This window comes from Centroberyx affinis, unplaced genomic scaffold (assembly GCF_046629955.1).
Source record: "Centroberyx affinis isolate AG114_WGS23_722 - 3 ecotype Tasmania unplaced genomic scaffold, CSIRO-AGI_Caff_v1 ptg002853l_1, whole genome shotgun sequence".
Taxonomy (NCBI): domain Eukaryota; kingdom Metazoa; phylum Chordata; class Actinopteri; order Beryciformes; family Berycidae; genus Centroberyx; species Centroberyx affinis.
Genome location: NW_027280989.1, coordinates 298,784 through 441,381, shown reverse-complemented (window position 1 = coordinate 441,381; position 142,598 = coordinate 298,784). Strand labels below are relative to the sequence as shown.

Here is a 142,598-nt window from a genome sequence, read left to right as displayed (position 1 = left end):
GCGGGTATGAACAATGCTATATCTGAAACATAAATAGCCCTGTATGACCTTCTGCTGTTCTTCCCTCCGGCCTAAGATCTGCTCATGAAATGATTGTCTAGTAAAGCAATAGAAGGTATCTGGTTTAGGAAATTTGAGGAACCTACATCTTACAGCAGCTCTTTTTCATGTGTGTGAACAGAGACAGGTATGTCTGTCCTCTTGGCTGGGCTCCATTGTTAGTCTCCAGTTGTGCCTACGTGCTGTGATTATCAATGCACACATCTGGATGGACTTAGTCAAGGAATCCTATAAAGAACCTAATGGGCTCTTCTAACATTTTTTGAAGACTGATTAAGAGCCGTTTCAGATCTGGTTCACATCAATGAGTTCCATCTGTGATTTATTTGAGTTTTCACTGAATTCGTTATCTACTTTACTTGCTCCCTTTCAATGTTACCAGGGGTTTGGTGGATGGGGGATGGGGGGGGACATGCATGCCTTGTAGGTAACATGCAAGACTGCTGTATATTTGCTTATGGGGCAGTGCAGATGCTTTGACAAACAAGTAGTGGTGCAAAGGGCCACTCCATCAATGACAAACTGCACATACATGTAAATCCTACAGTAAGTGTTCTCTTTTTGTACCCTGAAAGTGATCCCAGCTTCCAAGTAATTCAAAACATGTTAGAGTCAAATGGCATGAAAGGATGCATACTACTTTTATAAACTTGTTTTTCCAACAAATTTGTTTTTAAAACATGAATATTTGCTTTGAAAACCCCTTGGTGTTTAAGTGTTTTTTCCCCCACTTTTACTCTTGCTAATCATAAAATAAAACCACTATTTGGAGTTACGCCAGCATGAAAGACAAATTTACACCTTGCATTAGTTCAGTCCTACCCAGCATACAGTCTGCTGAAGTAGCAAGCAGGCCTAGCTTAGGGCCTATTTGTCTTCCAGTAGTGTGACCTTTACGTTTTATGAGGGAGACTAACACCATGAACTACATTTGTTACAAATTAGGCTTCCTAGTGCCATAAAGTTGACACCTGCCACTTCAAACCTCTGTTTGGAGGGGAGGACAGAGCACTGATAACCGGGTGGAAGGAAAGACATAACTAATGCGTGTCTACTTGGTCATTCAGACTGCAAAGTATGCAAGCATTGTCAAGTTTGTTATATAAGACACAATCAAAATTAGTCACTCGACTGACTTACATTGCAAGACTACCACAACGTTTTCTTACCGACTAAAACGTCTGCTTAAAGATCTAATCGACTATTTTCTTACTTTTCCTCACCACAAAGCAGAATCTATCGTCGCTAACCACTCTGGGAAATCCCTGGTGATGCCACAAGATGTCGCCAACAGACCCGCATGAATTGGTGGGCGTACACTATTAGTGCTGCCTTCAAGTGCTCCTCATAAGCTCCTACTTTTGAACGTCAAAGCCTAAATACGAGTTTTGGTCGGAAATAACGACAAAATGGACCCTGGAACAAAAGTATTTATTATTACGATTGTTATTTAGAAATTGAATGGCACAGAACAACTTTGTTTTGTAGTGACAGAGTGACGAAGATGAGATATTTGCACACCAGGCATGTAACTGTTTTTTTTCTAATTAATTTACCAGCCAAAACTTGTTGTAAACATGAATTTTACCACATTGTTGTCATTCGTTGTTGATAAGGCTTCCATGCTCTCAGTCCCTAACCGTCAGGAAAATGTCAACATTACCAGTCAAGTTTTTCGCACCGTTCATGCCGTAGTGGCGATATTTCCGACAGCACTTAAAGCCAGAATTAGGCCGGATATGACTTCAGGGCCACGTGAATGAATGAAGCTTGCAACAAAACATTGGCTACTACAAGTCAACAGCTTTGCTAATTGAGCTGAAAACAAATACTCTGAAATACCCAGTCAGGAATTGAACGTAATCTTGTGTATCATCGACTTCGACATTGATATGGAGCTGTAGGCAGAGGTCTAAACAGAGGTAGCAAGTTCAAACTGTTCTTTGTTGTTTGTTTGTTTTGCATGGGTGAGAATTAGCTTAGCTTGGAGATACCGCTATTTAACCAAGCCGCTTTTCATCAACAGCTAGCTAGCAGTAACACTAGTTTGTACACAACTTACGTACCATCTTTATTAGGGCTGAGTTGGTCAGAGTGTGTACCGTTGTGATGGTTAAATACCGATCTTTTTGGTAGATATGCTACAAGTGCATAGCTAACTATATAAACTGCATTTAGCTAGCTGTAGTGGCTGGCTAGCTAATGAGCTGATTTTACCGGATTTATGAAATTTGTTGGTTTCACTTTCAGTATCGAGTAATGGTCTAACTGCAACGATACCAGTAAACATGCACAGTCGTCTGCAGGAGTTGAAGAAGGAAGAGGAGACTCTCCTCAAAATCAAAGTCATGTTACAGGACCAGCTGAATAGGTTGAAGGTGAGTGGGAGGGTTCAGGACTTGAATTTCTTGGAGTTGGTATTTCTGCCCTTTATATGATATGATGTCCTGTGTTCCCTCTGTGTTTCAGTTTGAAGAAGGGGCCTTGAAATCAATCATAAATGCTCAGATAGATGAAGGAGCCTCTCAACCTTCATCCCCAGAAACAGAGGTAAATTGCTGTGGAAGAACAACAGAAATAAAAAATGCATTTCTTGAACACTTGATATTAGTTGATAGCACTGTTATCAGAACATCAGAAAGATAGCACAACTCTCGTTCCTCAACTGTCAAGTGGAAGACAGTGTTGCTAATTCCTCAGTTAAACTTATTTTTTGAATCAGAGTTCATAATGAGTCACGTTATAATAGGTTCAATAGCTGTTGTGTATGTTTATCAATTCATGCTGTACACTTGTGGGGTGTTTTTCACATCATTTCAACAGCTGTATCAATTGTGATGCTCTTCCTCTCTATGAAACGTAGGAGTAATAAACAAGGACAATTAAATGTTATAATGTGCAGCCTATTCACGTTCTTTCACTCTGAAACATGCATAACCTATCTGGCAGATTTGCCATTCAAAGATAGTGACTCATTAACTGACAAAGTGTATATGTTGCCTGCCATAATGACTTGTCTTTTGCTGACCTTGAGAAAGTTATTACTGCCTTTATTTTGTCTTGTTTAAACTTCTGTAACTATCTTTAGTCAGAAATCCCTCTGATGCTAGTGCACTATGCAACAGCAAGGCTTTGAACCCAAACTTAGAGACGGGATCATATTAACCACATTTCAAACATCTCTACACGTGTTACTGAATAGTTTTAGATAATAATGCATATAATTACATACAGGCTTTTATAAAGTTTTATTAACATTTTATTCTTGTTTTATTCTTGTTTGAATTCATGTCCCACATTCTTATTGTTTGCCTTGTTTATTAAAATTTTTGTTTGTAACACACTTTTTAAGATTGATTTGAAAATGCCTTCTAAGTTTATGATTTATTCACATTATTACAGGTTCATGTCAACCTTGATGATGAGGGTGAGATCAATCAAACCAAACTGCTATTGAGTGCCCCCGTAGATTATGATATGGAAGAGGAGGAAGACGATGAAGAGGAGGAGGAAGATGAAGATGATGAAGAAGAGGATGACAACAATCTTGATCTAGTGCCTGAGGGGGATGAGGAAGAAGACGAGGATGATTACTGAGATTCTTAGCTGCCTCAGTATTCCGGTGGGCTTCAATATTTGCACCACCGAAGAAGAACCATGCATAAATGGACAGTTCTTTATTTGTTGACTTATTTTGTATCACTTAAGAAGTTTAATTTATTTGTACGGAGCGAATAGCAATTCAATGTGATGAAGTGTTGATAAGTGGATGGTAACAGTCACCGTGTGATGAAGTGTGGTAACAGTGTTCTCTCCTTTGCCTAGTTCAAGGCATGTCGTTAGGATTGCATACCATATTAGAATTTATGTGTCCATTTTCCTGATAAATGTCTCACTGTAATGCAGTAAGACGATGTTATTAGGTGCTTGTAGCTTACTGGTGATATTGTACATCTGGAAGATAAGAGGCTGAGCAGCAATTCAAACGAGTTGAGATGTGTCTCTTAGCATGAACATGTATGGCTGGGCCATATAAGCGGGCAGTGAATCTGCATTATGTAATTAGGGATAATTGTAAGCACAAAATAAAATGTTTTGCATAGGGATTGCCTGACTGATTTTTACAATATACATCTCCAGTCTTAACCCAATATGCTGAGTCCTAGTCACATTTGTAAACGATAGATTGGTGGACACCATATCAGATGTAAAGAATGTATACTTCATGGGGTATGGACAGTGAGAGGACAGATTTTTGTTCTGTTTCCTTCTCAAATACTGAATCAAGGTTATACTTGTGTCACATTCTTGTCCTGACCTGACCTAGGCATCCACTTTTGCAAATGGGTAATGCAGTGCAAACACTTTCCACCAGCAAACCATTCAGCATTTTCTAAACAGCTAAAACAATGCAGCGAGCCTGACAATACAGACCTGCTTTCCCAATACAGGGACAGCTCTGGAGAAGGGTGGTGCTACAGCAGATAACGTACAATAGGGATTGCGCCGATAGATATATACAGCTTTCCACATGGTCCACTGATCCAGGAGAGCTTACATTCACACAGGGACTTGGGTTCAGTACATACTTCTGCTAATGAATACTTCATAAGGTACACAGGTAACTGCACATCTACTATTCAAATCAAATTTCATGGTGTGATAGGGATGGATTTTGTGGTAGCATTTATTTCCTTTTTTGTTGTGTGCGCAAAGTTAAAATGGCATGTGTTGTAATTCTACTGTATTTGATGCAGTTGACTGTAAATAAGTGGTTTCAAATTGTTTGTAATTACCTGAACTGGAAAAGCCATGTCACTACATGATTGCTTCTAGGGTGGCAAGATTGCAATTCAATAACAAGTTATTTCCATGAGGAGTACTGAGCAAATAATGCCAAATCCATAGGAGCTAGTCAAGAGAGAAAGTGCGTATGTCAGGAAATTTATATTGCAATTAAGATTTCTAATGGCATGCACATGGACAAAAGGTTTCAGGTTAGAAATCTGAACATGGATCAGAGTTCTGATGAATAATTCCACCTTTACTTATTTACTTGTGTCCTTTGGATCAGACTGATTACATGCTTTTTAGAATAACATAAAAGAAATGTAATGCTCATCTGCTCATATGCTCATTTGGACATCTGTAATGGAAAATTATTTACACAGTGAAATATGATGTCTCTATTCATTTTCCAAGACTTGTAAGCACTTGTAATCAAAATATTTACCATGACAATGCAACACATTGCACCAGTTTCTAATTATTCCTTATTTTATCCCTCTGTTGTTATATCATAGTGTACTGTAAACATATCAGCCTCTCTCACATTAACTTTGCTTACAGAGGTGAAACCATAGTTTGTGAGGGATCAGTCTGCCTCAGCACAATGAGCTCACACTTCATTGAGTCTGAATAGGGGCATTTGGCTCTGCATTAGGGACATGAGACCCCCCCTATAGTCCATTGCACTGGATGCTTCTAGACTGATGACAATTTATTCTAATCATATTAGTCCGTACACTGTTTCTAATCTTAGACTGTTTTCAAAGGAGAGGTTTACGTGCATGTGTGTGTATGCATATGAATGTATGCAGATACTCTTGGACATATTGATGTTTTTGCTCCATACCAAGCTTGGTACAGGGCTTGAGTGGTGTCACTGAGATTGCAGTGATGCTGAATGGTTCTTGTGTATGTGCAGAAGTCAGCGAGCAACTGGAGTAGAACGAGACAGTGACTGTGCTGCAGGCTCAGGAATACCATGCTGCCCCGCTGTGCAGTCAGGGTGTGCCATGTGCTTATGTTGGTGCTGTGTCTGTCTGCGGCTGAGGACTTCGACTGGACAAAGAACGACCGCGGCTCCTTCTATTATGGCACTTTTCCAGCTGGTATGAGCACTCAGCAAGTCCTATGCACACGAGTTGTTCTTGCATTTACTAGGATACATACATTGCCTCCTATGTCATCTAACTCTCAGTTGGTTGGTTGTTGGAACATTATTAGGATTTTCGTGGGGTGCCGGCAGTTCAGCCTATCAAACAGAAGGAGCCTGGGACAAAGATGGAAAAGGACTGAGCATCTGGGATGTGTTCGCCCACAAGAAAGGCAAAATCCTACGTAATGACACTGGGGATTCCTCTTGTGAGGGCTACTACAAAATCAAGGTGTGGTGATCAGGAAAAAAACCTAGTACAGAAACACTGCCCATCCACTTTGTGTGTGTGTGTGTGTGTGTGTTTGTGTGTGAGAGAGAGGGAGAGAGAAGGGCCAAAGCAAATATAATTATATCAGTCCTCTGTGTTTATGTTGCACAGGATGATGTCTCTTTGATGAAGGAGCTGAAGCTGAACCACTACCGTTTCTCCATCTCCTGGCCCAGACTCATTCCCACTGGCATTAAGTGTGAGTGACTGATGTAGGAACTGAACTGGCACATATGATTCAGTATGTTGATGGCTAATGCTGAAGAGAACTCTGTGCTTTAACACCCTTTGCAGCTGACCATATCAATGAAAAAGGAATCCAGTACTATAATGATCTGATTGACCATCTGCTGGAGAGCAAGATCACTCCCATTGTCACTCTGTATCACTGGGATCTTCCACAGGTTGGTACAGAGAATAGTGATCATCACCAACCTCAGTCTCAATACTTTTCTATTATAGCACTATATATTGATTAATCAATTCTGCTTTACTGGGTGGATCTTTCTCTTTATGCTATTCTAGGTCTTACAAGAGAAATATGGTGGATGGCAGAATATTAGCATGGTCAATCATTTCAATGAATTCGCAAACCTGTGCTTTGAAAGATTTGGCAACCGAGTGAAGTACTGGATCACTTTCAACAATCCATGGGTAGGTTCATTTGGTTTGCAGTTATGTTTTCACATGCACTCACGCCTTGTAACATAAGGAGTTTTTCAGTGGTCGAGATTGGATAAACATAGTTACCTGTTGCTGTAATGGACAGTGCTGTGCAAAAGTCTTAGGCACATGTAAAAACATTCTGTAAAACAAAGATGCTTTCAAAAATAATGAAATGAAAAGTTAAAAGCTAACCCTAACCCTAACCCTAACCCAAAAATGTATTATAAAAAGCAGTCTACTGACACTAATGCAGAAAACAAATAAACATTTAAGTCAAAATTTATATAAAAGATCTAGGGTGCCTAAGACTTTTGCACAGTACTGTAAGTATTGTAATCACACTGATATTCTACTCCACCACAGTCCGTAGCAGTTGAAGGTTATGAGACAGGTGAGCATGCTCCTGGACTGAAGCTGAGAGGAACTGGAGCCTACAGAGCTGCCCATCACATAATCAAGGTACGAGACTGGCTGCAAATGTATTCTATCAAAGTGTCATTTATCAATTAATGAAAGTGACTTTAAACTAAAATGGAAATCTTATTCATAACACAGAACATTTTTGTTTTCTTAGGCGCACGCTAAAGTTTGGCACACATACGACACACAGTGGAGGGCGAAACAAAAAGGTAAGCTAGGTCAAAGCCATTCAAGTAATAGATAGACTTAATTGAGTATATACCTCTCCACAGTACAATGTGTTTGTGCACTGAGAGCTGCTGTCCACATCTGCAGGTCTGATTGGCATCTCTCTGTCTGGGGACTGGGGAGAGCCAGTGGACATCAGCAACCAGAAGGACATCGAAGCAGCTGAGAGATACGTCCAGTTCTACCTGGGCTGGTTTGCCACACCCATCTTTCACGGAGACTATCCTCAAGTGATGAAAGACTTCGTCGGCAAGTTACATTGTGCACAATTCATCAGAGATCGTGTAAATGGAAAGTGGTATTAGTCATTGGGAAAGTCATTATTTTGATTCTAATCAGTCTAGTCTAGTCTAGTTTATTTATATAGCCCATTATCACAGTCAAGTCTCAAAGGGCTTTACATACCATCATATACATGTTATATACCATACTACATCATATATACATACTACATACACATCATATACATCCTATAGCCTACTACATCATATACATACTTCATATACATAATTTGACTGCATCATCATGTACATACTACACATACACTACATTATGTAGCATACTACGCACAAACACACTCACGCCTATGGAAAATTTAGAGTCTTCAATTCACTTGACCTGAAACTAACCTTGATTGTGTGTTCCTTCCGTGTCCAGGAAGAAAGAGCGGCCAGCAGGGTCTTGGGACGTCCCGCCTGCCCACGTTCTCCTCCCAAGAGAAGAGCTACATCAAGGGAACGTGTGACTTCCTGGGCATTGGTCATTTCACCACCCGCTACATCACCCAGAAGAACAACCCATCAGGCCGCGGTGGCAGCAGCTACTTCACTGACCGTGACCTGGCTGAGCTGGTTGACCCCCGCTGGCCGGACCCCGGGTCAGAGTGGCTCTACTCCGTACCTTGGGGTTTCAGACGCCTGCTCAATTTTGTCAAGGTGAATCTTGCACCCCATGGTGTGTAGTGAATGATGCACAGCAGGTTACAATTTGTGCTCTACTTTATGAACAACTGAAATGAGTGTAAGACATTACCCCTCTAGTCATTGATTTAATGTAAAAGCAACTTACATCATACTGTGATTTGTTCCTCATTTAGACTCAATATGGGAATCCAATGATCTATGTGACAGAGAACGGAGTGTCTGAGAAGATGTTATGCACAGAGCTCTGTGATGACTGGAGAATACAGTACTATAAAGACTACATCAATGAGATGCTAAAAGGCGAGTTAGCACTAACATTAATGAAGTCTATACATACCAAGATTACACTATACAAGAAAAAAATATTGGCATTTATGTTTCATTTTTATCTGGTAATCAAGAACAAAATAATTCTAAATCTTTTTTTTCCCTCTATGGTGTCACTCAGCTATCAAAGATGGCGTCAATGTGAGAGGCTACACTGCATGGTCCCTGCTGGACAAGTTTGAGTGGGATGAAGGCTACTCCGAGAGGTTTGGCTTGTACTATGTGGACTTCAGGAACAAAAACAAGCCCCGCTATCCCAAGTCTTCTGTTCAGTACTACAAACGCATCATCAGCTCCAACGGATTCCCCAATCAGAGAGAGGTGAGAGATGGTGTGGCTGCTACAAGACCTGCTTCTAATCCCTTCCTTTTGTTAAGGATTTTTTTTTACTGTTAATAGCTTTCCACATATACAGATACACTCAATTTCTTTCTCTGAAGTTATGACCTTTGGATTAATTGGTAAATACTCTCTGATGATCAGAATCAGAATAATTTTATTGGCCAAGTACATTTGCACATACAAGGAATTTAGCTTAGTGGTTGCTTGTGTACATTTTTAAAAGACGGAGAAGAATACAAGACAATATAAAACCAATAACACAGTAATATAAAAACAATATAAACAGTAGAAGAAAAAGATAAAATCATGCCCTTAAATAAATAAGTAGTGATGAGTGATTGCACCAAACATCTCCACAGGTTGAGAACTGGAGGAGGAAGGCCACTGAGACCTGCTCTTCCAGCAACCAGCTCCTAGCTGCAGGTCAGTCCACCTATAACATCCCTTACCTTGTTTAAGGGTGACAGAAGGTGAATAACTAGCTGGGGTAAACAAATAACGATTCTGACCCAAATATCAAAAACATATACTTAAAGGAAAAAATAAGATCTACAATTATAAACAGATTTGATTTGAATAGGTGTTCCCGTTCTTTCAGCACCTCAGAACGCACATAAACAAATTATTAGTTAATTAGGAAAGGTGGAAATAGAAAGACTAGCTACCAAAAATCTCTAACAGGATTTTTCTTTGTTTGCCCCTCCAGCTAGAAGAAAGTCCAAGGAACATGCAGAAATGCCAAAGGTTTGGCCAGTGCATGATGAAGTGTAGAACTTAAGGGGTACATATATCTTTTATTGATGCATCGTCCTTTTGTTGCTCTGTGATTGTGTGGCTTTCAGTCTGACTTACAGAGTGAAGTTTGAGCATTTTTAACACTAACTTGAACTTAACTATGACTTTGCGCCTCCCAAACATTAGCTTGTACTTATTGCATACAGTGAGCAACTGCTTTTTTCTTCATGTTAAGTTTTACGGGTATGCCTTAAATCTAATTTGCAACCAAGGACGCTCCTTTTGATATCACAGCAGCTTTGACAAAAACTTGTACCTATACCTCATATCTGTGGAAGTTGTGCCCAATACCTGCATGCAGTTCTCAAAGGGTTAATGTGCCTTCATCCAACTCTGAGTAATTTCTCTTTCTTTATTAGAGGAACAGCGGAGTACTGCTGCCAATATTCTAAGACTTATACATGGTAAGGACACTCATGCTCATTATAAATCAGATCAAAGAATACTTAGGAAAATGATTAACCCTTTGAGTGCTGTGCTTGAGCATCATTAGACTGCTTTATAAGCAGTCTGCTCTAGGCTACACAATTGTGCAAGTGAGTCGTTAATGTGTGTCTGTGTGCTTTGCAGACCCTTTGACCAGCCACATGGAGATGGTAACTGAGATTGTTGTTCCCACTGTGTGCACACTCTCTATTTTACTCAGTGCCATCTTCCTTATGTTCCTGCTGCGGAGGCGGAATTAGAAAACAGCTCTCAAAGTGTGCATGTTTACAATCACAAACAAACACATACTCATATTGTACGTGCATAATTTCTTTAATGTATCATGTGTGAACATAAATATTTTAGTTATTATTTGAACTGAATTATACGAGAATTACTGAATGAATTCATTAATTTGATGTGCATACAATGTTTGGTGCAGAATGACACATTGCTTTAGCGTATATTAACTTATTACCAAACACTCACACAGTGGGGATAAAACTGCCACATGTTGGATTTTCTTATTAAAATATCACTGTGAAATATCACCAAGGATCTACTTTGTGTTTTCATTTGGTCAAATTTGGGAGCTCTCAGGCTTAATTAACCACAAACTAGCTTGCACAGAAAACCCCCCAAAAAGAAAACAACATTCAGCAGGGGTGATTATGAAGGTGCGATTAGAAAGCACCACACAGGGTCACAGAACACAGCAATAAAAACGATTCACACAATGCATTTGACAATGATATATTAAAAGAAAATCCCACACCGGCGCCTGTTAAGCTTATGCAGTTTTTGCTCATCTTAGTTTTGCATTCACTTTTAAAAACACATGAATTAGTGATGAGAATATCAAATATGAAAATAAACAAAAAAAAAAAAAAGTTGTTTTCAGTTGTGCTTTGTGTGAATTCAAGCAAAGTTGACGAGGCTGCAGCACACCATGGTGGTGAAGTAGGCTGGCTCCTCACTGTCCCCATTGACTGTTTCATTTGGGTAATCTGAAATAAATAAATAAATTATCCATACATGTATACTAGTGCTGAAACAATCGATGACAGAAAATTGATTGATTATAATTTTGATAATCCATTAATAGTTTTAGTCATTTATCAAGTAAAAATACCAAACATTTGCTGGTTACAGCTTCACAAATGCTAAGATTTGCTGCTTTTTCTTGTTTCATATAATTATAATATGAATACTTTGGGGTTTTTTGGCTGCTGGTCAGACTAAGTAAGCAATTTTAAGACATCAGTTTGAGCTCTGGTAACTTGTGATGGGCATTTGTCATTATTTTTGACGTTTTATAGACTAAATGATTAATCGATTAATCCAGTCCTATTATATACTAGACATAATAACTATTCAGAACTGTGTGGCATGTTTAGTTAAGAGTGGTACAGAAAAGTCACCTGTTTCAAAGATGACATGTTCAACCAGCGGTCTGTCACTGAGCTGTAAGGACGTCCTGACCTCACGAGGACCGTGGCCACTGGACACCTCAGACCCCCACACAACTGGATGCTGTCTGACACACACACACACACACACACACAGACACACACACACGAGTGAGGGATAAGGCAATAGTTCCCCACTTGTGCTTTGTGGGAGCGGGAGGGACTCCCAAGATCTTAGTGGGAGTATGAGTTCTGAGAATATTAGCAACTAACTACTACAATTAACTACTATCTAAGCCATTCATTCATTTTCCAGTGTTTTTCCATGGAACCGCTAACAAATGCCTAAACATGGAACAGTATGGAACCATGAATCTATAAGTCTTGTCCAATGAATCCTACCTTCATTTTCACCTTTGTTGTTACTCATGTAGGTAAAACAATTTGTTAGATAAGTTTAAAACTTGAATGAAATTGCAAACATCTAAATCTTACTTACAAATTTCTTTACATCTGCTCAAGTAGTTAGTGTGCAAAGGGGTTATATTCCTTACTTCTGGTAGAAATGGCTGATCAGGGCTGGTTTGATTTGCAATTTGAATTCATGGTCCTCATCATATGGGTACGTTTTGTAGTACTGCAAGCATGATCTAGGAGAATGGGAAAGGAAAAAATAGTAATTTAACTTCGTCTGTCGCAAAATAGAGCTTCCACAGAGATATATCACTGGAACAAGCCAACTAGGTTTACTGTGTGAGGAAGAACAGCCGGTCATAGGGCAAACCCAGGAATGTGCTGCAGGTCACCATTATCTCCAGCAGATGGTGCAGTTTCCTGACTCTGATCACTTGCTCCTGCAGATCAACCTCTGTGCTAAGATAATAACTCTGTGGAGTAGAAAACACACACTCAGAATTTAGCGTGAAGACTCATTTGAAAGTGGTTGTCTACAAGTCTATAAAGTAGTCTTAAAGTAGCTTACCAAGTGGTTTAGAGTCGTCAATTCTTCACCTGAGAAGAACAAAGAACATTGTTTATATGTAAAAGATGCATTTTCACATTATTTTCAAAGTAACAAATCAAGGCAATGTTTGTTAATGATTTATGAGAGCTGAGGTGACATGGTAAATCATGTAGAAAGGATCCATAAATATCAGAGTGATGCTGAAGAGTTTACCAATAAGGTAGTTGATGTAATCTTTTCTGATCTTGTCCAGACCCATCTCCAGCAGCATGTGGACAGGCGTGAGACCTGTAAGAGACACATGATCGATCTGCTGGTGGTAGGACTGCAGGATGAGCTTGCTGAGGGAGCTGCTGCTGTCCCTGTGAATCTGGGCAAAAACAAGAAATAGCCTTGAGATAGATTACACTCATTATGATCTTCAGTTCTTTCTCTGTGATAAGCAACTAAAAGTTATTGCATCACACATACCCATGGTTTGATGTCACCATATCTTAGAGCTTCTATAACCAATTTCAGACAGTCTCCAATGTCTTGATATGAAGTCACACCTGTAATTAAAAAAAAAAGAAAAAAAAGAATGACATTGACTTTCAGTGATTGCCTATATTGTGGAGATCAAGGAATTCCAGTTTCCCCAAGAGACACCCGAAACTGGACTCACTCTTTCTCATCCGAACCCACAGCTGCTCTACAAAATCCAAATTGCCTCGTTCCATGAAAGAGTTGAAAATGGAAGTGTCCGACTCAGTCTTCGGGTTTGGTGCCTGTCAGAAAAGATTGAGAGTCAAGCAAGCTACTGTTTGTATTCTGAAAATGAAGCACATTTGTAAAGTGTTCCTCGTTTTTTTTAATTACCATCGTACCTCAGCTGTTTTTGCAGCCTGATCCTGTAGTGTCTTTGCAGTACTCTGAAGTTCTGAAAGAGTATAAAAAAGAAACTCTTCTAAACTACCCGTTAACATTAAATCACAGTACAGTTATAGTGATAAAACAAAACAAGTATGTTCAGAGTCATACCTTCTAGGTAGGCCTTGGTCAGATTTACAGCAGAGTTGGTTTCCAAGGGCTCCATCCATTCGGTCTCACCAGTTCTCAAACCGTTAGCAAGAATCTGACAATAACAGGGATTAGCAATATTTAGTTACTGTGCACTGATAGTCATTCACATCAAATTATTGTGAGAGACAAACCTGAAGAAACTCTAGCTCCCTGTACATCTCGAACATTGGGCTTCTCATGTTCCCACTGGCAACTTTGATATTCTGCATGTGAACAGAAGACAAAGGAAGGCAAGAATCACAATTATAATGAGCAAATCTAAACCACTTTGCTCCTCTGTCTAAATAATAGTATTGTTGTACTCAACAGCTGCAGTGTTTCATTTATATTTTAAATTCAAATGATTTTAAATTTTATGATCCAATTAAAAACTGCTGCTTACCAGAGTGGCTGAAGAGGACAGAGGAGGGGTCTCCAGGATGCTCTCCACATGGCTCCATTTGAAATCCACTGTCACACTACTCTGGGACTCAATCATGGTGTTTTCAACAACAGTCGAGCCAAACAGGTTGTACTTGGCGTTGCCTTTTATCAGCATCTGGAAACATGAAGAAAGATGTGTGTGAATGAAAAATCATTTACAATGACTTTCAAGAGAGGAGCGGTCATGACATACCGAGGATGGATGATGTCTTTTCTTGTGCTCTTGCTTAAGCTCATCTAAGGTAATGAATGATCCACTGTCCACAGATGAGCCTAAAAAGTTGGAGTAAAACCAATGTAGGAAACATCAGAATCAAATAGGAGTTTATAACTTTGGCAAACATCATAAATTCACTCACTCTCAATAATGTTTTAAATAATGATTGGTTATTCAAAGAGGACTGGAGCCTCTGAGCTTATACCTTTGCAGGTGACAGAGTATAATTTGACACCAGTTATTTTATCGCCCATGCAGACTGCTTCTGCCCCCAACCAGGATGTTCCAGCAGGGTCAGACATGTCGCAGCGCACCCACAGAGGGGGCAAGGCGGAGTTGTCCAAAGACGACACATTAGCATTTTGAGATACTGTGTACCAAGACAGTAGTTGCCTGTAAAATGAGAAAAAATGAATACTTACATACATATCTTACATAGTTAAACAGGTAACATGATTCTACTAGCACTTGTGTCAGGGATGAAATGTTTAATTTCTAGCTTTGCTTAAAAGACGGTTCTCACTGAAATGTAATTCAATCCATTGTGAAATGTGAATATTGTGTAGATCACCTTGCTTTCATGACGGTGAGCGGTTGTGGTCCCAAGTCTGCCTGGGATACATCAGCTTCATCATCAGAGCATGATGATGTCTCATCCATTTTTTTATCGTCAAGTTCATTTGTTTTTGGGACCTTGTAAAATCAAGAAATAAAGGCATATTCTAATGGTGAACAGTAGTAAAAAGATTGATTAAAACACCAACATTGGGCTCTGCAGGTATTTGTAGTGATATCACACTCTTTCGCTATGGTGATGAGACCCAAACAACATATTCTGTGTTGTACTTTTCAGGATGTTATTTTGACTGTTTGCAATAATAAGTAATGACTGATTATTGATTGGATGATTGGAATGAAAGCCAGAGCTAGTGGAGAATACTGATTCCTAGTGCAGCTAATACTGAGGGTCGACTGTACATAAGCTGTTAAAAAAATTTTTTTTAAAAAAACCTACGTTAAGTGAAATACTACGTTTCAACAAGTTAAACTGCAAATTATATATTGTACACCGAAGTAACAGAACTCACAGTTTTTTCACAGATGAAGACTGGTTGGTTCCCACAGTACATATTCAGCACAGCACAGCTATCTCCATTGATCTTTAATATCTGTATGTCTTCCTGAAATTCAAGATATTAACATCATTACTGTAATAGGCCTAGTTTATTCAGCTGGATGCAAGAAGATGGCAAAATTGCATCGACGTTAATAGCAATACAAAGTTAAGTTATGTTACCTCATATGTACAAGAATCCTTACGTTCCTCGTTTTGGAGAGACCTGGAACCAAAACGTCGTATTAAAATTAACAGAACAAATATGAATTGAACAAAGTAACAAGTTACATGACGATTGACAGAAGTACTGCTTGATGAACTGAAGCATCGCTCCATGTTACTGGCTTTAGCTAACTTGACGTTAGTAACGTTTAACCTTACACAGCAAACTCACCGAAGGAGAGCAACAAACTCCTTAGCACTAGTTATCACCTTTGAGCCCATCTCAAAAATATGAGTGAGTGGAAAAGTGGAAGTCTCCCGTTACACAGTAAACACTGAAGAAGTACAGGCTGCTCTGGTGAAAAGTTGTGCTGCTGGTGTTGCTATTTTGACAGTCGCGCGCTCAGTGGTGAAAGAGCACGTCATGAGGTTATAGGTCATCACGTTATCAGCATAATTTTACATTAAGAGAAATGCATAAATTAAATCAGTTGCATGTATTAATCATCTCAAATATATGAACAGCAAAATACTGAGTAAAGTAAAAAAAAAAAAAAAAAAAAAAAAAAAAGATGAGAAATATTTGACCACGGAAGTAGTTCCGTCTTTACGTTTATCCTCCGCCAACTGGGACTATAAAGTTAGTGCCAGTAATGTCTATCGATTTAAAAGTGGTTTAGTAGAACCCTGACATTTGATAAAAAAAAAAAAAATTAAGCTGAAATTTTACTGTGATAAAAATCCTATTATGTGTTTTTTTTCTATCTGTTAATCAAAGGAGTTGCCTAAAAATGCTCTTGTCGGAAGTAGTCCTTCGCCGAGCGGAGGCATATACTGTTTGGGCTGGTTCACCTACTTCCTTTTTACTGTGGCCGCCATAGCGTGAGGAGCGTGGTTCCCGGCGAGCCGAAAAATAATTATCAAAAATGGTGAGAATTTACGTTAATGTTGAGTTAACGTGCTATGTAATAATTGGGATTATTATCTTTGCTTGTATTTAAGTTAATCAGGTTGTATTCTCTGTCTTGCGGAGATATAATAAGGTTAAAACTCATTGTGCCGTGAGTTGGAATGCTCCCGGCTAACGTTAGTAAAGCTAACACGAGGAGCCATTTTGGTAACTTAGCGCTAGCAATCCAACCCAGTTACACGTGTGAATGTCGCTTTAATGGTAGATCACTAGCAAGCGAGCTAGCAAAGGCCGCACCGTGAGATGACGCTTACATTTTGTCAAAATTCTCACTGCAGATACTAATCCCGACATCGCGGGTGCATTTTGCTTTTTACACGGTTACCTGTAATTAATTATTGCGGTAACGTTATACTTCACATGATTATGTTGGCTAGAAACTAGCCAAGCTAACTCTAACGTTAGCTGACTTAATGGTGTCTTGTACAACTTAATTTAAGACTGGATGTCAAGTACGTTGTCAGACGAAGGAAATTGCAAAACTACACATTAACGGTAGTTAAGCGAGATGCACGAGCTACTTTCCGTTATACAAATAGCACTTAATCGGACTAACTCTAAAGTTAGTTTGCCTGCTGTTACACGGCAGTTCGTGTTATAGAATGTGTTCATCCACCAATCTCTAAAAGTTGTGCCCCTACCTGAAGCTCAATGTTACGCTCTGTTTTGCCTCTTCAGGCCTGTGCCCGACCCCTGATCTCGGTTTATTCCGAGAAAGGAGAATCCTCAGGCAAGAATGTTGTCATGCCTGCTGTGTTCAAGGCTCCAATTCGCCCAGATATTGTGAATTTTGTGCACACCAACATGCGCAAGAACAGCCGTCAGCCTTATGCAGTCAGTGAACTGGCAGGTGAGTAAATCTGTCAGATCTGTTTAGAATTGGCATGTTGATGAATCTTGCTGAGACTACGGTTTTGAAAGCTGTGATAATTGAAATGAAAGGGGGCTAATCTGATGCCCTTGGTTCTTTTGTAATGGATGAATGTAATGTTCATGTTTATATTTCAGGTCACCAGACCAGCGCTGAGTCCTGGGGCACAGGAAGAGCTGTGGCCCGTATCCCTCGTGTGAGAGGTGGTGGTACCCACCGCTCTGGCCAGGGAGCTTTTGGAAATGTATCCTTTTGACCAGGATTGCAGCTAATATGGAGTAATCATACATGATGTTATATCATGTTGTAAACAAACTAACATTGCAGACTTGCTATGATGGTGTAATTTGCGTCTGACACTGTGACCAGTGACGGTATGCCTGCTGTCATAGGCTGGCACAGATGGCTGACGAATCCTTGAGTCTGAGCAGGTGTAATTTAAGTAATTTTTTAAGTAATTTAATTAAGTGCTGTAGCATTAGTCATTATAGGCTGTTTCCTTGACTTTAGTCTAGATGTGTCGTGGAGGCCGCATGTTTGCCCCTACCAAGACCTGGCGTCGCTGGCACCGCAGGATCAATACAACTCAGAAGCGCTATGCCATCTGCTCTGCTCTGGCTGCCTCTGCCATTCCTGCACTTGTTATGTCCAAAGGTAAGCCTCAGGTAAAAAAAAATGTGTATTTGTATAGCCCTAAAAACAGGTGTACAAAGTGTTATTACAGACCGTACAAAAGGAATTAAAATCTATGCATTTGTAAAAATATTTTTAAAGTACAAAGGCTTTAACATCTGACTTGCCATGATGGTGTAATTTGCGTCTGACCCTGTGAACAGTGACAGTTGCCTGCTGTCTCAAAGCTGTCATAGGGTGGTGATGTCCATTTAATTCTGAGCAAGCTCTGGCAGCAGAGTGATGGTTTGTGTGTGTACATATGTCTTGGCTTGACATGATGGTCTCTTTCGCCAGGACACCGCATTGAGGAGATCCCTGAGGTCCCACTGGTGGTTGACGACAAAGTTGAGGGATACAAGAAGACCAAGGAGGCAGTGCTTCTGCTGAAGAAGCTTAAAGCCTGGAACGACATCAAAAAGGTAATCTACACCAGAATTGTAAATTGAGCGTTTGGATTCCAAAATGACAGTCAAGCCATGATGATGTTCCACTTCAGGTCCGTGTTTCTGAAACCTGATTTTAATGGAAGTTCTGAGCCCTTCAGCTGTCTGAATTGATCAAATGTGGAGATAACATTATACAAATACCTCAGACTGACTTGTTGTTCTCCTGTGGGTTACCTGATGACAGCGCTGCTTGGCCAATGTTAATAGTGAGCTTAGGTGTTAAAGTTTTTTTCCTTTTCTCACCAGGTCTATGCCTCCCAACGCATGCGTGCCGGTAAGGGTAAGATGAGGAATCGTAGACGTATCCAGCGCAAAGGACCATGCATCATCTACAACCAAGACGCCGGTGTCACCAAAGCCTTCAGAAATATCCCAGGTTTGTATTTAACATGTGGGATTCAAAAATGTTGCCATGAAAAGGACATTAGGATTTTCTCAACAAAAATAATAGTACTTATGCTGTGTATGTTCACATGCAGTGGGTAGCACAAAACTGAGTGAAGAAGAAAATTGGTAGAGGCCTTAATGCATGTCTCTAGGTATGCAGCTTGTGTTCTGGGAAATCTATGCAATTTGGTTGAATGATGAATTTCAACTTGGATGTTGCATTTTTCTGAATTTAAGGCTAGTTGAGTTATCCATACTTATGTGCTGAGAACATGAAATGCCTTTTTGTATGAAAAGCATTGTACTGCACCCTATGATTGTAGCAAATTGATTTTCACAGGCATCACTCTGCAGAACGTGAACAAACTGAACCTCCTGAGGCTTGCCCCTGGTGGTCATGTTGGCCGCTTCTGCATCTGGACTGAGAGCGCTTTCCGTAAACTGGATGAGCTGTATGGCACCTGGCGTAAACCTGCCTCCCAGAAGTTGGGCTACAAGTGAGTATAAAGGGAATATTACATTATAGCACTAGTGAACCTGATATCGCTCAGATGTTTTGCAGTGATGAGCTTCCACTTCATGGTCCGTGTTTTTGAAATTTCATGATAACTAAGAAGTTCTGAGTTTGAATAACGCATGCTGTCAACTTAGTATTTCAATACATGAGGACCCCTTTCTTAACACCTTTTTTTTTTTATTATTTCAGCCTGCCAATGCACAAGATGACCAACACAGACTTGAGCAGGATTCTGAAGAGTGAGGAGATCCAGAAAGCACTTTGTGCACCAAGGTAAGCACTGCACAGTTTGAGTTCAACTTTAAGTGTCTAGTCAAACCATGATGAGTTTCCACTTCAGGTCCGTGTTTCTGAATCCTGATTATATGGAAGTCCTGAGCCAAAAAGCTAGTCTATCACAAAGATGGAATATTAGCAGAATGTGCGCATTAATATAATGGGCTGTCGTGTTCTCATTACAGCAAGAAGATCAACCGCAGAGTTCTGAAGAAGAACCCTCTGAAGAACCTGAGGATAATGTTGAAGCTGAACCCCTATGCCAAGACAGCAAGACGTCATGCCATCCTCCTGCACGACCCTGCTGTAAGTAGCTAACAGATTTAAGTTGTTTGCCAAGCTTGAACACTTAACTCTTGATTATCATTCATGAATCTCATTTGGTCTCTCCATAGATCAAGGCCAAGATGCTGAAACCCAAGAAGAAGCCAGCAAAGAAGGCAGCAGCTCCGAAAGCCAAGGCATAAATCTGTCCATACAAACTGTGGGGTTCACTCATGACTTAAATAAAAAGGAGTGGTTTCAAATACACAAGTCATTCCTGTCATTCATAATTTTAATTCACAAGACGTAAACACCATATTTCACAAATGCTAGCAAAGAACTAATCTCGAGGGGCAGTAAGCACATAGGTAATGAGGAATACCAAGCAAATAGGTTGAGCAGCATTTGTCAGATAATTAAATGATTTGATCATTAGAAAAAATGGCTTTTCAGGCAGGCCTGCAATGTAGCCCAGAGAATTGTTCAATACATAAAGTTAATTTCACTTGGCATGTAGGTTTGTATACTAAATATACAACTAGTGATTGCACAACTTCTGATCCAATGAGCGCTGAAAATCGTATAAACTGATACATTTCTCCCATAATACAAATCCAGTCCGTAGGAGGACCTTGAGATTGGGAGTTGGTTGTGGCAGAGCGGCTGAATGGTCAGGTTGTATGTAGCTTGTAGACAGAATGGCAGGTCTCACATGCCGGAGCCGTGGGTGGGGGTCACAGGCTGATTCAGTCCAATCGTGCTACACAGCCAGCCAGCAAAGTCGACCTCCTCTGCCTCAGACTGCTTGATGAAAGAATGGACCTAAAGACATTGAGACAAGGTAAGAAGGTGAGCCATCTTGGACACAAACATGGTATCACTAGGAACTGAGAAACTGTTATATGAGCGCACCCACCATCAGCTGTTTCAAGTCTGCTCTCTCTGCTGGATTCTTTATCAAACTGCAAAGGAGACATTGAACATCTTAGAATGACAATGTGCAGATTTTATTGATACCACTAGATGGCATTGTGACTTCTAATGAGCAGATTTACATTTCCAATTACAGAGCCTTGCTCATTTTTACTCAATTTAATGAGTGTTGTCACATGGTACTGTAAATATTTTCAACATTGATTACATACCATTTATTCACAAAGTCTTGGAATTCTGGGCCAAATATCCCAGGCAGCTTAGGCGGGGGCTGAAAATAATATGGTCCAATCAACAATGAATGGTCAAATATTATGGTAAGACATTAGCAAAATGCATTTAGAGGCTCACAATCTCAAATCAATACATGGAAATGTAGCAGGGATATCCACACACCTCATTGACAATGTAGTCAAGCAGCTCAAATATAGCCATCGGAGGTCTGCTGTCCGGTCCGTACGCTAGAGGAGAAAAAACTACTTGTCACAACAGCATGTGGACGTCAGCCTCTTGGTTCTGTCATATTTTACTGTCTGTGCCTCAAAAACAAAGCATCACTCAAGGTGATGAATCAAAGTCGTGTTTGTTTCGTGGAGTTAATCCAGCAAAGACTTTAAATCCTTTTGAAATGACTTTAGTAAGTAGTAAAGCTGCTGTAATTTACAGAGATCATCTGCAAAAACAGGAGATGAACCATTGTCCTCTCAGACTTACAGCTGCCTGGTCGCCCAGGGGGCCGCGGCTTTGGAGAGGATTCACTGGAGGCTGCTTCCCCCTCCACTGGGAAGCCAAAGATCTGTTCCAGTTCCTTAGCATCAGGCGGTGGGATGGGGAAGCGTCCAATGGCCATTTCCACCAGGGACAGACCCATACTCCAGATGTCCGACTGAACAGAGTAATGGGTACCCTGTAAACGCTCCGGCTGCACAACACATGCAATTATATTATTACTACTACCAATACTATTGTTTACAGTAGAACGTTGTAGACGAACAATATACAGCAATGTATATAACCAAAAATACAATTAAAATCTCATAAAGGTAAGTGCAAACATGGAATTCATTACATGCACTGAGATGCAGACATGATAAAAAATGGTCCTGCAACATCTGCATCCTGGAAAGTTATGATCAATGACTGTTTTGGGTGCTGTCTTCTATTTCCTCACAGGTATGAGGTCTAGACATGTGGCCATTGTAGCAGAAAGGCTAACAGTCACTGTGTGAGTGAGAGCAGCAGGGGAAAGGGCTGTGAACTCACAGACATGTAGGAGCGAGTGCCCACAAAAGAGTTGGCCATGGAGTCTATGAGCTGTCCGCTCACGCCAAAGTCACACAGCTTGATCTCACCGCGGGAATTCACTAGGATGTTAGAGGGCTTGACATCTGAAAGAAGGATATGCAGCATTTAGGAGAACACGCTGGGCAGTTCAAGAAGAAACAGTTGTCACCATAGAAACAAGCTTTTGCTACAAAGTCGTCAGATTTCTTCACATCATTCATCTTTGAGTGCAGTAAATGTCTATTTCAAATATAGTGTATGCATCTGAAGTGGGAAATTACTGTAAAATGAAGTTCAGTCAAGATCTCTCTAAAAAGGTGTGTGAACTGAATAATACCACATGCGTGAAGTATGCATATCAACTTTGCATTCTATGTTCATTGTAACTTAGCTTGTTACAAATTGTGCCTCAACTGCAGTGCAAGTAAAAAAAATATGTCTCACAAGTTATTTAGAGTAAACACTAATTTTAAGAATAGCATACCTAAAGGCAGGTACTCAGTTATATAAAGGGCTTGTAACGAGTTCATTATGTTTTCTGTGACATCTTTCAGTGAATAAAATAGCGATTAACCTCTGTGCATGATCTTGTGTTTCTCTCTCAGGTAGGAGAGCCCTTTAATGACCTGGAAAGATAAATATTATGTATCAGCATAGTATGCACACAGATTACTCTGAACTCCAGCAGAAATAATACAGTGCATATGCAGCCATTAGAGGCCTAGTTTCGTAGCCAAAAAAGCTGCATAAATATAGCTGTAGTGTCATGGGCAGAGCGTGTATCTGGTGGGAGAGGTGTTTGAGCTACCCACAGCAATGCTGACTTTGCCAAGGATCTGCTCTGGGATCTTGCCTGCTTTCTTCAGTGATTGGTCGAGGGAGCCGCCGTCCTACAGCCACCAGGGAAGGAACAGAAGGAGAGCGTGTACTGAATGACTGTATGGCTCTTTCAGTTTCTAAATTTGACTTGAACTAAGTTTGGTTCCGTGCCAGTGAGTGTGTCCATGGAAAATACATTTGCCAACTAACTACAGAACAATCTGTAAAGCAGAGTGAATGTAGAGTAAAAACACTGACAACCGTGACATGTTTGAAGAGCCGTACCATATGCTCCATGCAGATACTGATTTCTCCGTCACTGTAGAAGGCCCCATAGAAGCCCACAATGTAGGGGGAGTTACACTCGTGTAGCACCTGCAGTTCTCTAATGATCTGGTTCCTGATGGCTGGTTTGATCTCCAGGTGGATCAGCTAGAATAGACGAAACATGACGTCATGCCCCTTTGGCGTACACAGACTCACATGTGCGTGTACACACACACACACACACACACACACACACAGGGACATAGATGCATTCACTGAAGCAGAGCTTCAGTGAATTCATGAGTTGTCGTGACATATGCATTCAACCATGCTCAAGGTTACATGCATAAGGCGAAGAAAATAAAGCATACATAACTGCAATACTATATAATGATCATATGGAAAAGATGTTTCTGATTTTTTTTTTATGCATGTTAAGTATTTGAATCTTGTCAGCCAAGCGTGGGAAGACAAATATTGACATTTTAATATGCATTGATAACCACTTTTATACCACAGCTCTTGGGTTTTTGTATCACTGGATAGACTGTACTCCCACCAACCCACTTCTCACTGTGTGCACAATATACTCGAGAGGAAAACAAGAGAGATACATTTCTGACCACAGTCTCTAAAAACAGTGATGATGCCTGTAAAAATCAATGCCTGTCTGAGATATTGGAGAAGAGAGCTCAGGGCAGCCTGGTCTAAGTGAGGCTGACTGAAGGAAAATAACTGCAAATAGTTATGTCATTACAATATACACATCTCTACCAGACACAGTTCAGGCTGAGTCGCTCTCTGCCTTGCAGCTCAGGAACCCAGGGAGTAAAAAGGAGTGAAATTAGGTTTTTAAACAGCTTACCTTCCTAGCCATGATGAGACCAGAGGGGCGGTGGGACACCTTGAACACCACCCCTCCGTTGCCTGCGCCCAGCTCACAGATCTTCTCAAAGTCATCGTCCTTCAGCTCCCCCACCTTCTGCTTCTGTGTCAGGAAGGCCTCCAGGCGTTTCCGCTGCTGCTCATCCAATTCCAGCTCCTCCAGTTTCTTCTGCAAGGCCTCCAAGTTTGTTCTTACACAGAGGAAGAGAGAGAGAGAGAGGTGAGTAATAATAATAATACATTTTATTTGTAAGCGCTTTATATAGTACTCAAAGACACTTTACAACAGCTAGGGGAAAGTAAAATAAATATAAAATACATAAAAAAAAATCTGTATATTATTAATATGGCATTGGTTAAATGTAAGGTGTATATCTTGGACTTAGGTGAGACTGCAAGTATCGATTCAGACCGAGATTTTACAGATGTTGTTTCTCATTGATCTCGCACCACTGTACTGGCTGTCCCTTCTGGAGACATGAGGGAAACCAAGGTGAGTCAGGATCTATTCATTATATCATTAAAAACTCATAGCAAACACACAACTTGGTGTGTGATAGCTAATACTGCATAATCCCTTAGAAATATCTGCACCAACCAAAGAGCAGGCAGAAGACAGTAAGGGCCGTAGGGGTGTGTGCCTCTCTGTTCCTTCCCAGATCCCAATATGAGGAAGCTGGGAGTTCCTCTGAGCGGCGATGCCTCTCCCCTGGCACTGTTGTCATGGCGATGCATTTCCTTTATAAGTAATTTGTGGCATGAACTCATCTGACCTGCTGCTCTTCAACCTTTCCTTCTCCTCCTACAGTCCTCCTCCACTCTCCCAAAGCATATTAACACAATACCAATCTAAGCTTTTAACCAGGACTGTTTATCTAAAGATCAATAAATTGTTATGTCATTTCACAAGCAAATGATTACACGGTCAAACAGTTAAATAGTCAGTGAACTGATCTCATGTGTTTCAAACACCCCAAAGATGATACAATAGATGTTTGTTCATTTAGAATGGTGGAAAATAAAGACTAATGGAACATAAATAATGCAAAAATGGGCATCAAATTTCTGAGTAAATGTTTGCTGATGCAAAGCGCAATGCTTTATGCTGCAAATGAACCAAACAAAAGCATCCATGATTTGATTAATGGTCAGGACATTTGCCTGCATGTGTATTTGTTCTGAAAGAACTACTGGCTACTGTAAAGTTTTACCTATTTAGCTACTGGGAAGCAAAATCTGATTTCCATCAGTTGAAGTGCTGGTCCTTTATACTTGCATCATAATATGCTCATTTGGTGATGAAAGTATTATTTTCTTCAAGCACAGTGGTAATTATGCTTTTGTCTCTCTTTGTACTTAATCACGACTCAATGGAGAGCAGTACAGCAGGGCAGGATGCTGTTCTCTCCATGGCTCAACCACACGCGGCAAAGAGAGGGTTAAGTGGTGTTATTTTTGACAGCAGGCCTGAATATCCATGGAGACGAGGTGCTGAGTTTGAGGGGGCTGTGGGTGGTGTGGGCGTTTTGTCGACAAGAGCTGGAGGTGGAGGAGGCAGGAGATACTGAGGAGAGGAGCAGCCTGGCACACACTCTGCACAACGTGTGGGAGGGATTACAATAGCTGCACACCACAGCCCCCTTCTAAGTGCATGAGGAAGTGAGCACGATTCTGGCCTTTTGTGTTGCATCCACAATGTCCAAGGACATCCAGTAGACCAGAGACTCAGTTTCTACAGCCTGGCGTTAAAGATCCTGAAGACGACGGCATCACTGTAATCATAAATAAATTTGTTGTTGCGAGCCACCCACATATCTGACTTAAAAGCTCTACTGGGCTTTGGCTAGTAGTATACATACCTCAGTGTATAGCAAACAAGTGCACATTCCATTGTAGTAAGATAGGATATAGTAATAGGAACGTAACCATTGAGCAGTCAGCTCCAGAGACTGTGGTTGCTGTAGCGGTTAATCATTAATGTGATTTCCTCGCCATTCCCTAGAGTGTCTGTGTGTGGTCCAGCTTGTACAGTCGAGACTGATGACAGTCACAGAGAAACATTACCCTCTGCATTCCCAGTACTCATGATTTTGATTACAAATATAATCATCAACCACATCATGCAGATTAAGTAAAAGCTAAACCTCCCACTTTATCCGTGGCCCTGTGTTTGTCTGTGTGAATGCACGTCACGTGTGTCAATATGCAAAGAAAAAAATTATTGCATGTTTCTCTAAGTGAAGAATCATCATTAAACATAAAACATAAAAGACCACAAAGAGGAATTAGCACCAACACTTTTCGATATAATGAAGCTCTACAGAATGTTAGACTACCTTCTTTCACTATGTGCGGCCCTGGAAAGGACACCTTAGACTGTAAACAATAAAAATACTTCTGACCACGTCTGACCTTCTGTGATAGTATGATCTTATGTAAGATTTTGGACAAAGTTATAACCTCTCTGATCCATCCAGTCCAGGGCGGTTGTATTTGTTCTCACACCTCCTCTGATAACATTACAAGATTGGTTGGCATTATGTTGGCCAATCAGAGCAGGTTTCCCATGAACACCATATCATGCTGAGAAAGTATTTGACAGGGTGGAATGGCAATAGCCTCCCTTTTCACCGCTGTGGAATGTTTTGGTTTTAGTAAGAAGTTCATTGATTGGATTAAGCCCATCTACATCCAACCTACAGCTTCCATGCTTACCAGTGGCATCATCCTCCTCTGAGCTGGTTAGCGGCCCTCAGCAGGGGGCCCCTCCCCCTTCCTCTTTGCAGTCGCCCTTGATCCACTAGCTGTGGCTATATGCAGGGCCCCTGCCATCCAGACTGGTGACAAATACCACAAAATAATGCTGTATGCTGACAACACACTTGTGTTTGTTTTGGAACCTGAGCATTTGCTCCCCTCTCTATTCAAAACAACTGATATGTTCTCTTCAATTTCAGTTCATGAAGCAAATTGGATGAAACATGAAGCCCCTCCTGTGACGTCCTGCTGCTCAAAATCTCTCTTTCAGTCAGGCAGCTCTACCTGGCCCACACATGGTATAACCTGGATTCTCCCCTCTTCTGGTTCACTTGATTACATCAAATTTTGACCCTCTGCTGAACAAATTCCAACCTGATATAGAACGATGTTCTCTGTATGTCTTTCTGGTCAACAGGAAAGGTCAACATAATCAAAATAAACAGTTCTCCCAATTTTAATTATTTGCTGCACGCTCTCCTAGTTAAAATTCCACTTGCGTATCTTTAGCAATACTGAAAGATTCAGCCCTAGACTGAATCTTCATAAACAGCAAAGGCCAGTGGACAGCAGCGGCCATGGGATGCCTAATTTATTGTTATCGTTAGCATTATAAATGCCCCCCTGGTTTGACCTTGAAAGCACCCAATACAGCCCCTTCCTCCTATCTGCTACATCACAGCTAGGTTAGCCCCAGATATCCACATCCATCCTATTATATCACACGTGGAGCAAAGTACCTCAGATCTTTAAATTCAATCCCTACCTTCATCGGTCTGCAGGGATTCGGCTAAATCCCAAGCTCTATAAACAAATCACTATTCCAACTTTCAGTTCCTTAAGGGCATCACAATTATAGGAGAACTATATAATGTGGAAATATTGAAATCTTTCAGGATGCTTAAACAACAGTTTGACCTACCATACAATCAATTTTGGAAATATTTCCAACTGCTGCTGGTTCAGACATTTGGCCCGCCTGACACTGACACTCTTCAGCACGTACTGAGCATTTTTGGGATCGGCCATGAAGCATGTGTCTACTGCTCCATGATACTTGCAGGTTCAGATGCCAGTAGGTCAGCTCTTAAGTCAACATGGGAAACAGACCTGAATGTATTACTTACAGAGGTCGAATAGGGTAGACGTTTTAGGAATGGGAAAAAGATGTCAAGAGAATTACGAGCAAGACTAATCCAATCTAAAACAATGCATTGTTTATTTATTGATGCATCCGAGCTGTATAAATTTGGGTTGGGTGAGAACTCTAGATACTTGAGATGCCATGATGAAGAAGGCACTTTAGTACATATAATCTGGAGTTGCTTGAAAACTTGGGTATTTTTAGTGGGCTATCAATGGCAATGTTGCAAAGTCTTATTGGTCGAGACATTTACTTCTCCCCTACATTGTGTATTTTGGGTGACCGTTTAATCCAGTTTTGATGGATTTGGCTCCATCACTTGCAGAGTGGATTCAGACTGCAACCCTGCTGGGGTGGAAACTCCTTACTGGAGACTGGAAAGCCTCTTCAGCACCCTTAGTATTGTTTGTGGCACATTGCTCTCAGTCATCCAGCTGCCCTAGAACATCTATCATACAGGCTGCTTAGCAGGGTGGAGGAATATCACTTGAAGTAGAATAGATACCATACTTATGTCATAGGCATGTAATAGTGTTTCCAGCTCCTAAAAATACAGGAAACTGTCATTACCTCTGCATATCATACTGTTGAGTGCTTTGCATTACTATGTAATACTTGTAATGCTGTAACTGTGTAACTATTCAAAATCTTACCCCCCCTCTCATTTTTTGGCAGGTGCGCAAGTGTATGGTTTCATTTTTGTGTCCAGCCAGCCTCTTCTTTACTCTTTACTATCTGAGCTATTTTGTTTACTATGTACTTATTATTTTTGTTAAAAACAATACAAACTACTAATCATAAGACAGCTAAAAGCGCACATCTTTACAAAAGGTACTGGTGAGCCCACAGTAGGGTCTGCCCCATTATGTACCGTCACTGGACTGTAACAGGATTTTTTTTTCCTTCTTAGAGCCTCCGAGAGTTGAAACTAAGGACCCAGATAAAACTGTCTTTTTATGGAAAAGAGGGCTAGCTAACACCAGGGTCCATGGGTATTTTGTCAGCAATATATCAGTCTGGCTCTGTCCGGCTGGCTGCCACAGTATAGCAGTATCACTGAGCCAGAGAGAGGAATTAGACTAAGCCCTCTCTTACACACACACACATACACACACATACACACACACAATTTGTGACTTCCCATTGTAGCCGTGCTGGGAAGAGAGATTCCAGAGACTTCCAAAGTCCTGAATCAGAGTTCCTGGTGTTTGCTTCACTCTAACACGCTGCTGCTCGGCCCGCCACAGCCTGCCCAGCAGCAACAGGAATGCACGCCAAGCAAGCCAAACATTATGTCATGTACAGCAACTACTACTGAGCAAAACCAAAGCCCAACTCATCTCCCACACATATCTAACAATTATTACCATGCTGCCTCCAAACAAAAAAGCAGAATGTGGGTTATTATAAGCTGATTATTTTTATTGTTATTAAGTAGGAAAGTGGTTTTAATATACTGTTTGTATATCAAATGTTCTGGGGAAACAACCCACCAACTGGCACCAAGTATACTCATCCTAATGGCAAACCTTTCTTCAATCAAGTGTTAAAAGTTTTGCCAAAGCAAAACCAAATGAAATCAAATTAAATGTTAAAAAATTATGTCAAAATCAATTAAGATGTTTTTACTTAATATCAACTGATATCAACTAGTAACTGTCCTTGAATTTGAACTAAAATGTTAAGCTGTGGAGAGTGACGCCTTATAAAAGTTTAATGCAGAATTCTGTAAGGATTTGAATTTAGTTAATTTGTTTTTAAAGAAGTCATTCATTGCAAAAGACTGGGAAAGTGCTTTGCCTTCAGATGTGCAGGGGATGACCCAGTGAAAAATAAAATAAAAGACAAAACATCTCACTTCTACAACACATTAGCAAACCAACCATCTCTCAACATTACACTAGATGGCATGTTATGTAATTCTTATCTCAACTGATCCAGCAGGAGAGATTGATGTTGCAGGGTTGGCTGCCACTCTCTTTGACCTGAGAACTAGAGCATGGTGTCACAACAATTTAATATCTCCATTATTGTGTTTGGTTGGACCCGGCCTTCACAAAACACCCTCAACACACCAAAATATTATTCTAAATGCTTTCTCCCTGCAAAGGTCGACCTCTGACTAATCACACAGTGAGGCAACGACTGGTCATCAGTGACACCACAAAGATGATTTAGAGTTTGAGGAGTAGATTTATTGTGGTTAGATCATCTCTGTTGGGAAGCATTGTAACAGAATTTAACTGTGAAAATGATTACATACACCAATGGTATTCTTACATTAGGTTGCCAAATTTGAATTTTGAGGTTTGGAGCATCCCAAATATAAACCACCTACATGCAGGTCAGCCGCTCACACACTAAGTGCAGTTGCCCCATAACTCCCGGACACACACACACACAGACGCACGCACGCGCGCACGCGCGCACGCGCACACTCCCTCTCTCTCTCCCTCCCTCTCTCTCTCCCTCTCTCTCTCTCTCTCTCACACACACACACACACACACACAAACACACACACACATACATACATAATGTAGGAAAATAGTCTCAGATTAGAGACTAAGAGAGAAGTTCATATACACAATAATGATACTATTCAAGAAATATCTGATGTCATAGCGAATATTAGCCTTCAATGAATGATAAACCTGAAAGGTTATAACATTATTATTTATACATTAATATATATAGCATGGGTAGATGAATATTCCCACTCACTCTGTGGCACCGGTGCCGTTGATGGTGTTTCCATCGGGAATCGGGTTGAGTTGGATCGGCTCGGGCTTCCTTCTCTTTTGCATGTTGAACAGAAGAAACTGCTGTAAAAACGCACAGGCGCGAGCAATCTGGATATAAACGTGACAAAAGAGGTCTGATATCAGATAAGATCAATATATTTACTCGAAAATAACTACAAAAAAATGAGCAATGTTGTCATGAGCTGGAAGAGCTGCTGCTGACAGACAGCACAGATATTCTTCTTAATGGGTGGATGTGAATGATCCGGGGATGGTACGTCACAAAAATATTTACATTCGTCTTCCGGACAGCATGGCTGTGCTTGGGACAGCGCGCCCTCACCTGGCGATTAACAGCAACATACAGCAACAGCAACAGCCGCTATCAGCAACATGAGAGGAACCGACTAGTCAGGCAAGTCACTTCTTTTTTCTTTTTTTTTTATCAATATGTTTTTATTTTCCTTCAAGTAACAGAGAACAGACACTGTACACAGTGACACAAAATATTGTTTCTCAAGGTGCAACAGAGATGTAGTGCAAATCAACAATTCGTATTTTAAAATATTAATAGTAATAGTAATGATGATGATGAAAAGAACAAACAAATAATAAATAATAACAAAAAGAATAAAACAATATTGCACAGACAATGTAATGTTCAGACTCAGATAGAGCATAATACATACATATAGTGCAAAATAGTAATAAACAGTAATAAAAAACTCCAATGGCAACATGATAGCAGCACTCTACAGTCCTCTACAGTCCTCTACAGACATTACAGTCCTTTACAGTGTATAGGGCCTCACTCCTAATGTAGGCAGGTGGTGGGGAGTGGGGATGGAGAAGGGTTTGTGGGCAGGGTTCTTTATTCAAGGTGGGCATGTGTTTTTGGGGGACCCAGAGAGTTTAGGAGCCTGGCAGCCTGGGGGAAGAAGCTCTTGCTCAACCTGACTATTCTGGCTTGGAGGCTGCAGAACCGCCGTCCCGAAGGCAGCAGGACAAAGAGGCTGTGGGAAGGATGGGAAGTTGTTGACAATTGTCTTGACAATACTGGAGGCAATACTGGAAGCTTTTATGGAAAATGTCCTGAATCGAGGGGAAAGTGGTTCAGATGATTTTTTTCTGCTGTCCTCACGATTCGCTGCAGGGTGTTACAGTCTAGATTTGTTACAGGTCCCGTACCACACAGTGATGCAGTGAGTCAGTACACTCTCAATGGTGCCCCTGTAGAATGTAGTCAGGATGGGGGGTGGGAGGACACGCTGCTGAGCTTTCTTTACTAGGGAGGTGGAATTATGGGTCCAGGTAAGGGTCGTCTGTGAGATGCACCCCAAGAAACTTAGCGGTCCTGACTCTTTCCACGATGAAGTCCATGACCATCTCTTTCGTTTTGCTCACGTTAAGAGACAAGTTGTCTTGCGTGCACCAGTCCACTAGCTGTTCCACCTCTACTCTGTGTGCTGTTTCATCATCACCACTGATGAGGCCCACTACGATGGCGTCGACAGCAAACTTCATGATGTGATTTGAACTGGATCTGTCCATACAGTCATATGTCAGTGGTGTAAACAGCAATGGACTGAGCACACAGCACCTGGGGGGCGGCAGTGCTCAGTTTGATGGTGCTGGAGATGTGTTTGCCAACTCTGACTGCCTGTGGTCTTCCAGCCAGAAAGTCCAGAATCAAGTTGCACAGTGGGGTGTTGAGGCCCAGCCAGGATAGCTTCCCTATCAGCTTCTGTGGAATGACTGTGTTGAATGCTGAACTGAAATCAATGAACAGCATCCTAACATAGGTGTCTTTTTTGTCCAAAGTGCTTCATTATGACGGCTAAAAAATAACTGGAGTGTAATGGCTGCTTACAAAGCAAAAAATATATATATTAAAATATTACTTTCATATTAAGAGTGCCACTATAGAAGGAAACTATCTAGAAATGAGAAACAGCCACATCTACTGACATTGCATCGATACATATGAAACTCCTGTAAGGTAATTCTCCAACTATGTGTACTTGTGTCTTTCTTTTTTAACACTGGACACATAATTAGCAACTCAGGACACATTCTCTCTATCTTTATCAAACTAAAACTGAAACTAAATAAAATAAAATGAAACTAAACTATAATTGAACTCCAATCTGAAAGTATGGTCAAAATATAAACTAATGCAAATAGCAAAACTATTATAACTCTACTAGATGGCAGCTGTGGCTTGGTTAAAAAGAAGATTACTGGCTGTGAGTTTCAAATCCCAGGCCTTGTCCCAGGCTAACATGTGAAAACAAACAGTTATCCATCAAACTGCAGCGCAATACTGTTGAAATGCCTACAGAACCACCAGGGGATCATACAGGCCTTTTCCTTTACTGTGTAGACTTGATTTTTCATTTGACCCGCTGGCAAGCTGCAGGTCTTGTTGTAGGAAACCTTCACCAGCCAGGAAACATTTTATTAACAAGTCATTATTGCCGTGCCTTACTTAGTTATTATTTGAATGGATGTATGTAACCATGAATTAATGATTGTGAATGAATGTATACATGAATTAGTGATTTTTTATTTTATTTATGTGTCATCCCACATAAAATGACATGACACTTCATACAACATAAAAAAGACAAATGAAGGTGTGGCAAGAGAGGAATGACCCAAGAGCTACATGAGGCACCTCCATGATATTCCATTAAGGAAAAGTAAAGACAAATAATGTTAGTCACCATTATACAAATTATACCATACACTGATTTCCTCTATAGCACACATTTTCTCATTTCCCGTGTCTTCTCTTTTCATTTTCCATGCCTTCTTTAAATAATCTCCAAGTGTAAATGTTTCATTCTCAAACACCCACCTCAGCTTTCCAGAGCTCTCCATAGACAGAAAGTCAATTTCATCATTAATCTTATGAAACAAAGCTTTTCTCTGAATATAATAAGTAGGCAAATATAAAATATAATGAATTTCATATTCGTTTTTTCAGTCTGTCGTTAGCTGTACCAACACAGCATCCAGTTTCAACACGGAGGGGTAATGTTCCCGATGTGATTTGGGCAGCGATCCTTTCTCCATGGGCAAATTATAGTTTTCTGTACAAAATTCATTTTAATCACATAGCTTTGGGGTTTGCTCCACATCTTTGTAGCCCAGTTAGCTTTCAGTTGATACCTAACAAAGGCCACTTGACCAAAATGTTCTTGAAATCTTGAAATAAACTTCTTGTGAAGTGAAGATAGTGTGCGGGAGTCTACAGATTTTTACTTTATACTTCTCCTCCAACGCAACTGGCAAATACACACAGTTGTGCAAAGATGACCTTTTTTCAGTTGATTAAAAATAATCAATTGTTAGCTAATGTACTGTTATTACACAAATATTAATTCTCTTCTTTAGAATGTATACTTTGCATCTGACTCTCTAAAATAAACTATGGATATTACTTGCCTGAGGACCTTTTGTATCTACATGCCACTCAAATATCCTCTTGGATAGTCTGCTCTCCTATTTGCAGCCTATTCCACAGTTCAGTTATACATCTGCTCCAGTTCACTTACGATACAATTTCCACCCCCTTGCTAGGGCTGATGCAAATTTGTGTGCTCCTGGGAACTATATCTTATTGCCCTATTGTGAATCCCTTCACACCCCCAGACCCTGGCAGTGTAATCCAACAACCTCAGGCTTGGTCAAATGTGGAAGAGACACCATAGGATTCCTCCCAGAGCTCAAATGGCTGATTCTTCATCTAAATAAAACCCAAGGTATTTGTAATCCTTATATCCAAAACAGAACAGAAAATTACTAATAATCCTCCAGTCCTAATCCTCCAATGAGTTTGTAAAATGTATTATTTCAGTGTTCTCGTCATTCATAAGCAGCCTCATCTTCGTACACCAGGTGTTAGCACGGGACAGCATCTTTCATAACTCCCTCTCTGTTTCAGCCAATAGAACAACATCATCTGCATACAAAATGATGCAAACGTTTTCTGCGCCACACCTCACTCCACATACTTACAAGTCTCTATTAATGAAATCAAAAGCTTTCTACAAATCAAAATAGCATGGAAATGTGGGATTATACTCTCATGTGACTGGTTTCTTATTGTACAAAAGATCTCAGAACTTTATTGGGTAGATCTTCAATACCAGCAACTATTCCCAGTTTTGCCTTGCTGCCATGTTCTGCTCAGTGTCATTACTCTGAAATTCATCTTCCAGCATTTTCCTCTCTATAATTGACTTTTCTATAATAAACCAGTGTTGCCCTTTGACATTATTTTAATGACTTTTCAGTTCAAGTCTATCTCTATCTTTGTCTCTCAGGTTACCATCAGCCTCCCACACCACCTTTGGAATTTTCTTTACATGCCTTGGCCGTATTTTATTCATTTCACTCCAAAAACTCTGAGGACTCAGTGTCTGATCTCATCCAAAGAAAACTACCATACCACATGTTTTTTTTAAGATTTCCAGGGAAAGTCATATGAATATGCTTTCTTTTTTCCCCCAGCAATGTCTTGCTTAGCAACAGGTTTTGCATAGAACAAATTTGCAGCTCTATCAATTTCAGTAATTCAGAGCATCTCAAATCTGAACATAAAAAAGATTTGGTAAATTTATGAATACTCCTCCCCTTAATTTGTGGTACATTTTACTACTGTTAGATCCTATTACATGCTGGGAGGCTTTGATCTCTGCAAAAACTCAGAAATAAAAATGAATGGTTTCAGATGTTGGGTTAAATCACACTATGATGTGTTGTGTGAGTGATGTGTCAGCTGACAGCAACCACTGAGCTGTGCCTGCTTTACCAAAGGCATCTTTCTCTCAAAAGCATTTCTTTCTCATCTTAAACAAGGACTGACAAAGAGGAAACCTGGTCCTGTCCAATCTCTAGCCCATGGACAAAAAGCATGTGAGTATGTGGGTTGTGGTCATCTGAACATAATCAGACCAGACTTCATACCTGATCTCCCACATGGACCATAAAACATCTACACTCTGAAAAAGAATCTAATTTCCAACACAACTAACCTGTCAGGGTGCAAAGGGATTTCAACGCTTGGCGGCGGGTGTTGCAGTCCCTGCCAGCAGCAATTGAGAGTAAATGAACAGAAATTAATTCTTTAACTGTCAGAAGAGAAAGCTCTATGCATCAGATCGGCTTTGTATGTGAAGGCGAACAAGTCAGGCAAGAGTCACTACTGAGTATTAGGGCGTTTAAGGAAAGCTGGGGATTGGGAAATGTAACCAGACATAAGCTACCAACTAAACTAACAGCCCTAGCCATGGTCAGCACCAGCCTAGGATCTGACCTAGTATTGTGGTCCAATACTCTGTGAACTGTTTACTTTACAGAACTGACTGCCATGAGAAGACACAGCAGATGAGGCATAGAAGAAGCTCAGATGCACCGAGCTAGCAGCCGAGCTTGAGCAGCCACGCTGGAAAACTAGGATACGCAATGCTGAAGTTTGATGCTGTGGATTTGTTGCCACATCCACTACTACTTTACTCAGGGAGTTGGGGATCCATGGTCAGGGATTACAGCGGGCCACAATGGCAGCTTCTGAAGCAGCCGATAAGAGCGGCCAGTTCCCCTAACTGAAAAGAAAGGCCACTAGCCGGGGTCCAGAGCATGGAAATCTGTCCCATAACTAATACAGGAGTTATTCCATTGGAGGAGATAGCTGTGGTAGGAGAAGTGGGGAGTCAGACACTGTTCTCAGCTATTGGTATTATTGTTTTAATTAAGCATACTGTGCTTTTTCTTTCAAATGCCTTTTTATTCAATGTGCACAATAAACAAAATAGACATTTACAACGCTGTTTTTTTCTTTCTACCCTATTCACAACCCATGACTAATTACAGTGTACATACACATGCACAAAAAAACAAAAAAATACACAGCCCCAAGACATACCCACCCATCCAGCTGACTGCAAGGTATACATTGTACAAATGGCATACAGAATATAAATATAAAATAAACTACACATGTAAATGAAGGGGAAGAAAGGAGGGGCAAAAAGGGTAGCAGACACTATGCAGAAACCTCAACAGAAGGTTTTTCAAAGAATATTAAAAACTTGCTCCATCTTTTGTCAAATTTGTTTTCAGACCCTTGAACAGTGTATAACGAATTTTCATGGTGGACATAATGTTTGTAATCCAATGGGAAGGTGAGGCTTGTGTCCTCCCATTTGAATAAGATAACTCGGCGAGCTAATAGAGAAGCACAGACAAGGGCATCTTATTTTGCTTTGGGCAGATGTAGTTCATCTGGGGCCGGGCCAAAGACGGCATAGAGGATTGAGCTCAATAAGGCAGCTGAGAATTTCTGATAAAGTTCTAAAGACAGAGGCCCAAAACTTGGCTAAACTGGGGCAAAACCAGTACATGCAAGAGAGTGAGGCGCACTTGTACTCATCAGAAGCAGCGTCCACCTCAGGGTAAACCTTAACTTGTTTGGTTTTGGGTATATGGATACGACACTTTTAACTACATGAGTGCATGGCGGGCACACACAGACCAAGTGTGTGTCTGCCTGAGGATTTCGGCCCAGGTCTCAGACAGTTAGGTCTCAGTCCTGTTCCCATGCTGTTTTTTTATTGCAGTCATAGATGGCCAGTCTAATTTGGAAATCAGGCAATAAAAATCAGATGTGCCCCCTTTCAGTGTAGAGTTAATAGAATGGAACATGTCTATGGGTTTGTTAGAGGGTTTTGCAGGGAATTGGGCTATTTGGCATTGCACATAATGTCTGACTTGGAGGTATCTGAAAAATCTCTGATAGTTGAGAGAAGGAAACAAAGCAATCATGTATGAAAAGATATTTAAAAGCGCACTGTTTGCTGATACAGTTCTCTACTTTCTGATTGGCCCTTTTCAAGCCCGTAGGGTCAGGGTCCCTTTTGATGAGACCAATAGCAAGGTTAGAATGGGTGTAATGGTGTGAATTAGGTGTAGATAGAGAGTAGTGTAGGTGATTATAGCTCTGTTTAGTGTGGAGAGCCAGGGGGTTGGTTATCAGATGTCAGCATTTACTGTTGAGTCTTATGGAGGTGCTGTGTGACGCCCATCCCTCTTTCCTCTCATCACACTGAAGTTAAGTTTCTACATAAGCACTCATTCACATATCACAGGGGATAGTTACATCAGATCCTGTAAATTCATAAATGAAGAATGGGACAAAACATCTTATGCCCCTCGTTATGTTTGTGTCACTTGTCAAAACAATATATGATAATGGTGGCACATTTTGCTTTTTTATTTATTTATTTTGTTTATTTTAAAAGGGACAGTGCACTCAGAATGTAAATGTGCCATAGTTAGCCAAAAAGCAAATTTTCATCTGTAGTCCCTGGCCAGATGTTACACAGGCTCCCTAAAAAACAGATAGAAATAAAGTAAAGACACAAATTATTGAAATATTATACAAGCATGCAAATTATAGCAAAACATTGGTTTAAATAAAATGATACATTGTCTTGTCATATGTTGCTAATAACATGTCTTTAGCACATATTGTGTTGAAAAGTAACACTATAGATGTAGGCCTATACTGTCTCAAGCAACACAAGCATTCAAAAAAAAGAAATACATTCAAGGTGTATCCGCTACACTCACCTCCCTCTGACCTCCCACTAAAAAACATGCCATAAGTTAAATGTCACTGTAAGAGATTGGGTTCAACACTGGATTTCCATACCTACTATGTGGAAAATCAAAGGGGCATCTCGCCTGGCCAGGGGAGATGTCAGGATTGCAGGGTCTAATTCAGGGGCATGCTCTGGTGCTTCCACATGCAAGGTTAGATTCCCTGTTCTGTGGCAACAGTTAGTTCTCCAGTCATCTTAACCTCAAGACTAAACCTGATCCCCTCACAGGCGGGTGAGGCGATGTCATTTCAGGTGTGATATGGTGGGAGTCGGACTGCATGAACAAGCATCTGAAACTGAGGGACAGCCCTATTATACTTTGCCTTGATATTTTTCTTGGTTCAGATGAGAACTGAAAAGTTCATCCTCCCAGAAAAATATATGTAATTACAGTCATTATTCTGTTCCGAGTAATTTACCTAATTTCCTTTCACTTAATGTAGAACATCGTAGGCATGGCAAGCAGACTATTCACCAGCAACATATTTTTTTTCCATTTCCAGTTTTTAACCATTGCTGGCGTTGCCTCAAGTTGTCTAGTATTCATATATGCAAGTCCCTGGGAATGTTATTGGAATATTTTAGTGGAAAGAATATACCCTTTATGTGAAGGAGCAGCCAGCTTGGTGCTGGTGGTGGTGGTAGTGTGTATCAGGGCTGGTGGGGGGAGAGTGGGGGCGAGGGGGGGGGGGGGGGGGGGGGGGGGGGGGGGGTGCAGCATCAGCATCAGCGCCCATGACGTCATTTGAGTTTAAAGTGGGCCGCGCTTCAGCCAGTGAAGGAGACGAGAGAGAGCAGTGAGGAGGCACCGTAGCTGTCTCTCACAACACCTGAGTTTTGACCGTACAGCTTCGTGTTAAAATGCCACTCTGAACTCCTGCCCGCAGATATTTCACCGGCATTTTAAGTTGCGCACTATTTAGAGATGGAAGACCGCGTCGCACATAGGACCCACTGAGTGATATTTTCAAGGGCGATAACTTTACATTTGAAGTCTCCTGAAGGTGAGTTCACGTTTTCCCGAAAATCGAAAAAAAAACAAAAACAAACTTCAGCTTGATTGAATCGTCAGGGAGGCTAATGATGTTGCAGCATGCGTGTCACCCGTGTCATATGTGTCGATATAATCTGTGGTAAAACACAGCTTTGCAGATACTGGGACATGAGAATGAAGTTGTCTTTGCCATTTTCCTGTGTTGTTGAACCGGTCCGCAGTTACTTGGGGTGCAATCCTTGGCATTTGGCAGCGCTGCTGTTGGCTACTTGATGTGACAAATAGTGCTTTCTATTTAATTAGGCTATTGGCGAGTCTGTCCCATGAAAACGTGTCCGCTCTGCCAAAGAAAAAAAGGCTGTATCATCTTCAAGATTTTTCTGATCTACTGCAACAATGCATTTTTTTTCAAGCGGTAGCCTATGTTCTGTGAGAAAATGAGATAGTTTCATACATTATCGTAATGTAGTGAATACTAATGCACTAATGATTTGGAAGTGTATTATCGGACGCACAACCATGATGCATGAGCAATTGATTCAGACTGCTTAAATGTAATTTTTGACCGTGAACGAGGCTGCGATAGAAGTGATAGTGATAGTGATGGATTGATGGGTTTTCTGTTTCTTATAAGTTTGGTGACTGTATCATCCGCCTTTTGTTTCAGTTTCCAACCCCCGTCCCTGCTAAATGTATATTTTCTGTTTCCCTTGCCTCAGAAAGTTGCACCTGATGTAGCCTAACCGAGCAATGTTACAATGTCTGTTTTAGCCTAATTTGAATATTGCTTAGGCAGTCAGAATAATGTTTTGAGATTATGTTTTGCCCTTCAAAGCCATGGATGACGAATGAATCCAGCAGAGGTGGTTAAAATTTTGATTCAGTTTAGAGATCAAATGTAGTTTGCTATTTCATATTTAAGCCGCTAGATGACAACAGAGTGCAAGGTACTGGCAGAAGGAATGATCAAACTTGCACAAGTCTGTTAGTCAATGAGCAGATCTGGATGATGGTTAAATCATGAAATCATTAGCAGGCTGCTGTGGTTGATTTCCTTTTTCTAAATAAACAGACAAAGGAGCTTTTTATAGAACCTTGATCGGTGCACACTCTCTTTCTCTCAGTTGAAACTGGCGTGGAGCTCGATCGACTGTTGCTTTGCCCTGTTGGAAGCTGCATAATTGTATCTTATACTCTGCATGGGTTCCCCGCATTACAGCAATTTGTTATAAAGTAATTTGTCATAAATGCACCTTGGCACTACAGCAGTGCAGTTTTTGTTTTCTGACCTGCAGACTGATGCATAATGAACCTTCTTAGATGGTTTCAAAGATTAAGATTTGCTTTCATCTTTGTTATCCTTCAATGAAGTCCTTATTCCTTTAAAGCTAAGTTTTTATTTCGTTTTTTGAGCATATGGGTCGACACTTACAGTCTTGAATCTCTTCTCCATTTTCAAATCCCATGTCCTTTTTGCCCCAGAGTTTTCAAATACAAATAAACCATTCACAGTTTCAAAAGGCATGCAAATTCATCTTTGACTTACACATACTGTTTGTCCTTGTATCAAGCAGTTAGCTAGTCAGTTTCATTGTCATTAACAATATTTATTCCAATTTAATCCAACAACAAACAAAGCCAGTAGAGGGTGGATTTTAGTCTTGTCCGTTTGAACCTTCAAGGCCAACTTTTATATCTGGGGATGGATAGACCAGACAGTATGGACAAATGTGTTCCATGTTTACATGTTGTTTTGTTTATGGCATCTATGCAGCTGTAATTTCAAACATTTTTGGTTAAATCCACATGCCTCTATTTTTTCATGTTAATTATCAAATAACCTGGTTTACGAGTTTAGGAAATCGCTGTAAAAATATTTTACACAATTGGCTTATTTGATATTGTTACAAATTGTAAATTTGAACAACAACAATATATATGTATTTAAATACATTATCATGTGCAGAGTGTTTATGTGGTCATAACTTCAATCTGTCAGGGACAGTTTGCACTTGGAAACAATATAATCAGGGAGTTTTAGACTTGTTATTTCCCCTCTATCAATGTAGGCCTAAACAAAGTGGCTATTATTCAAAACGTGGGGACTGGGTTTTCGTTTTACCTATACCATCTGTTGTTCTTCCTATTTTATTTGTTTCAAGCTGTGATTTGATCCAACTTTTGTAGTGATGAGAGAACGTGCGGCCACAAAGCAGACTGATACACTGAGGTGAGCTTCAGTGGCTTCAGTAGAGACAAGGACAACATTTGCCGCTGAGATGCCATGAATTCTGACAGCGTTTAATGAGAACTGAGCAGAAACATCTTTGTCCCATTTTCTGAGCCGTTCCAAAGCAGTGCATTCTTCAAGGGCACACAAGTGGTTTGTCCATTTGCTTGAGTTTTTTGTTGTGTGCACTTTACAGTCTAGTAAACCCTTTCAACTGGAAATCCTGATGTTTGGCTCAATCAATACATTTAATTAGTGCTGATTAATGAAAGCGTGTGGCTGTGGAAAGCTGACAGTTGTTTCAATTCCCAAGGACACATTCTATTGGCAAGCAGGGAGAAATTGCTTTCCATGGTATGAATTTGCAAGATTTTAGATTTTACATATGTAATTGCATTTATGTATATGCAACAGCTTAACCATTCACAAAGTAGATTAATAATAGTGAAACAATATTGTGTTAAATGTGTAAGTTATAAATACAATTAAGTTTCTCTTCAGGACACAGTGATTCATTCTTTAATTATTCAATACATGCAATTAACATCTGATAAGCCATTGGTTTCGACCAAGGCACAATGATCAATTAATCGCATTTGAATTAGAAGATTTGGAAACAGTTTTAGTTTTCTCCACAGGCTAGAAATGCTGTTTGCAGGATAAATAATGTTCCAGCAGCATATCGGGATATGCAGTATACATCCTGTAGGATAATGAATGGGCTGGATACAATTCACAAAGGCAAATCATGATAATCAAGTGCCCTATTCAACACCGTGAACTTGAAACCCATTTTCAAAACTACACGTGAACACCTCAATATGTATGGAGATGTTTCAAAATACAGTTTCTTCTAGAGTTTATTAGAGAAAAACACAAGCACAATTTCTTTTGAAAACAGTTCTCTCTCAGAAGCCTTCAAAAGAAACAGCTCCAATGACCTTTATTCTGCAAATTAAGCTGTTTTTTGTTTGAGCTGACTGATAGATGTTATTATTTCAGCAAAAGTGCATTGAACATTGACCAAATACCCTGGAGCCATAGCAACTACATTAGCAAAAGTTAATGAAAAATAAGGAGTCAGGCCCTGGACTTTCACAGGCAAATTCTTTTTTTTTTTTTTTTACTTTAGAAAGCTATGTACATGTGGTATTTACATTTTGCACCTTTGTGGAAAGGAAATAACATAGCATGAGCCTGTATCTTATCTCTTGCTTTACGAATATCTTTATGCTGTAGCCTGTAGCCTATATTATGTGACTAGAGCAGGCAAAGCATAGTATTTGAAAAATGTCACAAATATTTATTAAAATGTATAAACACTGATACAGTATACATATATATATATATACACATACAAATATATATATCGGCTATATAATACATACATACAAATCACTGCCCTATTCAAAATCATGAACTTGAAACTGATTTTCAAAACTATATGTGAACACCTCAATTTGTGTAGAGAAAAACTAGAGAAAAAAGAGGAAGAGTAAAACTACTCTTTAATTTTTGTCATGCAGTTTATTTCCATGTGAATATGGATTGTGAAGAAGAGTGATGGTAATGCAAATTTCGTATTGCCAGTGCAAAGTGATGCTAAAGTAAGAATTAGACAGGCCACAAAATTTGCTCCTAAAACGCATAGCCTGCACTGAAAAATAAGACGAAATCTGCAATTTAGATTCTACTTCAATTCTATGTTAGCTGTCCCAAAGGTCTGACCATGTCTGCATCTTATTATGCTTGCATGCATTTAATTAATAATTCGACAATGCACAGCATTGATGTCGGTCAGCCAACACTCTGCAGGGGAATAGATTGCCTGAGCCTGATATCTAGCCACAGCCTCCTAGCGAGGAGCAGAAACGATGAGCTAAGGCAGATTTCAGATACAGGGGCTCCAGAGTGGAGCTGTGCTAATCCCCCCTCCCTCAGGTGCGGTCGGCTCTTGGCGCTCCTGGGGAGGAACGCCATGGACTACGGCTCACCACCAACGCTTGGCCGTGCTCTGATTAATGCACTCATCAGTTCTTTTCTTGTTTGTTTTAATGACAAGCACGTCCCTCCTGGGAATCGGGTGACTTTTTGCAAATACTGCTGATGCATCTGCTTACATCTGCCACTTTTTCTTCCTTCTCTTGTCAGAGGACTATTACCATAAAGCCCAAGACTTCAGACATGGCCAGGCTGTCTGTTACAGCACAGGGAGCCATATCACACATTTTCCAGTGCGTGGAGCTCCCAAATGAGCTGAGGAAATGAGCATTGATAAGATCTCAACGTTGGGATGTGGTTTTATTGTTGATAGGGCCATTATTCATCATTATGCATTAACAGCAAAAACCCACTCTCCATCTCAGGCATATGCTTTTATACATAGTTTATTTGTTGCTGTACATTTGCAGATCAGTTGAATTGGCTTTTAATACTAATTACTATGGAGTATAAAAAGGACTTAATCACTTGTCTAGACCGCAGAGAAAAGACATTAAATATTCTGTGAGCATCTTGATTTTTAGCTAATCTTTTTCTGAGAAATTAGGTTGTTTGAGTGGAAGGAGAGAGTATTGAAATATTGTGTCCCTTCTGAAACATCCTGAAATAGTATTAAATATTCATTTGAATGTATCAAAAAGGTACTGAGAGACATTGAACATGTTTTAAATTGCTGAAGAAATGTGGAGAAAATCTGTGAAAATGGATCTGATTCTTTTTACATAAGTAGATAGAAATGTTACTCAAAAGGTAATTCATGACCCCCATTTAACAGAGAGGCCATTTTCGAAGTACTCAATTTGAAAAATGTCCCTACGAAACCCATTCTTGTTGGTCTGTGGCCCGGTCATGTCACTCTACTGAGTAAAAAATCTCAACATCCTGTATTGTGAACTTTGTCTGAGCCCCAGCTTTGCGGATGCTTCTTGTGCTATTCTCTTATATCCAATCAAACTATATTAAATCAAAGAAAGAGAGAAACTGAAAGACCCAGTTTTTTAGTTCACATAGGTAAAATGAAGTTGGAAATTCCTCTTGATAGATGAAGCTGCACTTCTTAGAAAAACAACCATGTTATTAATGTGAATGATCTGCACATGAATTCCTGAGGCCACAAGATTGCAAGCATGGGTAGTAGGACAGCTGACATGATAATTATTAGTCACATTTCATATTATACAGTAATTCTGCGTCATGACCAATGATGGATGATCATCATCCTGACAAATGTAGAAAGGTGTGAGTTGTGGACATGCCACATTTGGTTGGCAATATGTTTGATTGATGATCTGAGTGGACAAATGCCTCAGTGTGCTATTAACTGTCCATTTATAGTGTGATGCCTATTAGCGTGTGATGCCTCGCCTCTGGCACCTTTCAGATAGGGATCTCATCATAGTTGAGGGTGTGTGTCTGTCTGTCTGTCTGTGTCTGTGTGTGTTTTTTAAGTGTATTTCTGTGTGTGTATGAATACAACCACAATGGTACTAACTTCTGTGGAAGGGATATTAGTTCCACAACCAGAGATGCTTACTTACATATTCTTGGCTCCATTGATCATCACTTGGATATCTGACATAAACATATTACTGACACTTCGCAGCCCCCTGCGGAGCTGCTCCTGTCTAATAGACCCTGTGTGCTGTATCTCTCCTCTCACCCAATGGGATCAGTTCTGGTGAGCAAATCCTGGCCCATTGCCAGAGTCAAGTGATGGATCTTTGTGCTATCAGTGAGGTGCTTTGAGCCCTATAACATAAAGCCCCTGCGCTTATTCAGCACCCGGGTTCCTCGCGCGTGATCAATGGCCAGCAGTCAGGACAGTGAATGGAGCACAGATTGAACCACATCTGGGATTTGGATGCTGAATAACTGCCCACTCAACAGGGGCGACTCATGAATAATACACCAGCTGCTGAGTGTCCCATCTCCTTTGGCCCCTCGGAGGAACTGTGTTTGCATCCAGACCTGTCCAGAGAGCATAAGGTCAGGCCGCGGATACTTGGCACCCCCACAACTAACAGTGGGCAGTCCTGCCTGCCACAGCTATAGAAGTGTGGACAGAATTATGGAACAGAAACTGACAGAGAGGCAAGTGAGTGTGTGAGGGTGTAGGTAGGTACTAGAGGTAGCTGAGTTTACAGCAATGTTCATTTTCAAGAGGTGTTTCTATAGATTCTAGGAGTATTTTTACACGCAGCACAAGCCTGCACAAGTTTGTCAAGAGAGCAGAGCGTGTGTGATCAAAAGCTCTTATGTTGTTTTTTTTGTTTTTTTTTCAACCCTTTAGGCCGAGGATAGAAATAAGGGCAGACCTTTTTCATGTGACCGAGATCATTAATTTCATGTGGAGGTCATGGTACTACAGTATGTATGACATGATATATTCATTAACGGTGGTGAGGGTTGCATTGGTAGGCTTAATAATCTTGCTGTTTCTGCACATTTGAATGCATGAATATGTGCATTTTTATTTTCTATGTTGGATGTATATTGCATGGTGATATTTAGAATATGTTGAGTGTTATACCCAGGTGTATAGTATAGCAGAAAAGAGATACAGGATGAATTTAACTTTAGCTCTTTGGTAAGAGCATTAATTCAGGTTTTAGCACTGTGAACATGTAATGAACTCAAGGTAAAGTCATGTTAGAATACATTTCAATGCCTTGCCTGTTCAGCCTAGTTGTACATTGTGTATCGTAATGAGTGTGCAAATTCCTAAATGACCATTTATTTTTATCTCATTATTGTTCAGGTGTAAGTTCTACTTGTGTGCGTGTGTGGTGTGTGTGTGTGTGTGTGTGTGTGTGTGTGTGTGTGTGTTCTAAGACAATTGCTAATGTTTTTATAGTGTTGTGGCAATGGCAGGCAGTATAATTGTTGCGTGAATGATTCTAGTAATGCTTCTGTGTGTGTGCGTGTGTGTGTGTGTGTGCATGTATAGCAAGAGACTCCACATGTCCATAAGTTAGTAGTTATGCAGTATGAGGTAGAATAGACATTTACTGGCTCTGTACTGGCTCTCTCATGTTCCTATGACATCAATGACCTGTTGGTGATGTAAACGGCCATTTTCCTCATGTATTCATCAGCCAGGCTGACTAGAGCCATATGCACTCCTGTCTTTTGTTCATTTTATTAATACATTCAATCTAAGTATGGGGATTTTTGCCCAAGTGGTCTCAAGGACATTCAAAAGGTCATAGTGGCAAAAATTGTGCATAAATCTTTAATGCGAAAAAGGTTGATGGAGCTCTCATTTCTCATTTCATTGAAATCAGCTGGTTCCACGATGGCCAGGCTGAGCATGCTGCAGGAAGATATTTTCAGATTTAATGGTCATGATGATAACTCATTCCCTATTCAGTCATTGACTGGAGATCTTGAAGGTTAATTCGCTACACTACCAGAAGGAATAAACCATTGATCAAGAGAGGGATTTGGGAGATGTACGTTTTAGTAGAGCATGAGGAGTTAATGTTGTTCTGATTGGTTATTTTTAGAGAGAAGTATCCACTTTAGTATAGTATTAATGAGGTAGATGCTCCCTGCCAGTGGGCCGGACAGCCCTCTTAACACTAGGGCTGCAACTAACGAGTATTTCCATTGTCGATTAATCTGTCGATTTTTTTCTCGATTAATCGATTAGTTGTTTGGTCTATAAAATGTCAGAAAATGGTGAAAAATGTTGATCAGTGTTTCCCAAAGCCCAAGATGACGTCCTCAAATGTCTTGTTTTGTCCACAACCCAAAGATATTCAGTTTACTGTCATAGAGGAGTAAAGAAACCAGAAAATATTCACATTTAAGAAGCTGGAATCAGAGAATTTTGACTTATTTTTCTTAAAAAATTACTCAAACCGATTAATCGATTATCAAAATAGTTGGCGATTAATTTAATAGTTGACAACTAATCAATTAATCGATTAATCTTTGCAGCTCTACTTGACACAGTGTGGAATTTCTCTGAATTACCATTGGAGCTTGACATCCCTGCAACAAATGCCCCTGATTGGTCATTAAAATACCTACATGCAGTGATCAGTATGTGATTACAAATTATAAAGTCCAACACAGTTCTCAAAGAGCCAACGCTCCCTTGAGATTTGGGAGGATAGTCTGTACAGACAGCAAGGTGCATCCAGACAAAGCAGTGGCCTCTCTCCTGCTCGCTCCCCCAGCTGCTTCACACACCGCTTACCCTGCGACATTTGGGACGAGTTTCTCACTGCTTGGCTTCTCACATCTTGGACACTGACACAAAATAAATGAAGACACAAAGAAGACACAAGGTTCAGAGTTGGGAGGGTGGTGGCTGAGGTGTGAAACTATCGGAGTGTAAAATTGCCCTGGCAGCCGTGCTGTTGTTTCAGCATTTCATGGCGAGCTGCTCGGCTTGCTTCCTTACTTTCCTGTTCCGTGCCTCCTCTATCCCACCTTTTTCCATTTGTTTTTCTCTCCACACCATACCTCTCCTGACTTTGGCCCTGGCCCGAGAAGCTGGAACTTTATAATGTACAGCAATAACCGCCTAGGCTGCTTTGTATGCATGATCGTGCGGTTGCGCTTCCTTGACCAGAACACCAGAGTAATAGAATAGTTCAGTTTTGTTCTCCACTATAAAGGATCCCAGTGGGAGAGAGCAGAAGGTTCAGTAGGCTAATATACACACACTAATTTGTTCCAAGATGTCCAACTGTTCTTCACCAGCTCTCATTACTCGCAATCAGTCACAGGGTGGCTAATTGTGTATGTGGGCAAGGAGAGGCTCGCTGGAGAGAGGAGGAGACTGAGTGGTGCTGCCTCGTGGCCCAGGCAGCATGAGGCCAGAGCCGGGCCAGGAGAGAGGACAGACGGAGCGCGCAGGGCAACGCAACACACTCGACTCTCAATGTGCTGCCTGGAGTTTGTTATTAGATGCCTGGGGTGAAACATTCTGACTATTCTAAGTAGCACACAGAGTTATGTGACATCCGGCACTTGGTTATTTTGTTCAGTAAGTGGTGTTGTTTCACTAATTAGTTTTTCTCCCGGAAAATGTCGGCCTAAAGCTGGTAATTGGTGACATGTTTATGACATCAGGTTTTGTGCGTTTTGTGTGGACAAGAACCCAAATCCAATTAATTAAAAAAAACATGCGTTAATGTTTGACAGTAGAAAACCAAAAGAAAAAGAGGGCAAAGCTGGTATATACCCTATTCGATTATCTATATTTGATGATCATGTTTACTCATATTAGTCTCAAATTTTCTGCTCTTTCTTTGAGCCACTTATGAACAGATGGCTCAACTGACTGCTATCCACTGCTGTCCTCCCTCGTGCCACAGATTCTACATTCATAAAGCTAACATTAGACTAGATTAGCTCCTCTGATGTCCATGAAGCAATTTCTTATTATTGCCTGTGGTTGAGAGTGGGAAGGCTCCTGCCTGAGAGCACACAGGACAGTGTTTGTCTGGCATGACAGGCTGCAGAAAAAGTCTTTGTGCCCAGAGTGAAAGAAATAAAAGTACGAGGAGAGCCTCCCTCCAATGGGCTGTGTCTGGTGTTGGCCTGCCCTGCGGTAAGGCAAGGTTATTCAGATGAAAGATGGTGTTGAGATTAGTGAGCCCTGCCCGAGCGCGTGGACGTCCAGCATGCCGCACTGCGTGATTTATGAGAGTCGTGATATCAGCGGTCGCCACATGAATAAACCATGTGGCCAGAATTAAGCTCCTGTTAAACGACGCACAGCATTTTCCCAGGTGTCTCAACCTCCTAGTGGAAATCACATACAATCATGAAAGTTGTGTTGTTGCTGTTTCATACGACTGCTCTCTGATGGCCCAGTGCAGCAGCTGTTGAACCAGTTTCAAATCTTCTGTGAGGCTTAATAGCCGATATCTCACGCGACTTTAGCAATGCTGTCATGCTGAAGGTTGGGAAATTATTATCGTTTTGTGCGCTGTTAGAAGAGTGACTTGAAACACCATAATTGTAATTTTAAAGTTTTTTTTTTAAAGTGGAGAGGGGGGTACACAATGGGGTATGATGATCTCTTTAATTCCAAATTAGCTTGTTCAGTTTTAATGTTAGTGTTTATAAAGCATCCTCTCTAAAACAGAATTTGCATGTTATCCTTGTGATCATTCTGTCTCATTCTTAGTCTAGATTTATGTACATGAACAAGTCTCTTGTAAAAGGAGAGAAGACAATCAAGACTCATTTGAAGACATAAATCTTGCTGTTGCATTGATAATGAATGAAATCAATAATGAAGGAAACCAATGTTTTTCTACACAGTGAGAGTAGCCAGGATGATTTCAAGGGGATAAGTGCTCATTTTCCCATAACTGTTATCACTACAATGAAATAAAAACCCAAACACTACAAAGAAATAAAAAATTGAAATACTCTTCAAAGTCAGTATCCAATTTATTGTTGATGGAGCAGTTGTAGGTTTTTTCTCTTGATCCTAGAATCGAGTGTTGGTCTCTGGCTTCCCCATATTTTCTATATTTTAATATAGTAGGCTATATCACACTAGGATAAAGTAATGTATAGTGTGGTGTTGTGGCGGTTGAGTACTTTCTCCTGGTAAACCATTTACAAACAGCAAACGGCATGAATTTTAATGTTGTGCATCTTATTCTATTGCATCTCTCTTCTCTCTTTCGCTGTCCATCTTCACTCTCTGAGCAAAATCAATTGTTAAAGGGGGATGGACTGTGTTTTCTTGTAAACTAATATAAAATAAAATGAACTGCATGTCTGTCCTGACCAGTGAGTAATACTACTAATGACACCTCACTGGCATTATGGTTAGAGTGTCCAGCCTGAGACTGACAGTTTGTGAGTTTAATCCTTAGTTGGATCATGTTGAGCTGGCACTCTTCATCGTAAAACTGCCATAATAGGTAATGTAGCAATAATACCCAAGAGGGCATTCTTTACTGGGATCAGGAGTAAGACGGTGCTGGCTTGGCTGCACCTCATACCGTCAGCATTACTGACATACCCATAATTTGAACAATAAACACCCTCTCGGGTATTATAACTGTTATACACTGGATGCCAACGCATGTGTGTGGTCTGAAAACCTTTCTTCAAAGCAGTGTATATATGTAAGAATAAAGAAATAGGAGTTTTCAATGTCATTGTTCTCTCCTCTTGGCCTCTACCACACCAGTCACACAGGTATATGGCTGGAGCCAGGGGAAGTGATGTCTATGATGCAGCACACCATGGCCTCTCTAATGAGGCCTGACTCCTAATGACTCTCAGCCCCCAGCAGCAGACAGGGACGGCCAGCAGTGGGGCTTATCTCATTGGCACTCAGTGTGCTGCATGGTTACACCTGTAACCTTTAGATCACTCCAAATTAGGCTGCTCTGGGAATCCTTCAATAGTGATTACAAACCAGATTTAGTGGCCGGAAGCATTCTCATAAAAATTGCATATGCGCGTTCACTTTGAATTTACAGATGGGATAATAGGCTGATTGTGCAGAGGCATGTTACACACAGAAGCCCCCAACTGATCAGGCATTCTCTGTAGTACTCCAGACAAGATTGCAATACCAAGCGGTGTTTCCATTGAACGGTTTCCATTATGTAGATGTAAATTAACACGAGCAAGAAGAAACTGAGCGTGTTGATAAATGAGCATGTAGAGCACTAAGATGAGCTTGAAAAGACGCTTGGATCCATAGACGGGAGCTGAGCTTCTGACTTTTGCCAGTCAGTCATGCCTGCTGAGCATCATTCATAGGAGAACGCAGATGCTGGTGACCCAGGGGACTAGGTGGTTAATTGCATTGCACTTTAATAAGTCACACACTGAAGACATGTGGCCTTAATCATGCAGATGTCGCTGCTGATTGACGGTAAGAGGGACAGAGGTGGCTCTGTCTCATCAATGTAAATGCTTCTGCACAGGTGTCCAATGTTAACCACGGGTGTATTTTTACACACGATACATGTCCATATACATCTTAATGCTACACACTGCCTCATATACTTTGCACTTTTATCCCCATCATTAGAGATGTTGCTATTTCAGCAGTTTGTCAGCGGCATCAGAGGCAGCAGCACAGTGATTGAGTGGGTTTCATAGCTTCAGAAATCAAAGTGGTGGAAAACAGGAGAGAAATTCATTTAGGGTGAATGAGGTCTTTTGAGAGCACTTTGTTTGGTGTAAAGTGAAGACATCTGACGTCAAAGAAACAAGCTGTTTTCGTGGATGTTAGCAGATTGCGGGAGGAGACATACAGGAAAGCCCCAAGTGATAAGCGTCATATCGATCCGACTTGTGCGTCTTATTGTTCTTTGTTTATGGACTCTGTATTCGGAATGAGCAATGAACAGTAGATCGCTTACACCTGCTGTACCACTGCTGAAAGTGAATTTCCTTTGTATTTTTTGAAAACTCAAATGTCAAAACCTATGCTAAAGGAAATGGCAGGGATTTGTTCAGGCATAACAGTATCAGAGAGTTTCTTGTCCTTGACTTCTTAGATTTTGATGCCACTGAACCATAATACTAATACTGCGTTGCACACAAATCTTTCAGTGGAAGTAGATTATGACCAGATTTAGTTGAAGTTACAGCCTTTTATTTAGAATTAAAGATGACACTTCTAGTATTTCAGTTGTGCACTAGCAAAATGGTCAACACTATTAGAATATAAATACAACCTTACTATGTTTCTGCTGCTATAATGACAGCTTTTACACAGAGGACATTCATTTTGCTTTTTGAATAAAAAGTACCTTTGTGCTTCTTTATGTTGACAAGTGACAATTTGTTCCTCATATTGAATACAAAATATATAGAGTAGCCTTTTTTAACCATTAGGCTAAATTTAATCTAGTAATAGAAATGTTTCCAACAGTCCTGCACACAGAGATCTTTAAATTACATTATAGTGAGAAGTATAAGCGAGGCCAGTAGACATGGTGAGTCTGACTCGTTCCTCAGCCCAGTGTCCCAGTGTCCACCCAGCTGGGCCTCAGCAACAGTTTTACATCTGAAGGAAACGTTGAATTATTTATTCAGCCGAGAACAAAAACAACCATGTTTTTTGTTGTGCTCGTGTTTCCATCTTAATTCAGCACACAGCAGACAGAGGGCCAAAGAATCTCAAACCTGCCCCCTGACCTTCGGGAGGAATAATTAAGAGTGGTGTAATGAGAGTGATGATAAACACATCGATGTTCTGTTAGGACCTGCATTAACATTGCTATAACACTTGTGTAGGCTTCGTTAATGAGTACAGATAACTTGATCTCGGTGCATTGTCGACAAGCCACTTGTAGTGTTTGAAGTGTGAACAGAGTTCATTGTATGAGCGCCCCTTGAGTTAATGTAGGCTTTTATCCTCGTGGGTAGCTTGGTGGGTCTGTGAACAAAAGGTAGGAGGGACTGTGGAAAATGGAATGAAAACTCGGATGTGTAGGCCGCACAGCGCACATTGGCCTTTCAAGACCAGCTTTTGTGAACTATACCCCTGTTGAGATTCTTGATCCCATAAGAAATTTATGAGCTTGCGTGCGCGCATGAGTGTGAGAGTGAGCAAGCAAGCAAGCATGTGTCTTCTGTGTGTCATCATAAGCTCATTATTTTTCTTCTCTCCCACAGATCTGCGACCTGTCATCACCTCTCCCAGCTAGTGTGTGTGTTTGAGCACAGCAGCACTTCTGTCACTTTGTGCTGCCGGAGCCCCTCAGCATCCACGAAAAACACCCAGGGACCACAGGCTGTAAGATTAGGTGAGCTTAAGGCCACGTGCCTCTGGCTATTATATCTGTCACTGCCTCTCTCTTCAAGGGCTACATGGCACTTACTTTGCTCGCAGCCATCTTTCTAACAACTCTTAAAAGCCATTGATTCACTTAATCTTGCCACTTATTCAGGATAATCCTAACTTTATCAACTTTTAGCCTCGTGCCTCAGGCTTGTGATTGAGAACCTGTGAGATTTTAAAAATGTCACATGATGACTTATGAGGTATTCCACTTGTCCAGAGCCATTCATCGCAATGACGGAGGGCGGTGGCCTAATCACAGGAGTGATAAAAGCTTTCGAGTCAATCAAGCAGGGTCCCCATAGTATTTAACAGGATTGTTTCAGAGAAGCGGTTGAATATGAAAGCAGTGCTAGCCTGAAATGTGTGTATCTTGATTAATCATCCTGTTACGGAAATGAACATGACTTTAACCTCTGCCTGTTCAAATGAACTGCTACTTAGAGAAAGTAGAGGTCTGATTGATTTTCTTTCACATGTGAATGAACTACACACAGCTATCAATGCAGAAGATTAGCTGAACATGTGAATGCCTGTGTTATTGGATACAGTCACTCAGAAATATTGAACACATCTCCTGAGCCACACACAACCTCACGTATACAGTACATGCAAACCCACACATAACACATTGAGACATACAGTACATGGACACACACAAACACAAACACAAAAGACTCAGATGTCCTTGTATTTATTCTACATATGTATGTTGTGGTAATGTGAGTTTTCGCCTCATAAGGCCATATTATGTTCAGTGGCTATAGACAGAAGCAGACTGTCATACCTAGGATACTGTTGTGTTACTGATAATGACATTCAAGCGTTAACCTATGAGATACTTTGTGTGTCACTCAAACACGTGTCGTCCATACATCCTTCATCTTCGGTAACGATTTGCAGAGGTAAGACCCGTGCGTGTGCAGAATCCATCACTGTCATGTCTGTTGATCGTATGCACTCTTCCTCCGCCATACATCTAATGAAATAACCTGCTGGTCTAAACAAATCAGCTTCTCCGTCACTGTCACAGGGAGGTTCCCTCTTTGCAGCCGTGCTTTGTGAAGGTCTCACCAAAGGAGACAAACACTGCAACAAATGTGAAACAACCACAGACATATGTTTTGATAATCGTAGCTCATCTAAAAGGGATTTAAAAATGTCTCTGTAATTAGTGGAGGTGCAACAATAGCAATTTTTCAGAACCAATACAAATACCGAGTACTTTATTAGGTAAATTGGCCGATATGAGTGCTGATCCAAACAGTGCTACATTTTTCTCGCAGCCTAGTACTGGCTTATTATATTTCTGGAATAAGACATTAGTTGCGTTTATTTATTCATTTAATCAGAATATGCACTGATGTATGCACTCACACTTTGTATAACAATCCTCAATCAAATACTGATTCTCCTGCCGGAAGAGTTTTATATTGTGTTTGTCTGTCTGTCTGTCTATCTATCTATCTATCTATCTATCTATCTATCTAGCTATCTGAATTCCCTGTCCCCCGCCCCAGAGTGAAGCATGGGGCCGGTTGTTGCCCCCCTGGCCCAGTTTCTTGTTCTGGCCTTCACCACCAGTGTATGGAGCCTCAACCCAGACGACCCCAATGTCTGCAGCCACTGGGAGAGGTGAGCATGTATCCTCCTGTGTAGCCCGTGGCACACAAAACGCATTGAATTTCAGATTCAGGGAGTCGCAGGGGAATCCTCAGATAAGTCGGCAGTGCCAGCTGCTATGATTGACATGCCGATGCTGGAGCTTTTTCAGTGTCCTGGCTACGAACTCTCGAAAACCAAAGTTCCAGATGTATTCACAAAAGTCCATACAACGGTATTGATCCCACCCAGCTCAAGTCACCCAGCTCCGAGCAGTGGGAGGAGATGCAGCTCCAAATGAAATACGCAGGCAAATTGATCAGTGTACTCTCATCCCAATCAATCACTACAGCCATATAGCCTGAATAATTATTAGTTGTGCTGGGTAGTGTCACTTATGAGAAATAAGCAGGAATAATTACTGTCCCCGCATGCAGAGGGGAGGAAAGAAGGCTGTGAAGATATATTGTCTGGACAATTGCCTGACCAAGGTGAGGGTACTTAGGGACCGTGGTGCCACCTTGTTGGCATCAAAATGAATTCCCTAAGTGCGCTCTGTTCACGGCTTTGAGGTGAAATTGGAATTTTCATCATAGGTAAGGTGCTGTGATGTCTTCAGATTGCACCCGACTGCATATATCACTAATATGAATCACCAAAAAGGTCCTTTCAAGTCCTTTCTTTGCATATCAAAGGTATTTTATTTATTTAATTGAGACTATAATGGACAGAATCTGTGCACTGTTTTTTTTTTTTTTTACAAACATTTCCAAGTAGCTGTTATGAATCCATCCACTGAAACTAAAAGAAAATCTATATGGCGGCCAGCTACATTCACTATGATGGTGGCGGCATCACAAATTTCCTCTCTTTTAGCTATGCTGTGACCGTCCAGGAATCCTATGCTCACCCGTTCGACCAGATCTACTACACCAGATGCACTGACATTCTCAACTGGTTTAAATGCACGAGGCACAGGTAAGTTTGGAGAAGTCTCCTTACATGTCCCCATGCGGCTCCATCAGAGGTTTGCCCTTTCCTGTCCCCCAAATCAGAGCCAAGTCTGTGACGGCCACAGTAAACGTCCTTGTTGCCTCCTGTTAATGTAGCTGACACTGAAGTGGCAGAACCAGGATGCCACTGACTGTAATCATCTTGCAGCATCTGTTTTAATTACTCCATTAAGGTTTATAGTGGGCATCTAACTAAATAGTTAAGTACACAGTGAGTCACTTCCCGAATAGACCTCTATGTAGCAGGTGTTGTACACAAAATTCCATCAGGTGTTTTACTCTCTTGCTTTTGTTGCCCTTCTACTTTCTAAACTTGCCAATTACAATGAAGAATGATACGTGGCACGTCTTTCTTTCACCAACTGAATGCTTGCACGCCCTTCAAGAAGGGTCACTCTCTAAAGCACGTAGCTCTCTCTCTGTGTGTCTGTTTTTCAGGATCAGCTATAAGACGGCTTACCGGCGGGGAGTGAGGACCATGTATAGGCGCCGCTCACAGTGTTGCCCTGGTTACTTTGAGAGCGGAGACTTGTGTGTTCGTGAGTATCCTTATTTACTCCTTTGTCCTCCATGGCCACATCTTATATCTGCTAGACACTTGGAGAAGAGAAGTAAATATTGTGATTGATCATTACTGTGGGTGGCCTGCAGATAAAGCTATAAAAATCCCTCCAAACTGATAGTCATTTTTTATCATGAATAACCAATAACACTCCACCACCACCTCCTCCGTTAGCATGCCACTATCCGTGTGAATTTATTCAGTTTAAGACGATTGAGCATGATTTAGCATAAAGGTATTTGCACACTATTTTACACTACAGCCCGTTCCCGGCTTTAGTTTTGCAGCCAGAGTAATTTAATTGAACTTGTATAACAATGAGAAAAATTAACGAGCCAAGTGGGTCCTGGTTACGGGCTGAAAACGCATAGCGCTGGCTATAAAACCACACCAGAATTCAATAACATAAAAAGAGCAGAAGCCAGGAAAATTGGAGTATAGCAATATGCTGATTACCATCCCACAGTGTCATTTTTATAGCTTCATTAATCGTCATTGATTTCTATTTTTATTCCCGCACATCAAACTGAATATTTTTCATTTTGACCAAATAAAGACAGAGCATATAGCATCTGAGACTTACGTTTTTGATATTTTCAACCTATCTAATGTTTTATTCTCTTTAAATAGATTAGAACCTCACTCTAATATTTTCCCAGATCTTTCACAAGACGAGGGAGTTATTGATACAGCGACTTCAGCCATGTGGGTATGCTCTTTGACCACAGCTGAGCTTGTCCTTGTCTAGGCTTTACTAGCCTGAGGGCAGCAGAGCAGTGGGAACCCTGCCAGCGTGGAATAGGAGCCGACGTGATTATCCGAGGGTCTTGTGGAGGGAGGCACCGACTGATCAATAATGTATTTACTAAACATTTGACGGACAATGGGAGGATTTGTTCATTAATAGCCATTTTCAGCATTTTGTTACCCAGGTGAATGTAAAAACTATGTTGCTGTTCCTAAAAGCAAAAGGTGCAAGAGGTATTATTATGATAACATTATGTGGAGCGGAGAATGGAGGGCGCCCCCCCACACCCCACCCTGTCAAACCCCCCCTCCAGGTGAAGCGGGGAGAGCGAGTTGATAGGGGCCGAGAGGGCAGTTTTGCTTTCTGCTGTCTTTGCAAAGCGTTCCACCCCTTTTAATCCTAGCACTCTCACTACCAGGATTAAGAGATTTGTACTCCCAGAGATGTTTTGCATGCAGCGACAAAAGGGGGCATTATGGAGGAAATCAACCAAAAATTAACTCAAGTCTTCTATTTCTGGACATTTTGTTGTTTACTGAATGTAAAATATCCCCGCTGTGTATTGTTAGTTTACTTTGGTAATCTCCATGAAGTCTGTTTTTTAAAAGTCAAAAATTTTTGCTGTTGCTGTTTCGAGAGCGGAGTGTTTGCCTTTTAATCCTGCCTACAGTTCCCATATGGCACCACATCAACACTACATTAGTTCTAGTGAGAAGGGGCTAAATGAATCTGGGGATGTGAAGGCCTTGAATGACACAAAATTAACACATTGACTTGGCACACAAACACACAAAAAGAGAATACATCTGACACCAGATCAACAACGTTATTTTTCTGGATTTTTTTCTTCACTCGATTTTTTTTTTCTTGTGCAATTCAATACAGAATCACATGCAGCCTGTCTGCTGTTTGGATTAACGGTTCCTCAGGCAGTGTTACTCCACGTTGTTGTGGTTGATTGGAAGTGATAGCTTTATTTTCACAAAGCTGTGCAGCATGATACGTTGACCTTTGAGCAGTTTCTCTTTAATGAGTCCTAGGTTAGGGTTAGCCTCCTAATGAGCATGATTATTGTATTGTGCATGAAGAAGTGAGAGGAACCTGCTAATGACAACAGCTCTGAATATCTGAAGAGCCTGACAGATTCTGAAGAGTTAGCAGTCCCATGCTCCTGTTGTTTCCACTTCCTACAGAACGTTTAGGCGGGATGTCGCTTGCATTCCCGCTTGGCAAGTGATGCAATATAATTTAATCCTATAAAAATGCCTCAGGATGTGCCGTTGATTTTCACTGTAGAATTAGTTGAACGAGGTTTTACAAAGTTTTTGGCAGTAATACGAGCTAGCACATTTCACATTTGAGTTTTAATGATCGAGAAGATGATGAGATTTTTCTCTAGAAAGGAATTTTGTGCCTTTGATTTCTTTTTCATTTTGGCTTTGTTGCATTTTTTTAATGCTTCAAAGACACAGTTTTAAAGTAAATCATCTCTGTGCTAGATAGAGGCATATGGAAGAACCTTTGGAGGGAGCTGTTTGATATCTGCTGTAGGCATCTCTCTCCTGATTGATTTAACCATTGGCTATATCACATTGTTCCAAGTGTTTCACTTCCTATCCCCTAACAGTACCTTAAACACACTGCCAAGTACAAAAACATAAACAAACAGAACTGTATTGCTAGGTCTTTCTCCTAACTGCTGCAAAGCTCTCCTATAGAAGGATAGGGGGAATAACATAATTAGAGTAGTGTCTAAAAAGATCTATTTTATCAGACATTTTAAAAGATTGTAGTTTGACTGTGCAAGAATATTAAATTTATTAACACTGCATGACAATCACCAATTAGCTCCATTGTTCCCCGTTCTGATAACACCTCTGCATAATGAGTTAGATTAGCCTTTTATCTAGATGAAAGACTCAATTTTCCGACAGATTCCATAGACATGAGTTAAGCAGAGTGATTCATGAATTTCAATTAAAATGAAAGACCTACTTCCTACTTTATTATACCATCCCTTCAGTACACCGGTTCAGATCTCAGGAGAAGGGTGCGCTTTATCCTTTCTCCCATATTCAAAACTTCATTTCCATATTTCTAAAGGATGTGACACATTTGCATTTCCCTGTTCTTGCTGATCAGAATTTGCTGATTGAAACTAAACGGAATCAACTCATCATGGTGACATTGAATTCTTCTCCTCCTCTCTTTGAATACTCCACATACTGTAGACTCATTGATTACAGGTAGTCGATCTGACACCTTCGTCAGCACAAATGTTGAAGCTCTTTCCCCTTTTTTTTCGCTGGCTTACTGTAATTAGACAGTTTGCTGCCAGCTTACTGATGCTCAGAAATCTGCCCTGAATTATCTCTCAATCTCTGGTTTACCATTTTTGCCTCGGGAGCGTTTCTGCGATTAGCCCCGGCTTGTGGATGTTTGGGATTCGCTCCTCTTTCTCCTCTCTCCCTGCAGCCCTCCTCCCGGCGGTGGATTCTAATCGAAGCCTGATTGAGTGATAATCTATAATAGCACTGTTCAGGCCCGCGGCCAGCTCCCACTGACCTCTCTGCCTGCAGGATGAGTGTCATAGTGTTCCACACATAGCTGCACAGCACTCGTGTTGTTTGAAAAATATCACAGATGCTGTCCTCCTGTCCTTTTTCACTTCTGACCAAGGCATACCACAAGCAAAACAAAAGTAGCAGAATTTTGACGGTGTCTTGGATGAGGTCTGATCAGTTAAGGGACAGATCTGTCTGTTCTGCTGCCCTTGGATTGTGTATCATCCTTCCCCAGGCCGTGATGGTAGACTGCTGATTCCCATCAGGCAGGGTTGCTCTAGTCGTACTGGCCTGACTGTCTCCTTCCTCAGATAAGAGTCTGTCTGTCTTAACCCTGCTGGCCAGATGACCTTGGCTGCCACAGAATTATTCATGCTAAGTGCCTATTTTTGTTATACTTTCCTTCTTGGCTTCACAAAAAACTGGCACAGTAGCAAAAACTCCATGTAGGTCACTTTATTATCCAGCTGAACCAAACTTCCAACTCTTCTCAACACACTCTCAGGAATACTAATGCCGACCCAATCAATTGGGTGCCGTGTTGCTCAATATGAATGATCAAGAAAACTGCGCACTTAGTAAACACTGCAGTGCCTAGACCTGCTACATTAAAGCATCACTATGACAAAGCACCGGCTGATCAAATTAGAGGGGATTTACAGCTTGTTTCTTCGTGGCTCAGCCTGCTGATAACAGCTCATTGTGGAAAGTAAGGCTATGTGATAAACTGAAATGTTGACCAAGGACTCAATCTCTTAAGGAATCATTTAGCCTAGTGTCAAGCGGTGGAGATGGATGTTAAATATGAGTGCCATGGCTAAGATTTAGTCCCTTGATGGTATTAGGGAGATATTGAGTGTTCAATTTTATGGGCCATTCTCTTTCAGCTGTTATCTCCATGGTTTTCATTATGCAGTTTATTGGTGGTTTAATGATGTTTTACTCTGCATGTGTGTGTGTGTGTGTGTGTGTGTGTGTGTGTGTGTGTGTGTGTGTGTGTATGTATGTGTGAGTGTGTGTGCGCCTGTGTGTGTTAATTTGATTATAAGCTGTGCACTGATGAGGGAACTTCTCTGTGTGTCTCAGCTCTGTGTACAGAGGAGTGTGCCCATGGTCGCTGTGTGTCTCCTGATACCTGCCAGTGTGAGCCTGGTTGGGGCGGACTGGACTGCTCCAGTGGTGAGTGCACTTTACTTGTAAACCTACAATTACTCACTTAAACTCATTTATTCCTAAATGGTATTCACAGTCAGTAAGTCCATGATAATTTGCAGTGAAACGTACAAGTGTATTGCCTCAATGTTAGTCCATCTCAAAGCTGCTCAGCTTTGTACTCTTTCTTCTTAGCAAACACAGCCAATGGAACAGGTAAGTCACAATGAATTCATTTTCATTTGTTGGAAGTGGAAGTGATTTGCTTGATGAATATAGCGGACGGATGGCTGGTTGCATCCCCCTTGTGTCTACAGAGCTCTCTGTTATGGTCTTAATCATGATTAGACTGGTGCCTATGACTTGTTCAGTGGAATGATGAATCAATGCCAAGCTGAAACAAACCATTGTGCTGGCTTTTCTGTTTACTGGGGTTACTGCAGCTCTCAGAGCTTGACTCCAGGAAGGATGGGAGGGTGGAGTTAGGCATATCCGTTCTGCAATCAGCTAAATGCTGGAGCGTCACTGAAGCCAGACAGGACGAATGAATCTATTGACTCCGGCGTGATATTTATGTGTGCAGACGGACATAAGGAATAGTTGAAGTGAATGTACACAGGCTCTTTTTCACAGGTCAGGAGAGAGGTAGCAATGTCCATGGCTCAGTCACCATGTTTTTCACAACAGAACTGACTTAATTTATCTGTGTACCTGAAAACATGCTGTGTTTGGTTTGTATCTGCATGACTATTAACACTTTTCTGACCCCAAATCCTTAATTTCAGCTGTGCACTTCAGTAGCATTTTAGTTTAACACTTATTGCCTATTGCATATTAAGGAATGAGTAATGGCGGCTAAAATCATATCTGTAGTGTTGTATAGATCTATGAGTTTTCATTAACAAAAGAGCCATTCCCTGATTACCAACTGTGTGTAAATCAGCTGCTCTCGCTGTGGTGCTGGCCCATTGGATGTGGATTCATGGGCATAAATGACAAGGCTGAGCTGTTTGCCGCGGCTCACTCCTACAGACTGGTGAGGGTCCAAGGCTTTACTCACAGGGAGGATGTGAGGTTCAGGGCCCCCAGGGACATTTGTCCCACTCTTGGTTGGTTAGGAGTGCAGTCGTGCGTACATTCCAGCCTGCAGGTGCCGGGCTAATCCACCTTATTAAAACAGACCTGATGATTGAGACAGAGGCATTATTCATAACTTTAGATTTCCATACCAGGCACGATTCCAGGCTTTTTCATTTACGAGCTTTCATCTGTAGAAATGAAGAATGTGTGCCAATTTTTAAATTAAATCTGCCCCCTTTTTCCTTCATATAAATGATGCAGCATGCTTTTTTTGTCTTTCACTGTAAATTTTACTTCCTCCCGACACAGATCGGTGATGGGAGCTTTAGTGGTCTCCATGTAAGTGGATTCAGCCTTTACATTATGGCTCACCGCGCTGAAAAGCACACATTAACACCTATTCAGTTCAACACAATCGCAGCCATGGTTTATTTAGCTGTTTTTTTACAGCTATTGTGTGTGAGTTGAGGTATTTGTTTTCACATAAAAGCCAATTCCCTGGTACTGTAGCTGTGAGAGGGCAGAATGAACTGGTCACATGATGAAGGATGTGTGAGTGTGATAAAAAGTGTGTCGCCCAGGCTTGGAGATGAAGAGCTGCCGTGGGATGCTGAGCGGCCTAAAGCCGAAGTGACAGCCTTTCAGCCAGTGATCTGGAGCTGGATCAAAGGCTTGGACCTCGTTTCTGGAGCAGCACCCACCAGGAAACAGTTTTGTATATGGGTCAGGTGGTGAAAATAAAGAGTTAGACTGTTAGCGGCTAGAAAATAGAGGCGATAAGGTGGGAGAGATGCAGCAAGTTGCAGGGAGCGGCGGTAAGGCTGGAGAAAGATATCACCTGTTTTCACCCGCTGGTGTCCACCTGCTGTAGCCAGAAGACTTTCCGTCCCCGTCCTGCGCCTGAGGCAACAGTCCCACTGAGACCAGATCTGCCCTGCGACCTCCTTGGAGTCCTGGGCGTCTCAGACTCATCTCAAGGACATGGCACAATGGTAGATGTGGAGCACAGGTCCAATAGCAAATTTAAATAGCTTGCCAACTTTTGACTCTCTCAACTACCACCCCAGAATTTGAATGGATAGAACAGTCCTTCCATTGTTTGCCTTGGTAATTTGTCTAGTACAACATGAAATGGCGATTATGGAATTACAAGGGTTAATTGCTATGGTGACAACGCAGGTCTGGGCATTAAGGCCGTGAAGTGTATCACATTTGCTTGACAACTGCAAATGTGTTTGTTGCACGAGTGCTTAGCAAACTGTCAAAACTCAACTGAAAGCTGACGATAGCGGCGAGGTTACATAACATTATCAAAGATTGTACTTCTCTCGCTAGCTCTTCTAGTCAACATTTGCACATTAGTAGTCCATGGCATCAAGGAGATGGAGGAGATCCTTTAGTCCTTGCTGCAAAATCTCTCACCTCAGCGACTTGCCGTGAGTCGATTTACACGGAAGCTAGCCCAGCGGTACGGTACACATAAAAATGTGTACTGACCATCCTGGAATGTTGATTTCAATGGGAATGACCGTTCTATCCATTCAAGTTCTGTAAGCACCATTTATGGATTTAGAATAGGGGAATGAATGACTAATTATGGTTGTTGGTTTCTGTGATTGTTGTGATTGTTGTTATTATGTGTCTTGTGTTTGTGCAGACTGGTGTTGAGCGTGTTTCTCCGGCCTCTTTGTTGTGGCATGGCATCTGAGTTTCTCCCTGGGGTTAATAAAGTATATCTCATCTCATGTCATCAGAAGATGTTGAGATTACATTTCCTCATTTAAACAGTTGGAGGCGTCAATGGAGACTGTGGTGACACATACCTGCACTTGTTATGTTAATGTTTGCGGTTTGTTGTTGGTTTTCACCATCTGTCTTGCTATGTTTTGTTTGTGTTTTGTGTTGCTTAGCTTTCTTTCCTTCTCTTTATTAAAATGTATTTGTGTATTGTGTGCTGTTGTTTACTCTTGGTTTTGTCAATAGGGTTTTTCTTGAAAAAGAGAGCATTGTTCTCAGCAGGATTTCTTGCCGTGTAAATAAAAAAAATGGGTGAAAAAAAATCTGGGGCTCAATAAAACAGGGACAGCAGCAATTCTTCCAGAGGCAATTCAGATAGATGGATCTCTGCTTATGGAATTGTGCAGTGTGTCTTTAGTCATTTTAGTTTACTGAAGTATAGTATTGTTTTTTGCCAAACTAGTGATATTATTGGTTGTTGTTTGCAACAAATATAGTATATGTTGCTGCAGAGAGAACAGCACAGTATGAGATGAAATGGGAAATCAAATCTTTGTAGAATATTATGACTTTATTGAGTGAAAAACTATATAAAGTTTGTTCAGAATATTATGAGTTTCTTGAGTGCAAGTAGACTTGCCTTTTCTAAAGTTGGGTGTCAATGACCCGGTCCCTTTGCCTCTGGGGCTGTGCACTTTTCAGCACCTGTCTTTATGATTTAATCACTCATGATAAGTCTGTCTCACACAGGGCCGCTATGCTGCAGTAATAACAGCTTTCAAATAAAGAGAATGATAAAGATAGATGTTGTATGTACTAGGTATATTTAGCCAAGTCTGCCATCGCTTATGATATATTAGGTGCAATGAAGCACTATCATTGATTTCATGTGCTTCAGTTGGATAATGATATGTTTAACCCCAGTGCTCAGTTAAATAAGGTGCATAAATATGGAGCTTTTAGTGCTTCTTCCCTCTCTCTTCTTGGGGTGGCTTTTCCTTATTGTGGTGGAAATGTTCACCCTCTTGTCCAGAGATTCTAAAAATCAATGCCGCTTTACAAGATAAGTGTTTGAAAAGCCCAAGGAGTAGTTTAGCTTTGTTAACCACAACCCATCCTTTGTGTCCCAAGAAGAAATCTATCACACTTAATAGCAAAATCTAATGTGTATCTCCGTGGTTGGTCAGCCGTGGTCCATGAAGTAACATATTCCTCCCTAATGCATTCAAATGGGCAAGCAGCCATTGCTGTGGATGCTACACATGGTTAATTGATGAATGCGGTCTTTGAAAGTGTGTTTATAGGATGTAGTACCAGACAGGTGGGCCACATACTTCGGTAATTCATGGAAATTGATACCATAAACAGTAAGAACATAGATTATGTGGAGGAAATCAGTGATTGGTTTATGACTTCATTGTGTTGAAGTAAGTTTTTATTTTGATGCCTATTAATTGCTTTGGGGTTGTGATTACAATCGGCTGGGTCAAGCAGAGCGGCCAGATATTTCCTTTAGCACTTCATTAGCTTATTTCATTGCAGTTGACAACAGTTGGCCCAACTAACACAGATACGATATGAATGAGTAACCAGACCAAAACCATGCAGTTGAATTTGGTTTTGTTTAAAAAAAAAAAAATCTCTGAGAGGACTCTGACACACGTCTACAGTATTTACACATTATTCTCAGAAGTGCGTCTAAGCCAGATGGTATCACTCAAATCCCACACCAGCAGGAAATTGACATGCATAGCTGTCAAAGTGCAAGAGACTGTGAATTAGAGAGAATGGGACAGAGATGCCCATACAGATTTACTGTTGCCTGACACATCACTCCATGTATCTCTAGGGTCTCTACACTTTTCTTTTTGTTTCCTGAAGGCTTATCGCTTTTATACTCTCTCCATCAATCGTACAGATACAGAGTTCAATATTTGTGTGTGTGTGTGTGTGTGTGTGTGTGTGTGTGTGTGTGCGAATGTGTGCGTCTTTGAGAGTCTATGTCAATATAAATGCAACAAGTTACTTATTTGAGAAGATGGCCCAGTACCGACAAAAACTGGAAAAGTGAGATTTGATCTCCACATAAACTTTTAAAAGGAAGTCTGATTCGATTGAATTCCTCATTATACAAGTATGTAGAGAGATTATTTTTGGGAAAACTATAAATATTCTCACTGTACCATTCTGAAGGGTATGCATTGCTGCTATTGCTTATAAGAGTCGATGCTGACTGCCTAATTCATTTTGATAGATCAAAGCGCCAAGGCAATAGCATTACTCGAGGGGACAGAGGATGGACCAATCCATAGTGCCTTGGAGAGCTCAGTGTGTGTGTGTGTGTGTGTGTGTGCGTGTGTGTGTGTGGGGGGGGTATGACTTAACTCACTTTCAGGGTTAATTGTCCCCAATTGGTAAAAAGCTGATTTTTGGGTCAGTGGTTAAGGTTAGGGTTAGGTTAAGGTTAGGGTAAGGGTTAGGTTTAGGCAAGTAGTGGTTATGGTTATGGTTAGGGAACGTCTCCAGGAAATGAATGTAAGTCTATGTAAATACCCCAAAAATGACATAAGTAAGACTGTGTGTGTGTGTGTGTGTGTGTGTGTGTGAGTGCATGCGTGTGTGCGTGTGTGCGTGCATCCAAGAAGCTTAGCCATCCTGTGTTGGCTGTGCTTTGTTTTTGTATAGTACACTCGACTCACGAGGCAGCATTGCACCCAGGTTATTTACGGCCAAGTACGTGACAGTGTTGTTTATTCCTCCCTAAGCACCGGGTTCACACTCATCGAGATATCACCCCCTTTCTGACCCCATATCTGCCTGATGAATAGAGGAGGAGGAGGATATCTGTACTGTAGAGACAGGCACTGATGTTGGCTATTTAACAAAACCGACCGAATCATGCGGATGTCACTGCAGATGGTCTGGTCTGTCATAGATGATGCGGGATAGATGAGTGGGTTTGAAAACGTGCTTTTCAGATCCATGCATGCTTTTCCTTTAGTGACTATTGCTTGGTGTGCGCTGTACACTGTATGGTATAAATCACTGCACTGGAATTTCAAACGGCTGATGGTGAGTGCATCAAATGAATTGTGGGACACATTGCTGGCAGCCTTGTTTACTGCTCACAACACTCTCTCACACACATACACACACACACACACAAATGTCTAAATTGAATTAAATACTGTTAAAATATTTTCACTGTCAAGTGCAATCGCATTATTTTGAGTAAACATTCAGCATGAGTATAACGCTCCGACTGCTTTGACCTCAGTGGCCCACTCAAATGTACCCACACACACACACACGCACACACTCGTGTGAATGCATAGACACATGTCTCTATTCCATTTTCTATACATATAAGCCTCATTGGCTCACTATGCAGATTGACTTTGCCCAGCTCTGAAGATTTTTTTCTACCATCCCATTAAGCAGGATTTATTGTTCCCCAAGAGCTCACTGCTCCATTACCTTTGAGAAAATGCCTAAAGAGTGTGTGTGTGTGTGTGTGTGTGTGTGTGTGTGTCTGTGTCTGTGTCTGTGTCTGTGTCTGTGTCTGTGTCTGTGTGTGTGTGTGCGTGCGCGCGTGTGTGTGTGTGTGGGTGGGTATGAATTTGTTTTTTAAGGATATAACATTAGTGCAAAGCTGGTGAATATCATGGTCATGATGATGGTTAGGATGATGGCAATGATTTTGCATCAACACTTGCACTTGAACTGAGCAGATACAACATCCAGTCCCGCTGGTCATTATCACACTGTAGATGCTTGTCATTAGTCTGAAAGAGAGAGAGTGAGCTTCTGGAACACTCTACCCAGTGCTGAGAGTCTGCATAGATGGTTTGATTTAATAAGGACATTAAAAAGCCTTATCTCCTGTCCTTAAGAGAAGGTCAGTGTGTCTAAAATAGCTGAAATGCTATGATAACAGTTTAGAGATAAGATATCTACTGAATACTAATGTAGAACAAAACTGTTTTGTGCTCATTTCACAGTCTATAAGTCACACTTGATTTTGTGGTCCATTGCCATGTTTATGAAGTTTGTTGCCAAAGATTCAGTTGATTTCATTGATCATTGCTTTTGATGATCTCTTTACAGTTCAGTGTGTGTTAGAGATAATTCCGTACTTCTGATTTAAGCTGCTGTGCTGTAGTGTATTCTCATTCCGCTATATTCTCATAATGCCTTGATACTTCTCGTTTTTGAGTTGAGTCTCCAGAAGCATCTCTTTAAGGTCTCCTGCCACATCTTCTGCGATGTTATAAGCATTTACCCTGCCTTCTGTTTTCACTGTTTTCTATCAAGACTGCACACACGCGAAGGCTCATATTGTCTGTGCAAGATCTTTGTAGAGAGACCTGTATCACCCGTCATGACTTTGGAATCGTTATAATTTTGACGAGGAGAATAGCTTAAGGTGTAACTTTGTTCTTGGGGTATGGGGGGGTCACCAAGGCCCTGTGGGTTCTGTGTTGCAGTGTCCTTGGAGTGGGAGCATATTAGCAGTCTCTCTCAGATCCTCTGGTGCACCTGCAATCTCCTGATGTTTAACCCTGGACTTCATTGGAGTGTTGCAGTGATTACAGGCCGTCCTGAGGGACATCGATTGTCCTGCTCCTCCTAGGCAAGCCCCACACAATGCTGACGAATGAACTCGTGGCCCTGCCAAGTCCAATTAACTGTCAGTGCCGCATCGACGAGCTCCTCCGTTTGTTGAGAGTGAAGAAAAACAAACTTTTAATCAAATTTGCCTCCGGGCCCTAGGGTATCTGGGGTTGTATTTTGCATTCCGCTCTGTTCTGTCTTGCCTGCAGTCGTGCCACCCCTCAGAAGGTTATATTGCATGTTGTTTGTGTGAGATAGCAGAATGCCCTGTACTTTACTTTAATGGCAATCCTATCTTTCCACTCTCTGTGGCTCCTGAATCATCCAGCCCTGGTATCTTAATATTATATAGGCACAAAGCTGAATGACAAAAGATTAAGAAGCTAGGTCAGCTCATTCTCCCACATAGGCATTGTTTTGCATTAAAACAGTGATTTGTTATGTGGAATAGAATCAGCGTCATTCACCATATATTGTAGATTTGGTGCCAGTTTAAAATCCACTTTGTTATCAGAACGTTTCTTTGTCCCTCACGCTTGTGTGCATGTCAGTGTCTGGAATGCCTATAAGCACCTTTGACTACTAGATCAATAAAGGCTTGGGTTACAATCTTGCAGAATAGTTTGTGTTTTTTCAAAGCATTACCATCTCCACAAATACCCTCTGCTAATTCTACCAAGGTCGAGATAAACAACTCTCCTCTTCTCTGATTAGAGTAATGCAGACATTAAAAGCCCAGAAATTCAATTAAATTGGTGGCTTTTGCCACAGAGGAAAAAGGGAAAGGACAGAACGCGAGAAGACGCTATCGCATTGCTTGGGCGTACTAAGTGGAACAAAGAGATGTAGCCTGGGATCTAAACATCGACAAAAGGGCATCTGGACGATAAGGATCAAAGGAAATTTTAGAGGGAATGTAATCACTACCAGACACATGGATACATTCATGAGGATCCAATCTGTGTTGTGCAGAAACTGTCCCAAAATTTGCAGCGAGGCTACAAAAAAACAAGGTCAAACCCAGTGCAACAGCCTTTTTTTTTTTTGAGGGGGTGGGGGGAGGTGGGAGGGGGTCAGTTGGAGCAGCCAAACACATGTTGGCTAATTCAATGTTAAGTCAGGTGAGAACAGCAGAACAGAGAACAGCACACCTACGAGAGTTCATCATGTCCTGCAGCTTGCACTTCATTAAGACTTTTCAATCGAGTTTAGATGGATAAAAGATAGAAAATGCTGACTTACTGGTTCAGGCACACGCATCCTCAAAGTGATGAATCCCCCCTGAGAAATTAGATTTGCAAAGAGACTTGACACCATGAGATTCTCCCAGCCTCTCACTTTAAACATTAGCCTGTATTATGATTCTGGAACTCACTTCCATTTCAAGCGTAGGCATACTGTAGTATGAATGACAAAATCGCCCTCCACCACAGAACAAAAAGAGGGTTCAGGTTCATGGATCAATATCGCTGGTCCTTGTCTTGACTCTGAAATAAGACTCTGAATGGAGAAGTATTTTTTTCTTTTATCTTCTATTTGTCCTTAAGATAGACAACTTCACTTTAATCAAAAGTGAACGATAATTAAATCTACTGTTGTTGTACTTAAGTATTTTGAACATTGTTTCCTCATTTACAGGCCCAGATTAACACAGTGTGGTGCCCTAGGGTGAAGTCACTTGAAGTGCTCCCCTCTGTCCACTTGACACGCAAAAAAGGGCAATTTACTATGCCAATAAAGATCATAGATTTACATTAACTTAAAGAGTACAGGCTCAACACACATACTGCAGACAAATGTAAGACAATGTACTAACCAACAAATTACTTGACACCATAGATTGACTTGAGCCTACAAATGCCATTTTAGGCTTTACACACAGAGCTATACTGTATCAAATTTGAATGCAACTCACATCAAAGACATCATGCTAAAAATCATTGTTTCCACCATAAATTTTCAAAGGCCTGAATGAAGACTAAATTCCAAACCATTACAGAGCATGACTAAAAAAATCATAATACAAAAAATTTTAAAAAATCATTAAACAGACATCTAATGCAACTTCAGCACCACGGACAAGGCCCCACATACCACCAAATAAAGCAAGCTCAATAACTGTAGCAATCATTTCAGGTGAGTTGATGTGACAGTGGGAACTGCAGAAGGTGAAAGGAGCAGCACATTGAGACAATGGGATGGACACCAACCATCCTTGCTGGTGATTTCACAACACAACACACCGGTTATTTGATGTGAGTTTGTTTAACGTGGCACGGCTTCCCGGGTGGGTGGGGTTCGCATTATTAAGCACTGTGATTGGCTCGAAGGTCCAAACACTGCCCAGTCGGCAAGGTTGGTGTAAAAACTAACCAAACCAGTTGTTTAAGCCACCAAATTTTTACTGCTCTGTATTTATTTTTTCAAAACTGGAACACGCGTTTTGTTGTCAGATTGACTCCCGGATTGCCGTTCCAGTGCGTTCTGGCCCCATGACACCCTCTCACTCTGTTTATAGAGTAGATAGATAGAGCGGCCCGCCCCACCAGGAAGTTTCCCGGTAGTCCCGATGGCCAGTCCATCCCTGAATGTATTGCAATGCGTAGGCTATTAGAAATTATGGTTGTTATAAGCATCACAAACCGCACATCCAGTTCAAAGAGAAAACCTTTCCACAAGCATCAACTCAACCAGTTCGTTCTTCACTCTTTTAAGTTGTGAAAAAGATCTCTCACCCTTACAGTTAGTAACAGGCAGGTTAAGAAAAGCCTGACTGCGGCAAACACACTTGGGAAAGTAGTTTTCAGCCTATCTTTTCTTAGCAGCTCCTCCAGTGAATGGGTTTTCTCTTACCGCACAAAATGCTTGAACTAGACAAATTCAAATGTGATGGGGAGGCGGGGGGGGGGGGGGCACCTACACACAATCACGATAGTTTCTCTTTATGCATATTCTTTTTTAGTATCAAAGGTTAATTTTGGCCGCGTATGCATTCCCCCCAGAGAGTAGGCCTAATATATAAAGAAAATATGACAAAGCTTATAAAGGTATAATTGTGGTTTGAATGTGTGGTGCCCCCCCCGACAAGGCAAATTGGCTAGTGCCCCCGGGCACTCGCCCGATGCGATATATGGATAATCTGGCCCACCTCATTTATAGTAAATGTCATGTTGATAGAAATTTGGGATTTACATCCCATGTTGACAGGTGCTGGAACCTCCTGTTCTCCCCAGCTGGCTTGATTCATTTCTCTGCTGCTTCTTTAATGCAACTATCAGACTGTCAGTGGGGGAGACTCTCTCTCTGTCTCTCTCTTTCACCTCTCTCTGTCTCTCTCTCTCTTTTTCTCTTTCTCTCTCTCTCTCTCTCTCTCTCTCTCTTTCTCTCCCTCAGACACACTTTTCTTTAATGCAACTATCAGACTGTCAGTGGGGGAGACTCTCTCTCTCTCTCTCTCTCTCACACACACACACACACACACACACACACACACACACACACACACATTCTTCTTCTCTCTAAGTTGCTGTTGTATACTTTTCACTTCACTTTGACTTTGAGAATTGGGAAGAATAATTCATGGGCCTAGCGAGTTTCAGAGACTGAAACACTGCTTTCAGAGCCAGCAGTTCATTTGAGATGAACTCCAGGATTTTCCTTTTTTGGAGAAGTCTCCGAAGGGTTTGCAGTATCCTAGAGAGATGATGGTATGAAGGGAAAGCCCTTAATCTACAGTTTTTCCATGTTAATCAAACGCAAGATGTTTTCCTGTCTCTGCCCTTTCATTTTGTGTATGCTACTTATCCATCCAGTACCAATGTTCTTCATACGTAATTTAGCATAATGCACTGCTGTGGTTTTCAAACTTGTGTGGACCAATATATTCAAATGGATATTTCTCAGGATCCAGTACTAATTTTGCAGGTTTTTGTATAGCCCTCTATACCACATTTGCTCTGTTTTTAGATCATTACCAATGACCCAGCAGTATTTTGCTCTATAATACAATTGTGGGAACATTGGATTTGCACAATTATGACATTTTTCAGGTTCTTTCTTGACAGCTAAGTTTAGATCATTAAAATGCACAGGAGAACTGAACATGATTGCACAGGTCAGCTTGAGTCGCTGGAGTCCAGTAGCAGGGTTTGTCTCTTAAATTTCCTCGTATGTCTGTCCACTGGCATTGCTGGTGGTCAGGCAGCTACCTGCTGAGAGGTAGAAACTCCTTCCAAGATTTATGGCTTCATGATGAGCATTTGCATAATGTTAGATCATTAAAAAGCAATTATCCCTCTGTGTGTGTGTGTGTGTGTGTGTGTGTGTGTGAGAGAGAGAGAGAGTATGCATGGAGTTGTGTCTGTGTGTGTGTGTGTGTGTGTGTGTGTGAGAGAGAGAGAGAGAGACTGAGAGAGAGAGTGTGTGCACGGAGTTGTGTCTGTGTGTGTGTGTGTGTGTGTGTTCTTGTAGTAGTGAGGGTAGTTCAGTAGGTGTGTGTTGCATTTTCCAGATTATTTGAGCAAACAGATTTCCGCCCTTAAACTAAATCATGTTTGTGTTTACAGTGAGGGACAGATCCATATGCTGTAACATGTAAGACACATAAAATCATTGGTTTGAGTAAACAGCTGTCATGCTGTGTTTACTCACATAATACTCTACGGAGAGAAATTGTAGAAGGCTTACAACAAAATGTAATGACTTTTGCTGCATTTGCATTCATACGCCTCTCCATGTCAGTTGACTGCCCCATAGGTTTTAGTGCTCACTGACTCCAATGTAATAACTTTGCTAGAAAAGTACAACTTATAATAATCAAACTGACAGATGGAAAGCATTATTTATAAACTCATAATTCATAGGACCTACTGAAGTTGTTGTTGAAGTTGTTTGTTTTGTTAAATTAGTTGTCTGCTCGTTGACTTGCACTTATTCTGAAACACACTCCTGGCAGAAAAAATCATTTGACCTCAGGAAACATGTAATTGTAGCAATGAAAATGTTGCATGTCCTCATTTTCCCAACTAGATTTTAGTTTCAAGATGGTGCGAAATATGGTTTACACTACAGTTTATCCTAGTGTTGCCATCTGCCTCCTCTATTTGGAAAGAATCAAACTTAGAGCCATTTGTAGTATTTGTACTGTACGTCCAGTCTCACATGAACCAGTCATTCTCCTGATAATATTTTCAATAGGGTTGTCCCATTATCTCTGTATGGGTTGGGCTGCGCTCTTCTTGTTTGATTATTTACTGTGTCATACCCTCATCATGTCACCTGATGAGTATAAAGGCCAGACTAACAGCTGTACTTATTCGCTAATTAACGGGCGCAGCTTTCTCAAGTTTAGCGGCTGATTTATTAAGATCACTTATGCAAATCAAGTCAGTCATAATTTTCCAATTAGAATACCTGAGGTGCAACCACGGTCCCACACGCCGCAGCCTTGCTCTCAGAACAATAGACAGTGCTGGTGAGACAGCAGACCGTGATTCCCCACTGTAGCTGGAGCAAGCCAGAGAACAAGAGACAAAGTTTTGCCACAAGTTTTGTCAGCGTGGGTACAGCATGATTCCTCTTGGTCCGAGGTTCCAGTTCATTTTATATTTCATCAAGCAATGTTGGCAATCTGTAATTTCTTTTAATGTCATCATCTGGCGTTTGAAAGAGAGTAATTCTCAGATGAACCACTGTCTTTCTTTTAAATTTCTTATTATTCTCTTTCTTATTGTCTCTCTCTGCATGTTGTGCCTTTGAACAAATAACACAGCAGCCATGGCTTCCTCGGGGTGAGAAGTTGAGACGTGTTTCCTCTGGGCATCGGTTTAGTAAATCGATGTGAGTGATCCATTTCAATAATCTCCTCCTCCAGTTTTGCGCCTTACTATTGCTGCTCCCAAAAATGCAAATTAATTGGGTCAAACAAGCCAAAAGTCTCCTGCCAGGTGTCGACCCCATTTCCACGCGCAAAATGCTTGTGCGCACAGAATCAGCACTTTTTACTCATGCAGCTGCGTTAGCGCAACCGCAGACACTGTGAGTTCTTTGACTTTATCATGATGCTGAAGGAAGCCCCCCTATGGACATTGTATGAACGTGCATCAATCTCCATATGTGACCACACCCCTCCTCCATCGACTGCTGTTGCCCCATGGCACATTCTGTTTCATCCTAATTAGAATTAATAATTGAAAATAGGAAATCAATGGGTGCAAATTAGGTGTGGTAACAATTGGTTTATTGGGTTGACATTGTCTCTTGAGCGGCCATGTTGTTGGTCATGACTGACCTGCTGTTGTGTGTATGGTGGTGGTGCAGCACAGTTTGTGGCTTTATTTATGTACAAGTCGCTGGGTATGGGAGAGTACTGTAGATAAACTTGCACCTCTGCTATGATTGCTTTCTTGTTGTTGTCCTGTGGCAAGGGAGCAAAGGGTTTGTTTTTTACAGGACAGGGTGAAGGGTAAATTATTAATTGGAAGGAGCAGTGGGCTGTGTAACAATTTGCTGATCCACACGCTTTCATGAGCCGTGTCAAGTTCTGTTGAACAAGCGACTGGTTTACTGCGTTGAGGCGAAAGCATCTCTCACAGCATGCATGCATTACTGCTCAACCTGGGCAGCTTTATTAGAAAGAGCACCCATTCTTTTAAGCAGTATCACACTTAAGTGCTTGTTGAGAATGCAGTGTGAGATGACCTGGCCCTGTCGGCCTTGGTCAACCTCGAGCTCTTAACTCTGTTAGAGCTGTGCTGCAGAGAAGCCCGCTGGCAGCTGCAGGGCTCTTATTGATCCAGGTTCACATCCTGAATAGTGGTTGGGCAAATGATCAGATCCTCCTTGGGATAAACACCCAGGCCAGACTTTTTAATCAGTAATGCATAGTCCTAAAAGAATTAAGTTATTCACTCATTAGTTTTGTGGTTCCAAATAGACAACAGTCACATCTTGTTACCTCTTATCCAGTTGCAGGGTGGTATCAGGAGGGAGCATATGGTGCATGGGGAAGGTGGAGTGGATTGGAAAGTCTCCATTGAGGAATTGAGCAGCAAACTCTCCTCAGAGAGTGTTTCTGTGTTGTGCTGGGAGGTTGGTCCTGCGCTTCTCTTTCCCCCAGGGGACTGTGAGCACACTAGGGCTCGGCTAAGATGAATTAGGGCAGGACAAACGACACGCCCCGCAGTAGGAGCTGCAGCACACTGTTATTCCAATTCAGCAGAACTGCCCCCATGACTATTGGCAGTTTCTTCTGTATATTTAGTAATACATTTATCAAGCTCACAGGGATGTATCTAAAATGTTTACTTGTCGTGTCTGGGCTTTCTGAGTGCTAATAAATAACAGTGTAATAAGTGTCAGCAGGATCTAGTGGGGACAGTGGGCCTGTCTTGTAGCATATTGGCAGTTTTTACAGCAGCAAGTTTAACAAAGCCGAGAGACATTTATCACTCAATGCAAATTTATCACTTTACGCAACAATCATCACTTTCCCACTAGGCCCTCATACCAGTCCTGTCTGCTTTTCACACTATTAGTCTGAGACACTGAGTCAGGGAGCTGTGATGAATAGCTGAATGTTGAGTCGGGCTTTTATTGAATAATTCCTATAACAAATTGCTGCTATTGACTGAAGAGGAGAATGTTACATATTCTTGTGTCAGCTAAACGGAAGACAGAATTGTTTCATTGTTCCTGATCATTTTAACATTTAAAAGCTCTGAAGAAAGAGCTTCTCTTTAAGTCATTTTGAAATGTGATGATGATTTGCCTGTATTCATTCTGTGCATGGACTGCAATTTGAAAATTCACATCTGTCAAGACAAAAAATGTCTGTATAAAGCAGGAATCACACAATATGAGTCTCAGTGGTGCACCGTTCTCATGAGGCAGTGCAGTGGACTCGTCAAGAAAATGAGTCATGCTGCTTTGCCTTGCCGCACGCTCTGCCAAAGAGTAAGTGAAGAGCAGAGACTCTCAGGAGCCAGGACATTTTGCCTCCTAATGTTTTGTATGTGTTAAGTTATTCCTCAGACACCCAGGTGTCAACAGTATGTTAATAATAGTTATGTGACAGTGAGTGATTCAGGCAGTGAGGAGTGAAGTTGGGCTGTGTGCCAGTCGTTCCAATAGCAGTAATGTGGTTTCGTTCTCTCCCAGTTAGAGTTGGCATGGCAGCGAGCCGCGGTGTAAAACATCCACCTCTGCCCACAGCTAATAGCCTGGTGGCCAGCATTTATCCAGCCATGATTCTAATCGAAGTATGCGTTTGCCCAATGTGCAGTTGAGTAAATTAAGTATAAAACTGTTGTGCTAGGATGCCATTTGAATAGAGAGAGATATTCCGTGTGTTTGTAAAGAGTTTGACTCAGGCCCTCATTTTGAATGTTGCTTTGAGAAGCTTATGGCAGCTTTTATGGCACAGGCTCCCGCTCATAGAGAACAGTCACAAACATTTTGCTGAAGAGGCCAAGTTCAGGAGAACTTGTCAGTCAGCTGGAGCTGGAGTCAGCTGCTGAAAGCTGTTTGGCTTTAATCCTGTTGCAGCCAGTCCTGTTCATGCAGACTTTTGAGCGCACTTCAAAGCTCAGCACCACCATGATGGCTCTCTCAGCCCGTTCTTTGGACATCACCTTCTGAAGTTTGCTATCTGCTGGTACCCCTTCAACATGATCTGTTTTGTTCCAGCCAGGGGGATTATACCCAATACCTTGGGATTGTCCCTGTGTGTGAGGTTATCCACAGTCCCACCGTTATGCATGATGAGCTCTGAGTGCCCAAGCTGGGTCCTGCATGTGTCCTCTGGTTAGGCTCACTGACCCCAGCCAGACCAGTTAATAGGGGTTGGATTGCAGGTTCTCTAGTCTCGGACTTGAGTGGGATTCACTGCCTACGCACCACAACCCACCGGGGGGGTCCTCATCCCCTCCCGCAACTGAGCTGCACTCTGCAGAAGCTGAAGTCTTCATGCTACATTTTACTTTTTTTGGCTGTTTCTCTCTGTTTTTGCCCACAGCACATCATGAACTCTGACTCCTTAATCACAGTTAAATGCTGTCAGAGCTGGGAAGTGAGAGGCTACTGTGTTAAGTTTGAGAACCTCTGTGTAGGAGAGAGACGGCGAGATAATGGGCTTTGCTCTGAATGTGCTGAGGCCTCTAACTGCAAGCTAAAGAAGGTTTAAGACTTCAAATGGTAACATTTGTTGAGCTCCTAAGCACTAGAAATGTCTGCAAATTAAGCTCTGGCTAGATTTTAGTTTATTTTTCTGTTGTGCCATTCTGGGTACTTTTTCACTCAATGAAAAATCACAGAGTTTTACTGACATCAGATTTTGAGTTGTACTTGGAATAAAATAAATTGCACTCGGTATCGGTGTGGTCAAAGTTTTTATAGGTTGAGGTGATGATGTCTCTAGCTAGGTAGGCGTTGCCTGTTAAGATGGTGGTTGTATTGTGCTGAGGGAACAGTGTTGAGTTGAGGGAGCGCTGATGAGTGCTGATAGACTGCTAAACCAAGTTGCAGCTAAACTGCTCATCCATTACCCCGTCCACCCGCACACACCTCAGATTTAATGTGCCAGGGTCGTTTGCGTGGCAGTAGCTCAACCTTCAGGGAACTCATTCATGCCAGACTGGAGGCCAGGAGCAGATTAGATCAAATCAATACCCGCCCCTGAGAGCCCTGTAATGTGGCCTCTAGCCTGTCCAACCAGAGAGGCAATACCGCACTGGTCCGGTGTTCCAGGACCCCCTTCAGGGCAGAGCTGTCTGAATCAGGGAAGGGCTGATCATCTTCCTGCTGTGTACCTGGCAAAAACAGGCTTCAGTGACGACCATGAAACAGGTTTCATTAAGCTCCCACTCCAGTTGATCACAGCTCTGGCAAAGAGAGAGCACACAGGGAGGGAGCCTAGTGTCTTTACATTTATAACTGAGTCTGTGATGATGTGAGAATCAATAATGGAATATTCAGTGTCCCGGTTGCTGTGCCAACCTGGATCTCAAGCTGGGCTTTTATGTGAGACAATACTGCTGTTACTGATCGAAAGACATAAGGCTATATCAATCACTTAAATCACCACTAGATCCACCGAACAACAATTACCCTGGTGAGAGTGACAACAGGATAGTACCCAGCCAGGCAGTGATTGTTCTTTCACATAAAAGCTAGTAGTACGTTTAACCTTGAGATTAGCTACTTGGTTTCAGTTTACAAGGCTTATTGAGTTTTCCTAAACAGATCCTGTCCCTTATGGCCTATGAGAATTGCTTGTTCAGAACGAGTATAAAATATACACTGTCTTTACACCATTCCCTAGGCTGCCACCTAGCATTGTCATTGAGCTAAACACATTAACACATGTAAGGCAATTAACTTATATCACTTTACCAATTTTCCTTAGTGCCAATTCTAGGTTTCGATGTGAAAGTCTAATCCTGCTGTGGATCGTTACTGAACAATGATGCTACTGGGGTTTCTGTATTTACACAGTGATCGCAGGGGATGAACATTGTCTCATCAAGTTATTATTCAGTCAAGCTTTACAAACTATTACTGTAAGTTCAATTCAATGACTGTCAGTTGAAAGTAGAGTTAGCAAAGTATGGAAAATGAGTATTCACAGACAGGGAGTTGCAGAAGTTATACAATTCAATTCAAACTAGTCCATACCCAGGGATGCGCGCGCCACAGCTACATGCAGACTTGCCAAAAATGTGCATAAACAGCGTAAATTTGGGAAAATGGAAAAAACAGCTTCGTCAGTCCCTGCCTATGCGAATGCTCAATGCCCATGTGCAGTTTCAGATTGATTGGCCAACCCATTGAGGAGCAAAATGGATGCAGACAGACAGACAGAAGGACAGAGTTTTCCACATTTTATAGTAGGATTCAATTAAAATTCCTTTATTGTCATTGCACAGAGTACAACGAAATTGAGTGGCAATCCTGATGGTGCATTCACACATAGCAAACAGCAATTAAAAAATAAAAAATTATACGGTTTCACTGTCTCCAGTGCCTCAAGGGTTCTCCTCCCGCTGCCCATTTGTGGACTGCCAACAGTGCTGCTTAGAAGTTGCAGCTGAAAAAGGTGTAAAAAGACGCACAACACAACAGACTGTAATATATGCAAAATAGCTCAGTCCTTGTGTTCTTAATCTTTGCATCCTCTTTTGCTCTTCTCTCTAGTCTCTGAGAGGTGTGAACAGCTTGCTCATTTGCTTCTCTTTTTTCAGATTAATTTGAGAGTGTTATTAGGACCTTTCCCTACAATGATAATATAATATATTCTTTACCAACTACTGACACCAGTAACAAAACTCTATTTTGTACCTTTCTGATTATTTTAATTAACTTTTTGGTAACACTTCCTTTTACAGTCACACACAGTCTTCATACAAATACCTGGGTGTGATGATAGATGCCACCCTATCATGGACTCCTCATATAGAATTTATTTGTAAGAAGATACAGCAGCGCATTTACTTTCTTCGTAGACTCAGATCTTTTGGAGCCAGTAGCCAGATTATTTTCCTGTTTTTTAAATCAGTTATTCAGAGTGTCATGTTGTACTGTTGTACGGCCTGGTTCAGCAGTCTATCTGTGAAACTTAAAACTAAACTATATAATCAAACCCAAATTTGTGCAAAGATTATTGGCCAACCTGTGGCACACTCCTTTCAAGCAGCTCACAACAAGAGCATGCTCAGACTTGCTAACAATATCTTCTTCTGACTCTTGTGACTATGACGAATTTCAGTGTAAACTGACAATAAATTTGTATCGTATCATATCGTATCGTATCATACTAAGTACTAGGAATTTATGAGGTATATACATGTTAAGAATAGTAAATTATCAAGTAATTACAGCTGTAACTAAGTTTAATATTTTTGCTGTTGGCATTAGCATCCTCTCTGGAAGACAAGGATATTGTTAGGGGACATATTATTTGCTTTTGGTAGGCTGCTGCCTATTACACATGTTTTTGATATGGTGCTAGTTACAGGCTGTTACAGGCTTACAGGTGTATTTTGTAACTCTTCTGAAAGACAAACGCATGTTAGGAGTTAGCTTGATTAAACAGTCTGTCTGGAAAACAACCATAATGTTAGAGGACATTATTTGCTTGGTAACACGTTACAATAAGGGTACACTAAGCTAAGGGTTAGTTAATGCTTAATAAGGGTTAGTTAATGCTTAATAAGCATTAACTAACCCTTAATTAATGTACCCTTATTGTAAAGTGCTACCATTTGCTTTTAGTAGGCTGCTAGCTCTCTATATATTTGTATGGCAGGAGCTTTCCTTAGTAACTTGTCTGGGATGCAGACAGGTTTGGTTATAGCTTGATTAATATTTTAGAAGGCTGATATTGACAGGAAATATACATTTTGTGTTACTGGGCCGCAAGAAGCTTTGTACTGTAAATACCAGCAGAGTGTTAGCTATGAAGTGCGGCAGGGTTGCTCAGTGGTTTGCACTGTCACCCCACAGCAAGAAGGTCCATGGTTTGATTCTTGAACCCCAGCCCCGGAGTTTACATGCTCTCCCGTGTTCACCTGTGACCCTGAGTAGAGATAAGCCAGTGAAGAAAATTAATGAATGTTAAGTATAGATTCTTTTATGTAGTACCTTTTCAGAACATATGTGGAATATGTTCACTTTAATTGAACTGAAAAGGAAATAAATTATAAAAGATATGGCAAGAGAGGAATTTCAGAATACCAACCTGATGTAGCACTATAAAAATGTAGGTTTCATGTAACATGAAACTAGAGGAAAAGTATATGCTCTCTTTCAGTTTGTGTGAGATCATTATTGATATAACAACAATATATTTATTCAGCTGTTATTTATAAGTATTTATCTACTTAGTCACAGATTAAATTACTTGGTATTTCACTATTCTTATCACTTATTTACCTGGTAAATACCTAGTATTTATAGGGTGAGTGTAAAAGGAATTGTTGCCAGCTTTTTTGGGGGGTATTTCTGTTTGGGTGTCTGTTAGTCTCCTGCCTGTGACAAAAGCGGGAGACCACACAGGAGTTTAAATGCCAAAAGAAGATTTATTTGCAAATTAAGCTAACATAAATTACCAAAAGGGTAAATGGGATGTGATAGCCAGTGAAATCAGTGGTGTGTGTGGTGCATGGCTGGGTGATAAGTACAGTCCAGGAGTGTTGTTTGGTGCGAAGCGAAAGCCACACCATATGCCAACCAAATGGGTGGATGCCTGTGGAGGGAGGGAGAGAGAGCGAATGTTTGGTACAGCCAGCTTTATAGACCTGAGCACAGATCTGTCCAGGTGAGCCCCATGAGCACTGACGAACCGTCTAATCACTGCCTGCCAGCCCTCTGCAACACAGCCAATGACGTTCAAGGAGGGCGAAGCAGGCGGGTCGCCCCAGAGTCCACAGCTAATACTGGCTGGTCCATTTAATAGCAGTGATATCATTCACTTGCATTCATTTGATGTATGCAAACTTAAAATTCAATGATTTATTGTTTTTTTCAATATTTTTTGTCTATATGTTTATATGTTTTTTGTTGTGGTTTTTCAAGAAGTAATTTTGGAATTTTTGGTGGGAGGCCGAAATGCCACTGGTGAATATACATACCAGGATAACAATGTATTAATGTAACAAGCAAATGTAACAAACAGTGTGACCTTTCTCCTCTCCTCTCCTCTCCTCTCCTCTCCTCTCCTCTCCTCTCCTCTCCTCTCCTCTCCTCTCCTCTCCTCTCCTCCATCTGATGTCACCTCTCTCTGTGCCCGCAGGCTGTGAGAGTGACTACTGGGGACCTCATTGCAGTAATCGGTGCCAGTGCCAAAACGGGGCTAAGTGTAACCCCATCACAGGTGCGTGTGTCTGCACTGATGGCTACCAGGGCTGGCGTTGTGAAGAGCCCTGTGAGCACGGTTACTATGGCAAGGCGTGCCAACTACCCTGCCAGTGCCTCAATGGTGCCACCTGCCACCATGAGACAGGAGAGTGCATCTGTGCACCAGGGTACACAGGGGCTTTGTGAGTATCAGCAACATATTTATCAGTTGCACACACTCCTCTGCAACTTTCTTTAGATGTCTATAAAACAGCATGTGTCATTTGTTGTAACAGCTTCAGTATTAGCTACAAAGGACGATATTGTTTCGGCAAAAAAAAAAGCCTTTATTATTTATTGGCTAATGCGTACACGTGTTGTAGCACATACATAGCCGTCCTCAGGGTGCAATAATATCAGCTCTGAGCATTCTTTTTTGATACAAACGCATCAGGATTGTCAGTGGCATACACAGCTGTTATGTGTCTGTGTCATTTTATATCTGTGGTGGCAGCTGTGGAGAACGGTGCCCTTCCGGTAGTCACGGGCCCCAGTGTGAGCAACGCTGTCCCTGTCAGAACGGAGGAACGTGTCATCACATCACTGGAGAGTGCTCCTGCCCCGCCGGATGGACGGTAGGTGATGAGGGAAGGTGGGAAGGCGAGAAGGAAAAGGGTTGATTAGGGCCTTACATCATCAGTGTCCTCAAAAAACTTTATATCTCTAATTTAGTCATCAGAGCAATGGCTAACATGTTGAGAAAAAGTAATATGACTGGAGGATTAATTAATCCAAGTTAAAATGCCTTGTAATTGGGTGAAAGTTCTTCTCAATTTCTGAAAAGCAGACTCTCTGGAGATACTGTGCACCGATGATATGAGAAGAACAGTTTGTTCTTAATCATTTTGTTGTCAGTTTTGTTCATTTGTGTTGGATATAGTAATTTTCTTTAAGTTGTTACCAAATGGGAGGAAGTGAGGCACATGCCAGAAATAAGTTATTGGGCAGGAAAAACCAAACACAAAATTGCTCTTACACTGATAAAACAATATATATTGTAAGAGTGTGCAGATCTAGTAGCCCTGCCATGGCTGGTATCAGTTGTGAGTAATGTGTCTTATCTGGTTCTCGGCTGGTTGTTTTCCACAGGGTTCGGTTTGTGCCCAGCCGTGCCAGTTTGGCAAGTATGGCATCAACTGCAGCAAGGACTGTTCCTGTCGTAACGGCGGGCTGTGTGACCACATCACTGGGCAGTGCCAGTGTGCAGCTGGCTTCAGTGGACGCAGGTACGCACTTCACACCCCTGCCGACAGAGTAGGACAGCTCAATTATTACACGGAAAAAAGCCTTCTGTGAAGAAACTTTTGTACTCTCACTTTGAAAATAGGTCAGAGAATGGCATGATTTATTGATATTGGTATTTAATGCATAGGGATGATTTCATGCAGACAGTTACACATTACACAGTTATTCATTGACCTATTCTCTTTGTTGACTTCAAAATGAGATACAAACCTGGCTGTTTCTTTAAAAGAGAAAAGAAATGCTAGAATAATCTCAACCTCAAGGTAAAGCAGCATTTATAAATGTCCATTAGTCAATTTGAAGGTGAATTGGAAGCTTTTAATAGGGGTGTTTATATTAAATTAATCTCCTACTTCATGCTGGCCAGCAAAGTTTCATGTCTTCAGCCTTCATCCTCCTCCACTGGCAGCCTGTCCATTGATCTCACCATGGGCTACATGCTGTTTGGATTCTGCTCATTAATTATAAGTAATGGGTTTATATTAAGACCTCATTGAAATCCACAGATCTTTTTAGTTCCCTGTGCCTGCCAGAGCAGCCCAGAGCAGCCTGGGTTTATTAGTTCAGCTAAAGCAATTGTCTCTTGGATGAAAACACTTCCTGGACAAGACCTTCCCTTTGCTTTATTATTTTGCAAAATTGCCCTCATTCATTTTGTCAGTGGCAGGTGAATTAACCTGCCAGGAATAATCTGATACTGTGTTAGCCCCCACCTACCCTTGTCTAGTATAATAATACCATTGTCCCCTGATAAGACTAAAGCCAAGGTAATTTAAACATGAAACATAACTCGCCCATTTTCTAATGTAATTGAGCTATTTGTAATAGCTTTGTTGGACTCTTGATACTCTGCCTGGGTTGTATATTTAAGTTAGTATATTTAAGTAGTAAAAATGCATTCTCAGGTCTCCTTTAGTGCTGCATGTGGAGAAACTCCCCAGCTCTAATTCTAATTAGACTATTGCCATGTATTGTATTGTATTGTATTGTATTGTATTGTATTGTATTGTATCATATTGTATTGTATTGTATTGTATTGTATTGTCCAACTCCTGCAGAGAGACACTAAAGCCCTGACTGCTAACAGCAGGGGGCATAGGGCTTCCCTCTCACCCCTTGTTACGCTTACTGATCATCAAATCATTTCAAATCAAATTAAATATTCAATATTTAGATGTTTTAATATTTAAAAAATAAACCTAGATTTTTATGATAGACAGATAGATAGATAGATAGATAGATAGACAGACAGACAGATAGATCGATAGATAGATAGATAGATAGATAGATAGATAGATAGATAGATAGATAGATAGATAGATAGAATTTATATATTATTATTAATTTTGTAGTTGTAGTAATAGTAGTAAACTCTTAGTAGTTGAAGTAGCAGCAGCAGGTGGTGGTGGTGAAGATGGTATTGGATCAATAATATACAACGTAAGATAATTATTATTTTTAGTTCTTTTCAAGTCTCTCCATTATGTACTTGAACAGTATAAAGTTTGTATCATTTTTTCAATTTATCATGTGGACCGTCTAGAGTTGCTTTTTTCCTTTTTAACAAGTAAAGGAGATCTGAATTGTACTTTACCATTCATGAATCTAATTTTTCTCATTGGGCTTGACATCGTTATACCGGCAATTCAAAAGATTGTGTTCTGGCTCTGTGCATTTCCCCTAGGTGCCAGGATGAGTGCCCAGTGGGCACATATGGCCCCCAGTGCAACCAGAGGTGTGACTGCCAGAACGGAGCCAAGTGTTACCATATCAATGGAGCCTGTCTGTGTGACACGGGGTTCAAAGGGCCTAATTGCCAGGAGAGGTTCTGTCCCCCAGGCCTCTACGGCCTAATCTGTGACAAGTACTGCCCATGTAACACCACCAACACTGTAAGGTAACTGAGACATCACTGCAAAGCCACACACACAGTTCTACAACTTCACTCTTACCGAGCCCTGAAGCGAACCCCCTCGTAGCTCCCTGTGAATAAAGACCTCTCCAACTCAATTTTGCCCCTTCTTAGTTCTAAAGCCAGCACACATTTAGAAGTCTGGACACCTCTTAGCCATGTCATGCAGTTAGCTTTTAATCGCGACCTTTGCCTCATTCATAATTCCTCAGCAGCATACATAGTTAATGCAATGTTAATGCTCTGATTCTGGCGGGACTTGGGCACCGACCATAGAAGTCATTACAGAATGAAGGAGAAAAGGGACACCTCATCTATCTGAAACAAGCACGTGGACACATAGATGGATGAATCGCTGTCGGCTGAAGAGTTTACAGTTTGACCCTGCTCAAGAAGTGTTGATACTCTCAGAGCTGAAACTTCATCTCCCTCTTTTTCTTTTTGTCTCTCTGTCTCTCTCACTCTCATGGTCTAGCTGCCACCCTCTTTCTGGTGAATGCACCTGTTCTGCGGGATGGGCAGGGCTTTACTGCAATGAGACTTGCCCGCCCGGCTACTATGGAGAAGCCTGCATGCTGCCGTGTAACTGTGCCAACGGAGCTGACTGCCATGGTGTCACAGGCTCCTGTATATGTGCCCCGGGGTTCATGGTGAGTCTCCATGTGGTCAGTCTTCCGACTATCACATACCCTCACTGCCATGTAGGAGCACAGACTAAGCACTAACTTGGTGATGTCAACACTACTCACAATTTTAGTTTTATCAGTTTGTAGTTGTGCTGTTGGTGACAAATTAATTTATAATAACACTGTCGTAGGTTAATTGTCATTGTAACCTTCATCGCAGTAATCTTTGTTACACTTATGAAGATTGGTAGATGCAATGTTAATAATGATATCCCATAACTGGATCGGTGTCGTAGCTGTAATCAAACATCCTGTGCTGTGAAGTAGTCCATCCTTTGAGTTTTACTTGCAGAGATTGGGATTTCACCTTCGATTTATATTTCATGTTATTTGTGGCAGTAGTAAAACGCTTGCGTCAGTGTGGCTTTAATGTACTGGAAGCGGTCCCAGTATCACTTTAGAAGCTTTCACACATGGAGGCAGAGGCAAGGTGAGACATTTTAATCCTGCCTCATTATGGATGTTCTCTATTGCACCACATGTTTGCAGTTTAAAGAAATGCTAAATGATTCCTTCTCTCGTACAACCCCTTACAGACATTAATAATAAATCGTGGTGTTGTGGAATGTATTTTACAAATTGGCCTAAACTTGTGGTCTCCGATAGAAGCTACGCTTTAGATCTGTATTCCTAGACCAATACTGAGAAAATTTTATCTTTGACCTATATATGTTTCGCTTTTAGCTTGTTTTTGCAGCTATATTGTCGCCTTTTACAAGTGTCAGATTAGTTGGGTAACTTCAATCAGTTTCTCCATTGTATTTCTTGTCCGCAATCTGAAGTTACAGAGCAACAGAGACCGAGAGGGTACATTTCTGCCAACATTACATTTCCGTGGAAATTGCCTGTGTCTTACAGCGGGCCACTGTGGTGAATTGAGCTACCTAGCGGGGCCACAGACTGTGTCTTAATTTGCTCCACCTGTTCTCTTTGGCGGATGCTGGGGAGGGCTGCCAGATCCATTAAACAGACCTAGAGGGCAGGAGCTGGATAGAAAAGGAGGCAGTCAGATGGGAGCAGACACACCTCATATGGAGGATTGTTGTGTGTGTCTGTGGAGGGAGGAGGAGGGGGGTGCACAGTCATGGTAGCTTCTGCTGTAAAACCTAGACACTGATTCTTTTAACAGAGCTGCTGCTGTGCAAACAACACAGATGGTTTGTTAGAAACGCAGAGCTATGATCACGGGTCCTATCGGTTAGCGTGTAACTTTGTCACATGCATGGCAGGTGGTCATTATCACACAGTTGGGCTTTTAAAATGTGTTTGATGACGATGTTGAGGACCCAGCTATGATTGTTGGTGAAGTCACATCCCCAGAGGACAGTTGATGGCGCACAGCCTCCCTGCTGCATCTTTGTTCTGGAGTCCCATCGGGGGGCAAACCAGCCCAAGTGTTGGAGCAGACTGAGCTCCTGCACGCTTGATTTAGCTCTAGTAATTGGACATGCTTTTTTTGACTGGGACAAAGTGATTACATGTTACCTTTTCAGCCATTGTCCTCTACAATCTGCAGCATGTACTCACTGTTTTCTGCATGAGATTTATAGTTTAGTTTCTACTGATTCTGTTGATTCTGCTGCATCTGAAATATGAATGTTAGAGACATTGATATGGACTCCAGTCTCCATTTGTAGGTGGTAAAAACAAATCATTTTCCTCCCTCTCAGGGCTTCCAAGCTTCATCAAAAGGTTCATAGGTTCATTTTCTGTCTTGCTGCATGAATTTTAAACCGCAGTCAACCATCCAGCAGTTAGATGAACTGTTAAGGAGTGAGACTGATTGGTAATTAGTGGTGCCATTTGCATCTAGTCTCAATGGGTACCAGGCTGATCAATGTTGTGTCAGTGAGAGGCATTCTGGAAAAAATGCTCGCCAATTACATTAAGATACTAATAGGTATGAATTTAGTGCCTTGGCCAAGGTCGACCTGGCTGTCTCTCAGCAGCTCAAGTCTAGTTCTGCTGCCTCCATTGGTTGCGTGGTTATGTAAGGTCCTGCTGCTCTCGTGCTATGGACTGACAGCCTGTGTATTAATAATGTCTCCCTGCATACAGGCTTCTATCCTTCTCAGCTCAGAAGGAATATGAATCAGTCGACTAATGAGAGAGCTGCCTATCCCCTCCTGAGAGAAAGTCCAACCACTGGTCTCTGTGCCATGAGGGTGAAACCAAGTGGAATCCGACGCAGCCATGGATGCAGCAAAATCCATGTGGTCATTTGTGGCTCAGTGACGTTTTATCCATGAGTCCAGTCACCAGTAAATTGCCTGCGCTCTGAAGACAGGCTGAAATCTCCCTCCCCCCCTATTCTGGTCTGACGAACTTCTCTCCGCACTTAACAACTGTAACAGAACTGCCATTGTTAGCAGTCTTGAAGCTGTCATTTTGAGCAGAACAAAGGTTATTGCAACCGATTGATAAAAATTTCATTCACAGACAGGCTCTTTTATGTGGTGCACGGGGAGGAGAGATGTTTTAAGATGTGTGTTCTGCCCCTGGCGTCCACTGGCACATCTCCTCCTGCCTCCTGTTTAAACTGAGTTCAAAATGATAATGAGAGCAGTGAGCAGCCGGCAGTCCCCCAGTGCTCTGGTGAGAGAAGCAAGACCCACTCAGGACTCCTCTGGGCCACTAATTGGAACTCTAAATCATTGTGTCACCTGTCACTCAAGGCAGGGCTTGGGAGAGAGGGTGTGGGAATCCATAGACAGACTGTGATCACCAGCTTGGGGAGAGACGGGGCTATTGGAGGTGCGCTGTGCTCAGCCTTTAAAGCAGAGAAATTCTAATGACAGCAGGCTATAGAGGACAGGGAAGGAGTACTCCATGTCCTTTACCAGATGGTTCACTTTAATGTGATGGTGAGGGACTTAATGGCTGCGCCAGCATGGCTGCCTATGTCCCATTGGTGAGCTCATTAGGGCTGTGAGAGTGGGCGGCTCTCTCTCTGGGACGACTCTGGGACCCAGACTTTCCCCTGATCCTTCCTCTCTGCCCTGCAGTTCAGCCGCTGTTGGTGGCCCCTATCATCTCCAGTCGTGTATCTAGAAAATCCCTGCTTTATCTTGTAGTATACTGTGTCATAGCTGAATCTTCCAACAGCCAATCAATTTTACAGTTGTTTTGCTCCTCATTCTGAGTCAGTACAGGTATGATCAATCTGGAAAAAAAAAAACGGCTCTATTGGCTTTTGCAGTGAACCTTCCCTCTCTTCCTGTTTGCTTCTGTTCAGACTAATGAACTACTATTTTAGTGGGGTCTCTCTGAGTCAGTGCTCATTGCCAGGTTGATTCCTTGCCTCTTGACTTTGCATTATTGCTACCACATCCACAGGGCGAGGACTGTGCTTCAATGTGTCCCACCGGTCTGTACGGACCAAGCTGCTTGTCCACCTGCTCCTGCCATAATCACGCCTCCTGCTCCCCCATAGACGGCTCCTGCATCTGCAGGGAAGGTACAGTATGACCGACTCATGGTACAGGTTCAAAACGGCAGACATCAACACCTGAGCTTTGTGAGATATGCAACACAATAGACTACTCTTTGTTTTTGTTTTTTTTCACACAGCAGTATGATATTCACACATTTTGCATAGTGATGGTTTGAATCCTCTTGCGATCTGTGCATGAGGATGTAACATAAAATCTGCCGTTGTTTTCCTCTGCATATCTCATAAAGCAATCAGATAACCCGTGTCCTCAATTTGTTAATTCTTTACTCACAATGTTACATTTTTTTTCTTCTAAAACAGTGGGATATTACACATGATCTCATAATAAACAATATTCTTGAGCTGAACTTTTGTGCCGTGTGAAGGCAGCACATTCTGAATCTATGTGTTATTGTGATATATCATTATTTTTTTTACCCAGATGTGTAAAATAGTGAAGCATTTATACTACAATGTACTTGCATCGAGAATACTTTGTGTATATAAATGCATTCAGTTTGATGCGTCACCTTCCTACACTCTCTCACCCCAGGCTGGCAGGGAGTGGACTGCTCCATCCTCTGTTCCAGTGGCACCTGGGGCCTCGGCTGTAACCAGACATGCCTGTGTGCCAACGGAGCCGCCTGTGACCCTATAGACGGCACCTGTACGTGTTCTCCTGGGTGGAGGGGAGAGCACTGTGACCAGTCCTGCCCTGTGAGTATGTCCTTTAACACGGAGGGCGCTGCAGTGAACCCTGTGGGCTGTGAACCTTTTAGAGCACAGTGTGAAAGGTTAACCACGAGTTTTTATTGTTGCTAGGATGGCACCTATGGGTTGGAGTGCCGTGAGCGCTGTGACTGCAGCCACGCTAATGGCTGTGACCCAGTCAGCGGCTATTGCCGGTGCTACGCAGGTTGGACAGGTCAGTACTGCTTTTATAGAACTGTAAACAAAGTAGGTTGAAACCTGGGAGCAGCAAATAAGCCCTGAGATATTCATCAAGCCCTGTTTATGTGTTATCTTCATCATCTGAATATCAAAAATGCTAGGTGCCAGTCAGGCATACTGATTTGCTAACACAAGAAGTTATGCTGAACCATTTATGGTTTGTGTTGTACAGTATGTTTACAGAATGTCTAATCAGTGCTCTGTTAATTAAATGTTCTATTTGTTTTGCCATTGAGCTGGGAGGTAATGTAAATGAGAGATGTTGAGAATTAGGCTCTAATTTGATTCACGTAGCAGACACATTGGGTGCTGGTATGTAATCATGCTCAGACTGCATCCACCATTGGTTATACACAACTGCTGAAGTGACTCACCAGATAAATATTTGGAGAATAAATCAGATCTTTCAATACTTTGGGCCACGTGATTTTCAAACAAAGCCTCCAATATTTCAGGCTTTGTTAATTCTTAAAAGTTCCACGTTGTCATGAAATCCAACTGAACCAGCTGTTATATTTATTCACTTAAGATAACAACAGTGAATCCGCTTTTACAGTCTTGATAGGCTCTCAGTTTGTGAGATATTACCACCTCCATACTCCTATTCACAGTTCTGAGTTAACATATGTCTGCTCTCTGTGTTTCTTGTCATTTCAAACATTTGCTTACAGGGAAAGAGCGGGAGGTAGGGAAGTGTGAATGTCACAGCAAGGGTGAGGATCATTATGCTCAAAAATGAAGCATTGCATCTGAATGTCAAATACAGGGGGCTAGCTGAGGACCTGGTCTCTGAGCCCGGGTGGAGAGGTGCAGTCGGGGAGGGAATAGATTCAGCAGGAAAGGTCAAGCCTGTGAGCTCACAGCGGCCCACTCTGCTCAGCCTCCTGAGCTTAGGGCATTTATTCTGGGAAACAATGTGGGTTTTATTATCTGCAAGAACGGATCCTGCAAAACGGGGCTCTCATGCTCTGAATCCTGCACAGGTCGGGACCATCTGTCAGCCTTAATTGAGTCACCGGGGTGCAGGGCTGGGGGCAGCATGCGGCCCAATGGGCTGGACCAACACACATACATAGGACTTGAATAGAGGCTTGACAATGGATTCTCTGAAGGAAGGAGCACCTAGAGAGAGGAAGATGTGGGATTCGTCACAGGACTGAGTCAGGGATGGAGGGATATGGCTATTTACAGAGACATGTGAGCTATTTTTTGTTCTGAACACTGTCATACTTCTGAACATGCTTGCTCCGTATGGCACCCTACTTTACTGCCATCTTGCTGTTTTGTTTTATTCTGGAGTTTCTGCACACTGTCTGGGTGTATGTGTGTGTGTGAAGGTAAGCGCTGGACATGCAGTGCTGTTGTGACCAACACAGTTGTTACTGAACTGTTGCAAGCCTGACATCAGCTACTAAAAGATTTAAAAGATTGTTTTGACGTAGACACTTGATGCCGGAGCCTCATCCTAGTTCGTGTTAAGTAGGACTTCGCCTTTTATCTCTGCAGAAACTCTATTCAAAGTCATAGAGAAGTAATATGTGCGAGTGTTTACATGCACTGCGCTCTCCTCCATGTGTGAGCACTGTAAGAGCATATGAGAGAGAGAGAGAGAGCGAGCGAGAGAGAGGTTTGCTTTGCTGTGCGCACTCTGTACAAATTGGATAGTGGGACCTCTGGCACTCCTCAGCAAAAAGCCTCCTTTGAAGAGACTTCAGTTCTGGCTTCTCAATCTTTCTTCTTCTCCCTCACCAGGCATCCAAAGCCCCTCTGTTTGTCACCATTAGACTCAAAAGTGTGATGCTCTCTTCGCATTCATTTTCTGACAATAAAGGCAGTTACTTTTTTCTGCCTGGCCTAGCAGAACCTCAAACACACTTGCACAAGCCTGCCCTCCGTTTGATGTCCATCGCTGGGTTTCTGACTAAATCACCGCCACCATGCCCCCTCTTCATCAGCACTAACATTTCCTCTCCCTCTCTCTCTCCATTCCAGCCCTAAGGAGTCCTGGCTGCTGTATGGCATTAGTCCCAAGAGTTTAGTCCAGGTTTAATTCAAAGCTACAGCACTAATGCTGCTTTAATGGCCACACCATTCTCAGATATTCTCAGTCAAAGGAAATTTCAAATGAGGCTGCGAAGTAAGGGCTGCTTGAAAGGGTGCAGTGTGTGTGTGTGTGCGCGCACGTGTGTGTATGTGAGTTTTGTGTGCATGTGTGTGCAGATGTGTTTGTGCATTTGTACGCATGTATGATTATATATGGGTTTGCATTGAGTTTTATGTGTGTGTGTGTACGTATGTGAGTTGCCCATGTCTCTGTATTGGTTGCAGCAGGCATGTGTCTTGCTGAGAGACAACATGCTGGTCAACTGAATGTGCTAATGCATTCATGTGCACATTGAGAGCCCAGTATGGATTTTGTGTTTTGTGTTTGTTTGTTGGAGGCATACCAGAGACACAGTGACACTTCCAGACTCTGCTCTTGTAGCCTGAGCCCCAGCAGAGTAATTCCCTTCAGCTCTGTACACTACCCCAGCTCTGCTGAAAGAGAATGGGAGACGAGCTAGGCTACTCTGGGGACCCAACCCTGTTAATCAACACAGTGCACTGGCAGGGAGCCCCAGTCAGATCAAAAATAAAATACATTTGGAATGGAGACACAGAGTCTGAAAGGATGGGCTGAACTAAAAAAAAAATCCCATCACACTACAAACCACAGCTCCTTCATTTAAAACTGAAACTGACCCGAGGATCCAGGCTGGGTGAATATCCTTCTACAGATCCAGTGTGATGTCAGGCATTGTGAATGTTCTCTTTTGATGATGTGTTTTTACAGATGGCGGGGTATTTACAATATTTCAGCATATCAGTGTTTGGCTTCATAGTGTGTAGTCGCTGATTATTCCTCACTGTAATGTGCTCACAGGAATCCACTGTGATAATGTGTGCCCACAAGGCTTCTGGGGACCCAACTGTTCAGTCAGCTGCTCCTGTCAGAATGGAGGATCCTGCTCTCCAGAGGACGGCACATGTGTGTGTGCACCTGGATACAGAGGGACCTCCTGCAAAAGAAGTGAGACTCCTACTCTTCTGCTACGCCACCTCTCTTTTCCCAAGTCTTTAGGAAACAACGGCATGAGAGTGAGAGCAGCACAGTAACAAACTCCATCACAATATTGACCTTGCCTTGATGTGAAGGATTGCTGAGGGTGAGCTAGCTGAGGAGAGGCACTTAGTTGTTGGTCATAACTGCCTGAGTGTAAACCCTTCATCACAGCCATCACTTAATCACAGTGTCCTTACTCCACCCCACCCCCCCGCCCAACACACACACACAGCCCTCATCCCTCCATCTCGCCCTCAACCGCCAGCTCTCAGTGGGAGATTCACAATCCTCGCCCCAGGCTCATCAGAGGGCCTGCTCACTGGGAGTGCTAGCTCTGGTTTCTGAATGGGGCCTCTCTGAAGCTGTTCTCAAGTGATGAGCTCACTGATTGGGAGTGAATTTCACAGTGACAAACCTGTAAACATTAGTTAGAGTGGAATTTTAGAGAGAGACACACATGGGCATTGCGTGCGTATGTGTGAGTGTGAAAGAGAGAGAGAGGGAGAGGGAGAGAACTACAGATTCAAGCACTGTTCCTATAGATATAGTCATTGTCGGGTGAAAACCTCATAACTCCAATTTTGTGATTTTCATGTTTTTCCTTCAATTGAAGGATTATATGGTTCTCTGTGGGTTGAGAAACTTCTATGGCTTATGAAACCAAAACCCACTGGATAAACTCAAAATTGCTTGGTTGTAAAACTATAATCAAGGCTGTTTTTCCAGTTCCGAAAAAGTTGCTATTAGAGATAGAAGGTTTTCACCTGACAGAGCGATATCTTAATTTCAAGGATTTAGGATTAGAATAGGATTCTCTGATATCACTGATATCGAAAATTGAAACATAAAACGTATTCATAAGGTTCCCCCCTCTATGGGATTAAAAAAATGTTTGCATTATTTATGATTTCCACAGTTTCTTATCATACTACTTCACTGTAGGTGCTCTCTGTATCAAATGTTAATTTAATTACCTTTATGCAACCTTTTGAATATCTCTTAATGGTTAACATTCCGTCCATAAAATCAGCATTATCAATGCACAATTGTGTGTTTCATGGCATTTATGGATCGTTAAGCTGCACTCTTACACAAGATTTTATATAAAACAGACTTTCACGATTCCCTTAACTCTTTTACTATTCCATTTCTGGCAGCGTATAAGATGGGAGTGATTGCAATAAAGACTGACTTCTCTCTTTTCTGCTTTCTCTCCCCCTTTGCTGCCTCTCCTCATTTATACTGCTGTAATTCCTCTGGCCTCGATTCTTCTTTTCCCCCCCTTGATCACTCGTGTCTTGCCCTGTTTCATTATGATATGCCTGTCGTTCCATCCACATTGTCGACTGAACCCCTCTCCTCCCGCCACGCTCTCCCTGACCCAGTCTGCTCTCCTGGGTTCTACGGACACCGCTGCAGCCAGTCATGCCCACAGTGTGTCCACAGCACCGGGCCGTGCCACCATGTGACGGGCCACTGTGAGTGCCTGTCCGGCTTCTCCGGTTCTCTGTGCAGCCAAGGCAAGTAGCCCCCTGCGTCCCTTTGCCTTTATCCTGCTGTGTAATTCACTGTCAGTTTCTTTGTCGTCTGTCATGTTTTAATTGTTGCTGCATTACGTTTGGAAAAAGGTAAGTTGGGGAATCGAATCTGCTCTGGCATGATGCCTTGACATAAATAAAAAATAGTATTTAAATTATTAGGAAAATTAAGTGATAATATAAATGATTTAAAATAACTTAATAATGTACTCTACATTAGAATAATGATGATATATTATAAATTAGTATGTGGCGATAACTTATTCCTACCTTATTTCACAGTACCTTGATCTGTCAAATAAACGCTTCTGGTTATCTGTTACAGTACTTTGTGAAGACACCTGTACATCTTATTATTACAGTCCTTGATGTCCTCAATGGCTCTAATGAGATCAGCAAATGACCTGCTGCAACTCCCACTAGCATCTTGGCCTTGAAACTGTGAATAATTGACATTATCAGTGCATCCCAGTGAAAAACAACCTTCACCGGAAATCTGAATATTGCTGAGACCCGTCTTTCTGAGACACACAAAGAATATGTCAAGTAAATGTTGCTGTCTTCTCTCTAATTCCGTCAAGAGAGCTGCATGCAATTTGCTTTGCAAAAACATACTGGTTAACCAAGAAGCAAGACATGTGCAGGTCTTTTTCTTGTTGAATTCTTCTACACTCCTTGTTGAAAACAGGGGTACACAGGGCAACTTTTTGAGCAAATTTGATCAGCAAAATTGCCCAAGGAGTTGGCTTGACATTGTTGGAAACATTTGACCAGATTTTTTGCCCCTGTGTCCCACTTCCCTAAATTGCCCTATATTGCCCTGAGATGTGTTTGATGTTGATGTTGCTTCTATTACATATTCAAGCATGTTTTATGCAAGGTGCCAGTACTATGCATTATACGGCACAGAGCATGTAAAATGTTATAGAAGAATTGTTTGAATAGACTTATTAAACTAGTCTTGTTTGAACCAGTAATGATGACCTACTTTTAGGTTTCAACTGCATCTAAAATGATCGGATTGTATTGACACAATGGAGGAGACTTTGTGTCATTTTTATTTTTTTATTTAACTTAAAATACAGACAAAGCTTAATCTTGGCTCTTCCCAGCCCCTCACTCTCCAGCTATTCAATAACTAAATATTGACATAGACCTAGATGTGTATGTGTGAGAGTGTGTGCCTAAAATTAAGTATCTAGTCTATGGTTTCTTGTTCGCTATTGTGCAGTAAAGAACCAGTACTGCTGCTCTCCGTCACTGTGTTAAAGAAAGACAGCAACATGCAAATGTACTGTAGATTTTACTTCTAATAATTTACTAGTCTTTTTTTATAAATTACAGAAAGGCAGTGGGAATTTTTTGAATTCTCTTTCATGGCTTTGAGCAATGTCTCATGAATAAAAGTTTAATAGGTTAGCTAAAGAGAAGAGGAAGAGAGAAAACGAGAGCCAGTCCTAATTTGTCTGGACTGTAATTAATAGCAAGCAGGCGGTATTGCCACTAGGGACAAAGGTGGCCAACAACATACGCATTCTCCTCTTGTTGAGCCTTGTTGCCGTCCTCAGTTGTCCTCTGTCTAGCACACAATGTCCCAGGCTAATGAAGATCTCCCGGTGTGTTGAGTCCTGAATCCCCAGAAGCAGCAGTATGGGGGAGCCAACCTCATGGCCTAATGACAACCTGCTTGAAGGGGCTTGAAAGAGCTCTCAAGACGAGGAAAAAACCAGTTGAAATGTAATCATTAAAATCACCCCACATCAAAATCAGTCAGACTCAAGTCTTTCACAGCCAGCCACCTTATATGATATTTCTAATGCTGGGCTTTTCTCTTTATATAACGACTTTGATGTACCTGCTGGTGCTGCAGCTGCCTGGTCCTTATTGGTTAGATACACCTTGGTTCAATTTGTCCCCGCAGTCCAAGAAGAAAACACAATAGAGGTTTAATTGAAAATGATATCTTTTATTGAAGAGTGACAGAAAGCATTGAAATATTAATTTTATAAAAAATGTATACTGTGGTCTGTGCACAAGGTCTATTTTAATTCTGTGGCACATCAGTCATTCCACTCTAGTGAGTGGAAATGGGGCAGTTGTGCCACCGGAGGCGGTGATCAACTCCTCCTTTTGTCTGAACACTTCACTTTATGGCCACTCAAACAGAAGAATATAATCCATTAGTATGTATGTATGTTAGTACATTCATACTAATGGATAGTAACTATGTTAACATTCAAGCTTTCAAATGTGTTTTTTTGTATAAAGTAAGCACACACTAATGTATCCAAGTTTAATGTCATAATGTTAATTGATTTTGCCAGTCTTTGCATGTACATGATTTTATGCAGATGTGTTTGTAAATGATGGGTTCTTCTCTGTTTTGCAGTGTGTCCAAGTGGCAGGTATGGGAAGAGCTGTGCTGAGATCTGCCTCTGCACTAACAATGGCACCTGCAACCCCATCGATGGCTCCTGCCAATGCTTCCCGGGTTGGATCGGAGAGGATTGCTCTCATGGTATGACTTCTCCTTTTCATCCTCTCTGTGTGTCAGGCTCTCATTTGCTCTTGTTATTTACTTCCTGTCATTTTCCATCTCCACCCCCTAATTTCTCTTACACATTTACCTTCATACACATTAATCATTTTCATGACCCGACACATTCCAAGAACTTCCCACAACCCCAGCCGATGTAAAACACATAGCTTGCTTAAATGATTATTGTAATACATTATGCTCTTTGATTTACTGCACCACAGGCCAAAGATCATTAACAGAGCTTTGAGCTGTCATGCCATGGGAAATTGATGGTATTATATGGTATTAGGTACTTACAATAGAAATAACTTATGATCAGATAGATGTCACATTACCGGTACTTTACTTTGGGTAATTCAACCCCACACATAAGTCTGTTCACATAATACAAATTTTAGGATGGTTGAGGGTAAGGATCACATTGGATTTACTGCGACGGTTTGTGTAAATTATGCGTCCCTGATTCTCTGTCTGTGTAATATATGTGTGGAGAATATTTATATGTCTCATCAGTGATATGTGTTGTTATGACGATACGTGCTTCATGTATCCATGCATTGGGCATACAGCATGTATGGGTATGCACACGTGTGGGAGTGTATGAGACCATGAGCTTGTCTATCCACTTGACTGTGTCTCTGTGGCGTCTGCAGCCTGTCCCTCTGGACACTGGGGCCCTGATTGCCTCAACTCGTGTAACTGTCACAACGGAGCCCAGTGCAGTGCCTACGATGGGGAGTGCAGGTGCAGCCCCGGCTGGACCGGTCTCTACTGCACACAGCGTGAGTCTCTCCCCTCCAGTTAGTAGACACACAGTGGCATCTGCTGGCAGTCCAACGGAACTGCAGCACATGACAATAGTCAACATACCAGCTGAGTGAGAAACGAGATGTTGTACAGAGACAACTGGGTGACTGGATGATTTTAGGTTGACATTTACATGTTTAATGAGTAAGTAATATAAAGATATAGTAACATCAAAGTAGTATCAATGGCCAGGTTAGGTCCCACTTTATGATTTTTGCTCATAAATCATTCCAGTCATTCATCCAGGTATGGTACAGATCATCAACATCACTCCACTGATATTAATTCTATCTATTACCTATTACCACAGCATTTTTATTTAGTCTTTTTGTGGCACCACATACTTGCATGGAATGACTCTTGTTTTAACTGTTTTCTTCTCATTGCGTTGTTTGGAATCTGACTCGTTCCGCTTGTATTGTTCTTTGTTGTTTATTTCCACCTCATGCTATGTTAACAGCATAAAATCATACCCATTCACATTGTCCTTGATTGTTGCTGAGACACTGAATAGCATTGATTTTGCTACTTCCCAGCCACATGACCTTGTCACCTTATATTTGCTTACCCTCTCCTTCTTTCTCTAACCCCCCTGACCCTTTCCATATGTCTGTCCCAGGCTGTCCTTCAGGCTTCTACGGCAGGGATTGCTCTGAGGTGTGCCGCTGTCAGAACGGTGCCGACTGCGACCACATCCTTGGCCAGTGTGCTTGCCGAACAGGCTTCATTGGGACTAGCTGTGAGCAGAGTTGAGTAGCTGCCCCCCCCCCACCCCAGCCCCCCCCCTTCCACATTATATCTCTGAACAGAATTGCCCTGTGGATGAGTGTGGGTGTGTGGGTGCGTGTGTGTGTGTACGTGTCCTAACCACTTTGGCTCCCACTCTCTAAGTACTTTAATTTTGGTGGATTTAATAATCTGCCTCTCTCCCATGCAGAGTGCCCTGCAGGTACATTTGGATATGGGTGTCAGCAGCTATGTGAGTGCATGAACAACGCTACCTGTGACTATGTGACTGGCACGTGCTACTGCAGCCCCGGGTATAAAGGCATCCGTTGCGATCAAGGTGAGATGTGATCAAGGCGATCAAGGCCCTACACTGTGTTTTATGCTCCAACACAGATGTATACACGCTGTTTTAATAACCCTCTGTGTGTCTTTTCCCTGTAGCAGCTCTGATGATGGAGGAGCTGAACCCCTACACCAAGATCAGCCCAGCGCGAGGCTCTGAGCGCCAGTCGGCAGGCGCTGTCATGGGCATCATCTTCCTCCTCCTCATCATCATGGCTATGCTCAGTCTGTTTGTGTGGTACAGGCAGAGGCAGAGGGACAAAGGTCACGACATGCAGCCCAGTGTGTCCTACACACAGGCAATGCACATCACCAACACTGACTATTCCCTCTCTGGTAAGACCAGTCAAAACATTTGCTTGTTTTGAATTTATGTTAGGCAAAACAAAACAAAACACGCGTGTCAAAATATCCATGCATATCTGTACCCTGAAGATGGTAGATGAAAGTATTAAATACACTTGTTTCCACTGTGGTCCTTGGTGGAGTCAAGTAGTAATATCCAAAAAATACACTAGGGATATTCCTTGCCACTAACGTAAGGTACATATGAGGAAGTAAACGTATGAATTCCCCAAAGAGAAACTACAGCACTCCATCTGCAGGTACAAAAATCTAAAAAGCCTTTATTATAGTGGCTACATATTAAAAACAGTGATGAACTCGTATCAACCAGGAACTGGTCTTTGTCAGAGTCAAAGTGCTAAAAAAAACGTAATATTATTTGGCCAAAAAAAGGAGCAATTGCTATTTCCTAGTTTAAATTATCCCCATTGCTCTTTGTCATTTGCATTAACAGCCTGGATTTACATCTGCCTCCTTCTGTTATCCCTGTGAAATATGCCGATGACCTTACAATCACAGAGCTCCTGATGGGGTCTCTACCTGGCCTGTCTCAGAAGGCCTTGGATTCTGTGGTTGAATGGGGACAAGAGTTTTCACTGGAAATGAATGGAGCCAAGACCATGGATATGGTAATCAGTGCCAGGAGAGAGGATAATATCCCCTCTCCTCCGCCTCCAACAATTTCTGGACAAAACATCTAATAGAGTCTCTACCTTTAAACTGCTCGGAGTTCAGATATCATCTGATTTGTCATGGGATGCCCATGTTAAGTATATGCTCTCAAAGACACGGCCAAGGATCTATTACCTCAGTGTTGCCAAAAGAGCTGGTCTTCCATGTGACGTTCTAAAACAAATATACCTGACTTTCATCCGTCCAATCCTTGAGTATGCCAGCCCAGTTTGGGGCGGGCTGACAAAAGGCCTCTCCGAGGAGCTGGAGTGGGTACAAAAGCGATGCTGCAGGATTATTGGCATTCCGTCTTCTTCTCTTCCATCCTTGAGTGAAAGGCGTGATGAGGCCACCCTGCGTACCCTCACCAACATAATCAAGGATAGCTCATCTCCCCTGCATGGTTTTCTGGTTGCAGCCTCAACACCCACTTACTCGCTTCGTCGGCGCAGGGAATATGTAGTGCCCATGAGCAGAACCAAAAGACATGAACTCTCCTTTATTCCTCGTGCTCTTAAAATGTTTTTTAAATGACATATTTAAATGACCTGTTTATTTTAGGGTTTAAGTTCTTAATTTCATGCTGCCTAGGATGTTGATCGCTGTAATCTCTGACGCATTTCAGGATTCACTGTTTAAAAACTGTGTTTTTATGCTGTTGTACCCTGCCATGTCAAACCTTAATAAATGAATGAATGAATGAATGAAAATACAGGCAACACTGCTTCTCATTAGATGGGACAAACATTGAGCTTTCAAAACCCTCCACCTGTTGTTTAAACCCTCAGAGTGTGGCAGTACTGTGGCGATGAGGCCCAGCACTATCGAGGTCACTCAGAGCCAGAGCAGCACCAACCCTGGCCAGTGCTTCTCCAACCCCAGCTACCACACTGTGGCCCAGTGCAACGTTGCCTCAACCATCCCCAGCAACCTGGATGGCACTCTGACCCTCAAAGTATGGCCCCTCTCCATATTTATCCATATATAATCTAATTGAGTATTCTCATTAACATACTGTACAAGCAACACACAATTCTGCTCTTCTTTCCACAGTCAAGCACCCTGAAAAGCAGAAATGGCTCAGAATGGAGAGCCTACTGCAATCTCAATGACCTAGGTCAGTGTTTGTCTGTCTTCTGCCCTCTCTTACCTTCACACATCACATCATCATGTCTGTGGACACCTAAACATTGTTGGACAGTGTCATAGCTTCAATGGCATAAACAAGAGTGTCATGAATGTAAATCTCATAATGGCACTATGTTCAGTGTGCTCTGATTAGTCATAGCCTTTGTTCTGATTTTGATAAGATGTGTGGGTGGGACAGAGAAAGTGCAATGGTGCAGAGGTGAAGGGGGTCGCTGTGAGCTCATTAGTGCTCTTTCACTTCCCCCAGTGGCACATTCCTCTGTGACGGCTTACACTGGGTCAAACACTACACTCTTTGGCTGTGGGTTATAGGAAAGAATTTGGGATCGAAAAAAATGCCAAATAATAGCATATTATATTTGATTTGTGCTATACTTTTACAGTAAGCTGATAGGATTTCACACCTCATTTTATTTGGAAATTGTATTCTCAGTCTCGAAGCTTGTGGGGATATAGTGTGCCAAAGTTAAGGAGAAAGTAAGCATTGCTGGTATGGAAAACTATGTTGGTGTAGTGATTAGAGTAACAGCGCTGCCAAGTGGCATGCAGCAATCTAAATAACCAGAATTTCTTGTTTGTACTTGCTTGAATGTCAAAGTCAAAGATATTGGTGACATCTTGATCTGCACACATCTAAATGGGTTTAAACTCACAGTAAGTCAGTCATAATTACAATTACACAAATCTTGCATGTGCATTTTGAAGTAAAACTGAAATAATGGAGGGAAGTAGCCAGTTCAACTCCATGCTGGTCCTCTCTTCGTGATCTTTTGATATTTTGGCTATGATCCCATGATGACCACAGTTGATTCTGTAAGCTTGTAAGCCTTGGGGGAATGTGAAAGGAAATTATCGAACGTTTGAATAATTCCCCATAGTCACATTCTTCATATTCTTTGTCTTGAAAAAGAAACAATTAATTATACCTAAAAGAGAACATTTCACACAATGGGGAATGCATATGTGATATATGACTTTCATGATTGACATTCATTACAGATGTTCAACAGGGGGAGACACAGACACAGAGAGGCTCCAGAAAAGGTAAACAACTTACTGTGGTCCCGTGTGTGTGTGTGTGTGTGTGTGGGTGTGTGCAGGCACATATGTGTATGTCCTATATTCAGTCTCAGCACAAAATCCCTTTATGCTCAACAGCCCATATCTATTTCCCCACTTGGGTTTCTATTCCCCTCAAAGAGTGCTTCCCTTGGCCCGATATCCCATATCGTTACACTCTCCGTGATTTATGTGAAAACTCTCACTTTGGACAAGATCATGGTGGGCTGAGGTTTTGTTCCAGCGTTAATTGCTCTCTATGGCTCAGTGCCCAATACGTCATTTTGTCTCCCACATAGCACAGTCAGTGGTGAATGTGAGGGACCCAAGGCTGTGAAGAGTGGTCTGAAGGAGCTTTGCTGCGGTCTCTAATGAGGCCTCTTATCAGACTGATGAGACTGTTATGGATGAGATGAGTGTTCAGTCTCTCCCCTTCATACTCTGATTACTATATACCACCATTACTCACCTGTCAATGATATAAGAATTATAACTTCTTTAGAATGGCAATGAATTTCATTGTCATTCACTGGGGCCTGCTCAAATTTTAGTGGTAATTTCAGATTCCCACAATAATAGGAGTGCCATAACTCAGCGTCAGTGTCCTGGTCTTTGTTGGTACTGAATATGTCCTTGTCTTGTGGTTATTGCAGATTATATCAAGGGCTCCATGTGCAGCAACAGCTCCTGCTCCCTGAATAGTGAGAACCCATACGCCACCATTAGAGACCCACCAGGACTGGCCTGCAAGCACACAGAGAGCAGCTACGTGGAGATGAAGTCCCCCTCCCACCGTGAAGTGCCCTTTGGTGGCACTGCCACCCTCCTGGGCAGCGCAAGCAGGAACGTCTATGATGTTGGTGAGTGTGGGGTTGCTCTGGTGTGGGGAGCGCAGCATGGTCCAGCAGCTTATGGCCTCTCTGGTCTTGTCCCCTGTCATGGGCCTTTACTCTGTAAGCCTCTCAAGCTTTGATAAGAGGAAATGTGAGCTGCCTCTATATTGCAAGAGCCCCTCTCTACTCCTTTAGTCTGCCTGCTGCTCTCCAGCTTCAGTATTTCTCATATTCTTCTCCCCCTCTTTTCCCTCCCTCTGTCCCAAACTGTCCTTCCCAGAGCCAACAGTGAGCGTTCTGCAGGGACCCAATGGGATGGCCACCGGCTTCTCCCAGAGCCCCTATGACCTCCCCCGCAGCAGCCACATCCCCAGCCACTATGACATACTGCCCATGCGCCACAGCCCCACGCACACACCCCCGCCGCCCCCAGAGAGCCCCAGCTCCCTGCTCTAGAGGCCAGACCCTCTGCCCCGGCCCTGACAGTGCGCCGGCATTCAGGCAACGTTCAGCCAACTTTCAACCACTGGCCCTCCCTCTGTCTCCGTGCGTGTTGAATTAGATACTGAGATGTCGAGATGGAGGGATAGCCACAGCTCGTCTGGACCCTGTTGTCTTTGGCTCTCTCACTTACACTCCTTCTGTGGCCGTGAAGGAGGGAGGGGAGGGAAGAGGGAGGAAAGGACAGCCTCCTCCCCTCTGCAAGAGTCCCACACACCAGCGACCATTCACCCATTTTATTTTCTCATATAACTGATCACTCAAATGGCTGCCCAGCCTTTTTATGGACCTGCTGAAGTGGAACATAATGCTTCCCAACAGTGCTAAGGGCAGCGTATATGGATTGGGTGGACAGATTATTTACAGGGAGAGAGTTATTCCCACACCCATATTTAGCCCTTGATATAGGCTTATTATTCAAGGGCAGTCGAGGGTTTAGAATATCCGCTCAATAGAGAAGTGGGTTTCTCTGCAGGAAGGTAGGTATAGCCACCTTGACCATGTCAGAGCAAATCAAGATCTACTACAAACATATACCAGAGTTTATGGGTTGTCACTGTGTGTGGAGTAAGCAGGGCTAACAAACATGCAGTGGTCATGATCAGCTACTCTGTGAAGAAATCCTCAGTCAAAATAACGGAGTATGCTAAACGATGTTAAACCTGAGCATCCGTCTGAGAGCGAATTCCAAGTCCAAACTGATAAAGCATGGATAAATAGTAAGATATGGTAATGGTCCTTTATTCACCGTTATCCAGCAATGATCACACAGCTATTACTAACTTGATATCTGTCTGTAACTCTTGAGGGTTTTTCTTTAAATTGCAGTATAAATAAGGATGGGTTGCCCAGTCTATCTGGACATGTATTCAGGTCACCGGAGTTCATGCATCAGTACATTATTGAGAGTTACATGCACAGGTGTCAAGTTAGGATGTGGCCCACACTCAAGTGATCAGATCTTGTGTTGTTTTCTGTGTGAAAGCATTTTTCTTGGTCATGTCTCAGTTTACATATTTGAAACGTTTGGGTGTTAAGAAGGGATTGCTTTGACCTTTATGTTTTGTATTTATAAAGCAATTTTGCTTTATTTATTGATTTATATTAGTGATGGTGAATTTTCTTAATGTGACACTAGAATAAAAAAAAAAGATGCGCATGATCAGATAATGGATACCCAACAATGTAGATAACACACAATTTATCTTGTGAGATGATCAGTGTCATTTTGTGCACCGTTTTTGAGGTTATTTAAATTGTTCTTTCTCTCTCTCTCTCTCTCTCTGTCAGATTGTAAATTGCAAATAAGGTATCATCTGACCAATTCAGACCCACAAATACCCTGTGCAGTAATTACAATGGGAACCATGTGTAAAAATTCCATGTCTAAAATGTTTTACGTTTTTATCAGGCTAATTAATTTTTTATTTTATTCAACTGAACTTATTCATTCACTATGTGAATTCCATTTCACCCTATGTAGAAGCAATAACATGTTGACAATCGATGCCCAGACAGCATTTCATTAGTGCTGGACATTATGCCATCTTTGACCAGTGTGGTGACAGTGGATCATATTTTGCGTGACTGTTTTTCCTCTAGGAAGGTATTTCCAGTTGCTGTCATTTCAATGCTGCTTGTTGTTTTGGTACATAAATTTAAAATTAAAAGCCTATTCTGCCATCAGAAACCAGTCTCAGTCAGGTTTATGTCTTAGAGTAGGTGAACATGCTTGCCCTTCTCATGTCATGTGTTAGACAGTGATGTTACCCCTCTATCTGCAGCAGTACTTGAGGCTGTAGGGACATCATAGCATCTTAATATCCTCTTAGCATTACAATTCCATCACAAGCAATTTTGAACGTTGGCAAGTCAGTCAGTTTATGCTGATGTGTGAAGGATTCCACCCTAAGAAATTACAAATCCTTACATACCCTGGTTTATGTTTGTATAAACTGGGAAACTGGGAGAAAACTAGGAAGCCTATCGGAAACATCTTTCAGATTCAGGAGTGGTGTCCAAGTAATCCCATGTTAATAGGCCTGATAATAGATTTATATCTTTCAGAATTCACTGCCTCATATACAATTATGCACAGATTGTTATTAGGAGATTTGAGGTCACTCTCAAAATTCTAGGTACATATTTCGTTTTTCAACAATTTCTAAAGGTTACATATACAGTCTTGAACTGGCCACATTGCTGACTTGAACACTGTATCACCCAAAATCACCCTGACATTTTTAAAACATTTTTACATTTTTTATAGCTTTTTATTTGAAATTTCAATATACGAAAGAAACAAAATCACATTATATTAATATCATTTAATATAATGCGATCATGACAGTGCCATCTGTGCATGTCACATCATAGGCACTGCCTTGCCTGATACACAGGAGTGCAACATTTATAAAGCAGTTCATTACAGTACAATAAGCAATTACAATTTCTTAAAATAATGACAACATGTATACAATAAAACCTTATTTGTAGTGCTTTCAGTGAGCTATAGAGCAAGCTTTATGTTCAGTGCAAAAAGAGCCAGTAGCGAAACTATGAGTTGAGTAATATTTGTGAGAATTATTATAAGACTATCAAGTAGCCTACTCTTGACTTTAGACAGAGCTGACCATCGTATTAGGGAAACTGAGACAAGCTACAGTGAGCCAGTTCACAGCTGAATAATAGAAGGGGTCAGCATGGTCCTCAGTAGTCAGGAGGAGACTTCCCTGAGCTCCACAGATGATGGACGTGCTGTCTAGCTGCCAGCCAACAAGCCCTGAGTGATGCCCCACTGAAAGGGAATGAGGCCAGTAAGTCAAGGTGCTAACAGACCAAACACAACAGAGCACCTCAGAGAGAGAGAAAGAGAGAGAGAGGGAGAGACAGAGAGAGAGAGAGAGAGAGAGAGAGCACCCTGCATTGTATGGGAAGAGAGAAGGTCCATTCCATGGGTGTTTCTCCTTTACACCTTGGATCCTGAGCCCTTCTTTATTTTGCAGCTTCTTGAATATCCTTGAGGCTGAAATATTCATGTGATTTCCCAGACAAAGGCAGCAACTACACCGGCATGTCACTTAACCTGATAGAAGTCAGATGATGGTCTTCAGATGAGTCGGGGAGATGCTGAAAGGTTAAAAGTTGAAATTACATGCATAAAACAAATGCTTCCCAGCATTCTACTGAAAGAGGCGCTGAATACACTATTCATGTTAAAATGCAGTTATGATTACTGCTGGGGAGCCGCCCTTCAACAGTGGCAGTGTGCCATAAAAAGGAAAATTCATGTGTTCTTGAATTGTTTGGACCCATATAGATTGTGTTTCATAGTGTGTCATCAGATATGTAATTTTAAATACACACTGCCTTCCTCTGTTCACAGGATCACAAAGAAAATCCTAGTGGCACATCCACATCAGCCCACAATCCTAGTCTATCATTGACAATTTAGCAGTGTCAACTTTCTGAAAGGAAATCACTTTCTTGTTCTTTCCAAGCAATACATTTACGTTCACACTCTAATCCAGATAGACTTAAAATTATTGCAACAGTAGAATACACTTAGACTCACATTTGCTGGTATTTTTTATGACAAAGCTTCAGTGATTTCTGAATGCAGATTCAAGATGTGTGAACAAAAGAGCTCTAGCTACACATTAATGACGATGACATGGAATGGGAAATGACCAGTGGATAATGTAAAACAGAGGTGCAATGAACAAAATCAGCCAAAAAGACAATGTCAGGCATTTTCTTTTAATTTTTTTCAGACTCCAGAGCAGAGCAAGCAACATGGTATGAGCAGTTGTATGGTGCTAGACCATGGTGTCAGCAAACTTCACTTTGTCTGTTCCAATTTGGGTTCATGTAGCTGCAACATTGTGAATAATACACTACTTGGACGTTGTATAGATTGCAAGTGGGAAGGTCAGTGTGCCTGCACTCAGAGAGCGCAGACCTCCGCCAAGGCCAATTGCTTGTTCGTGAGGCTTGTTCGTGAGGCTTGTTCGTGAGGCTTTTTCGTGAGTCAAATCCGGATCCGCTCCAAAATTTAATGGGTTCTTCCTTGGCCCATGCTACACCCTTCCACGAAGTTTCATGAAATTTGGGCCAGTAGTTTTTCCGTAATCCTGCTGACAAACAGACAAACAAACAAACAAACAAACGGCACTGAATACATAACCTCCTTGGTGGAGGTAACAACTCACAATTTTGACAATTAAAACAAACAAAAAAAAGAATGTATTAAGACATTTCTGAGGGGATCTGTTCATTAAAATATTGCTCTATAAAAGCCTTATGTGGCAGAGAAAAGGAAGCATAGCCCTAACTGCAGGGAGTTTCTCTTTGTTGATGCAGGCCTCAGGCATAAGCCTTTCTGCTGCAGTCAGCCTGCCAGCTACATCTCAGGACCAAAGCTGTTTTTCAGAGCGGCTGGCCATTGCTGGGAAGAGGCTGTGTACTAAATACTCTGACAGCATTGCATCTTTGGTGTATTCTCAGTGGGCTGCACCTGCATGTTTACCACATTGTTGCTGGGTGACATGTCACTTTCGCTTCTATCTGACATCTGCTTCTGAGAGACACTGCGCTAGATTTCTGTGGGGTAAGGAAAAGAGAAAGACCACGGAGACTGGCTGTTAACATAAAACACGGAGAAAAACTATTACTGGCATGCAACTATCTCTGTTAAGACGAGCTTTATCTTTGTATTGTCCCAGTCAATTATTCCCCGAGCAACAGGAGCCTTATTTAATGTAATCACCAGATAGAATCTGATAGGCTCCCATTTAAACATTTATTGTTTGACTGCACTCCATTGTGCAGAAACCAAAGGGACTGGCTGAGTCCATAGCAGAGCTCAGCTGCAGATCTTCATTGCTGTCACGTCCTGCTACAGGAACTGTGAGGATCCAGCCTACCAAGGCCACATCTCTGATTAGCCATTTGTGGTGCATAATCAGCAGTCATCCCAATCAGGCTGATCACTGTCACTCCTGTGTCAATATGATATGCACTGCTCACAAATTCATATTAAAATGTACCTTACCAGACATATAATCCTAAGAAATAATCTAAATAAGCCATTTAACAAAGCAAGCCTGGAGCAATAATTATACAGAGGAAAAGCTTCATCTAAATTGATGAGGTGGAGTCCCTACATGGAGGAGAACTCACCAGTGAGAATGGCCTGCAAAGCTGTCTCCACTTTAGTGAAATCCACAGCTGAGGTCTCAAGAAATGGAAGACTATTTTTCTCTATGCGACAGAAAGAACATTAAATTATTCCAGTTGCTGTCATTTTAACCACAATTATGCAAGCCCTCAAGGCTGAAAAAAACCCAACTGTCCCTGACATAATAACACAGAGACAGACATTTCTTAACACTAGAACTGTCAAGATTATATAACCTCCCAACCACCAAGTCTCATTTATCCTCTGCAATTAATTGCATTGGTCTGAAAAATTGCAATAAAAATTGTACTTCAGCAAGTCATGTCTAAAAGAATCCAGATATATCATGTGTAATCATAAAAACTTATCTGCCAAGGAAAGCCAAATTTCAAGTGCTGAAAAAAATCCCCCCAGACATTACTCTTACCTAAAATAAAAAAGTAATATTGATTTTATTGTCATTTTGTGGTATTTAGGATAAGAGAAATATGCATTCAGAGAAACATTTCAGACTGGGGATACACTTTATAATAACGTGTTGTGTCTCACCTGCAACTGCCCATGCTTCATCTGTGTTAAGTGCCCTGAGATGACGCAGGTTGCTTTTATTGCCCAGCAGCATGATGATAATATTGCTGTCAGCAGGGTCCCTGAGCTCCTTGAGCCAGCGCTCCAGGTTCTCATAGGTCAGGTGCTTAGCGATGTCATACACACACACAGCACACAGCCCCACGGCGCCACCTGACGAGATGAAACCGACAGGGAGATAAGTGGCATGATAAATGCACAGGGGCGTAGCCATCATTTCAGAAGCAAGGGGGGACAGATTTAATTCGGGACAGTTTTTAGCAGCTTTGCAGAATGATCCCGTCCCATTCGGTTTTTAAACTTGAACCAAGAGGAGTTGAATAATTCATGGTCTGGCGGCAGGCATCAACTCCAACTCGGTCACCATCGTCCCTGTCGTCATCGAGGTTGTCACAGGAAGGACACCTGGTGCAGGAATGTCAGCACCGTCTCGGTCACCATGGGCAACAACTACCATTGGAGGCGAGAAGGAGGGAGGAGGAGTTGGGGACCACAAAGGATGCTGATAGGCCTACTGCCCAGCCGCAGCCACAACCTGAAATAAAAAGATAAAGGACACAAACTCAGTACAGCAGATAATCTCATTTGCTTACTCCCACAAACAGACTCGACCAACATGAACAGGTGCACACAGACCGGGAAAACAAGACACACAAACTAAATTCCCATCGGCAGGAACCTGAAGCACTGCTAACTAGTATGAAGAGACTGAATCACTCCCAGAAATTGTGCAAAGCTAAGGTTCACCAAAAGATAGTGAAATAAAATGACTTTAAAGACCTCTGAAAAACCTGAAAAAGTATATCATTGTGTTTCATTTGGAAAACTCTGATAATACAAGAGCGGGAGTCCCATTAACGGTTCTGCAGTGTGTTCGTTTGACAGAGGTCCTTTACAGTACAACCTGTATCAAACCTAGTCATACGTTTTATATATTAAGCATAATTGCATTTGATAAAAGTTTGGCTTGACAGTAATTTCTAATGCTTTGACAGAGAACAGGTTAAAGCAAAATTTCCTAAAATGCACTAGTAGTCACTAAAAATTTACAATTTTTAGTCACTATTCTGCCAGCTACTACTCACTATTGTAATTTGTCTCGTTGATTTATAATAAGAACTATTTTAATAAGTAACTTAATAGATAACTTAATAAGTACTTTAATATGTAGGCTTACAAGTCAATAATTCGTTTTTTACTAGCCTAGTCACTTTTCTATTTTTACTAGTAACAATTTGATAAATGCTACTCGTTTTACAGTTACAACTGACTAATTTCATTTTTACTACTACTTAGGCACTAGTCACTAAGAATGAGGCACTATTTTGTAGCACTAGTCACAAAAAATGTATGCACTAGTAGGCTACTTTTTTTTAGTCACTAGCAATATTTTGCCTGCCACTAGTCCCAGTAAATTTACTACAGAATAGAGAGTAGGCTAGTTCTCTAATTTTGCTAGTAGTTTAAAGTTATTGATATTAACTATTCACATTTATTTTCACTATCTGAATCAGCCCTTGTCTCTAATCCAATTCTACTAGTGCTTAGGGAATAAATGACAAAACAGACAAAACAAAACACCCGATTGTGAGTTGTGGGTAGCTGAGGCGGGCGGGGCTTCACTACACTTTGAGGCAAAGAACAGAATTCTGTAATCAACCTGACTGTGGAATCGAACGAATTGAGCATCCATCAAATTAGCGGAGTGTGACAAATCACATTACCGACGTCATGGTTAGTTGCAAGGTCCTTATAATTTGAGTTGTTAACTTTAAGGTACCTTTAAATAAGTAATGGCAAGTCATCTCTGGTACCCTCTTGGACAGCTCGTGTACAGCAGCTACTCCAGTTTAGTTTAGCTGGTGTCGTCGCTTTAGCTAGCTAGCTAGCAGCGGCACACAACGAACGCGGCCCATATCGGTTTGTTGAGTCGAATCGTTTTTCTGTGAACCCCCTTTTCAATCGTTCGGACTATTTTAGAAACTACTTCAGTTGTGCTTCAACATGTGTGTCACTCACTGTTTAACCCGTGCGGTAATGTGTAGGGTTCCATGGTGTAATGGTTAGCACTCTGGACTCTGAATCCAGCGATCCGAGTTCAAATCTCGGTGGGACCTGTGTTTTCACTAGCAAGTGCAGGATGAGTGGTGCGAGCGACAGTATGTGAAACGAGAGGGGTCTTGTAAATTAAACTGTTCCAGCAAATTCTCACATCATCCTGTATTATCAGAGGTGGTCCCCAGGATAATAATAATACCAGCATGTAGTGCGGTTATCGTTTGTAACCTCATATACACCCAGACCTGGCGGTAAGGGATTATATACATGTTAGAGCAGACCAAGTCCAAGTACATCAGAGCACAGAATAACCACAGCACACCCAGGACGTTTTATGTTTTCTTGTTTTTTTTGTTCTTCTAAACTCCCTTTCCCTTGTGTCACTGCCACATCTTTGTGCCAGTATGGAGAAAATCTGTACAGTTTATGTACATATTATATACAGCATGATGCTGTCAAACGAGATATTTAGGTCGTTAAGTTAGTTAACAGGGGTAACTAATACTACACCTGCTTGTCCTGTTTGTTAAAAGCCATTTCCCCATTTGTTGAAGAAATAAATTTGGTTCTTCTTACTGTGTATAACTTTGCAGGCCACCGCCATGTCTGTGGATTGGGGAATGTTAACCTGACTACATAACTGCATTTTTTCACTTGCAGGTGAGAGCTGGCCTTTCATTACAGTAGGGCTTTAAAATGACTCATCAGGACACAAGCTGTGACTGTGGATGCTCTGTTATTCCCTCTAACAGCAGCAAAGCATTATTCACAAGCCGTCATCACACAGTGTCATCTTTAGACTCTCATTTTAATTTGACATAGTGTGCACAGGGGCTGACTGTGACTTTGATAGTTTGTTTTTGATCCTGTTATGCTGAGCTCATGACTTAATTATTGCACAGACATCAAACATTGCTTTCTTGAGATCGCAACATAATTATTTTATATCAGTGTAACAAATTCATGTTGAGGTCACAACCTCATTGTCTCAAATTCACACTAGTTTGCAGTTAGCTTATGCTATAGAAATGGAATGACAGATGGAGGAGAGATTGTGACTGATCATCATATCAGTCTTAATCATAATCACTTTTGATATAATCTTTTAAGTGGAATCATGTATAAACTACATTCATAGTGTAATGTGATACTTCATCGATGCCCATAGGGAAATTCCCTTTCGTTGGCCCCACCTCTACAGGGAGGTCAGAGTTCAGAGGTCAGGGTCAGCTACAAGACAACATCCCTGGAGCTGGTAGGGATTCACTGTCTTGCTCAAGGACACTTCAGCGGGATGGATGTTTGCAGACATAGGGACTTGACTTCAAATTGTAGGCTATTCATTTTCCCATCAAATTTGGCTACTTTTCAACTGTGCTACCATTATCCCAGTAACTATGAATGTGATCCTTAACTGTGACACCACAAAAGTTTGTGCACTACCCATGGTTTATGTAAAGATAATGGAATAATTAAGTCATAATCTTGACAAAAAAAAAAGTGTTATGTTGAGATCACATGAAATAAGTAAGTAGTGATTGTGACATAATGAAAGAGAAGAAAATTATTTCTAAACACAACAGCTGTCAGCTAATCTTCTCACACCTTTTGAGTTCTTGTTCCAGGCAGTTCTTTCAAAACACGGTAAATTTGGAAGCTCCTTCTGAAGCCCTCCCGTAAAATTGTACACCAGAGCAAGTGGGATACGGGGTCAGTAGAATGGAAACCTCACAAATCGGATTCCCACAACTTTGCTGCTTCTGTGAGTCCCAGTCTTGTTAATAAAGACATAACTCTCATTTGAAATGAACTTGACTTAGATCCTGTAGAGAATGGTTATACTCAAGTTGTTATTATCAAATGTGCCCACTTGGTGGTGTCACATCATATAGATAGATATTCCTCACGTTTGGTACTTAATTTGAAAGAAAATAGATTGCTCTGCTTAACATATACAGTATATTGATGAGATGTGTATGTTTGCAGAGCAACCAGCACATTGACCTTTAAATATAGAGAGATAGCTGTGGAGAAGTCCATGCATCCCTGCAAGGACACACAGGAGTAAACAGGCAACACTGCTGCTACTGCAACAAGACATTTTGTGAATACATAACAATAAAATGCTGTTCTGTGCTCAAAACAGAAAACCTATAAAGAATATGAAAATTGTTTGAATTCATGTACATTTTGTTGAACCTTGCCACAAGTTCAGTGGACACCTGTATCTAATCCGGGTCATCAGGCAACATCTCAGTGTGACATATGATATAATTTCTTAATTTCTATACAAACATTCTGGACTTGAAGAACAAACTTTTCATCTGTGTATGATTCATTTCACAGAGACAGACATAAACCCACTGTGGCACCGTCTGCTGTTGGTGAGTATGCAATCTATTTATCAAGTAGCGGTTCAGACTCTCCTGGTAATCTCTTCAATTCATATTGTTTTAATCCAGCTGGAGCGTCTCAAATGAAATAGAACAGAAAGTCGTTTTTTTTTTTAGGTTTTATTTATTCGCACCATGAAAGGAAAAACAATAAAGACAATACAAAACAAAAAAAGGGCATGTGCCGGAGAGATTTGAAAACAAAGTGGGCTTATAAAAGTACCTCACTGATAAAATACAATTATTTGATGTATACAATGGAAACAACAATAACCAAAAACCAAAGGAGTTGGATGTGCTATCTAAAAATGGTGAAAGTATCAAAACGCACGGTCGCCAACTAAATCCACACAATCCATATTAAGCGAGCCTCTAAATGAGCCATTTGGACTTCCGTAACTTTGTGGCATCACAAAAGTTCGCTCATTATCATTTTTGAATGATTCAAATGAATATTGGCAGGATGACAGCGTAGGACAAATATGAATATGACATTCATATTTTGCACTGGGTGTGTAGAAAACCAGACGTCCATTTTTGATGATGGAATAGCAAATAAACTGTCCCACATGGCCTCCACTTTCCCTCGCTCCCGCTTCTTCTCCACTCCACTCCTCCCCTCGTCTCCTCCAAGTTACTCCCTGTAGGACAGGAGTGGTAATGAAGGAAGGGAGGGAGGAGGAGTGAAAAAGCTTTGGGATACACAATCTGCAGAAGAGAAACCCCCATTGAAGCCGTTGCTCTGTAGACAGTGACACAATCAGACCCTACTGGGGCCTGAGTCAATCTGGCCGAGTCAATCAGACACACATGAGAGCAATCAGCCTGTGATTTGGTGCCATCCCTCATTAAAGCAAAAGCTCCCCAGCTACTCACATCACGCAATCACTCAATCACTGAAGTATTACTATATTTCATAATTCACTTAGCCTACAGGTTTTTTTTTACTTAGCAAGTAAAGGTGAAATTGTTAAATGAGAAATTAGTGAGTGAGTTTAAATAAATTAAAATGATGATTTTAGTGTTAATGAAGCTAACAGTGAATGGACTAGCGATTATCTTATTTAAAGGGCACCCACTCCCAAGGTTAAGGTCAGCCTCCAAGAACACAGGTGCCCTAGGATCACATACTAAACGTAAATAGGAATAGAGTTGTGGAGCCAACATGGCTGCCACTGAAAACTATTGGCCCGAATGCCCAAAGAGCTTTAAAATACCATATGCTGTATCTGATATTTAATGGGCTTTTTTATATTTTATCTGTACCAATGGGTAAAAGGTCAGCAATTGGGACATTAGAATGATGAAAAAAAGACAAAACAAACAAGCAAATAAAAAACACGGAGAGTGGGGTGGGGGGACCATTCATCCCACTCTCCCTGTTTTTGTTTGTTTTTGTTTTTCCATCTTACTTGTTTTTTCATCTAAAGTAATCTCCTAATTACTGTCATTTAACCCCTTGGTAAGGGTGATACCATGTCTGCACTTTGAGATGAAGAAAAAAATGTATGATGGTGTGAATGTTGATTCTCATGACCTGTGATACCTAAACAAACAAATACGGAACAAAACTGCATGTCAATCCAGTGCAGATACCACTATATGAAAATTATAGAATTACATAAGGATGACACTGGAAATACATTAAGATTGTTTAAAAAATAGCCTGTTTAAGATTTCTGTGTGTGACTCTTATGGGAAGTAGACCTGTGTCCAAAGAGGCTTATTTGTCAGTTTCCACTAAACTGTGCATATTGATAATGACCACACAAGGGCAGCAGAGGGCAAGTGAGCTGGTTATCACCACCTGACTTCTGACAATCTTCTGTACCAAAGGAGTTCTGCTCTTTTTTAGGATCTTTTCTATAACTGGCTGTCAAACTTTTTTTGTGCCGTATGTCAATTATATGAATATATACTGACTATACTAATAATCAGGTCCAATACCGGCAGCAGTCCAGGTCTGAGCAAAACACACTTTGTTGAATATATTTGTTTGTTTTATGCCTATATGGTCTGTGACATCTAACAACCAGGTACAAGTTCCTGCTGCATTAGATTTAAATAAATTTAGCTTACAGTGGGTGGAAAAATATTCTGTCTAGCGAGCCTATAAGATGCCAGAAGATATCTGTTTCCATTAACCTCTAGGTGATTTCACAACTATGTTTTTCCTGGCACAAAACTAGATATTAAGAAACTTGCTAGGCCTGAATCTTGTGAACTTTGTGATTCACAATGTATGTAGCATTGTGAACATATCTATTTATATAAATACTCAAAATCATTACTGTTGTTTGATTGGACCATTTTATACCCACATTGTCATATTGAAAGTAGGCTAAAAGTCAAGCCATTCATTTAACATCACGAAATCACCTAGAGTATACATAAATCTGCTAGTGTTTCCACAATCAAAATATTTAATTGCAAAACTCTATGTAGCTGTTTTGGTAGAAAAGAAATGATAATGATCATGGCTCAATATCTCAAAAGTGTGGAAGATATCATTACCTTAAAGGATCGTATTTTATCTGGAAACATCTTTAGACCCTGTAATATTCTACAGAGAGTTTTATTCTCATGACAGCATTTTTTTCCCCCCAAATATTGAATATTTGTTAATTTTGTCATAGCACTATTATTATTATTATTATTATAAACATTGTAGGGACTAACGGAAATATATTTTTTCTTTATTTGTCCTATGTGCAGTGGTCCAAGCCTGAGCATAATTAAAAGTAACAACAAAAAATGTAGCCTACCTCACCCCACAATATGAAGACGTTATTTCATTGTCAGAGCTGCCAGCGTTGTGTCACCAGTGACGTCGGTGGGGTTTGTAAGCGGTCACGTGAGCCGCGCAGGTCTGGATAAAGCGCTTCTCGGGCCAAGTGTAGGGCTGTACTGCCTGTTCCGATGCGTCTGTTCGACTGAGCGCTATTTTATTTTCTTTTTATAATAACAAATGTAGAAAAAAATCAACGAACCAAAAACTAGGAGATTAACATTTCATTTGAAGTGAGATCTGGGTATATTTCGACAGATATTCGACAGATCATCTTAACAACCGTCGTGATCCAGAGATGTGAGTATTTTCTGATTTAGAATAAATAGAAACGTAGTTTACACATTCAATCTTTTTAGTTATGGTCGTTTTTATTTTTTGCATTTAGAGATTTGTTGATCGTTTGCTATTTGTGGTGATGTCTTTGTTAGAATACTGGATGAATTCAATTATTATTTTTGTGTTGGATGTCTTGATTAAGATAAAAAAAAAAAAAAGATAATTGATTGCACTATAGATAATATTCTTGCTGTCCAGATTTATGTGTGTTAGGAGTAATTTATAATGCTTCACCGTGCCCATCGTAGCCTGTGTGTGAACCACTATGTTTACAGTGAGCCCATTGGTTACAACGAAGTCATATGGAAGGTTATTCCCCTTTAGATGCTCCATAAGATGGCTTCTTCTAGGTGGACGTAAGAGAAAACCCGTATACTATATTACAGCGACTGGTCTAATGTGTGTTTGAGAGTTATGGGCCATTACCGATTGATATATAAGATGGTAGACCAACTAATGCCAATGTACGAATTGCAAGCATTGATTTAGGCTCGTTGGGATCCTTTCAGTGGTAATTGTGTTTTTCTATGTCCAGCAGCACTTGGTTAGAGTATTTTCCCCTCGCTCCATTCCAATGGGGTGAGTGTGGTTTCCTCATCAAGTAGGGTCCCTCCTGTCAAACACAAGGAATGCCTGCGTGTTAAATGGCTGAGAAGAGGGTGAGGGCTGCCTTCATGGCAAAGAGGGAACAGATGCTGAGTGAAATGTTTTGGTGTTCCCTCCCAGATCAGACTGCCCATCCTCCCCAGCCCCCTGCTGTTCACACAGTCCTCTAATCCCTGCCACAGCCCAGTGGCTGCCTGCTACACAGCCTCATTCCCATTAGCCACTGTCTCTTGGGCCATATTATACCTACACTGTCATGCTGAAAGCAAAGGTCAAAGGCCTTCATTTCACATCACAAAATCACATTACAGTATATACTGAAAGGACTGCTTGTGTCAATACATTTGAAAGGTTTAATGGCTGTTTGAGGAAAAATGTTGCAAAAATGTTATGTTGCTCCTTGCACAATACATAAAAAGCATGGAAGATATTCTCTACCATTGAGACAGCTGCTGTTATAATAAAAAAAATCCATAGTGAGTTTTATTCTTATGCCAGCCATCATTTTGATTCTTTTTTTTTTCAAATGTTTAAACTTTGAACAACACAGTTTCCATTATTTGTATTTTTTGTTGAACAAATTATTGACTATGCGTCATCACTTAAGAGTTGACAGTTAGAGGTGACTCATCAAAATAGTAGTGGATGTGAATAGGGAAGTTTTTATTTGAGGACGTAAAACACTTTGAAATCGCTGTTGAGAAACAGGCTTGTTAGCTGGTCAGAGGATATCCGCTCTCTCCTTATTTGTTCTGTTTTGTGAAGAAAGACTCAGTTCTATGATGAATGAAAAGATTGCAGTTTCTGGGAAGTTTCTGAGTCACTGACTTCTAGTCTTGAACTTCCATATGTTGCCTTTAATTTGATATGATAATAAGATAGTAAAAATCATGTGGAAAAACAAACATGGACCCATACTGAGCCGAGCACATCATTGGTAATGACACAGCTCATTAGTAGACTTGTTCTTAACCTGAACAATGTTCTCATCTCTTTTTAGTATCTGTGTGAGAAATGTTCAGTCATGTTCAGTTACAATGTTGTTGCTATGGCGAGGATTAGATATAATTTTAGGTCTGTGCTTCCTGTTGAGGGGGAGGAATAGACGCAGTGGATGCCGTGTTATAGCTGGAATTGGAGATTACATCTATATTTAATCCTAAATCTTCCAGGTATTAGGCAACACATCTGCCGTCCCATCAGCTATATATTTAGCAGTAATTTGAAGGTGAATGTGTGGCTAAGAGCGGGTATTAAGCGGTGTGTCACATTAAAGGAGAGGTGTATCTGCTTAAGAGAATAATTTAGGCCTTGCTTTTTTTTTGCTATTACGCCACTGAAGACGGTGCGTTGTAAACAGAGATCACAATGGAAATATTCCTCTGAGATTTACAGCGTTGTTTCATTCCTCTATGTTTACATTGTCACTGTGTTTGGTGTTATCTCAGCAGCCTGGTGGAAGCTTTTACAGTGACGATGGAAATCTTGTGAACCCTCTGTGTTTTGGATCACATTCAAAATTATACTTGACCATCATATCTTCTGTTGTAGATAAAAAATAGTTTAAACTTTAGCTATTATTTGACATTTGACATTTGACATATTACATGACTTTATAGTCATGTAATATGTCCAATAATAGCTAAAGTTTAAACTATTTTCATTGTCTACTCGACAAAAAGGATTTAGTGCCACTTGTAGAGAAGGCCAGTTAAGCCCTAGTTTAGTAGTTGTGGTATAAGGTGGACAAGATCTCAGTTGTTCACAGCCTGAGATCTCATCTGACTCGCAAGGCTTCTAGGAATAGCTTAAAATTTCCTTTAATAGTCAGAACAAAATCTTTCTGAGAAGAGTCAATGTGTGTCTTACAATGAGTCAGTAGGTATTCAGCACTCCAGTAAGGCATGACATGCAGGTTCGGTTCAATATTTGAATCAATTATGAGAACCTGAGTGAACAAAAGACCGCAAAAGGATAATAAATAATTCATAAGTGCGTTTGCTATCATAATTTTCCTTTTGAACAAAACCCACTATTAAAGAACTGAAGGAGATAGCTAGAGCAGCAAAAGCTGGACAACTTTTAGCTATTTGGCTTGCCGAGTCATTCTTTGAGTCATTCAGTTAGCCAACAATGCACTCAACACTCTTGTACAGTACTGTTAAGCTGAATCAAAACATCATAAGACCATAAACAACTTTGCAATAACAATGCATTAGTCCAGTCATAATTTGTGGGGGAAAAAAAGATTGTCACTCCCACTGATTTACAGGTACAGCAGATAGGGCATAAAACAGGACGTCTATCTGACTGAATTCCTCGGCAAATTGTTTTTATTTTTGGTCGGCCAGTGATTTCTGGTAGGCTCGGATACTGTAGCCAAGTAACTCAAGATAACTGTTTTTTGATGTCCAGCTGATCAGTTACAGATGGTTGAATCATTCCCACAGCATGACTATGTAAATGCTGCAGTGTGCTTACTATGCAGTACTGTACTGTTTCCATGTCTTCATGTTAGCTAACATGTTAGTTTCATTCCCTAAGCCTATAAGCAGTGCTTTGGTTTTTGTCCTATCACTCTGCCATGTGGGGGAACGGCATACGGAGCCATTAGCCTTGAAGCCAGTGGAGGCCAAAGTTTTAAGTGGGTGAGATATGGACACCGCTTCTTGTATGCCATGGTTCCTAGCAGTGACACGTCCAGAAGAGAGGAGGCGATAGCTTAATGCTAACTTCCTCATATCCCAGTGGGGAAATAATAGGCAGCTGTTTATCAGTTTGCTGGTGAGTGTGGAGGAACTGCTGAGAGAGATAAAGCAGGCCCTTTAACTAACTCACACTAAGCTTGCCCAGCACGGAGAGGGCTCCCCCAGTACCATGCTTTGTAATAAAGCTGACTCACAGGCACTCCCTCTCCGCTTTCTATTTCATGACACTGTTGAGCACTGCTGAATATATGGTGTCTGAATATTACTCTGTAAGAGCTCTGCAAAAGCTTTTTGCTGCAGTACAGCGCAGTCTCTCCGTTTCGTGGTTATGGTACTTTTCCTTTCAACACATGCTCTGACTTTTTTTTTTCTTTTTTTTTTAAAGGCATGTGTTTTATTCTACATAATCGGTCATGGCATATAGCAAGGTCATGGTCTTAAGCACTCCCATATTTTGTGATGAAATATGGTGTTTTTGCAGACAGGAATGCATTCTAACTACTTCCAGATGCTCTCATTATATAGTGTTCTTTTTTTTCTTCAGTGGAGTGTATGTAATGTAGGTGATGTCTATTTTAGATGCTGTGTGGCATACATTCAGTCTGACAATTAGTAAAGCAAGTCTAGTGAGTGAGTTTTAAAGAGTAATTTAAAAGGTGATACTGATGTATCCGGCCTAGGCTCCTCAGGCAGGTCATTCCCTGCTGGCAAAGGATTCTTCTCTTGTTTTCAATCTAGACTATACCCAGCAATTTGATGACAACGCATAACTGAAGCTCTTCCTCTTCCCTCCCCCTCTCTCCCTCGCTACCTTCCAGCCCACAGTGTGGGAATGGGAAATGATGGAGGATAAAGGGCCTCGTGTTGCTGACTACTTTGTGGTCGCCGGACTAACGGATTCGTCCAAGCCTCTGGAGGACGAGCTCCATTTCGACGACGCCTGCCCTAGGTCTGCTAAGCCCAAAGCCCCCATCACCGATGTAGCGGTGGTGATCCGCTCCCTGGGTGAAGAGGTACCCCAGGGCTTCACGTGTGTGGACAGCACCCCCTCAGGCCTCTCTGCAGAGCTCAATGGAGCCACCCTCAGAGGCCCACAGATCTTCCTGTGCTTCAAGCGAGGCAGAGATAAGCCTCCACTGACGGATCTTGGGTGAGTAGTAATCCTCAGTCACTGACCCTTTACTCACCCAGCGGCACTAATCACTTCCCTGTCTTGGGTCACTGTACAGTAATCTACTTTTATACACATCCACTGGTTTGACCTCCCTGCTGGGGATATATTATTAAGACTCCCCAGTCACTTAATGCTGAGCCTGTGCAGCCATAATCACTAAATGGTTATTTTTAAGCGTGGTTTGTTTCAATTGTGAATTTCATATTAAAAGCCACCCCAACCCTGCCTTGTATCTCAGGGTTCTGTATGAGTGGAAAGAAAAGCTGAAGTCTGGATGTCACATAGTCCAGACCACACCCTCAGGTCGCCCTGCCAACATTAGCAGCTCATCCTCCCAGCGCATCTACATCACGTACCGCCGTGCCCCGCAGAGCCAGCCCCACACTTCACTGGCTGTCACTGATGTCTGCGTCATCATCCCAGGCAAAGGGGAGACACCACCTCATACCTTCTGCAAGGTGGACAAGAACCTCAACAGCAGCATGGTGAGATAAAGCTCTAAGAACACTGTAGTATCTTTATTGTATCTGCACAAATAACAATTCATGTTTTCTCTAAACTCTGATGGTCTATGTCTTTTCCCATGTTGCAGTGGGGATCCTCAGTCTACCTATGTTACAAGAAGTCTCTGGCTAAAGCCAACACAATTGCATACAAAGCAGGTAAAGCACTGTATAGAATTTGTATTTTGAGTTAAGCTTAATTTAGAGTAACCTGATTGTAAATATGTCACTACCATTTAGAATAGAATAGAATAGAACTGTATTGTCCACCATAGTGGAAATTTGCCTTTGGCTTCACAGGTTGGTTAAAATGTGACATAATACAATAAATAAAATACAATAAAATACAATACCGCACACAAAAAACAATAGACATAGCCAACAATATCAAAACAATGAGCAATGAAGAATAATGGAGTTTCGTTTAGTTTTAGGTCTTCTTGTTGCCTGTAAGTCAAGGATCGTATTTTGAACAGGCAGCGGAGTTGAAGACTGTGTTAGACAGTGTTGTGTGTATTTGTGTGCAGGTCTGCTGTGCAGGTACCCTGAGGAGGACTACGAGTCCTTCCCACTGCCCGAGTCTGTGCCTATGTTCTGCCTGCCCATGGGGGCGACCATCGAGTGCTGGCCAGCTCACACCAAACACTCCCTCCCAGTCTTTTCCACATTTGTACTGACAGGGGCCTCTGGAGAAAAGGTAGAACCACCTACTTACATTGGCTTTAGCAATAAATATGTTCTTTTGCTTAATCTTTTTCACTCTGCCATGTCCAAGTTGCACTCTTTATCTAATTTCTCTTTGTATCACACAAACACACAGAAACCTACAATTATGGACACACACACAAACACACACACACACACACACACATGACCCATATTGCAAAGGAAATCCCCACTGTTTACAGACTTCAGGGAATGGTTTCCTGCAAGTCACATCATCATTAATTAAGCGGTTGCCCCAAAGTTAGTTTCAGTTTTTGTATCCATAATACACAACGTTCCACTTTTGCTTCATTTCAGCCACCTACTCTCTCTCTGTCTCTCTCTGTCTATCTCTCTGTCTCTCTCTCTCTCTATCTCTCTCTCTCTCTCTCTGTCTATCTCTCCCTCCCTCTCTCTCTCTCTCTCCCTCTCTCTCTCTCTCTCTCTCTCTCTCTCCCTCTCTGTGCTATAGCAATTGTCCTTTCTGGATTAGTTTGTTGATGAACTGCAGTAGTATTTCTAAGAATAACAGACAATCTTAATCAACTTCTAAATGCTGACTGGAATCAGAAATGATCTGACGTCTGCATTTGGAATACTAAAAGGTTGTTACCCTTTGAAAGCAATGCAGCATAAAAGGAATTTTTGCAGTTGATCTTTTGAATAATGGATAGCTCATCCACCACTTAGGCTGGTGCACAATTCTTAAATGCAGAATGCCTCAGTGCACACTGCTTCTTCCCCGCAACCTCTAGTCTCCTGGCTATTCTCCTGGCACTGTCACGCCTGGCATGTTTTTTTTTATTTATGTATGAGGAAGGACTTCAAAGCACTGAGTATATTTTAGCTGCCCCATTTTAGCTGCTTTATTTTGATGAAAATTCCCTTCTGGAGAAGCCATAACATCATATTGTCCAAATAAAGTACTTCATTGCTTTCGAAGTATGTATCACTGTTGTGGTTTGTGTCTTCCCAATGTTTGCATCAGGATGTTGCCATGTCTTTTTGTGTGTGTGCATGCTAGGGATGGGACAATATATCAAAATTCACTATAGCACAGTACAAAAATGTGACAATACATATCGTGGGGCAGAAAAATGAATCGTTATATTAGCTACATTTCACTCTGCTGTAGTAACCACAAATGAGACGGCTTGCCCATCACAATTTCACAAGCTCTCTATCAAAATTATATTATTTGCACTTTGTAATGACATTTTTAAATTGTTGTTTACCTTCTAGCAAGCCAATGCCGTTGCTAGAAAGATTTGTGATTCAGAAATAAACTAATACATGCCTTTGTGTTGTTTCTTTATGTTGATAATCACACTTATATTGTGCTCATTTCTTGTGCAGGTGTATGGTGCAGCCATCCAGTTCTATGAGCCGTACTCAGAGGAGAGTTTGACTGAGCGACAGCGCTCTCAGCTGGGCCTCCAAAGCTCTGATCTTGGACCTGATGGCTCCAGGAGTGTCCACAGCAACAAGAGCGTCTGCCTGCTCTCCCACTGGCCCTTCTTCCAGTCCTTCAGGAGCTTTCTCACTTTCCTCTACCGATACTCTATCTCTGGGCCACATGCACTGCCTATTGAAAAGTGAGCAGTGTTTTACGGATTCATTTTTAGTGTGTTTGTTGAGGTCTGTGGGACACTCTGCCTCAAAGATGGTTTAGTCATGGTCTTGGCCTCACATTTTAGGAATCTGTTCTTTTTTTTTAATCCACAGGCACATCTCTCACTTCATGCAGACTGTCCCATTCCCCTCCACTCAGAGACCACGCATCCTTGTGCAGGTAAGCTTGAAACTTACCAAATAGTGATGGCTCCAATTCTGGAGCCATCACTATTTGGGTTGACATGACGTGTATTTCCATACACTGTACACTGTAGCCGTGAAGCTCATTCCTCCACCCACTGATGCTTTGATCAGTACTGTGTGTAAAACCAGCACTCTCCTGTGTGTCTTTCACAGTTGTCTCCACATGACAGCCTGATACTGAGCCAGCCTGTGTCCTCTCCACTGCCTCTCAGGTACTGAAACATCAGTGGACTGCAAAACTATACCATGACAACATATTTGCTACTATCTTGTTTTGGACCCATTTGTTTATTTGTGTGTGTTTGTGTGTGTGTGTGGTAGTGGTGGAAGCCTCTCCACGTTACTACTGAATCTAGGCCCTAAGAACGCAGCCACCCTGTTGGTGCTGGCTGTCACTGAGCACAAGATCCTGGTTCACTCCCTCCGCCCAGCTGTACTGACCAGTGTTACAGAGGCCCTTGTGTCTGTAAGTCTCACTTTTCTTTACGGCAATAACACTTTATTGTGATTATTACTAGGATGTTGATGCACTATGTAAGAAGCAGAGCTGAGGCATCACCAAAGCACCCATAATCACAGTAAAGAACACTCTTCTCGGTTATTTCTACCTCTGAAAAATGTTCTTCAAAGTAGTGTGCATATATAATATTAAAAAAGAGGAGAAAGGAAGAAAGATTGCTACCTAGCTCTTTGTGTCAGATCAGCTACATCTCTTCTGTGGTCGCCGTACTGTATGTATTGGATCTTATCGATGCATTGCACTGATGGAACTGTCTCCACCCTTTCAGATGATCTTCCCCTTCCACTGGCCGTGCCCCTACATCCCTCTGTGCCCCCTGGCCCTGGCTGATGTCCTCAGTGCACCATGTCCATTCATTGTGGGTGTGGACTCCCGATACTTTGACCTGTACGTTCCCCCAGCTGACATCAGCTGTGTGGACTTGGACACCAACACCATCTCCCAGTGAGTGACCTCTGACCTCAGCCGCTCTGTGATTGATGGCCACACCCAGCCTAAAATCGTCTTCTCTTATCTGAGGTTTTTCTAGGATAGGATCATTAAAGTTCTTCACAAGGTTATCGGTATCTGTCAGCTAAAGCCTCCCTTATGCAACGAGAGGGACCGGAATGTGAAATATTCTTATTGCATACAAAAGAACATTGGGGTACCACTGATCTCCCACATGAATGCAAAAGATATTTTGTGGGGAGATTAAATTGTCAGTACTGGTGTCAGTGAGTCTGTCTCCCTCCCTATATCTCTTGGTGATGTTTTATGGGTGTCCTCCCCGTGTAATGAAAACCATATGGTGTGTTTTCAGTAAAGAGGACAAGAAGGCTTTAACGTGGAAGATCTTGCCCAGGAGAGCCTGCAAACATCTTCTGAATACCTTGAACAAGCTCCACCAGCAGCTCATCGAGGGTGAGTCCAGTCTGATGCTGTGTCAGTCTGCATGTTGTTTCATAAATAAGTTATGTGCTTGAGCCTGTTGAGTCAACCTTTACAGTGAATTTTAAAAGAAAAACCTAGGTACTCTTCACCCTCAGATACTCTTACACTGTTACATACCAATTTGTGATAGGGCTGCAACTAACTTTTATTTTCATTATCGATTAACCTATCGATTCATTATTTAGTCTATAAAATGTAAAAAATAATGACATTTTTTTTATTTTATAATGATCTCCATAGTAAAGCAAGCAAATCTTAGCATTTGTTAAGCTGTAACCAGCAAAGCAATTTGGTATTTTGATACTTGATAAATGACTAAAACGATTAATCAATTATCAAAATTATAATCTATTAATTTTCTGTTGATCGACTAATTGATGAATCAACTAATCATTTTTACACTAATTTGTGATGTTTAATACATTACAGGAGTTATTTTTTTAGTGTTGTAATTTACTTTTTAGCGTACCCACTTTCCCTCAACCTGCTTCATCTAGTTTGACTTAAGTTAGTGATTTCATATGTTTCCCAGTGTGACTTTTGCCCCTTACTCAAAATGCAACATGTTTGTGGAGATCTCTGCCTCTTCCACAATGGATTTATCCCTGTGTGATTGTTGAACCCTGATGTAAAATCGCAGCTCTAGAAAGAAGCCTTTGCTCTTTGATTCTGACAGACTGACACTAAAGTCTGACATTTATCATTGATATTTTAGATAGTTGAAATGATTTTGTCATTATATTGAAAAACACAAAATGGGCCCAGAAAGTGTTTTTGGGTGGAGTTTTCCTTTTAAGGTATATCTTGGCCTTCTGCTAGTTGTCTTCACTGCGCATTTGGCACATTGTGGTAAAAGTTCCTAAAGTGGCACTCCAGCTAACCAAAAAATTGCTTCAGCATTATTAACATTCATTGTTGCCAGCAATGCATGGATTTCAGTAAAGAAGCTAACAAGCTGTTGTTTGGTTAGCTAATGTATTAATGTTGGAGCCTTTGCCCCTTGTTCCTGTGAAACAGACTAAAATGCAAAACAGCAAGGAACCAATTTAATTTTTCTAGTGCCTTCCACTGAATATTTTGAGACTCTGTGCTGTGTATGGTAAACTCTGTGCTGCAGTTGTGTTCTTTTTAACAAGTGACTATGTGTTGTGGAGGTGTTCACAATATCCCATTCAGGTGTTTATACATTCCACTCACGTTAACACTGTGTGCACTCAGGTGGTCAGCTGAACCGTGAGGATGTGCAGATGGAGCACACGGTGACTGACAATGAGCTCAACGGTGGGAAGAGCCTCCACACTCTGGAGCTGGAGATTCAGGAGGCCTTCCTGCGCTTCATGGCAGCCATCCTGCGGGGCTACCGCTCCTACCTGCTGCCTATCACCCAGGCCCCCTCCGAGAAGACCACTGACGCCAGCTCCCTCTTCGACCTCCAAGGTAGGCCTCGGTCTCCTCATCAGAGCCGGTCTTGTTGAGTAAGTTGAATGTCATGTTAAATGTAATTATAAAACACGCTGACGGAGTATTGTTGCCCTGCCCTCATGTAATTGAGTTATGTAGTGGGTCAGGGAGTAAAGGTTTGGAGCCACGCCATCAAAGTTTGGCCTAAATCACTACTGTAATGACTCTGGTGATTTAGCTTAAGCCTCAGTGGAAATTAGGCATGGATGACATGTCACAGAAACGACCATGATTAATAGCGCAATCTCCCCGCACATCTGTGTGCTCTTATGCAAGCAGAGAACTGGAGAACAACTTGTTTCGTACCGCAGGATTTATTTCCTGTAAGTGTGGCTTCATTGTTGCTCTAAGAGTCTGTGCCTTGACCCCGAATACATACATTAAACATTCTGTACCAGCTTGACAAGGGAACGACAGGTTGTATAATTATAGGCAGCTAAGCAGTCTGATACTGATGTCTTTATGGTCGCCCACTTGTCATCTTCATACATCTGTCATTACATATTGTGGTTATTTTTTCATAGGATTTCTGAAGAGCAGAGACCGTTCCCATCAGCGGTTCTACTCCCTCATGACCAAGACTCAAATGTTCATCCGTTTCATAGAGGAGTGCTCCTTTGTCAGCGATAAAGATGCTAGCCTGGCTTTCTTCGATGAGTGTGTTGATAAGGTGAGATTTGCTACTCATCTGTGTCACAATGAATTTCCCGTGGTTGAACAAAAGAGACTCGTCATTCTGCTGTCTCAGAACAATATTCCAGTAAGAGTATTTTGGTCTTGCCTCTGCCCATTTACTGAACTTCTTAATAAGCTGTGTCTTTTAGAGGAAAGATTAATCACATGCCATCCTCTCAAATTAAGATGTCTTATTAATGTCTTGTTTTATTTGAAGCTATTGGCAGAACTAATAAGCAAATGACAGGAACTAATAGAAACAAGCAAAGAGTAATTAGCACTCCAACATTTCCCTTGAGCCACTCATTAACACCAACACTAAGCTTTTCTAATCAGCAATTCCTCCCTCTGTTTCCTGTTTCTGTTTCTTCAAAATGCCTTTTTGTCCTCCTTTTCTTTCGTTTTTTGCCTTTCTTTTGTTGTCGTCTTCTTCTCATTTGATTCTATACCTCTGCTATGTGTGTTTCTCTTTCTGCTGCTGGTAGCTATTCACCACTGGAGGCAAGGTAAGCTTCCAAAACTTGAGATATCACCCTTTTGTAGTCTAAACCTTTTGTGTTTGAGAGAGCGAATATTTTATTTGTCTTGTTTAAGGTACAACGTTACGCTTCGCCGGTTGTGTTTGTGTTGTTTTATGTAGTATCATGTACAGTCGTAATCACAAGCTCTTCCTTTGTCCTATGTGTGTGACTCAGCTCCACTGAATGTTTGTGTGTGTGTGTGTGTCTGTGTACTCACTATGAATAAATCATGGGGAGAGACAGTGAAGTTGAAAGTGCATGAAAGGTCTTGAAGGCTAGGATGTGCATTAGCTGTCCCTGCACGTTAGCGATCTTAGTGTGCATTATTGAATCAAGTGCCATTAGAATGAACTACACCGAGAGGTTATGCAGAACTACTGTAGAGTCCGAGGTGACGCTGAGACACTGAGATTAATTATTTGTGCTTGCCATTCCACATTTCCTCTGTGCATTGTCCCCTCTCCAACAGCCTCTCTGAAGTGTGTGGAAGAGTGATTGAGAAAGACAAAAACAGAGGCAATAATCCTTATTTGTTCTGTCACAGTCATCCTGAATGCACTTTAACTGTTGTGACTTTTGGCATTAAAATCCTATGGGATCCGGACTAGTTCATTCTCAGTTAGATGCCTAAGCATTGGGGGATTCACACATTTCTCCAACAGGAAAAAAGACAAAACATAACCCCCAAACTGCAAACTTGTGCAATCAGGAAGTCACTGTTGCATCCCATGAACTCTCAGAGCTCCTGTATGAATGGTCAATGCGGTTTTTATTGAGAAGTGGAAGCATTGATTCATTCAGCTTCATTGCTGCTGAGGTTGACAACAAGGGGGTGATTGAGAAAGACCTCTTAGGTTTAAGAGGAAAAACATAAACCAGAATAGAAGCAAGGGCGTAGAGGTCAGAGAGAGGCAGTTGACTGAATCATCCACTCGACTGAGTGGAACAAACCCTGTAACACAGTAACATGAGAGAGATACTCAACTGCTCACATTATGGCATGCACAGATTATCAACATTGTTTTTGGAGCTCATGCCCAAGCTTAGCTGGTGATCGATGCAAATAAACCAAGTGACCTCACATCGACATACTGTAACAGGCTTTCATAATCTGCCAGACAGCTATTCAGTGGTGATTTCTCCTTCTATAAGAGAGCATGTGGGCTTCACCTTGACATGCTCCTTCAGTGAGAGTTTGTGTTGCTGCTATTGTCCTGAACACACAGGCAGACACAAAGGCAGACAGCGGCCCTTTGTACACTGCTCTCCAGTCAGAGACTCGTTCAGTGAGATGTTAGGTAAAGAAAGTGTGGCAGTTCAGTGCAAAGGCTAGTTTGTTGCCAGAGCTGTACAGTGTAATAGTCTCATGTCCCTACAGCAACTTTACTGCAATTATGTTCGGGTCACTGCAGTCTAGATTAATTTAGCCTTGGAAGGGAGTGGAGGATTCATAGGATCAAACCTCTGCCTTGGCAGTGCCCTTTAGATAAATGGAGTGGGGACACAGGCCATAATCCCGATATGGATGGACTCATTACTGATGTCAGTTTGTCCGCATTGACCCTCACATCTGATCTGATCTGAGGTCTGAGATCAGATTCCCATGAGTCCCCAGACAGCATTAGCGCCTATGGCTTTGTGTTTTAGCATAGCTTGGGGGATCGATCGAAGAACGGAGGGTAGATCAATGATGAATGTGTGTTTCTCTTGCAAACCAGATGGACAGTGAACGGCCAGAGGACACCAGACTGATTGAACTGGATGAATCCCACCGCAGTGAGCACACGGTCTATATTAACCCTCCAGAGCTGCCCCCTCTGCCGCAGGGAGAGGAGCATCCTCTGTGTTATAGGTACCGTACTGCAGATCTGTCTCCCTACCATGGCTCAGACAGACTCTTTCTCTCTCTTTCTCAGTCTTACACACACACGCACACACATACACACACATACACTCTAAGAGCACATCTCACTGCAACGGGTGCACACAATACAGCTCCCAAGGGAGAGACTTAGCTTAAATTGCCTCTATTGTTGGAGAATTTGTCACTGCTGTAGGGCTTTGTGATTATTTTGAGCTGGAACATATCGCTTTTGGATTCTTATGTTGGTGCTCAAGCTTCCAGGGTGTCAAAGCCAACTTATTGTACATGTCTTGGCTTTGCCAGTGTTTTTGTGGGATGAAGTACATTTGATGTCTATTTTGGTACATGTCAGAGTATCTGAAAGTCTATGTCTCTTTTTGCAGCTACTCTGGTTTCCCTGTGCTGAATGCTAAGCTTCTGGAGCCACTGGAAGGACCAAATCCTCCATCAGCCAGCATGGCCCCGCGCCACAGCAGCCCAGCCAGCCCTACGGCCATCTTTAGACGCTCCAAACAGGTCAGCCGTACAAATAGTCTGATTCTCTTGAGAGTGGACTAATAAATACCATTGCTTTTGTATTTAGCCTTAGGGGTGAATGATAAATTATTGTTTTTCTGACAGCTCAGGAATACCAGCCATAAAGAAAACAACAAACCTTCCTGCTTTTTCTCCCTGGCTCTTATTTCTTTACCTAGCTTGTTTCTATGATACATGATAATTCTAAGGACAATATTTATTGCATGTATTGTCCAGGCACTGTGGCTTTGACCCTTATACTCCTTGGTATTGTTTGCTTGTGATGTTGGCAGTCCAGGGATTTAAGGTTGTTTTACTGTTGCACCCATTGCATGTTATTGTGGATAAGAGTGTAAGTGTAAAAATAAAATGTGAATCTAGTCGCTGAAGGAAGAGGAAGGAAGTCGTCTCTACGTTTGGTCAATTTTTTCTTATTTCAGGAGATCAAATTGGCTCAGAAGATGGCCAAAACCTATTCATCGATGCCTCAGATGTGGTCCAAGTGTCTGCTGCGACACTGCTATGGCCTGTGGTTCATCTGCCTACCGGCTTATGTCAGCACCTGCCACTCTAAGGTGCGGGCTCTGCGCATGGCTTATGACGTGCTGAGGAAGATGCAAGACAAGAAGCTGCAGGCTCCCGATGAGGTAGGAAAGCACAGAATATAAGGAAACCACACTAATACATACAAAGAGTAGAATATGCTGAAATGAATATAGTGCACATTCATTGTTGATCATAACAAACATATCTAGATATTTAAATTCTGATGTTCTTCTGTCCAAGGTGTGCTACCGTGTTTTGCTGCAGCTGTGTGGCCAGTACGGCCAGCCAGTCCTGGCCGTCAGGGTGCTGTTTGAGATGAAGAAGGCTGGAGTTCAACCCAATGCCATCACCTATGGCTACTACAACAAGGTGGGTGCCATTGGTACTTGTACAATAAGAGATGGACAAAGATTGACTCTAAGTTTAACTGATTGGTCAGTTCATCCTGTTTAATATGAGTCTGAAAATGTATGATCACAAACTATTTTTATTGCTCCAGGCGGTGTTGGAGAGCACCTGGCCCTCCACCACCAGAGGAGGGTACTTTTTGTGGGGCAAGCTGAGGAATGTGATCCTGGGTGTGGTCCAGTTCAAGCAGGTGGGGAAGAAACAGCAGCCCCCACTCAGAGATCCTCAACTTTCAGGTAAGACTAGAGAATTTATGCCCTGGCTAGTTACAGACACTAACACGCACAGCAGTAGTCAATGACGAAATTCAACAGAAAATCCCAAATATAATGGAAACCCTCTCTATATGAAAGAATATTGCCTCTTACCAAAGAGTAATAAGGTTTTAAGTTGTATGAGATTGCATTAACTTCAGCTTTTCAGCCAATTATGACTTTCTGATAGTCAATGAATTGAATGGTTGAATGGTAATATAAATTAGTTTGATCTTATGAGAAAAGTCTTTCCTGCCAGCCTTCCTTCTGGTCTCATAACCAGGTTTATCCCAGCCTCCTCCAGCACTTATTGTTCCCACCCAGCATTTCATGACATCAATTAAACGAGTAAAGAGGTTTTCCTCCCCACTACACAGGTTGCTCTTGATGTCAGTCCCCTATTCCCACAACAGCCCAGTGAGACTCTCATTACCTTAATGGTGTGTGTGAGGAAACCTAATAAAAAAACATCATGCATCTATATTACACCAAAACGCTGTATGATGATAGGGTTCTATTCACTTTCATTTTCTTCACTTCAGAAAGTGGATGTGGTTTCAGAAAGTGGATGGTTTTGTGATATAAAGTTTCTTATCAACCAGTCTACAAAGAAATAATAGATGATAAAGGCTCTTTCATTATTAAGCCAGTATTGAGTTCTGTCATTATTCAGTGAATTTGCAATTTGTGAAGCTACAATTTGCATTTTGATATGAGTGATTCAACTCGCACCCTGCTCTCTGTGACCTTTGAGAAAAAAATAAGACAATAAAGTGAAAGCTGAATTGTCAGATTCTGGCATCCCTTTTATGTTGAATGATATGCACTCAAGATGATAGCTATATGGCATTTAAAACATCCACGTATCTTTGCATTGGATGATAATGATTACAGCACTGTTCAGTATATTACTGCAGTGATCATATACTAGCCAGGCTCTTGTTGTATATTCCTGATAGCAGACTGTAATGTATTTTACACTCATACACTCTCAATTCTGTTATCCTCCTTCAGACGGCAGTGATCTTGACACAGTCAGCCATGGAAGTCTCGACAGTGCTAATGACTCTGCTGAGCACACTTCCATTGACACCGACTTCACTAAAATGGACTCCAGTGATGATGGATGTAGTACAGGTAACAAGCTACAACACTACTCCTTTCTTCTGTCTGTTATTTCACTCTCAGCACTTCATTCTGTCTCTCCCACTCCTCGCCTCTTGACTCTTAAATATGGTGAATATGATTTTGGCCCCCTTTCTTTTCTTTTCATTTGATTTGAGTTGATTTATTTAGGAAATAGAAGAATACATGCGATAACACAAATAATGTACTGTATGTGACCCCAGACACAAGAAAGTGTTACTTAAAGGGTAATGCCAGTGTTTTTGTTTTTTTTTAAGTTTTTGCCAATCATCTAGGTTGTCCCTCTCCTTTCCGTTATTCCTACTGGTGTCTGCACTCAGTCAGTGTAGTTGGAGATATCAGGGCTTGTTTTCCTCCCTTCAGAAGAAGCAATTTGCTGCCATTCATTCTTATACAGTATGAAAAACAACTTCCACAGACTTGAAAATTGCTAGCTAGATATTTCCATCACAGTAAACACAAAGCCTTAATTTTGTTTTGTCAAAGTTTCTCTGCTTTATCATTATTTCATTGCGCCCGAGTTTAGTGTTTTCATATCAGTGCACACATTACATTACGCTCTGCTTACTGTCAGACACCTGACACCCACAGGAAGAAATGGAAGTCTCCTCCAGGAAGTAATCCCTCAAAAACATGTTGCCTTACAACCTTTATTGTCACGTCCGTGTCTTGTTTGGGCGTCTTTGTTAACTTAATTTCAAGCTACGTTTGACACCGTAAAGTTTGTATTTTAAAGATGATGAAAAACGATGAGTAAATGTTAAAAAAATAATTATATACAGCATGCATTTCCACATGATTGGGGGGAAATGTAAACTAGATATAGACAGTTTTAACTGGGCTGTTCTCCTTTGCAGCACATATTTCCATTGTGGTCCAATCAAAAGATCAAACACTCAGACGCTTCCAAATCACTTTCAAACACTTCCAGTACTGTCAAGCCTGTTTCGGCCTTGGTATGTCTGCTCTACTGTCAGTAAATTACAGTAAAGACAACTTGGGGTATAGTGGTGCCTCAGTAGGTTAAGGCTCTCAAGGACATATATTTACAATGTCATGGATTTGAATTTGGCTCACAATCCTTAGTCATTCCCTCTTTCATCTTTCCTATCCCGCCACAGTAAGCGATTGAGTAAAGCGGTAATTCCATGAAAATAAGAAGGTTTGTTCTTTTTCCGTTTGACCTTGTGAATATTTCGCATAATCTTTTCAAAAGATTATATTCCGCTCCTGAGCTCCTGCTCCTGCTTTTCTATTCTGGGAGTGTTATGTGCTGTAAGCCTTAGGGAGTGTCACCATGGTCTGTTGAAGAAAGACTCTCAGATCAGTTGTCTCTTATAAGGATCCTGGGAGACTAAAGAGATGGATTTTGATTCACTCAGCTCTTTCCGAGAGAAGAAAGAGAGAGAACTGGAGAGAAAATATGACATTCAAGTTTTTAGAGGAGTAAGAGGCTTGTTTTTCTTTTTCAGGTGGCCAGTCAGACCAAGGCTATGATTCACTGTCCAAAGAGGAGGAGAGGCTGGCCAGCAGAGACAGTGACAACACCTCGCTGGTGGAGGACAAGGGACAGAGGCAATCCAGTGAGTTCTGGATTAGCATCTACTTCTAATCCTCGCCATTTAATGACCATTTTCCTGATGGCAGAAATGAATCACCATTTATTGGCAGTGAAATGAATTCTCTCTCTTTAAGAGCTGGGATGTCATATCCCAGTGTGGGCGTAATGTATTCTCAACCCATCCACTTGCTGTTATATTTAGATGTTTTGAGACAGAGATTCCGCTGATGGATTGAATCTGTTATGTAATCAGGTGATGTCATGCTTGACAGTGTTGATTTATATTGGCGTGTTGCTTAGAATTATATTTCAAATGACCATGCATTGAATCTGTTGCAATGTTATTTGCAGCCTTTATGATCAATAGTCCTTACTTCATCTTAGTAAATCTGTGTGGCTTTTCACCAGAACTTGATTGCTTGTAAATGTTTTGGGATAGAATACAAGACTGTCTTTTGACACAAACACCTATCTTTTAAAGAGCTACACAACTGCCAGTTCTGCCCCTTCTCCGCCCCTCTGCAATAGTTCATGTTCAGCAGTTGGCACACAGAGAGTGTAGTTCGGGGGCCTGTTGGCAGAAACTGCAGCAGCGATTGTAATTCCCACATCAGCGACATCAGACTGTTCAGAAAGACTGAATTTCATCAAATGAACCTCTTGGGGGAGCAACAAGCTGTGATTTTCCATAACAAATGCAAAATTGTTTATGCATGAGTGAAGTATTGTCAGTTGTCATTCTTTATCAGAATTCATAGAATGGCCTAATACAAAGATTTCCATCTCACAAAAAAAATGTATTTTAGTGTGTACCATCCCTTTAACAAATTGGTGTGGTTTAAATCTCTAGCACCTGAGATTGAGGATTCACTTCCAATCGGCACCACCTCTCCTTGTATTAGAAACCCCACATCAACAGACACCAATGCAGGTCAGTACCACCCATAGAAACATCTTCATCAAGGCATTATGATTGTGCTAATAACTGCCGCTTTTCAGTCTTTCTGTATTATGAATGTCTTTCCACATATGTTTTTCTCATAGGTAATGGCAGCAGGCTGCATTCTAGTCCTTCATCTAGTGACACCAGAACTCCATGTGGAGTTCTGCCAAAGACGCAGAGGCCAAAGTCTCTGGACTTGTCTGGTGGACAGGGAAATGCCAGGCGCAGCACCCTGAACCTCAGCTCCACCAAGCAGCACCACCTAGCTGCTGACAGACTGCATGGGGTAGAGGAAGAGGAGACGGGGACTGGTACTAATAAACAGAAACCCCTGGTGGAGAGGCGTGTGAGCTGCAGTGGTGCAGTGGAGAGGCCTGGCGCCTGTAGTGTGTCTATAGAGAGAAGTGTCAGCTGCAGTGTTGGGACAGTGAGCAGGACAGGTATTGAGACGGGGTTTGATCCCCTGTCTCTGATGGCGACAGAGACGGAGCAGGAGTGTGAGGAGGACAGCGGCGGCACGTCCACTGCTCGCCGCGACCTCGCAGAGGAGATCGAGATGTACATGAACAACGTCCACAGTCCTTTGAGCAGCCGCACCCCCAGTATGGATCTGCAGAACCCCTCCAGCCCCCTCCTCCACCCCACCCCATCACCTCACACCTCCCCCCGACCCCCTCCCCTGCTCCGCTCCAACACACACCTCCCCCTTCCTGTCAAATCCAAGGAGCGGCTAAGGCCGTCCCCGTCTCTTCCTCTGGGCGTCTGTCACAAAGACAGAGAGAGGCCTTCCTCCCTGGTCTCACCCTCATCACCTACTCCTTCCACCTCGTCTTTCTCCATGGACTCTCTCTTTACCCCGACTCTGGACATCTTCAAGAGCAGCGTCATATTAGCAGGGAAGGGCGTGGCTGAGAAGGCCAGCCGCCTCTACTCTCGCCTGTCCTCCCAGACTTCACTGACACAGGTTGGTAGTGCACCATTACTCACTGACAAATATTCCCTTCATAACCTCTGATAACATCTCAGTGGCCCCATGTTTAAGTCCAGTAATCTGGCTGTATATTCTGAGATAATTCTTACACCAGGCTGTGTGTGATGGGTTGTGCCTCTTCCTCTTCCTCCTCTCCCGCAGGATGTAAACTGTGACCAGATTAGCGTGTCCTCGCTGACCTCAGGAGAGGCAGACTGCTCGTCCCTGTTTGATAATGACTCCTATCTGGACCCAGATGGCTTCACCTCCCCGCAGCACGGCAGTGTGTCCCGACTCAGGAGGAGCCCTGTGGGGGGCAACCTGGGCAGCCCCAGTACCCCCAACAGAGTGTTCAGACACAACTCTTTCTCTGGTCTGTACCACATCCTTCATCACTCTGTTTTGCAGAGTAATCAGTATTGTTTGAATAAAGCTGCTTGTTTTGGTCTTACATTGATACATGTCCTTGGAATCTTGAAACGATTGGTTTAGATGAACAATACAATATAAATTCATTTAAAGCGGTCTGCAGTTTTTATGAAAGCATTTGAAACATGAAAATTTAATGACTTACAGCCATGCATGTTAAATCATTCTTTTAACTGCACTTCTGTATTGGTTACACAGCAAAACATTTCTTACCAGTCTAAATTTAGAGTAAGAGTAGGGCTTAGTAATGTAGAGTTGGGTGTTTGTGCTGTGGGAAACTAGGCCAGCAGACATGAGGGTTGATTCAGTGTGCAGACTCTGTGCAGTCAGCCACAGGCCTATGCTAAGCATAGGTACATGAACATGCACACATGTACATTCACACATACACACATACGGTACACGCGAAACACACACAATAGACCTGTACTGCAAAGGAAACCCACACTGATGTCAGACTAGGATTGGGTTGCTGCCAAGTTTCATTCATATCATCATCAATTAAGCTGTTGCCCCAAACATGGCTTCAGTTATTTTGCCCATAATACAACGCTTTCCACTTTTGCTTCATTTCAGCCAGACATGTATACATGACAGCCATGGGTTTTGGTAGTTGAGTTAAATGCTGGCTATGTATTTGTGTGTCTAATCGCATCATCCTGCATCATATCTAGGTGGTTTGGCACTTCCCTCCAGAGCTCCCCACACTCCAGATTCCTCCCCCGACACCAGCCGTTTCCATCTCACTCACAATTACTCCATAGAGGTGAGTTGCATAAAGAAAAACCTGATCAGTATTCATCTTTAGACTGATTCAGTATATAATTAATGACTGAGTGCGGAATTTCCCTGGTGCTGTGTTATGTAGGTGCTGATGTCCAGCTGCTCGCTGTGTAAGACCTGTGACTGTCTGGTGTATGACGAGGAGATCATGGCTGGCTGGACAGCAAACGACTCCAATCTCAACAGCACCTGTCCCTTCTGTGGCACACCCTTCCTGCCCTTCCTCAATGTCGAAATCAAAGATCTGAGACCACTCAGCAGGTTAATGGCCCCCTTAGACAGAACAACACACATATACTCACATACACACATGCACAAATGTACATATGGACACACGTACTGAATATTTAAATCCACCATTTTCGTTTCACACAGACTTCAGTAATAATATGAGGTTTAATGTCATTGATCTCATACGGGCACAAACAGTATCTCTACCACACAGCCAGGTTGTCTGTTGTGACGGATTAGTGACTTGCCAGACAGTCTGGCACTCTACTTTTTTCGGTAGGCACTGGCACACACACACAGACACGGACACACACACACATGCGCATACATACTCAAAGACACACAACATCTTCAATCCCAGTGGCCTCTTTAAACAGATCCACTCTGTGTCTCCCCTCAGGTCCTGTAAGGAAAGTAATCCTGTTACTGAGGAGGACACGTCCGCGTCACTCAATCCTGAGGCCAAAATGTCTGCGACACCCTGTGCAACTCAAACATCCACAGCTCCCCCACAAGACCAGGAGAGCAGTGGGAGTGCTGGCCCAGCCATGATGTCAGCCCCCGCCTCCCCCTCGGCCCCAGTGTCGGTGCCCTACCTCAGCCCCCTGGTCCTGTGGAAGGAGCTGGAGAGCCTGCTGGTGAACGAGGGCGAGCAGGCCATCTCCTCCCCCAGCGTCGTCGACCAGCACCCCATCGTCTTCTGGAACCTTGTGTGGTACTTCCGGAGGCTGGAGCTGCCTAGCAACCTGCCAGCTCTTATCCTGGCCTCCCAACACTGTAGCCACGGAGACCAGGTAAGCAGACAGGTGTCTCTATTCAGCTCAGCCATCTGTAGTGTGTGTATTGGCCCATTAACAGCACAGACACTGTTTTGTCAGTTCTATTTTAGGAAATGGAATAATGGATTAATCTCCCATGCTTTCTACCCCTGCAGACTTCTCAGAGTGTGTCGTCTGAGGACAGTAAACACGTGTTTGTGAGGATTATGTGGGACAACCTGAAGTTGCACCAAGACAAAGTTCAGCCCTGCTACGTCCTGTGGAACACACACTGTAGGTTACAAATATAACATTTACTGTGACAGATTGTGATGGAATATGTTTCAGATAGCAAAATCCCATTTCGAAAATTATTCCGCTGGCAAGTTAGATCAAAGTCAGATATTTACATGTAAATCAAATACTGAATATAAAGTAAATGGAAATCATGCATAATTCAGTTCACGTTTCCTACTTGCGATGCCTCCTGTGACAATGCTGTGCTTTCAGAGTTTATTTTTGAGTGATCGAGATGAAGGAGCCTTTGATCAGGGTGACTTATCTCTTGCCCTCTCTCTTTTTGCAGGTGCTAACTCTCTAGTTCGCTCTGGGCTGTGTGAAGAGGGCCAGCTCTTCACCGTGGAGCTCCTCCAGGGTTTTGTGAGGAGCATTAAGAAGAGTGATGTGTACCAGCCCATGAGCCAGATCATCCAGCTCCTTGGGCCGGAGCTGGGTTTTAGGAGACAGAGGTAAGGACACCAGGAGGGGAAGCAGATTTTTAGTCTACATATACCATGTGGGAAAGATGATATGAAGCAAAAGTCTAATTGCTTTCCTCTGTCTTTTCCCTAAAGGAGCCTGTACCGAGATATACTGTTCCTTGCTCTGGTGGCTTTGGGCAAGAGCAACATTAATATTGGTAAGTTGAAAAGCAAAGAATATGTCTTGTTTTTCTTTGATTAGAAGCTAGGACTGTGATTTCCTTTCATATCCACAGCCATGCCGCTTCAGGCTAATGAAATTAAGTATTTTTCATTATAAGGCAAATGCGCTGACAATGACGATTTGAGTGAGGACCATTTTAACTCCTTGGTTTTACCTAACCATTGCCCTACTTCTTCTTTGCAGATGCATTTGACCGTGAGTACAAGATGGCATACGATCGCCTCAACCCCAACCAGGTTAAGCTGACACACAACTGTGACCGGCCCCCTGGAGCTGGGGGCATGGAGTGTAGGAGGACTTTTGGGGAGTCCAGTCTGTGAACTCAGCCTCCTGTGCTTCCTCTGTCCCATCACTTTCCTTCAACCAACATCGCTGCTGCTGCTGGTTTTTTTTTGGACTAGCTCTTCAGACTCAGGACCAGCTCACCTGACTGACCGGGCCCAACAGAGATGGAGCCGGCTCTTAAGCACAATGAGAAAATGACACTTAACTGTAAAGCAGCTGCCATGAGTTGCTTTTACACTGTTACAACTGAGAGGTGTGGTGTGACAGGCCTTGTGTTTGTAAGTATTTAGAGAATCCTCTGTATTTTCAGTATAACTATAGTAAATGTTTGTACAGTTATTATACAGTCTATTTTATGACCTGTTTCTGTTGAAGCTGTGAGTAAGTATGTACAAAGTAAATGTACGGTCATGTTGTCCAAATTCCTCCGTGGTCCTGGTGACCGTGTCGGGAGTGTTGTCGAGTGTGTATCATAGGTACTTGCTTTTAGACATTCATGTTTTTACTAAGCACTTTGACAAGACGCGCTCTTGCCATTCATTCTCACTTACATTACATTGCGGCACAGCAGGCTATGATCAAGTGTAGAGTTTTGTTGGCAGCTGCAGCACTTAACTGTTCTGTCTGATGTTACTGGTACATGCAGTAGACGAAAAACAAAGAAATTCCTCCTCATCTGTTCCCTGTAAACCTGGCAGGGCCACGCTCACATAGCTTAATACACTAAACTAGATCGCATAAACATGAAACATTTATGATATTGTTTCTGAATCAAGAAGGGAGAACTCAATCTACGTGCACAACTTTTATTCATTTATCCTTTTTTTGTACAAGATGTTGATGAACCAAAATAATTGACCCAAAAGGGAATGATACTGCTATGATTTATTTACAGTTTTTTTAAGCAAAACCTTTTTATAAAGTGATGAATTTTCTGCATAATTAATGTGTTGTATGGGACCACCAAGGATAGAGATTTCCTCAAAAACAGTACAATCATACCAATGGTAGACAAATAAAAAATTGAAAATAAATGTTTTCTATTGGTTTAATCAACACAATATTTTCATAAAGAAGTTAATTTATTTACACAATAATGGAGCTATAAAAATGTACAGAGTATTTGATTCAGGTATTTTGTATATTTTCTTATGGTCTTCATTGTACAGTGTAGATTTCAGTTAAATCCACAGACCCATTTCAAAAGCAGTACACTGTTTTATGTTACAAATTGAAAAGGACATTTTAACCACACAATGCATTATAAAACTGACTGCTCATAAAATATTGGAGACAGGCTTTTTGCACTAAGCATATGAAAGGATAATTTACACAACAGCCTTGACCTGCCTAAATCCAAATCCATTTCTAAAGATAAGTGGAATTAAGTGATGGTTCACAATGTTAATATTGTCTTATATCGTTAACTGACAAAAACCTGCCTGCATTCAAGTCTGTTAGTGTGATGCAGCTCCACAGTTTATTACTGGACTTCCACTACAACAACATATGATG

General features: G+C 41.7%; 7 protein-coding genes and 5 non-coding genes across 15 annotated transcripts; 10 read left to right on the top strand and 2 right to left on the bottom strand.

The window, feature by feature from the left end:
• Positions 1–1,828: 1,828 nt before the first annotated feature.
• snapc5 (small nuclear RNA activating complex, polypeptide 5) lies at positions 1,829–4,312 on the top strand. Its single transcript, XM_071536314.1, has 4 exons — positions 1,829–1,982; positions 2,311–2,438; positions 2,530–2,610; positions 3,463–4,312. Exons 2-4 carry the CDS (start codon positions 2,349–2,351, stop codon positions 3,655–3,657), a joined length of 366 nt encoding a protein of 121 aa, XP_071392415.1. The 5' UTR covers positions 1,829–1,982; positions 2,311–2,348; the 3' UTR covers positions 3,658–4,312.
• Positions 4,313–5,866: 1,554 nt separating this feature from the next.
• On the top strand, positions 5,867–10,714 carry lctlb (lactase-like b). 3 transcript variants are annotated; one of them, XM_071536311.1, is made up of 13 exons: positions 5,867–5,954; positions 6,070–6,230; positions 6,381–6,468; positions 6,564–6,673; positions 6,795–6,923; positions 7,299–7,394; positions 7,510–7,564; positions 7,671–7,836; positions 8,245–8,518; positions 8,680–8,806; positions 8,955–9,154; positions 9,535–9,598; positions 10,541–10,714. In XM_071536311.1, the coding sequence occupies exons 1-13, from the start codon at positions 5,867–5,869 to the stop codon at positions 10,654–10,656; spliced, it is 1,674 nt and encodes a 557-aa protein (XP_071392412.1). In that variant the 3' UTR covers positions 10,657–10,714. The 3 variants fall into 3 exon arrangements, with proteins under 3 accessions (XP_071392412.1, XP_071392413.1, XP_071392414.1); XM_071536312.1 differs by lacking the exons at positions 5,867–5,954; positions 6,070–6,230; positions 6,381–6,468; ... (1 more) ...; positions 8,955–9,154; positions 9,535–9,598 and having other exon boundaries at positions 6,834–6,923; XM_071536313.1 differs by lacking the exons at positions 5,867–5,954; positions 6,070–6,230; positions 6,381–6,468; ... (2 more) ...; positions 8,955–9,154; positions 9,535–9,598 and having other exon boundaries at positions 6,834–6,923.
• A 6-nt stretch (positions 10,715–10,720) lies between these two features.
• Positions 10,721–16,133, bottom strand: zwilch (zwilch kinetochore protein). 2 transcript variants are annotated; one of them, XM_071536308.1, is made up of 18 exons: positions 15,983–16,133; positions 15,769–15,811; positions 15,560–15,652; positions 15,043–15,164; positions 14,677–14,864; positions 14,448–14,527; positions 14,214–14,369; positions 13,963–14,034; positions 13,790–13,883; positions 13,636–13,688; positions 13,434–13,536; positions 13,241–13,320; positions 12,983–13,139; positions 12,788–12,816; positions 12,556–12,692; positions 12,360–12,455; positions 11,818–11,929; positions 10,721–11,403 (listed from the first exon to the last, which is right to left on the bottom strand). In XM_071536308.1, the coding sequence occupies exons 1-18, from the start codon at positions 16,030–16,032 to the stop codon at positions 11,080–11,082; spliced, it is 1,989 nt and encodes a 662-aa protein (XP_071392409.1). In that variant the 5' UTR covers positions 16,033–16,133; the 3' UTR covers positions 10,721–11,079. The 2 variants fall into 2 exon arrangements, with proteins under 2 accessions (XP_071392409.1, XP_071392410.1); XM_071536309.1 differs by having other exon boundaries at positions 11,134–11,403; positions 11,818–11,933.
• A 477-nt stretch (positions 16,134–16,610) lies between these two features.
• On the top strand, positions 16,611–20,426 carry rpl4 (ribosomal protein L4). The gene is made up of 10 exons (XM_071536286.1): positions 16,611–16,679; positions 17,399–17,570; positions 17,729–17,835; positions 18,107–18,245; positions 18,561–18,685; positions 18,959–19,088; positions 19,440–19,596; positions 19,806–19,889; positions 20,078–20,198; positions 20,288–20,426. The coding sequence occupies exons 1-10, from the start codon at positions 16,677–16,679 to the stop codon at positions 20,357–20,359; spliced, it is 1,110 nt and encodes a 369-aa protein (XP_071392387.1). The 5' UTR covers positions 16,611–16,676; the 3' UTR covers positions 20,360–20,426.
• Positions 17,922–18,021, top strand: LOC139658242 (small nucleolar RNA SNORD16). The gene has a single exon (XR_011696208.1). It is a non-coding gene; the product is annotated as a small nucleolar RNA SNORD16 (small nucleolar RNA).
• Positions 18,389–18,488, top strand: LOC139658243 (small nucleolar RNA SNORD16). Its single transcript, XR_011696209.1, has one exon. It is a non-coding gene; the product is annotated as a small nucleolar RNA SNORD16 (small nucleolar RNA).
• LOC139658238 (small nucleolar RNA SNORD18) lies at positions 18,738–18,805 on the top strand. The gene has a single exon (XR_011696204.1). It is a non-coding gene; the product is annotated as a small nucleolar RNA SNORD18 (small nucleolar RNA).
• LOC139658240 (small nucleolar RNA SNORD18) lies at positions 19,656–19,726 on the top strand. The gene has a single exon (XR_011696206.1). It is a non-coding gene; the product is annotated as a small nucleolar RNA SNORD18 (small nucleolar RNA).
• LOC139658241 (small nucleolar RNA SNORD18) lies at positions 19,932–19,998 on the top strand. Its single transcript, XR_011696207.1, has one exon. It is a non-coding gene; the product is annotated as a small nucleolar RNA SNORD18 (small nucleolar RNA).
• A 64-nt stretch (positions 20,427–20,490) lies between the features above and the next one.
• Positions 20,491–31,224, bottom strand: map2k1 (mitogen-activated protein kinase kinase 1). The gene is made up of 11 exons (XM_071536284.1): positions 30,968–31,224; positions 24,325–24,535; positions 23,478–23,624; positions 23,186–23,263; positions 22,948–22,999; positions 22,353–22,477; positions 21,804–22,011; positions 21,486–21,550; positions 21,302–21,360; positions 21,073–21,118; positions 20,491–20,978 (listed from the first exon to the last, which is right to left on the bottom strand). The coding sequence occupies exons 1-11, from the start codon at positions 31,048–31,050 to the stop codon at positions 20,865–20,867; spliced, it is 1,188 nt and encodes a 395-aa protein (XP_071392385.1). The 5' UTR covers positions 31,051–31,224; the 3' UTR covers positions 20,491–20,864.
• A 23,973-nt stretch (positions 31,225–55,197) lies between these two features.
• Positions 55,198–104,430, top strand: megf11 (multiple EGF-like-domains 11). The gene is made up of 24 exons (XM_071536305.1): positions 55,198–55,304; positions 56,148–56,249; positions 56,723–56,823; positions 61,245–61,337; positions 82,528–82,774; positions 83,086–83,206; positions 83,721–83,857; positions 85,561–85,773; positions 86,264–86,438; positions 89,811–89,931; positions 90,461–90,624; positions 90,730–90,832; positions 93,782–93,928; positions 95,347–95,481; positions 97,889–98,017; positions 98,692–98,820; positions 99,465–99,593; positions 99,783–99,911; positions 100,016–100,252; positions 101,048–101,052; positions 101,772–101,888; positions 101,987–102,050; positions 103,795–104,001; positions 104,255–104,430. Exons 1-24 carry the CDS (start codon positions 55,198–55,200, stop codon positions 104,428–104,430), a joined length of 3,288 nt encoding a protein of 1,095 aa, XP_071392406.1.
• Positions 104,431–117,640: 13,210 nt separating this feature from the next.
• On the top strand, positions 117,641–141,667 carry dennd4a (DENN/MADD domain containing 4A). The gene is made up of 31 exons (XM_071536251.1): positions 117,641–117,781; positions 121,953–122,284; positions 122,547–122,793; positions 122,901–122,970; positions 123,339–123,508; positions 124,873–125,111; positions 125,242–125,308; positions 125,488–125,546; positions 125,656–125,800; positions 126,123–126,298; positions 126,657–126,757; positions 128,006–128,224; positions 128,773–128,918; positions 129,409–129,429; positions 131,163–131,296; positions 131,692–131,824; positions 132,265–132,471; positions 132,611–132,739; positions 132,870–133,014; positions 134,047–134,169; positions 135,651–135,761; positions 136,784–136,993; positions 137,081–137,646; positions 137,815–138,025; positions 138,756–138,847; positions 138,950–139,125; positions 139,496–139,889; positions 140,030–140,147; positions 140,440–140,602; positions 140,708–140,772; positions 140,982–141,667. The coding sequence occupies exons 2-31, from the start codon at positions 121,974–121,976 to the stop codon at positions 141,116–141,118; spliced, it is 5,085 nt and encodes a 1,694-aa protein (XP_071392352.1). The 5' UTR covers positions 117,641–117,781; positions 121,953–121,973; the 3' UTR covers positions 141,119–141,667.
• Positions 141,668–142,598: the final 931 nt, after the last annotated feature.

Coding starts and splice junctions, on each gene's coding strand:
- megf11 (XM_071536305.1), top strand. CDS start 55,198: ATGGGGCCGGTTGTTGCCCCCCTGGCCCAGTTTCTTGTTCTGGCCTTC. Junction 98,821..99,464: donor CGGTCTCTACTGCACACAGC/GTGAGTCTCTCC, acceptor TGTCTGTCCCAG/GCTGTCCTTCAGGCTTCTAC. Junction 104,002..104,254: donor CAGGAACGTCTATGATGTTG/GTGAGTGTGGGG, acceptor TGTCCTTCCCAG/AGCCAACAGTGAGCGTTCTG.
- rpl4 (XM_071536286.1), top strand. Junction 19,597..19,805: donor TCCCAGAAGTTGGGCTACAA/GTGAGTATAAAG, acceptor TTATTATTTCAG/CCTGCCAATGCACAAGATGA. Junction 20,199..20,287: donor TCCTCCTGCACGACCCTGCT/GTAAGTAGCTAA, acceptor GTCTCTCCATAG/ATCAAGGCCAAGATGCTGAA.
- zwilch (XM_071536308.1), bottom strand. CDS start 16,032: ATGGGCTCAAAGGTGATAACTAGTGCTAAGGAGTTTGTTGCTCTCCTT. Junction 14,035..14,213: donor TGTCCTCTTCAGCCACTCTG/GTAAGCAGCAGT, acceptor GTTCACATGCAG/AATATCAAAGTTGCCAGTGG. Junction 12,456..12,555: donor CGGCTGTTCTTCCTCACACA/GTAAACCTAGTT, acceptor CCATTCTCCTAG/ATCATGCTTGCAGTACTACA.
- lctlb (XM_071536311.1), top strand. CDS start 5,867: ATGTTGGTGCTGTGTCTGTCTGCGGCTGAGGACTTCGACTGGACAAAG. Junction 8,519..8,679: donor GCCTGCTCAATTTTGTCAAG/GTGAATCTTGCA, acceptor TTCCTCATTTAG/ACTCAATATGGGAATCCAAT. Junction 9,599..10,540: donor CAACCAGCTCCTAGCTGCAG/GTCAGTCCACCT, acceptor TGTGCTTTGCAG/ACCCTTTGACCAGCCACATG.
- snapc5 (XM_071536314.1), top strand. CDS start 2,349: ATGCACAGTCGTCTGCAGGAGTTGAAGAAGGAAGAGGAGACTCTCCTC. Junction 2,439..2,529: donor ACCAGCTGAATAGGTTGAAG/GTGAGTGGGAGG, acceptor TCTGTGTTTCAG/TTTGAAGAAGGGGCCTTGAA. Junction 2,611..3,462: donor CTTCATCCCCAGAAACAGAG/GTAAATTGCTGT, acceptor ACATTATTACAG/GTTCATGTCAACCTTGATGA.
- map2k1 (XM_071536284.1), bottom strand. CDS start 31,050: ATGCAAAAGAGAAGGAAGCCCGAGCCGATCCAACTCAACCCGATTCCC. Junction 23,625..24,324: donor GTCTCATCATGGCTAGGAAG/GTAAGCTGTTTA, acceptor CGTCTATTCTAG/CTGATCCACCTGGAGATCAA. Junction 21,551..21,803: donor CCCTGGGCGACCAGGCAGCT/GTAAGTCTGAGA, acceptor TTTCTCCTCTAG/CGTACGGACCGGACAGCAGA.
- dennd4a (XM_071536251.1), top strand. CDS start 121,974: ATGATGGAGGATAAAGGGCCTCGTGTTGCTGACTACTTTGTGGTCGCC. Junction 136,994..137,080: donor GGAAGAGGAGACGGGGACTG/GTACTAATAAAC, acceptor GTGTGTCTATAG/AGAGAAGTGTCAGCTGCAGT. Junction 140,603..140,707: donor CTGGGTTTTAGGAGACAGAG/GTAAGGACACCA, acceptor TTTTCCCTAAAG/GAGCCTGTACCGAGATATAC.